This window comes from Mizuhopecten yessoensis, unplaced genomic scaffold (genome assembly GCF_002113885.1).
Source record: "Mizuhopecten yessoensis strain PY_sf001 unplaced genomic scaffold, ASM211388v2 scaffold10991, whole genome shotgun sequence".
Taxonomy (NCBI): domain Eukaryota; kingdom Metazoa; phylum Mollusca; class Bivalvia; order Pectinida; family Pectinidae; genus Mizuhopecten; species Mizuhopecten yessoensis.
Genome location: NW_018408824.1, coordinates 490,641 through 634,819, shown reverse-complemented (window position 1 = coordinate 634,819; position 144,179 = coordinate 490,641). Strand labels below are relative to the sequence as shown.

The 144,179-nt window shown below is 36.3% G+C and overlaps 1 protein-coding gene across 1 annotated transcript; it reads left to right on the top strand.

Moving 5' to 3' along the window:
- The first annotated feature begins 27,027 nt into the window (after positions 1-27,027).
- LOC110464473 (neuronal acetylcholine receptor subunit alpha-10-like) lies at positions 27,028-117,172 on the top strand. Its single transcript, XM_021519710.1, has 6 exons — positions 27,028-27,230; positions 67,886-68,037; positions 90,701-90,745; positions 92,950-93,059; positions 99,883-100,418; positions 116,204-117,172. The coding sequence occupies exons 1-6, from the start codon at positions 27,161-27,163 to the stop codon at positions 116,878-116,880; spliced, it is 1,590 nt and encodes a 529-aa protein (XP_021375385.1). The 5' UTR covers positions 27,028-27,160; the 3' UTR covers positions 116,881-117,172.
- The last annotated feature ends 27,007 nt before the right edge of the window (positions 117,173-144,179 follow it).

Here is a 144,179-nt window from a genome sequence, read left to right as displayed (position 1 = left end):
TGGTCACCTCAATTTCGCCAGCCGTGTCGTAATACAAGGACGGTCATTTGTGTCTCATCTGATAACATTATCGACTACAGTTAAAGCACTGCACTAGCATGTAAAATAAACAACTATTGCAGAGAAGACATCAAAATGTGGATATATTTCCTGTCTAACTGGAATGGAGTGTCTGTTTTCTACAACAACAAAGTGATTACATCAGATGAACTGCGTCTGTACACTGATGCATCAGATACTCTCGGGTACGGGGGGTACTTCAAAAGCCTCTGGTTCGCGGAGGAGTGGCCCATAAATTTGCACAATCCGTACGCAGTTAGCTCTGAATTGTCGATAGCATTCAAAGAACTGTACCCTATCGTCGTAGCAGCCATGATTTGGGGTCACCTGTGGGTAGGACAACGTATCGTCTTCATGTGCGACAATTCAGCAACAGTAGCGATATTACATAAAGGCAGATCGAAATCTCCCCACATCATGCCATTAGTTCGTAGCCTCACCTTGTGTGTTCTATGAAGACATTTACTGTTTTATCTCAGCACGTTCCCGGTCGTATCAATAACATTGCAGACGCTTTATCTCAGTCACAGATGACCAGGTGCAGTCAGCTGGCACCGGAAGCAGCCCCATTTCCATGCAACGTACCTCCACCAACACAAATCCTGTGGGATTCGACCCGGTTATTCAAGAGCTGTGGACAGCATCTATAGCTCCTAGTACCAGGCGGTCATATGCCAGGATTCGATAAGTATCTTCAGTTCTTATTAGTTACGGGACTTATCGCGAGTGTACACTTATCTAGCCTACCGGTGTCTTAAAACTATCTTATACAGTTTGTCGCATACTGTTTTGGTAGTAACATTTCATATGCTACCATTAAACACTACATTTGTGGTATTCGATTCATGTACCTACAGAACAACATAGTATATCCACATGCACAGGAGATGCCTCGACTTTACACTATTCTTAACGGGGTTATACGATTACAAGTGCGAAAAGCTAGCCCGAGACATCCAATAACCTTTCGCGTACTAGAGAGAATCTGCTCCTACCTCAACAAACATGAAAGGGACCTTACGATGGAAACTGTGTGTGTAGCGGCCTTTACGATGTGGTGAGTTCACAGTGTCGAACAGATTTGATCCTTCCATACACCTATGTATCAAAGACTTAACGTTGGCTAAAGACAGCATATTACTCACTTTGAAAAGATCAAAAACAGCTCCATTTAAGGAAGGTGTCATCATAAGGTTATTCCGAACCAACCACCATATTTGCCCCTACACCATATGACAGAGATATATGGCACAGAGAATGCGCAAAAGGCCAGAACCAACAGACCCACTCTTCGTGAACAATATTGGACAAGCATTGTCTAGGTCCACTTTTATAGCTATGTTAAAACATACTCTCGAATGTGTCGGAGTTTATTCTAGTGCTTACAATGGACATTCTTTCCGCATCAGGGCGGCTACTTCAGCCGCCAAAGTTCATATGGAGGATCACTGAATAAAAACACTTGGTCGATGGTCTGTAGATACATAAGGACACCAATAGACACTATTAGAGACGCTCAAAGATCACTTGTATCAGGTTAGACATAACGACGGACAGTAGCTGAGCAGGCCGTTTATAGATGATCATGCGCGTACGCTAGCTACATAAACCATATATGGCTAGTCTGTCAATATCCCTACAGCAGTGTTACTTAATTGGACAGTCACCGTATGATATCATCCAAATTTATCTTCATATGACCTATATGCATGGTACAGTATATGATGGCAATATTAATGTTGGAAGTGATTGTGGTGTACAGCTATAAGTATAGACTTTGTAGTTATACACGTAACACCTGTATATATAGGTGTCATTCATATATACATGATAACAGATGGATTGAACTATCTATTCCATAAACGACATCAGATATGTTATGTAATGTATAAGAATTTATCATGCAACTTGTTCGTAATACTACCGTATATACATGTTTTATATTTTTGTGGCAACTCAGACTTACTCCTTTCAGTCGTGAACTTGAGTTTTGGGCATATTTTAAGTATTCATACATATCTTAATACTTAAACTCCCCAAAATTTTAATACTCAATAATTTCTTCATAGGGTTATTTAGACCCAACTTCATTTTCAACTTATCGATTCAGTTTATATCCTCTTCCGGATCTTGTGGCAAGCACGTGCACCGCTACACCGAGTTGAGGATATGGCTCATCAATTCTTCTCCTCTTCCGGGTCTCGATAGCTTATCGGCTACACCGAGTTGAGGATGTTGATTCTACTCACAATCTGATATCAGGAATTCTCCTCCCGCTCTTGTAGTTATGCCTAGCACTATATATTCGAAGTAGCCAGGCTACCCGTATATAGTCTAGATCACAGAGTTGAGAAGGATTGATAATCAGTCAAGGGCATACCCCTTTTTCGGCTCTTGTAGCATCCTTACACCGAGTTGAGGGGTATCGATTCAACCAGTCTCTTCCGGCTCTTGTAGTTATGCCTAGCACTATATACACGTGAAGCCAGACTACCCATATATAGTCTATATCCACATGCCTACACCGAGTTGAGATGGTTGAATGTACCCAACACATTACATGCTATATGCGGCCTTTGTTCCTCCTAATCCTACATATCATGTTATGAAACAACTTTGTGTTATCAACTAGATCTATATAAGCATTTCCTGTTAGGAGGAACAAAGGTCAGCAAATAGTATAACTTATAGCTGTGTTTGACCCTATCGCCAAATGTGTTTTTGTGTAACTTGTGTGATGATATATTTATGCCTTGATTATGTGACATTAATAAACATGTTGTATATATGTATTTCACTCTTCTCGTGATTTGTCAGACATAAACTAGTATATGTAGGTCTGTTTTGGCACTGCGAACATAACTGCAGGGGTTTGGGGGACTTGTGTAATGGTCCACCATTGCAATTAGTTCTTGTTAAGTCCCCCAAACGAAGTGGGGGACTTATTGGTTTTACTCCGTTTCGTATTTAGTCCCCCAAACAAAGTGGGGGACTTATTGGTTTTACTCCGTTTCTTATTTAGTCCCCCAAACGAAGTTGGGGACTTATTTCTTTTACTTCGTTTCTTATTAAGTCCCTCAAACGAAGTGGGGGACTTATTGGTTTAACTCCGTTTCTTATTTAGTCCCTCAAAGGAAGTGGGGACTTATTGGTTTTACTCCATTTCTTATTAGGTCCCTCAAACGAAGTGGGGGACTTATTGGTTTAACTCTGTTTCCTCTTCTTATTATTATTTGATGTGCAAGACAGCTTTTATTTTCGCATCCAAGATGGCCACCAAAGCCTCTGATTGGTCGAAATTTAATCATGTTGGTTGATTTTGCTCAAATTTGGTATGTAGGTGTATTTTGGCATCTTTGCGACTATGGGAGCAGTTTTGGGCACTTTTGAAATGATCCCCCATTACATTTAGTACTTGTTAATTTTTCTTCTTTTTTTTTTCTTCGATCATCTTCGATCATCGCTGCGGGGGTTTGGGGGACTTCTGTAATGGTTTCCCATTACAATTAGTACTTGTTCTATTGTATAATTGTGTGAGTCGAAAATTTTCTTCCAAGCCCTCTGAATAGGGGAAATGTATTTGCTGCACCATTGCTTGGGCTCTATTCTTTGTCTTTTAATATGAAAAGGCAACGCCATAAAAGAGCGAAGCTTTTGTTGATCTCTGATATCTACTGATTCAGAATGAGAGAATGAGGCAAGATAAAATTTATCTAAAGTCGGCTAGTCGAGGAATAACAATAAAACAAACACTTTTTCTTGTGCGTAACGTATATGATGGGTCGGGTGGCGCAGTGGATAGCACGCCCGACCACATGGGTTTTCTCCGGATGTTAAATCCTCTGCTTGCATCCGTCAGGTCCCAAAAAGAATGATTGAAACAAGGTTGGAAAAACTGTTTTGACTTTGATGTAACCGAGATTGTCGTTATATCGATATTTAGAATTCCTGTTCCATCCTGAAACACCGGATTGAATTTCAAATTCTGTAACTGTCACTGATGTTCGACAGGTAATGATGCCAAATAAATTTAAACAGTTTCTGTCTGTAACTAGTTATAAATCGGCATGCGTTGTAAAAAGTAATAAGTCGCTGAAAAAGGGCGTTGAAATCGAGTTCGTTGTCTGGACAATTATTGTTGATTTCGAGATAAATGAAATATCCATTGTTTCTTTTTCTGAGTAGTGATGCATACATAAATTATGTAAAGACTATAACTATAAAGAATTAGGACTTCTGCCTTTGCATATCATCAGGAAGTGTCGAATAATCAAATATTGGTTGAAACTAACTAAATGTGACAATTGTGTTCTTAAGACAGTTTATGAAGATATGGATGAATGTAATCACATAAACTGTAATTGGCGTTGTCAAGTTAAACAAATATTATTGTCTTCTGGTTTTGGTAATGTCTAGTTAACTCATTATGTTGACAATGAAAGGGTATTTTACATTGTTTCAAGCAGCGTTTGACAGATGTTTTTATTCAAACAAGGAATGAATTTGTTGAAAGATCATCCAAATGTTATTGGTATAAATTCCTGATAGATAGCTTTACGTTACAATTTTATCTAACAAAGTCAATTCCAGATGCGTATCTTAAACTTATTTCGAAATTACGACTTTCATCGCATCAGTTATATGTAGAAGAAGGTCGGTATCGTAATATTCCAAGGGCAAGGGCGAATAGGTTATGTCGTTATTGTAATCAAAACCAGGTAGAGGATGAGTTCCATTTTGTTCTGATCTGTCCACTACATGTCGATATTCGTAAAAAGTTCATTAAAAAGTATTACTGGAGCCGCCCATCTTCATATAAACTTATCCAGCTGCTATCTGTACGTAACAGAAAAGAGCTGTGTAATCTAGGAAAGTATCTGCAATCAAGTTGGTTAGAACGGTCTAGATTCCAACCTTAGGTTGTTGTGTTTTTTCTCACCCTGACTGATAACATTTGAGTACTTGTTTATTTCCAGGTTTACACATATTGTTTTGTCCACCCTCTGATCACTACACCACTGTATACAAATTATATGCCTGTTTTTTGTTTTTGTAATTAACATATTCTTTATTGAGCCCCGGTTGTTATTATGCTAAGAAAATGTTATCACCTCATCTGTTTTCCGATAGCCACGGTACACTTAGGTGAGGTAATTTTACAAGAGCTGTCCATCTTCCGATAACTTATTTATCTTGTACTTTATAATAATTTAAAGATTTATACTGTCCATTTATAGGTACTATATACATTTCTGTATATACGATGTACAAGATTATGCTTCATTCATGATGTTATAATTATTTGGTATTTCATATCACTAATGTATCAATTATACGTTGCTGTGTATGCTTATGAGTCGTAAGGCTTCAAGTTGAATAAACAATACAATACAATAACCAGACTTTCATTTTTTTTTAATTATTTCGTTCATATTCTCAACAAATAGAAATGAAAAGCTGATGAAATTTTAGACGATGAAAAATAAATGTGCACGTTGACCTATTGGTTTAATGCGGCTCTTTTTGAAAATATCTCCCGGTAGAAATATTAACAGAACCTGGTTGATGACAAAAAGGATGTTCAGAAAACATCCGCGTTTTTCCTTTTTGTGCCTTTGGCAAAAAATGAAATTAAAAGTCATGAAGCACAGACACAGAGATAAATGCACGGCCATCATTTCCAAGATTTTCCGGTTATTTTTGATCCTGCCGGAAATAACCGATGAAGGCCGATGGAGTGTGACGTGCTTGTGACTTCATAGTATGATAATCTCTGAACGACGTTTCATGCCCGCTAATATCAAAATGTATGATTGTATATCAGTTTTTATCTAAATAAACAAGTAATAAAACATGGGTATTGTTTTTACTTGATGAAGATGTTCATTTATGGGTTGAAACACAATTGTCTTTGCTTCAAGGATTCACTTCCGGTTTCCCCAATGGAGGGCTCCATCCGGACGAAAAAACATCAAGGGCAATGTGTGGAAAGGGAAAGGAACTCTGCTTACGCACGCATGTGTTACCATTAAAGAGCTTCGCTCGGGCGCCGAAGGTGAACTAACTTGTTTTCTGAGCTAAATCTAGTGTATCAGTTGTTGTCTCCTAATACGACTATATATTTAATATGACTCAGGCATGCCCTGGAGAGAGCGAAGCTCGTACATTTGTTTCAATAGTATAGTATAATTTTTGAATCATGACATTACCCATTTTAATACATACAAAATGTACCTTTAATTGATTTTTTTTATTATAAACTTTAATCTGTTGCTGGGCAAAATCATTCATCCTTGAACGTATGTGTGCTCTCTTTTAGAATGATCCACATTCACACTACACCAATATGACGCATCACATGTTAGTTTGAAGTTGACTGACTACTAGACCACATTGATAGTAATAGAATCATCATTTGGTTCTTGTTTTGTCCAAGAACACCAGTTTATACCCCCTCCCTCTACTCATGTATGTTCATGATAATATGTATTATTATTTTTATCCAAAAGAAACAAATGCCATTTGAAAAAAACATAGAATAAAATGATAATGTGAGTTGTAGGCAGAATGTTTAAACAAATGGTTTGAGCTGATATGCCAATCCATGAAGGGTGTATGTTTTAAATTTAAATACATATAGCATGTTAGACACAGCAGGTTAGAGCCTGTCACGTCTCCCACCACTATAAGTATAAAATGAAGATTTTAGATATTTTTTATAATAATTCAGATAATCCATGTGAAATGATGAAATTTAATGTTTGTACTGATTATATACGTTAACAAATCCAGGTATCTACAGCAGTAGATTCCTCCTCTTCATCGTCGCTGTTGTCATAAAGTTTTTGTAGATACCTACTGTAGAGATAGATTGGCATATCAGCTAAAACCATTTCTTTGCAAGTGAAATTTCAGTGGTGATTGTGTTGATGGCATTGCTGTCAGTTTCATGATGGACTTGTTATTCTTGAGTCAATATTGGTGTTAAATGCGGTTGAATAAAAATAATTGCCATCACCAGGTACATCATATGCAGAATAGTTTTTATTTTGATTAGAAGTGGTTGCTGACAGTCGCATATTATGCAATCTGTTAACAAAAATAAAAGTGGTGAAAATATAATGTCTTTAATTCTCTTCTTTATTGATATTCATAAAGCAGAGCAAACTAATGTGTTCACTTCAATGTATAATGAAAATGCTGTACTGATGATTTACACAGTTCAACGCAAGTACAAGTTGTCAAGCGTTTAAAGTTATATCTATCTAAGTATCAATACAGATATTTTACTGTACAAAACTGTACAGATAGGTTTTGTATTTTTAAGTGATTGTTAATATGGTTGCATTAGATGAAACTAGATTCAAGATATTGTACAAGCAGATCTAGCATTGAAATTCCACAGTTTTAGTTGTAAAATCTACTGTATAAAGGTCATATCATAAATTTGGATCAAATAAAATATCAACCGAACCGATCCCCAAATGGAAGAATTGATAAGAACTGAATATACAGTTGACGTTCTACAATAAATGTAGAAAAAACAAGAGTAGTAATACTGAAAAATCCGCAATTTGACCCTTTGAGTTTGAAACACCGTACGTTTTCCCTTCGAAAGCTGTCGGTGACAATTCTGTTTCACTGGAGCAGACGACCCGTGAAGTTTGACCTCGTCAATGAACCAAGCGACCTCGTCATTGACCCTGCTTCGTACATACTCGGGTATTTCCGTCCTAGTGGGAATGACCCTCGTGTGTTACGATCGATTATCAATATTTAGATGGAAAATGTGTATGTTTAGAAAGTTGTCATTATCAAATTATGTAATTCTTTCCAAAATTTTATCGACGGTAATGCAGTTTGTCATCTAATCACATTCTTACGCACTCTTCGACGCCATTAGCTTGTGACATTCATGTTGGTGTTTTAATGACCATGCCGATGATCTATCTTTTCGTTGGAAAAGGAAAGAAATCGTGGAAATAAACACGCCAAGTGTATTGAATATGGTCAATACTTTTTTAAAAATTCGTTGGTTCGAATACCTTATTTTCCTGCTACGTTACATGTCGCTTTATTATTCGATTAGGCATACCTACGGGCTCCATGAACCGGAACAGTTCACCGGAAGTACGAAAAGTTTCTAGGCTGTAGCTGTACGATTTAGTGATGGAAGTTTGAATCAGATCTATTTACACGCACATGTTACCGGTAAAGTGCTCTGCAGGCACCCCAGAGCTTCGCTCCAACTGATTTTTCAGGGTTTGTTGCGACAATATTGTTCTCATTGCAAACACGTAGATGAAATCGAGAAGCCACCTCGGCCGGGTGGACTCGAGGTTGTATCCACGTGCGAGCGATGATAAAATTGTTCGAACGACAAACCCTGAAAACGGTGTGCTAAACGTTTATCGTCTATATACATATAATAACATTTGCATGGCATTTTCACTATATAGCCTCTTTGAAAGCTGTGTCGTTGATGGGACTTTAATTACCATGCATCACGAGACACATTCTTAGCGTATTAATACAACACTGACCGGAACTACAATATCCAATATAAATAAACATGACGGCTGATGAAATATCGCTGGGCATTGTGAGATTTGACAATGTCATTGTAAATTTATGTGCAAAATAGAAATAAAATAAAAAACACTTTTATTACAACGAAAACAAGACCAAGGTCTGCAATATCGTACAAAATGCACATCGGTTAAAAACACCAATGCCGGCAAAGGAAACAATTTTAACGCTCATGCAATTTATCAGAAATATCGTCTGTTACACAGCACTGATCAACAGGAGTTTGTTACAAATGTCTGAAATACACATATTCTATAGACCTACTGACACATATGTTACAGACCTACTGATATGAGTCACAGCACACATAAACATTTCAGACATTTGTAACGAACCTGTGCTCCGTCGCAAGATCACTCACTTCAAANTAAATTCACGCCTGGATTCTTCACAAAATGAGCAAAGAGAAAAGTTCGAATAAACTTCCAAAAATAACTCCCTCGCGGAGGGCAAGGTCGGATTTACGGTGTTCACTGTATTTGTCCATGCGCGAAATTTGTTCAGGGGAAAAGTCGAAACAATTTCAAATCCAACTTTCAGCTGAGAGTTCTATTGATAAACTTAAATCACTCTATAGACATATCATACGCAATTGTATTGATACTGAATTGTGGATAAAATTGAAGTGTTTGTTAAAATTATAAAGTACTACTTTGTTTGCCAATCAGCACGCGACAATACGCTGTTCAAACTATTGAACGAAATTGTGTGGACTGTCGATAAGGCGGGCATTTTTAATTTTAAATATAAATTATAATTTAAAAAAGAACATAAGAGGCAGAGAAAACGTAAATATAAGTATTAAACTGTTTTTGTATGGTATTTATGATCTATTTGGATGACACAGCTTTGCAAGCAAACAATTCATAATGCGGGCTAAATCATAAATACCATACAAAAACAGTTCAATGCTTAAGTAATTCCCACTTATACATTTCTCAATTTATATAATAGTGTGCTAAATGCCATATCTTTCTACGGACTTCTAAGCTTAACGATCATCGAGATACTTTGTCTGTGACAAAAAGAAGGGTTGCGCAAAGAAATACAATGAATATTTAAACTCCATGTACATGTATGAAGAAAGATATTTTTTTAAAACAATGCTATCGTCATATGTGTCTTGCATATATTTTTTCATAATTATATAATGATTTGTTTATGACGGACTATTTTCTAACGCGGATCACCATTATGTGGATACTATTTTCTGTTCAGGACGTCACATGGCGCAAGCGGAAGTTCTTTTTTTGCAGAAAAGAAATTCCCAATTGCAATATCTATTCTCAAGTTGTTCTGAAGTCTGTTAAATTCTTTTAGAGTATTCTCCTTCTGCCAACCCATGACAATAAGTTATCATATTATCTGTAGGTACAGTATAATAAAGCTGTATAAGATAATAAAACTCGTTCTTGTCTCCAGAGATAATTCATCCCCCACCACTTTCCCCGGAATTCAAAATCAACACAGACATTACTAATGCAACAGTAACAATAATAACATTTTGAATATAGCGTTTGGTGACAGCAGAAAAATTGGCTGAAAGACACGTTTTTTTTTCAATAAGCCAATGCCAGTTGCCAAATCAGTTCTGACAGTACATATTTTTCTGCTGATCAAAAGGACAATTTAATGACGTCACTCAGATCTACCATAAGGAGATGGCGTCACGTTTCAGAAAGTCAGTCCAAAAGGTACGTAATCGATTGTGTCTGCACTTAAAAGAGGGATGTAAAAAAACGAAGGTCCAAAACGTGATTGTAGTCATGCAAGATCTACGTATTAAACAGGGTTGTTTTAGGTAATGGGATATGAGTGGAGTTGATGTGAGAAAACCAGTATCTCATTGGTTAAGGCGTGTGACGAGTTAATGTAATAAATCCCGTAAGAGTTGTTTCCCTTCAACTAACTGTTCAAAGTATCGTCTGTAATGTATTCACCGAGAACAGGTAACACATAATTATGTCAACCACAAAGGAAGTCAATAATAGTATGATATCAACCTTTGCTAGGACGTGTCCCTATTTGTCTCCAGACCTGTGTATGAACTACCCGTCTACAGTTTGGTCAAGCCTACTTTGTTCACTTTAGCTTCGTTTCAGTATTTTACGGACATCAATAAAGAAAAATAGAAAAGACAGCCAATTTTAGGTAGGTTTACGTTAAACTTTAGTTCTTTTTAAATTAACATGTATCATTGACTTTAAGAAAGTTAGTAAGTTCTACAGTGAAAAAAACCCCAATGAAATATCTTGCAGATAATATACAGTAAACATTAAGCAACAGAAATATTTCAGTTACAGATTGACGGAGACCTAAGTGTATGGAAGTACCGAAATCAAAATCTAAACTTTGAAACAAATTGTTAATTTAATTATCTGATAAACAAGAATATTAGCGGACAAAGTAATAATCATTATTCCATGACAATGTTTGCTGTCTTGACGAGCTACGTTACACAATACTGATATGGAAAGTATTGTTGGTGAACACTTTGTGAATGAGCCGCGCTAACAAAATCTCTATTTTGTGATAATGGACTATATTTTTGAAACATTATCTTTATTAGTTTTGGAAGAAAATCAATAAAATTTTGACAAGGTTATTAGATAATTAACTCCTAAAAGATATAAATCGTAGGACAAATAACCATTACAGCCTGTTGCATACGTCAACTTAGATGGGTGTAACATGTAGAACTTCGGTATCTTGTGTGAAGCAATCTCCAGCACTAATCACATCACAGCGGAAACAGCAAACTTTAGCTGAACAAAACATCAACACGTGTTTTAGCTGTCATTTTTTCTCACTTTACTAACAATGTTATCTGTGTTTGAGTTGCTTGCCGAGTTTGGATAATTAAAACAAACGTCCCAAGTTCAAACGTGGTCGATATATTCCAGGTTATTATGTAAACCCCTTTTGCAACATCAACGTTTTTGTCTATCTCCGCTTGTCTGGCTGATGTATTTAATACTGTTTAATAACTGCCTCGGACAACATGCTGCCGTTTGATGAACCAGCATATTTTGACCTTTTGACCTTTTGACGTTTTGTATATAACTTTTATGTCAAAGATCTGATCTGTACAAGGACGGGTTTCCCAGGAGGCAACATTACAGATGGCGGTACAAAGTTGTACTTTGAAGTACGTCATCAACCTTACAGTTTATTTTAACGACGTCATAGACTTTCAGACTGAAATTGAAAAGTATTACACCAGGTGGCGTGTTTTAACAGAAGTGAATGTTATGTCAGGTTACGTTAGAGTATATACATTTACCCAAAGACGTAATATATTAAAGATAGAGAATGTTCTTGGTGTTTTGACGAATGCATTTGTAAAACGAGTGGAAAATATGAAAATTATTCCACCAGCCAGTAAAATATTACAGTTATTCATCAAAAGCCCAGAGATTATACAGTTTTTCGTAACACGGGTTTCCTTAAACAGATGCTCCATCTTCTGCCAAATATAGTTCTGAAAAGGAGTGCAGCACTACGACATTACGTATTTTTCACACTAAATCATGCTCTCTGATTGGTAGATTTAGTGTGGTAATAACAAAAAGAGTTACAAGTTTAGCATATTTAATCGTTTCCCGTTAAATATCATATACATATTTAACATGTACGACAGAATACTTTGAGCGCAGTGAATAGAAAGTGTTGTTCTGATCTGACTGGTCAATGTCGAAAGGGATTCGGTATTAAAGAGCTTGGTCTGCGTTATATGTGGACTGCTAGCGGACAAACTTTTACCAGACGGGGAATGCAGACTGATGAAGACTCCAGACAATGAGTGATCGCCATCCTGATCTAATAGAGAAGTTTGCTATATATTTGTGTGATATGAAGGTCGATGTTTTTATCATGTTTCTGTGTGTGCCTTGTGTGTTTGTTGTCAGTGTCCCGGCTCTCGCTATGAGGACGTGCCATCTCTTGGATTTGACTTAGATTTACATGGCGGATGTCGTCGAAGAGGCAGAAGACGTTTGCTCTTCCGAATCACCTAATCTTATTATATGCGTACTTTTTCAAATGTTTGCATGTACAGTTTTTATAAATGATATTTGTCCGATGTTCGAGATACGGTTTTGCTGACCATTTGGTTTTCTGTCGCTTTTTATTTATGTTCGCACAGTTATCAATATCACTTTTGATATCTGTCATTGTATGACAGTTTCATGTTTTATCTAGCAAGTTGACAGAATCCAATATGGTGCTAGAAAAAAATGTCATAAATAGAGGATACTTTATTAATAACAGTTATATTCCACAAGTGTGGTGGATTTTCGATAATATGTAAATTTCTACTGATCTTGGACTCAATGTACCTACCAAAGAATATACAAGTTGTTACAATTTTCCCCCACATGGCGTATGAATAAGTCAGTAAAGTAGTGCCGGAGTTTGTTTCCAATTCCATTTTTTAGGTATTTCAGTTTGATTGAAAATGTATCGATAATTTTGTCGTTTTAATGTTTTAATCAATGCAAAACAACTATTTCCCTTACCAGGATGACATCATACAGTGAGTGAAGACGTCACAAGCAAGCATCTTCCATGGCATAGACTTGTACAAGTGCAATATTTTTGAAATTGTAAAATGTATCAAAATCGAGCTTAATGTAAATATTAAGATTGGATCCTGTTGTGTTGAGAATATTTAGGAATAAACTTCGATGAGTTCCGTGACAAATCTGATATGGAAGCAGTTCAATCTTAATTGTATAAAGAACATACATATTTATAAAGACACGAAGAATATTCCGTTCAGTATTTTTTTTTTTCATAATCTTTTTAAGGGATACATTTCCGTGAACTGATAGTATATTTTTCGCCAAAACCTATCAAGGCAAGGAATGGTGTATTGCGACATCACAAAAATAAAACGTCAGGGAGAATATTTAATTGTTTCCAGCTTACACAATTTCATGTATTTCCAATCCTGGCAGAACACTGATAATTTCACGAGTTCGAATTACAAAGCATAGTTGGACCCCTTCAAAAAAGGCAGGTGTCCCGCACCAAAAGTAAAATTAATATTACGTCCACTGCCCATTTACGCAGTTTTTCTTCTGATTACTCCGGTTTCAATCCGGGTCGACAAAAGAAATTGATTGATAAGTCGTTATATTGTCGGATGGCGCCGTGTTTCACCGATACTGTCACTGTTTTCCCGGTCGTCGTTTTAAGATAGTGGTTCACCTTCACGGTCACGCTCCATCCTATCTTTTCAATTCTTCCCGTCGGCTTAGAAGATTGATTTAATTAAATAAAGTTTTAAAATATATTTAGAATGAATAATGTCCACTAAATCATTACAGAAATCAGGTTCTTAATTCCGATCGTATTTTTTTTTAAAGACATTTAAACCCTTTCAATATCCTGCGTAAGCAATTTACTGGTCAACGAGCACATCATGATTTAGTTGTATTTTGCCGAAATGCTTTTCTAAAAAGGATGCCCCAACACAATTCTGTAACTGTGAAGACTGGTGTATTTATTCGATTCATTTTATTTTTTATTTTCTTTTGAATTGTCGCTGTATGTAGACTTAATGGTCCGATATGTCGAGATACTGTAGATCGTAAGTTGACATAAGCGTCTAAATGTTGTAGTTCTCTATTTGTTTTTAAAGCTTAAAGTCTTATTCATGGTGTTAGAAACATTACTGGTTCAACTTCACAGGAATGTGGAGCACAATTTATTCGTGTCCGATCGACAACCCGACCATATCAGCTGATGTGACTGCAAAGTGCATACAAAGATAGGAAAGATCAGAGAAATATTGACATTTCTCATCGTCTCTCTATTTGTCAGCTAAACCCCGAAAGCCTGATAACGAATTCCACTTTGAAATCGGTTGTTTAGGATTCATTAGTTGTACTCTGATATGGCAAAACAACACCATATTTCTAAACAGGTGTTCTGTGGTCGTCATCATAACCCGCTTCTCAACCTTTGTTGTATTGAAGACGATACGGCGAGAGACGTCATAACGACAAGGCGGCGTGATTTAAAACTCGCTCATTATTCCGGAACACATGATGCCGCTTGCCGTTTGTAGTATTGTCCTTAGTTTTTACGTCACTTAAGTGACTTTTGTATTTGTTTTTATTATGAAACGCAATGAAAGTTCTACCTTCATAAATAACAGTTATTCAATTTGATTTGAAAACCACCTAATAAACAGGACGAGAACAAATGTTGCTCGTCAGTCTTATTGATAAATACTTTTTGATGAATATATGGTTTAATATCTCCATTTAATGTCCATTAGCTCTTACTAAATGGCCGGTCTGCTCACAAGTAGGTTCGACTGCACACTGACTGGATCGTTAACTCAATGGTTGATACGACACCACACGTAATGCATCATGTTGGTACTATTTAAAAGAAAGGTACCTTTTTGTGCTGTTAAATTTTAATCTCTTTGGCTTTTTGAATGAAAAAATTTAGTCTTTTAATCGGTTCTCCATTTTTCGTAATTCTGGTGTTTATAATGTAATAATGGTGTGACAGTTTTTGTGTAAATTATGAAAAAAGACACGGTCTGGAAGGTCTTAAAGTAGCAGAATGAAAACCTTTCCTCTAACATCTAAAATCATCGCTCTACGTTGATATGGGAAATAAATATACATCACAGCTGTCTCACTTTGTCATTCTATCATATCTTATTGACAAGAAACATATCTATTATATCAGTAGCAAACCGATTTATACAGCGAAGAAATAATGAAAATGCATAGATTATCGACAGCTCGTCTTTAGTACTTTGTCTGTTTTAGAGGATTCTTCAGACTTAAGATCTATATATATATATATACATATATCAAAGGTATTGTAAATCAAGCTAGACCTATTCAAGCTCTCAATGTCTTACAAACACAATACCGAAAATACAAACAAAGAATAACGGTCTTGTTTATATCGTGATAAAATTCATTTCCTTAAATAAATGATTGCTGCATTCAGATAGCTTCTCGGTCTCAATATGTTAGAAATAATAGGAGTACAAACAGTCATGCGTGTTCACAATATTTTGTATCTTTTAACGCTAGAGTCCAAACTCTAGGAGAACATGTAATTTTAACTATCTGTTGCATGCGTAACCATGGAAATGCTTATTAGCGTTGTTTCTAAATTTGAAACAATGTTTCAATTAAGCTAACTGAATAACCAAGATCATTATACCGAAAATCTCAATAGATCAAGGAATCTGTCAAGCACAATATGGGGATGCACGGATTCTTCTGGTTATTGATCAGCTGGCGATACCATTGTAATGCGTGCTTCAGTAACCTATATATAAATGTAGCATTGTTCCAGGGATATTCTCTCCCAGTGTGATTGACGGGTCTATATATGTACATTTCAAACGTTTATGTGGAACTGAAGCCTGTAGCCTGAACCAAATACAGATAGGCAGTGTTTCTACATCTACTGTGCCCCTTGGGAGTGTATTTCAGACTTGAAACCATTTCCATGTATTGACGGATTTTCACATTTCGACACTCCTACGTAAAGAAATGAACAATGAAAACACTTTTTCAATTCTGGAAATGTAGCCGGAGTCTTATTAAATTGATTTGATGGCGGCAAGCCTACACCATTTTCTGAAGAATATAGGAGAATATAGAATACGTTTGATAAAGTAAGAAACCCAATTTCATCTTTCAATTTCGTGTCATTACACAAAGAGAGTAAATTTCATATTAAAATATGTCGCAAAACAGAAAAGAAAATCAAACATTTTAATTCGGGTTATTATCATTTGGAGTCACGGTAGTCTAGTGGTAGGACGCCGGGCTCGTGACAGAAGGGTTGCGGGTTTGAGTCACGGCACGGCTCTGTGTTGTATCCTTGAGCAAGATACTTTACCCCGCTTGTTTCAGTCTACTCAGCTGTAAATGAGTACGTGGTTGGGCAGTGCTAGAACTGTTGAATTCAAGCTGTGAGCGCCGAAATGGCAGCACTGGCTGTATGCTCACCAGGGAGTCAAGAAAGATATTGGCTGGTTGCAAAGGCCATTTAACCACGGATAATAATTTGTGAACCGCTATGAGACGACCTACGAACTAGATTGTGATAAAGCGGTATATAAGAACCTCGAATTATTATTATCATAATTATTATAAACTTTCTGGGTTATTAAGCGGACTATCCGGGTTACTAAGATAATGTTAAACGGACTATCCGGGTTACTAAGATAATGTTAAACGGACTATCCGGGTTACTAAGATAATGTTAAACGGTCTATCCGGGTTACTAAGATAATGTTAAACGGACTATCCGGGTTACTAAGATAATGTTAAACGGACTATCCGGGTTACTAAGATGATGTTAAGCGGACTATCCGGGTTACTAATATGATGTTAGGCGGACTATCCGGGTTACTAAGATTATGTTAACTAGACTAGTGGAAATGACTAATGGCAAAACGTTTAATGATTTACAGCTGATCGTCACGGTACAGTGACTAATGTCATGTCGGTACAATCATTTACGATACAGTCAAACAGTACAATCATTTACGATATAGTCAAACAGTACAATCATTTACGATACAATAAACAGTACAATCATTTACGATAGAGTCAAACAGGACACACATTTACGATACAGTCAAACAGTAAAATCATTTACGATACAGTCAACCAGTACACTAAATTACGATACAGTCAAACAGTACACTCATTTACGATACAGTCAAACAGCACACTCAATTACGATACAGTCAAACAGTACACTCATTTACGATACAGTCAAACAATTCAATCATTTACGATACAGTCAAAGAGTACAATCATTTACGATACAGTCAACCAGTACACTAAATTACGATACAGTCAAACAGTACAATCATTTACGATAGAGTCAAACAGGACACACATTTACGATACAGTCAAACAGTAAAATCATTTACGAGACAGTCAAACAGTACACACATTTACGATGCAGTCAAACAGGACAATCATTTACGATACATTCAAACAGTACACACATTTACGATGCAGTCAAACAGGACAATCATTTACGATACATTCAAACAGTACACACATTTACGATGCAGTCAAACAGGACAATCATTTACGATACATTCAAACAGTACACTCATTTACGATACAGTCAAACAATTCAATCATTTACGATACAGTCAAACAGTACAATCATTTACGATACATTCAAACAGTACACACATTTACGATGCAGTCAAACAGTACAATCATTTACGATACATTCAAACAGTACAATCATTTACGATACAGTCAAACAGTACAATCATTTACGATACAGTCAAACAGTACAATCATTTACGATACAGTCAAACAGTACAATCATTTACGATACAGTCAAACAGTACAATCATTTACGATACAGTCAAACAGTACAATCATTTACGATACAGTCAAACAGTACAATCATTTACGATACAGTCAAACAGTACAATCATTTACGATACAGTCAAACAGTACAATCATTTACGATACAGTCAAACAGTACAATCATTTACGATACAGTCAAACAGTACAATCATTTACGATACAGTCAAACAGTACAATCATTTACGATACAGTCAAACAGTACAATCATTTACGATACAGTCAAACAGTACAATCATTTACGATACAGTCAAACAGTACAATCATTTACGATACAGTCAAACAGTACAATCATTTACGATACATTCAAACAGTACAATCATTTACGATACAGTCAAACAGTACAATCATTTACGATACAGTCAAACAGTACAATCATTTACGATACATTCAAACAGTACAATCATTTACGATACAATAAACAGTACAATCATTTACGATATATTCAAACAGTACAATCATTTACGATACAGTCAAACAGTACAATCATTTACGATGCATTTTTTTGGGCAATAATTAACAATTTCCACACGTGTCGTCTCATGTGAAGTGAAGTGAGTCGTTTGAATTATAGTATGACTTGCATTGTAAATCAATTCCAGTGTCAATTGGTAAGTGATAACAAATAGTAGTTGTGGTTAAGGTACGTTGTCTTAGTTTAAACTGTATTTATTTCTGGAAATATACAATACATTATATTTTCAATATATAATCAACAACGATTCGGAAACAAGTACTAAGTACTTATTCAATGTCCGTTTCGTTAGGTTAGATATACGATACTGACAGCAGATATAGTAATCATTTAATCATATTGAAATAATTAAGTTCTAATGCATATACATAAAATAATTTCGTTGAAAAAAATTGCAGAAATATAAAGGGGATATGTACACAATGTAACAATTTTCGATGAATGTGAATAGCAGTGATACTCAAGTAGGAAATGACGCCTCGGAGTGATGTACGCCTAAACACAAACACAATGTGAATAGCAGTGATACTCAAGTAGGAAATGACGCCTCGGAGTGATGTACGCCTTAACACAAAAACAATGTGAATAGCAGTGATACTCAAGTAGGAAATGACGCCTCGGAGTGATGTACGCCTAAACAAAAACAGAATGAGATTTTTTTTTCATAATATGGGTTTCATGCCCATTGCGCTCACTCACACTGTTAACACATCTGTTACATAGAAAATAAATTAAGATAATTACATAAACGTTGATTATCATATATTTTCAGTCAAAACGCTTGCTTTGCATGATATAATTCTGTACATATGTAAAACTAATAAGATTAACTGCTTCCGGTAAATTTATATTTAAAATAACAAATTAGTTGTGGTGTTGTGGGGTAGTGATAATAAGTAAGTTTGCCGTATAAATTATAGTTCAGGCATACTAGTAAGTAATGGGTATTATCCTCTATTTCCCCGCATGTACATAGTGGACTTTCTACAAGTTGTCTTTTAAATAAGAGGTCATTTAGAGTGCTGCATGATAGTCTTGGTCTGGTTTGGTATATTTGAGCAATTCCTTTTCCAGAATAGTAGTAAGAAGGAGGGGACGGTCGTGCATCTTTTTCGAGGTATTTCTTGAAGTGTGATAAAGAGGGATTTGTTCTAATTTCACCTGGCATATTATTCCAAGATGATATAGTGGAGGGTAAAAAGGATGAAATATAGTAACTAGTTTTGCAACGGAGAGATGAAAGATTATTTGATTGTCGAGTGCTATGCCTATGGGTATCTGCTATTTGCGGTGGGATAAGGATGGATAGATATTCAGGAGTTACATTGTGTACCATTTTATAAACTTGCATAAGTTTATGCTTTTGGCGTCTTTCAGTTAGTGTACTCCATCTACTTCAATTAAGAGTTTATTTATACTGGTCAATTCAGTAGCCCCAGATACAATTCTGGCTGCTTTTTTATTAATTTGATCTAGTTGTTTCTTAAAATCAACTGAAGTATTATCCCATATAAGGTCTCCATATTCTAAGACTGGTCGCACAAAGGCGATATACATAGTTTGTAGCGAGAGTCGATCAACAGTAAATTTCAATTTTCGTATCATGTTTAGTTTAGCTGAAGCTTTATTTAATGTATAGAAAATCTGTTCGGTCCAACTTCCATCCGCTGCGAAATGAACACCCATGTGTTTATGCAAAGAAATAGATTATATTTGAACATTATTCATATAAAGGGAGGGTTGATCAGGGATATTACTTTTTCTGCTTATAGTTATGCATTCATTGTTTTGGGGATTAAAGTTTACAAGCCATTGTTTGGACCATATATTGATTTTTTCAAGATCATTGTTTAAGAGTATTGCACATGTAAGACGATTTTTAACAGTTAAGTTAAGGGTAGTATCGTCAGCAAATATTTTTATTATTGATTGAATATCGTTTACAACATTGTTAATATATATATGAAACAGCAATTTCGGTGTCGAGTGTGTAAGTGATAACACATAGTAGTAGTGGTTAAGGAACGTTGTATTGGTCAAATGCCTATAACTTTTGAGACTGAACTGATAAGATGTAAATGTGAGACCTTACTCCGGGAAATTGTTGAGCAAGTCGAGTATTTTTGCACAATCTGATAGAGGCCTACAAATCGTAGATGTTATATTAATGAGATTGTTAATTTATAAATCGAAAGTAACAGTATTTACACCAATCAAATACGGTAACTGATACGATTGCAAAAAAGCACTCTTGCGTTAAGTTTTTGTTTTTAAACCATTATCGCCATTATTATGTGATGTTTAATACTTAGGAATGATTGGGCTTCTGTGATCAAGCATTGTCCCTGGTATTAAAACAATGGTTTTGTTTTTGGTGACACATTACAATGGAATAGTGTCACCGAGTGTTCTAGTCGATTTAATAAGATCGTTTCGAGGACTAACACAGTACCGATTGCCTTGTTATCATTTTTTATTTTGTACCATCAATTAAAAATTAAATGAACTCATTGCTTCAATAACTCATTGCTTCAAGGTTATGAAAGGGAACCTCAGGGTTTGAATTATTTTATTTCATTCTTGTGAAACGGATTCACCTTCAATAAGCCCTCTTGATTCAGCTCTCGGTTGCTTCTTTTTTTATCTCCGTATTGGAATGTCACATTAGGTTTGGTATAATTCTTAACATCACGAATACCAGAATTCACGATACGCTGCCCGTTACAGACCAATTTACATCACAATATGTAATACATGTGTGTCCGACAGATCCAATATGAACCTGAGATGTAGGTTGATGATAGAAGCAATTCCAAGGAAATTTAAATGTCTAAAGTAAAGCTGTTGAAGACCATAAACCTATCATCTCTACACAAGTGGTGTAATAGAAATGTTATTCTTGTTTGCTTACTCAGAATATCTAAATCTTCATCTTCATTATTTCATTCCACTTGAGGTCCCATATTTCTGGACCTGGTGCAGCGCCTTTTGTAGCTCCCTTGGCTCCCAGAACTGATTTGCATGCCTATTTTGAGGGCAGACAGTGTGTAAAGAGTGAAAGGTCGAAATTGTGTGACTATAGGTTATTCTGCCCCAGGAATAACTGTAATGGAATTTACGACCCGACTTCACATATTTGCCTCTTATGATGATCTCGCTTTAAGCAAAGCGTCAAATTGACACTGATCTCCACCACCACAACCTGCCATGTCCTTAATTGACCAGAGCTGTTAAAAAGACGTAAAACACAATTGAACCAAACAAACCAAGACACTGATCTTATTGTGTTGACATACAGTATATATTACCAAATTCTACAGATGCGTCACGTGTGTGTGGTATGTGTAAATGGCGGAATTAAAAACGAAGCCTTGCTTTGGATCTTATTTTACAGTTTAGAACATTTAAAAGAACTAGAACTAAGTTTCATACTACGAGCCTACCTATTGTCTGAAAGGCTTGACTGGCAATTATTAATTATAAGCACGTACTATGTTTGTTTTCTTACAAAACACTGCACGTCGAGACTATCTATTCTATGTAAATACGGTATCTGTTATCAAGGAAGTGCCTGTGGAGTTTCAGCTAACCAATCCCTAGTTAAATTCTGTCCGCTGACCACATCGGAATCGGGACAGTTACGGATACTAACATAAACCATACAAAGCATAGACATCGTGGCCATCTGTATGCAATGTAGCTTTTGTACGATCTACGAACCCTCCAGAAAGCTACTGGCGCGTAAAGGCTCTATACATATTCAACAGATTCCCTGCTTTAAAGGACGTGCGGTATTATGTCTTTACGTATTATTGAAATGTGATCCGATGACCACAATATGGCTTACAATTAACCTACTGACCACGGCTAGTCGCCAGAAAAACCTCAACCCATACCTGATTCCTGGAGACTATTCTGATCAGTCTTCTATCAATCGTTATGTCCTATTTACTATAACAGTAAATTGATCAGATCGTCCCTCCTGGTGATGTCTTTTGCTAATTCACGCATAGCTAAATAAAGATTTATCTACATTTTCTCTTTATGTTTTCACATATCTATCCACCAATTTATGAGATTTACAGGTCGGACTTATTTTCTGATCCAGAACCTATTTTAAGCTTCGGACTATTTTGGTTATTCGTCATATCGGCGGAGAACTGGGGCAGCCAAGGTTTTCTACCGAAGAAGATTCAGTATGCGATGATGAACTTTAAGTTAACGGTCGTCATTTCAAAAAATCGCACACTGTAACTAAAACCCTATACACTGAGTTTTAGATCGTTGGTTTGTAGATAGTACGGGACATAACTTACCGGTACCACTTGTATACACTGAGGTTTAGATCGTTGGTTTGTAGATAGGACGGGACATAACTTACCGGTACCACTTGTGACGGCGGATACGCTGACTGTGTTATGTAACTGATTTCGTCCTTGTTTTAGTTTCGTGACGTCATTGTTTTATTTTGATGTATCCGCGGTTGTTCTACTTTCTCATCGACCTGTTTGTCGGGTTTTAAGAGCTAGTATTTCTGGTAATCAAATCTGTGGATCAGGTTGTCCTTGTGTATTATTAATGTTAAATATAGGATATAGTTTGGTCCTTTGTGTTAATGCTATGACAAATATTGTCCTATAGTATGGACGCCGTGGTACATTTTGACATTGAGTGTTGACACTGTGGTATATTTGACCCTTGCGTGGACGCCGTGGTACATTTTGTCATTGAGTGCTGACGCTGTGGTATATTTTGCTCTTGCGTTGACGCCGTGGTACATTTTGTCATTGAGTGCTGACGCTGTGGTATATTTGGCCCTTGCGTTGACGCCGCGGTACATTTTGTCATTGAGTGCTGACGTTGTAGTATATTTGACCCTTGCGTGGACGTCGTGGTACATTTTGTCATTGAGTGCTGACGCTGTGGTATATTTGGCTCTTGCGTTGACGCCGTGGTACATTTTGTCATTGAGTGTTGAGACTGTGGTTTATTTGACCCTTGCGTGGACATCGTGGTCCATTTTGTCATTGAGTGTTGACGCTGTGGAATATTTGACCCTTGCGTGGACATCGTGGTCCATTTTGTCATTGAATGTTGACACTGTGGTATATTTGGCCCTTGCGTGGACGTCGTGGTACATTTTGTCATTGAGTGTTGACACTGTGGAATATTTGACCCTTGCTTGGACGTCGTGGTCCATTTTGTCATTGAGTGTTGACACTGTGGTATATTTGGCCCTTGCGTGGACGTCGTGGTCCATTTTGTCATTGAGTGTTGACGCTGTGGTATATTTGGCCATTGCGTTGACGTCGTGGTACATTTTGTCATTGAGTGTTGACGCTTGGGTATAGTTGGCCCTTGCGTTGACGCCGTGGTACATTTTGTCATTGAGTGTTGAGGCTTTGGTTTATTTGACCCTTGCGTGGACGTCGTGGTACATTTTGTCATTGAGTGTTGACGCTGTGGTATATTTGGCCCTTGCGTTGACGCCGTGGTCCATTTTGTCATTGAGTGTTGACGCTGTGGTATATTTGGCCCTTGCGTTGACCCTGTGGTCCGTTTTTTCATTGAGTGTTGACGCTGTGGTATATTTGACCCTTGCGTTGACGTCGTGGTATATTTTGTCATTGAGTGTTGACGCTGTGGTATATTTTGTCCTTTGACTGAAATACCTAACTACACTTGTATGCCTACTTATTTATAATTTAACCACATCAAGTCATCAGATTGCAAAACAGGCAAGGCTGTTAACCCGTTATAACAACTGTCCTTAACATAAACATGGACAAAAACATTTTTTTTTGGAGAAACATGTATGGTGCATTTTAAAATACCAAATTGAGTTCTGTTAAATGTATTACATATTGTGTATCACGTATTTTAGAAAATATAAATATCCATGATAATAAAATCGATTTTCTACTCTGAAAGGCTATACAAAAACAAAGTGGAATCAATCCAAATCAAACTTCACAGGCACACTCCCTTTGTTCTGATAGGAAAGCTATCTGGTAACCTAATTTCTATTTTCATTGAATATTAACGTAAGTTTCAAGGATTTTTCAGGACTGGGTCCAGAGAGGTGCCATTCCACGTACATGTTTATATCAAAGCTTATTTAAGACCCCTTTAAAGAATAATTTAATAAAGAATAGAAACCATCCTCATGGATGTGCCAAAATGTTATATGTGAACCAGTGTAAATATAAAACTAGGTATAGACGTGTCAGCTTTATTATAAATACGATAGGTCGACGTGTGTCACAATTTTAGTCGAATATGTCCTGGTCCATTAATCAGGAAGCACGTTAAACATAACTTATTAAAATGTTTATGCAATACGTTTCTTAAATTTACATATCAATCAAAGTATAACAAAATATTCGAATTTAAATGCACACGTGTTCATATGTACTCACATGTTAAATACAATTTTAATATGAATCCTAAAGAGCCCCAACATATTGTACTCATATTTTGACAAATTTCTTTGTATAATATCTCAACTAAGTTGAGACGTGTGCTTACATGTGTATGCTTCATGTACTTATAACTGGTTTATCACAAGCATATTGAACCAGATTGATGGCACTTTAAATCCTGAGAAAGAGTGCATGCTCTGGGCTTTAATAAAAACGATTTATTTCCGTCTGCTTTCAACTGTTAATGGCTTACACAGATGTGGGTGTTTGATGTGTTCCTTGTGCCAAACTTCTGTTAGCACCTGATCACCTGTTATTATCATATTTCCCACTTGTCGACGAGACCAGCATGTCTGTGATCAATCTGGGACACCTGCTCACTTACGCCTATGCCCTTTCTTTCTTGAAAAAAACCCCATGATATTTCTTTGGTCGTCAGATTAAACAGCGGGGTTCAGTTTTAGTCCTTTTCTTATTACAGATATTGGAGGGTGGCCGAACTATTGTTTTATAATTTTATTTATTATGTTCTATTTTACATGTATTTTGTGATTTTACACCCTATTCTTTTTATACATATTCGTCCTGTTAAAATGTAACAGTAGACTTAGTTTTCACTTCGTGTTTGAAAGCACGATATCATCGTGGGGGATTACGTACAGTCCACGTGGTTAATATAATGTGTATTCCTTTCGAAACACGAAATATTCGCTATTGAATTGCTTTTGTTAGGAAGTAGGTTAGGGTTTGGTCTCTGACTGAAGCGAAATTATGGCTGCTTCGTTTATGACGAAATAGTGTTAACATTGTGAAGGTGTTAAATATAAAACCGTCAACCAAATTAAAAAAAAAATGTCATGCGAACAAAAAATACATATCGAAATAAGTTTATACCCCAGTTATCTCCATAAAGATATGAATAAATTTAAAAACAAAAGAGAAAAAGGTCTGAGAACACCAGATACTGTATTGACCATAGGAAAGCTACATCAGAACGCCCAAATTTCGATTAAATTTACATTAAACCCTAACAAAACAGAAATGGTTATTTAGATGTAGAATAGTGGCAAGTAATAAATAAAATATAGTATTACTTGTTACATATGTGAATAGGAAATATTGTTATATAATATGTGAGAATAGTTGATTTCGTTAAAGAGTTTCTCATCTTCTCAATATTACCGCACATTTCAGGCTTTAAAGCTTTATTTCGATGTGGGGTAAAGAGGTTCCAGCAAAGGGCCATTAAGTTTCAGTTCAACTTTATAATCATTCTGAGAAAACTATCCTGCCTTTATTAAGTAACAAGACTAAGACACAGTGACACTTATCTGAAGTGCCAGTAAGGACAGTTACATACTCTCTGAAGGGAACTCTCTCCAGCTCCCAATTGTAACGATAAAATCTTTTTCACGAAACAGAGTTTCAATTTATCTTTGACAAATTTTATGCATTTACAGCAACCAATTTTCCAAAAATCGCTTTTCCTCACTTATAAGGAATTTTTAAATTCACCCTGGAAGAAAACACAATAAGAACGACACACGATGGTCCCAGCGGGGACTTGGAATTGCATGGCGTCGCCTTTCGTACAAAATTCGTTAGTCAGTATTGGTTTGCTCCCTCTGGCACACCACGGAGTGATCAATAGCGACACGTATTGTAAGCGTGGGAAGGCGCTGACTAGTCGTACAGTTCGCTATATTTCTATTCTGTTTCATTAGTAAACGCAATCCTGTTTCGTTAGGTGAAAAACTAATTTTCAATTCACCAGACTGAAAAAACGAATGAAGCTATTGCTGCAGAACAATCTGTTTTAATCTGGAACATATTTTTCATATGAACGATTTTCTGTAAACGTATATATATGATTAGGTGTGAGACGATATATTATCTACGTTCTATTAAATTGATGAAATAAATCCTATATATTAAACACTAAATGTCAGCGTGTATTTGTCCAATTTCACCGCTTCAGAATAAATCCCATCTACACAACTACCGATAAATAATTGCACAAGCAGACCTATTCATAAATAACGTGCACAATATATATTTTCACAGATAACTATCTGCTGTGAAAGGAGGGGCTGGTTGTGTTTGTACAGTGAGGAAATCCAATTACGACTGGGTCATGTTTCTAGTCCGAGCAGTCCGCCATTGTTTGTCGGGGTGAGGAGGCCTAATGACGCGCCTCACTGGTCTTGTCGCTTGGACACCAGGTCATGGATCATCGGAGCCGGCCAGCGTTACTGAAAAGTGTTGCTTACGTGTGGGTCATCCTCAGATCCATAGGTAAGTACTGTCATTACCTACCTCACACAGGTTCATGTTATTCGGGTATACATTATTTATTTCAGTTATTTTATATGTTTGGTATGGTTGTATTTGTATTATAAATGTAATTCAGACGAAAATGACACAGGCAAGTCATTGAAACACAAGCACACGTGGAGTTTCATGTTGTTCCCGTTCGTTTGTAAATATTCACTTGCAGAAATAAACTAGTTCTGTCATATTTATGATTTAAAGTTTAAAATTACGTCTACTTCAATATGACACGAGAGCCCAACGTTTAGTTACGTGAATAATAATACGTAGCTTACACGAATTATTATACATAATCAACTACATGTTATCAGTTTACACCTACTTTATTTTAACTTAAAGTATCTCGGAGATTTAGTTCACACGTACAGTATTATAACTTAAAGTATCTCGGAGATTTAGTTCACACGTACAGTATTATAACATAAAGTCTCTCGGAGATTAAGTTTTCACGTAGTATAAAATAAGTGTATCGGAGATTATAAGAAATCGTCAAGAGAATAGATATTTAACATGTATTAACATATGTAGTCACGTGACTAGTTATTTCAGTCATTTTTACACATTGTCACGAGACTAGTAACTTGCCGCGTATTTTTAAATATTGTTACATGACTAGTTAGTTTATATATATAATTATCACTAGAGTCACTTGAAAAGTAGCTATTTACTTACGGTTACAAATAGTCACGTGACCTTTAGGCATATCATGACACACAGGTATGTGGCAAATTATTTTTTCTCTGAAAATTACATATAGCCACGTGACGTGTTCGCTTTCACGTATTGTATCTCATTGGCACGTGACTTATTATTTTTCTTTTAATTTTACAGATAATCGTGTGTTTTGGTATATTACACTTATAAAATGTATTTACATATAGTCACGTGAGTAGTTATTTTCATGTGTTCCAACATACTTTGTTGAATTATACAGGTATCACCATACAGATATGTCAGTATCTTTGTTTTTAACCCACACGTACTCGGCGAAGCAGCGTTAGGTTATGGTAAAGTCTACGTTAAACTTACCCGTACACAATTTTATATAAGCGTGTTTTTGTAAAATTTCGAAACGGCCAGAACACCGATGATCTGGAAAATTCGTATATTCACTAAAAAACTCGAATAAGTAAGGTTTGACTTTGCGAAAGATGAGAGAGGGTGCTCATCAGTCTGCAAGCTTTTATTATTTTTCTTTTAGTGAACTGTTGGACTCTATCATTTGGTTGATAAAAACGATATTTTAACAAGTATTATCAAATAATAGCAGCTGTGTTGCTAAGCGTGACGGCATTTAAATTTGGCATCGAAGCAATTCTTCTAATTCCTATGTAGTTTTTGACACCGTTACATTTCCGTCGTTGTAGGCACACAATGTATTTTATAAAACGTGACAAAATTATATCTGCTATCTTTCATTCCTATTGCCGATCATGTAATTGAAAACAATATGTTAATTATGAAAACATAGTAATGCAATTGAAATGTACTTAAGATGATTGAATATTGTATATACAAATGATTAAAAGAAAAAACACATGCACAAACAAACAAACAGTTATGCTGTTTGTAACTTTGACGTCTATAGTATACAATGTTATAGTTATGCTGTGGGTAACTTTGACGTCTATAGTATACACTGTAATAGTTATTCTGTGTGTAACTTTGACCTCTATAGTATACACTGTAATAGTTATGCTGTGTGTAACTTTGATGTCTATAGTATACACTGTAATAGTTATGATGTGTGTAACTTTGACGTCTATAGTATACACTGTAATAGTTATGATGTGTAACTTTGACGTCTATAGTATACACTGTAATAGTTATTCTGTGTGTAACTTTGACCTCTATAGTATACACTGTAATAGTTATGCTGTTTGTAACTTTGACGGCTATAGTATACACTGTAATAGTTATGCTGTGTGTACCTTTGACGTCTATAGTATACACTGTAATAGTTATTCTGTGTGTAACTTTGACCTCTATAGTATACACTGTAATAGTTATGCTGTTTGTAACTTTGACGTCTATAGTATTCAATGTTATAGTTATGCTGTGTGTAACTTTGACGTCTATAGGATACACTGTAATAGTTATGCTGTGTGTAACTTTGCCCTCTATAGTATACACTGTAATAGTTATGCTGTGTGTACCTTTGACGTCTATAGTATACACTGTAATAGTTATGATGTGTGTAACTTTGACGTCTATAGTATACACTGTACTACTTATGATGTGTAACGTTGACGTCTATAGTATACACTGTAATAGTTATGCTGTTTGTAACTTTGACGTCTATAGTATACAATGTTATAGTTATGCTGTGTGTAACTTTGACGTCTATAGGATACACTGTAATAGTTATGCTGTGTGTAACTTTGCCCTCTATAGTATACACTGTAATAGTTATGCTGTTTGTAACTTTGACGGCTATAGTATACACTGTAATAGTTATGCTGTGTGTAGCTTTGACGTCTATAGTATACACTGTAATAGTTATGCTTTGTGTAACTTTGAGGTCTATAGTATACACTGTAATAGTTATGCTGTGTGTAGCTTTGACGTCTATAGTATACACTGTAATAGTTATGATGTGTAACTTTGACGTCTATAGTATACACTGTAATAGTTATGCTTTGTGTAACTTTGACGTCTATAGTATACACTGTAATAGTTATGCTGTGTGTAACTTTGACCTCTATAGTATACACTGTAATAGTTATGCTGTGTGTAACTTTGCACGTCTATAGTATACAATGTAATAGTTATGATAGGATGATTGTTACCTCTGTAGTAAAGTGTTATAATTAACACACACTGGTTTTCACAGTGATATCTACGGTATACAGGGATTCATCTGACGTTGTTATTACGATGGATGTTATTCTCAGAACTTTTATCAGCTTTCTAGCTCACCATGCGTAAGGGGATTGATTATAGACAAAATAGCGCACGGCTCGTGAACAGGCCGCATGGCTTTATAACGGAGTTCAATATCATGTACGCCTCTAAGGATAGCAAACGAGACTCACTTGATGGTTGTGGCATAGTTTTGATTAGGATTGCTTATTGTAAATTTTATAGGAAGATAGAAGTTGCTACGTTTTATACTTTGTTGGCATTCTGTATTTTACCTCCGAATTAATGACCATATACCGTTTATGTTTTAAATAGGTGCTATTTCGTAAATTGACTGTTTAATGTCACAATGTGTTGTCATTTGCTGGAGGACTATCGATCCCCTAAGTAGGCGGAACCTTGGAGCTGTAATTTATCCAGGCATGGTTTAGATTGAAAACGATTTAAATTGAAATGTTTTAATGTGTTTTATAGACATTTCTCAGCTTTTTCTATTTTCTACATATATGTTGGAACTTTAGATACGGATTTCCTGTCGTTTCAACCTTGAGTACCACTGCCTTGTCCTAAATGGACGTAATGGTTACATGCTGCAGTACAAATGTTAACTTTATTTTTACAGTAATATACTGCAGTACAAGTGTTAACTTTATTTTTACAGCAATCTACTGCAGTACAAATGTTAACTTTATTTTTACAGTAATATACTGCGGTACAAATGTTAACTTTATTTTTACAGCAATATACTACAGTACATATGTTAACTTTATTTTTACAGCAATATACTGTATTACAAATGTAAACATTATTTTTACAGTAATATACTGCAGTACAAATGTTAACTTTATTTTTACAGCAATATACTGTAGTACAAATGTAAACTTTATTTTTACAGTAATATACTGCAGTATAAATGTTTACTTTATTTTTACAGTAATATACTACAGTACATATGTTAACTTTATTTTTACAGCAATATACTGTAGTACAAATGTAAACATTATTTTTACAGTAATATACTGCAGTATAAATGTTAACTATATTTTTACAGTAATATACTACAGTACATATGTTAACTTTATTTTTACAGTAATATACTGCAGTACAAATGTAAACTTTATTTTTACAGCAATATACTGCAGTACATATGTTAACTTTATTTTTACAGCAATATACTGTAGTACATATGTTAACTTTATTTTTACAGCAATATACTGCAGTACAAATGTTAACTTTGATTGTATTCTGTATACTAGGTTTTTGTTTTTGTTTTTTAAAGTGTTGCCTTACTTACCAATCGATTGGTAGACAACGGTAAACAATAAATACTCCTTACTGATGTTTTATTTACTATGAGTTAGATGAGATTCACAGTGTTGTTACACAACTGTATAAACTGATGCTGTTATTGGTATTATTAGAAAAAATATATTACTTAATGTCATCTAAAACACGAATAGTGTTGCAATCACGTGACGAGCCATGCTAAATGGTGTCTTTTCGAGAATAAAAGAAATACACATCAGTTAATTCCACGATTGCCTTTTATAAGTATAATAAAAAGAGTTTAATCAATGTCCTTACTGATTAAAAGGTCAAATATTTGTTACATGTGTCATACCTATTAACGCTCGATTCATATCACTAAAAAAAATTCCATCTCTTTGTTCTGTTTTATGACTCACCTTGTTGTTTAAGAATGCTCTGGAATACGTTCTTTCTAGTTCACGGAGAGTTATCATTGTCCTCATATCTCCTGCTCCGTCTTAGGATAAGATGTAATTTTGTATTATCGTGAAAAAGAAATACAAATCGTTGTTTTAATTTCCCTTGGCATTTTCTCCCAATCTGTACATAATTCAAAAAGACAGAACTCACTTTGTCGCTGAGAGTACGTCTAGACGACCCATATCACACAGGTAATGCCTCAAAGGTTTTGTTCTATCTTCTCGAGTGATTGGAAGGTTTATCATATTCATGATCTAACATGAAATACACTCTATTTTCTCACATGTCATGGTTGTAAACAATCACGCTGAAACAAGAAGGTCGGCATAAGTTTTGTCTATTAGGGATTGTCTGAATATATTTCATTTCACACGAACTGCTGAAAAATAGACGTAAAACCATAAAAACATTTTCACACATAAATAAACTATATATGGCTTCGTAGATCACCATTTTTTACGTAAGATAGGATTTCTTACGAAATGCTTCCTAGTGACAATTCATTTCGTCTAGGAAAGTAATAAAAGCTTAAAATTCTAAAACCTGGTATGTGAATTGAATGAAGAATAGAAATATTATGTAAACTGTTAAATCTTGAATGTAAAGGTTAACAATATATTGATTTCGATTTATATTTCTTATTCGTAATTTACAAAACAAACTAATTATTCATGGATTAAATTTTAGATTGATTTGCTCACAAGGCTTACATATCTGCAAGCAATTTTCAAAACACGTTCAATCTTGAAATTTAATATAAATGATGTTTTGTTAGGGCTCAACGTTCTCACAACGGCAAAGGTCATATACAGACAGTGCATGTCACGAACATCTACTCACATGGAGATTGACACCATTTGACATTGTTTTTGTTTGTCCTGAACGTAAAAATGAGAATTAAACGTATTTCATTACTGTGACGTGATTTGCATATGATATGGAGCATAATATGTCATTAAAGTTGCACGAGGTTAACGTGTAATACGATACAAACCACTATGTCATTAAGATTTTCATTTTCATTCATAGTAACGAAAATTTCTATAAACCACATTGATTTCAATCTTGCAAATTGCTATGTGGCATTAGTCTGGAAATCCCATCACTTTGAACGTTTCATAAATTGTAATTCCAATCGGTTTAAAAAATATCTGCTACATGTATATGCCAAAACAATATTGATATACATCATTGACCTACATATTGTACATATCCCATATTAACAAATACTGCTTTCTCTCTCATATCAAATAAAACAATGACATGCATTTTTATTGTTATTGATGTAACGTTATTTACAAACTTATCGTTAGTAATAGCCTTAGGTATGGTATGTAGATATGTAAATATATACATTACATGTAAACCCCGCTATTACTCCAATTAGCCAATTACTAACGATCACATGCATCAATCATTTGATATGCGACGTCCTACGTACCTTATCTGTCTACTTTATCCAATGTAGAAACTGCGGGAACGGAAATGATGAGAAATCAATCAAACGAAACCAAAGTAATTGGCCATGTGGTTTTGATCCTTTCATCACGATAAATCATTTATATAATCCGGAACACCAGCGTCACGGTCCATTGAGCTGAATAAACGGGTAGTGACCAATAAATGGAGGCGATTAAATGGCTAGTCACCCTTCCGAATCGGGAACTATTACACAATTCATGGTCAGCCATATACAAAGATTAATAAAAGTCCCAATACGTAGATGTTATGCCGGTTCTTTGTACCATTGACAGTGGTATGATCCAATAAATATTGATCAATTAAATACCAGTTAACGTATGTTCCAGCACTGTGCCTGGCTGTAATAAGAATAGGAAACAAACAACCCAACGAGTACTGTTACAATACGATTGAAATAACTAGATGTCCGTTGTTCTTGATAACAAAATGAAAATTACCCAGAAAAAATTATGCAGATCGTGAAATACTTGTACATGTAATATCAATACGAGTTTTAAGCGATACATGTTGAGTAATATAATTACACTTTATCTAAGTCAAGGTTCCTTTAACATCTCGTGATTACAAGTTTTTATGTAATACTACTGTTGTATAGGTCCGAGGCGAAGGTTTTAGAACCAGTACGGAATTTGCACCGTCTATCTTAAACGCATCCCTCCTTTGCGGTACGTACCATCGTCTGCAGTTAATGAAATCACTTTAAATAGCAGACTTGTTTGTTGTATTATATATAATAAATCCGTCTACGGCAATATGTATGTGGCAGTAACAAAGAAAATTTGAGGATGATTAACGATAAAAAACCCGATGTCGTCAATATGGTAGACGGTCATGTGTGTCGCTAGACCAATCTAAGTCTATAGGTGGATAAAGAGTTTGAAAAATGATAAACTTGTTTTTGAAGTTCACATTTTCTTATGTATGATTGGTTATCAAAATAGCTTTGATTTCATTTATTGACATTCATAAATCAGAAATCTTTAGTATGGGTTTTTAAAATCCTTAATTTAATACCCGTTCTATAAATTGATTCATGCTTTGACACATAGTAAAAAGCGTCACTACGAGTCCGGTACATTTTTCTAATGCTTTCCTTTGGAAATTTCAGTGAAATTGTTCTATAGGGAGTACTGACATGCGCAGCATGCTAAATGTCCTTTAGCATTCATTATCTTGTTTAATATAAAAACCACGTCGCCCGAAGTTTTAACAAATTACTCCAGTGGAATTGGTTCCATAAAATGTGTGCGTTTGTAGATGTACGCTCCAGTTTATGTTAAGGAAATTGATCACTGTGGTATTAAATTGAAAAAGAGCCTAATTTTGCAAAATAGAATGGGTACACCATCTCCGTGTCTCTGTGCCAGAGTATTACATCGCAGAAAACCGGACATCTAATATACAAATGCTTGTAAGGATAATCAATATTCTTTGTCCTTTCCCCCAAATTTACTTTATTTTATTTATTTATATCTTTCTCTTGTTCTCATTTATATATTTTTTCGCAATTCGATGTTTTCCTCACAATACATGTATTTGTACCTGTTTTGTCTGGTTAATTAATGTTCAATTAGAAATATATCATGTAAAACGATTTTAACCAATCAGAGTTGCCGAACTAAAATAACAGTGCAACACAAAGTTTTGCCCAAGTAAGAAAATATGTGTAGTGTATATTGCATTAAGCATACTCAGTTGAATAGCAGACTGAATGATAACAGCATTATGCCGGATTATCTCTCTCGGAGCAATCACGTTTCTAAGGTTTCTGAAGTATTATATTGATAGGACAAATCATAACGTGATTGCAATTTAAGAAAGCAATTAAAATGATACGTATTTGCATTGAGATTTCATAAAGATGAACACATTCATTTTCTTAAATTTAAATAATGGCATTCGTAAAAGATAGGTTATGGAAACTGTTAGACAATCTATCTAAACGATTCTCGAATCCTTTGTAGAGCACGATGCCTTCCGTCAATTCCAGGACAGGATGTAGGTCAACAACAATCAAAGACACGTATCCTTAAATTAGCGAAAGACCTATCATAACATATCTAGCTACGAAGTATATTCTTACACAGTGTTTCTAGTAAGTATTGCTCCATACTTCGTAATACTTGTTTAAAAGGACAAATCTGTCCAGAAAATCGAGATTTTAAGATTAGGCCGAATCTACAAAATATCAAAGTAATGTCCAGTGCTCATAGTTAGACACGGTTGAGTTACAAAACAAGGATTAGGCGCACTAACGTGGATAATAAGATCATTGTGGCAAACAAAACACATGTCCATAGTCCATCAACTTATATGTTTGGAAACCTTGTATTATATTTGTTTCGACATCTATCACGGAAAGCCGTCCCTTCGTTCCTGCTGTAAGTGGTTTTCGGGGGGAGCGGCTGGAGTGAGGAGAGCCGGTAGCCTCCATTAATTTTAAAGTCTGGAGGGTTTATAAAATCGATCTAATTAATAAATTACTTATTATTTAGAGTCAGGACATCGTTGATAGTATCTCAATGTAAAATTAAATAAGTTGGGTAGGTTTGTGTTATCAGTCCTGATAATTTTAGACAGCCTGCCTACCTTGCAGTATAAAAATGCAGCGCTGTGACCATTGTTCCAATAATATAGATACATATTTTAAATAAAAAGAAATTTAAGCACCATTTTATCCTTTAGGAAAAATACAAAAAAACACCAAAATATTGAAATGCTAACAAAGTCATAATTTGAAATCAAACTTGTTAAAACTAGGGGAAAAAGTGAACGTTTTATATCGTTAAAGGTACAAAAAACAGATATTTAGGAAGAGTTCATCGACGACACCCACCATGCAAATTTAGAAAAAAATCCAAGTGATGTCGCGTCCTCACACCGACAACTCTTCAATGAGCATAATAAAAAACATCGACCTTCGTACCACAGTAAAGAAATAGCATATTTCTCTATGTGATCACGATGGCGACCACACAACGTGTCCGTCCTCCTTATCAACCTTCATCGTGTAAACTTTGTGTTTTAGGTGTGTCTGTTACATGTAGCAGTCGACATCTCCCACGTAAGTCATGATATTCGATACCGGATCAACTATGACATGTAAACACCGTAGGAAGGGGAAGCAGGGGTTTTACTATCAAGAAAGGGAAAATTCACGACAGGAAAGCCATAATCGTCCGTTCTATCGTAAAATTTAGTTGTAAGCCGTCTCAGTTAGTCATGTTGTAAGTAAAGATAGAGAAAAGCAGCTGCAAAAGAGGAGTCTGTTTTGTCCTTAATATAAACCGCAGGTGGTTTGAATATAAAATTAAAGGACCTGGGAAGGTTTTTGTTACCAGTCCTGATAAATGCATCACTAAATTCAGGCTCATATGAGATCAAAATAAATCGACCGGAAGAGGGCTACATATTGTTCCCAAGGGAATGCCTACAGTCTGCTGGGAAATCTTGCCACTGAATTCAACAAAGATATTGTGGAAACACTAAAATATTTCATTTTCACCTTTAATTTGCTTATATTTGATATTTTACAACCACATCTTTATATCGTCGTTCGCATTTCTGGGAAAGGAAAGCTCTCATAATTACAGACATAAATACTTTATTTGGTGTTGACATTCGGGTCAAGAAATAAACTTGTGCTTTGTTTTTAATGAAGATTTAAAATGAGCTTAAACATGAATTTAAATGTTGCACAATAAGATGGCATATCAAACATAGATACTCTACAGTATTGAGAATCTCCTACATGCAGTCAGAGATATTTTAGCAAGTTCAGTTGTTCTGCGTTATGCTCATCCAAGGCATAAGACGCTTTTTGTGAAGAAATAAGCTTTCTAAAAAACCGGAAAGCATCCCGAATGTTTCTTTGCCATAACATTGCGACGACATTGTTTCCGTAAAAGTTTGTGTTCGAGCCTTTGGCTAAACATATTGTGAAAAATGTCGTGACCCGACATTAACACTTCAGAATTATGACACACCATTTAATTTGATGTTTTAAGGATAAAATACGGACCGACATGCATTTATTTATCATATATGATGGCGTGTGACACAGTACCGTTGAAACAATATTCCAAAATGCGCAACTGTGTCTATGTGAATATGTTTAAGCATGCGCGCCTGAGCATGCAACATTAAAACAATGTATATCGATGTTTTTATGTCATCTCTTATGTCATGTTAAAACAATAGATGTTTTTGCATTCCGACATTTCATTTGATCCGAGCTCCACAGAATATTCTGTTCAATGTTGTACAGGCATAAGAAAATGCATCTTTACCAAGACTACCAGAACCAATTTATAACTGTCTCTGATCCTGTTTTTCATCTAAATACAATAGATCAAGTTGTATAAAAATACATTCCTCTAATGTTATCGACGGTGTGTACATTTTTGTTTAAGTTCACCTTCGATATTTTTTTTTTAAAGAACTACCCGTGCTACGCCAATAAAGCAAACATAACTAATTAGTGAATAACAGACATATTTCGTTTGCAGTTCAATTTACTTTACTGTACTTAAAACGACGAAGTCAGTTTTATAGTCTCGGTGATACTTCAACATTTCTGCTGAGGAGTTTATGATCCGGTGAGCTTCCGAATGACCTCTGTGATACTTTCCTCTGTTGAATTATTCTTTCATCAGCATATAATTTAGTCGTCGAAATGTCTTCTGTACTGTTCCGATGCAGACGATTACTGGCCGTTGTGTTTCTCCAATACCTTAGGTTTGGCTAGTGCCCACACACCAATCATTTAGTGCTTGGTCACCTTATGAACTGTGCACTGTGCCTCTCGACTGCATCACCTACATCAATGACAAACGCCGTGGTTCGCCCTGTAAAGCGGGAACAGTCATTGATGTGAATACAATTTACACAGTTACCTAAATGGATTGAAAAAGACCAAGAGTACATGATCCCCGTCTAAGACGTTTAACATAGTAATTTGGGCTAAAATCTTCGGCTACACCACCTAATGAAAACTAATTATAAACCTGATCTACTGATCTATTAACGTTTGGATAAACATTATAATACTATAAAGATAAATGCTTCATTTATATTATACCTGCAAATCGCAGATTGCGTTAACAATAAGGCAGCGTTATCTAATTATCTTTCTTTAACGCTATCAATGCATTTTTATGCATCTGTATGATGAAATATTTATCAGAGGCAAGATTACTGTTTCCCAAACAGTATGAAAGTTTTTCGTGTTGCAATGTTTTTTGCGAAGGATGTGATTTTCGCTGTATAATATCATAAAAAGTTAAGAAGATAAATAAATCGTCAGTCGCGATATTCACGGCTTGCGCAAAACATAATTTCTCTTCTATATATATGCATATGTGTCGAATGTAACGGGCTGATTTACAGCAATGGGTTTCTAGAGATACATGCTCAAAAATATAGGCAAGTTTTATGTTCGCCATCATGATCCTATCTATATATGATATTGATATTTTTCCTTATCAGCGACCCTTCACATTTCGTCGTCACCTTCCCGGTGCTCTCTTTGAAACCGTGACATTACTTAGAATTTACCTTGATTGACACACGTGTCGTCGATGAAGCAGGACACACCTATCGGAACTCCTGGTCTTATTCCTTTGTTACTCGTCTTATGTTTTCGGTGTTGTCCCCAGGTGAACTTAGTTAACGCGATGTTATTTCTTGTTAGAAATTATGCGGAATTGTCTCGATGTTGCCTTGTTCATATCATGCATAACCATTTTCATTGATTCTATGAAATGTCAACTCACATTTAGTCAATAAGTACATCTATGTAATATATTTATCTAGATTATAGAAAATTGTTTGTGCTGATTTTATGAAGGTTGAGTAAAATCGACATTGGGCCAGTTTTAGTAAATAATAGTCGTTCTTTTTATTTCACAATGAATACCTGATCGTCTTTTTATTGTAACTAAAGATTTCTTTTTAGTGTATTTATTAAGAAAACCTAAGGATTTGTTTTGAAAACCCTCCTCATCAGATTTGTGTATCTGTGTATCTGAATTGTGATACCACTACGTTACTCACGCCGAAATACGATTGTATACATGACAATACTAAAGGACTAAATTATATGCCTATATTTATAAAACTACCATGTTTACCATTCTCTGCAAAATAATCACATGTGGCTATACTTTGAAGAGGACCTAGATATAATTTCGAAATTTGAAAAAGAAATACATGTACAATAAGATATTTATTTATTGTGCCCCAGCCGCGGAAATAGTTAAGAACAGATAGACGACAGGTGCATCAACTACCTGCCATGAACATTATCAAAATTGTAATTCGTGATGCGCTTCAAGAAATCCAAAGAAAGCACAATTTTTTGTTTAAAAAGAAAGTGTGAAAGTTCAACGATAGACTCATTGAATCGGCGTCTTCAGAAAAAACCATGATTGACATGAAAAAGACAACGCATGCCCCTTAAACTGTCTACATTTAATGGAGACGGATCTATAATTTACAAGCGGAAATCATCACATATATACTTCTAAATTGGCAGAGTTATAGACCTGCTGCTTACTACAAAACGCCACAGATTTCCACTGTCTTTGCGATGTCAAGTGCACGTTAAGTGATATCAATTTATCAATTACGCCTGATCCTGGGAGTCGTGCTTGCACAACAGTGTTAGGAATATAGAGCGACAGTAGGTGAGATCCGTCGCCTCGTGCGTTTTGCGTGTAGTACGTCAAGGGTTCTCTCCCTGGCTGGCAGGTCGGTCAATGATGTTTCTTCATCCAAATTCAGTTACAATACGCATGATCATCCATCACACACTATTTTACCTGTAAATATGTATACCCTTTTCTTGTTTATCAATATTCGTGGTTTTTGTTTTTGTTTTTTGTTTTGGCTTTTCAATTTTCTTTTATATAAGGAATATTGTAGATGATTAATACTTAATATTGAAATACCGTAATCAATGAGCATATAGTTGAAATGAATGACCTTTTTTGACCAAATATTAAATACTATTTAAAAAAGGTGTCATATAACGAAAGAAAAAATAAATAACCACGAATCATTACTACACATATCTATTTAGCTATGTTAGTATAATCTTAAACAAGAATATATCAATCTCTTGTGAGGGATCTATATATTATCTCACACGAACAGTACGTATTTCACTGTTCTAAATCTAACACAATTGACAAACCTTTATTATTAACTTTTTTTAGCGTAGACCAAAGCTATGTAACAATAAGTTCCACAGGTGTTAGTTTTGTTGAAATGAAATTCTGTATTACATTCGTTGCAATTTTAGATGAACGTTTGTATCACATGTTAAGTAGTGGTGAACAGCATTAACTTGGCTTTCTGAAGTATATCACAAAAAGAAACAAGGAAACGTGCTTAGTTTAAACTGTATTTAATTCTGGTAATATATAATACATTTTATGTTCAATACATAATCAACAACGATTCGGAAACAAGTACTAAGTACGTATACAATGTCCGTTTCGTTAGGTTAGATATCCGATACTGACAGCAGATACATTAATCATTAAATCATATTGAAAGTAAGTTCTAATATTCATAAATCAATCCTTCGAATGACAGAAATATGAAGGGGACATGTAAACAATGTAACAATTATCGATCCCTCGGGTTGAAAATTTCAGGGTAGGGGAAACTTTCATTAGTTTCACCCTAGGGTTGAGACGGGGGATTCCCCTTTTCATAACAATTGTATAACATCACGATACAATGACGTCACGTCTTCAATGCATTAACGTCATGTCAACCCTGGATTTAGCATGTAACGTTAACATTAAATTTTGTATACGATACACAATGACGGCACCGGGTAAGCGAAAACAAATAATTCAGTCCCTTGTGGTGCGATTGGGAATCTTAACGCTCGGGGAAATAGTCTTAATCTGCCAAACACGAGGCTTTGAAGAATCTTACCCTCGGGTTCAGATTCCCCCACCCCTAAGACGGTGTGAGATTGTATTAATCTCAGTCTCGGGCTAAGATTGTGTAACACACCCACCTAGGCTTACTCCTCGGTTAGGATACTGCTACAGAAGTATAACCCTTGACTGATTTATCCCGACCTCGCTCAGTTACAGGTATTGGGTATTATTAGTCCATAGTCCCATGCTCCGTATACTATATGATACATTTTACATGGAAAAGAAATGTAATATACATTTTAATGCAAAACCTTGTCGTTCAATAAGAACATATCTCCTTGAATTGACATACATACACGAAATTCTCAAGGTTTCATCATCGTTTTGGTATTTTAACTTTAGTTTCGGTTCTTTGATCAAATAAAATCGTAAATGAACAGGAATCAAACTAAATCTTATAGATCACGTTTTTACTAACTTTGCTTGCGATCTTTAATGGTTTCCTTACTACTTTCGGTATTAGCAGCAAACACGTAATCCGTCTGGATTTGTAAAGCGGCAATTAGCGTGATGTCTAGGCATTGGCTGCTAAATGTGTGTTTTACTCCTAATCGACGGAGAGCAGTCGGAGGATAAGTTATCGCTGTGGTTTACTGAACACTAACGAACATGTCAACACAGTGTAAAAAGTACATCAGGGATATCCTGTGTCTCGGACAGCCACATTTCATTGACGTTGTAACAACATTTCTAGCAACTAAGGGCTTGGGCAGGAAACAATCATCTGATTGTAGGCGTTTATTGGGAAGGTTTCTTTGATGTACGTTTGGATATTTTTCTACAAAGATGTATGATTAGGTCTCTCTAGTTTGATTAGGATCTCTGTGCCGGAAACATTGCGTTTATTACGAGTTGTATATAGCAATAAAACTTATATGCATTGAATTGAAAACGGAATGGCCGTTAAAAGCATCTTCATCAAGCTAAGAATGTTGTCGTTTGATTACATCATGGGAATGTAAAGATTTATATATAATATAAATATACATATATAAACTCGTATCATCCAATCACAGTCGAAAGTCATCAAGTACGTGGTAACAAGTTTGCGTGAACTGTTTATGTGTCCTATACTTGCTACAGCAGTTGATACTGTACAGACTCTAATATTAGTGTATTCTTATTTCCTCTATGCGGGGACAATGTTGTTATACGGTTATATTGAATATGAAGTAGAAGACGCTTAACTCTCAAGAGCACATGACCTTATTCAACATGACCTTTTCGAGAGGTTGCTGTTATTGTCTTTTTATACGCCCGTCAAATTTGACGGAAGTATTATGGTATGGGTTTGTCCGTCCGTCTGTCCGTCCGTTCGTCCGGCGTAAACTTTTGTTTGTCCGGCAATCTCCTCCTCCATTTTTCGACCGATCCCTTTGAAACCTAGGAGGCTAAATAATCATGATATGGTGTTGTGTTTCCCTTAAAAGAATTTTGATTCGACATTTTTTGCAAAAGTTATTGCCCATTGTTTATTTCAGTATTTGAATTTTTGTCCGGAGATCTCCTCCTACATTTTTTGACGGGATTTCTTTGAAACTTAGGAGGCTACATAATCATAATATGTTGTTGTGTTTCCTTGAAAAGAATGTTGTTTCAACGATTCTTGCAATAGTCCGGCAATCTCCTTCTACATTTTTCAACGGATCTCTTTGAAACTTGGTATACATCATAATCATGCTATGAAGTTGTGTCTCCCTAAACAGAATTTTGATTCAATGAATTTAACAAAAGTTATTGCCCTTTGTTAATTTCAGTATTTGATTTTTTGTCAGGAGATTTTTTATAGCATGTCAGCTAACTACTCTTAGAATGATGCAGCTCTAATTTAATGTAAGAGAGTATATAACACTATATGGCATTCGACGGGCGTATATTGTTCCGCCCCGCGGTACTTTTGTTCATTTTATATTCTTGCCTAGTTTCATTGATTTTGAATTGAATTCTAATTACGCTTTGGTGAATGCAAATCGACTTCCTTCTACAATAATAAACAATATAAGACTGTCAGCGTTTACCTTACCTCTGGATATAATGTTTTACCAATGCCTGACGTGTTGATCAAATGCGTCAGGTATGATGTCTTTAATTTTCGAGATTTAATTTAACAGGAGTTCAGTAAGCAAACATGGTTTTGTTTATTCTTTTATGAGCGTTGTCGTATACAAGATAACGTCATCCGGTATAGTTGATTTCCGCAAGACAAAGTCACCCGGTATCATAGATGTCTTCAAGACAAAGTCAACCGGTATCATAGATGTCTTCAAGACAAAGTCAACCGGTATCATAGATGTCTTCAAGACAAAGTCCCCCGGTATCATAGATGTCTTCAAGACAAAGTCCCCCGGTATCATAGATGTCTTCAAGACAAAATCACCCGGTATCATAGATGTCTTCAAGACAAAGTCCCCCGGTATCATAGATGTCTTCAAGACAAAGTCAACCGGTATCATAGATGTCTTCAAGACAAAGTCAACCGGTATCATAGATGTCTTCAAGACAAAGTCACCCGGTATCATAGATGTCTTCAAGACAAAGTCACCCCGTATCATATTTGTCAGCAGGACAAAGTCACCTGGTACTCCAGACGCCTACAAGATAAGTTCACATGTCGTCAAAATTGTCTGCAAAACAATGTCATTCAGCAGATCAGTGTTCCGTTGACATTATTATTTACCATATTCACAAACTACCAAACATAAATATATATATGAAAAGCACGTTTCTCGTTTATACCTATTTTATTTACTTATATTTGTGACTAACCTCGAGTCGCCTTCCTCATAAATATGTAATAGTCTATTGTGTAAACTGACCTATTGTGCCATTGTTTAATTATAAACTTTTCATATCTTGTGAATTTTATATTTGAAGCTATTCATGTATTGTAAAAAATGATACTGTAAAGCGTTGAAAACTATAATGTAAACCGGCAATATTGTGTCATTGTTTATGCTTTGAATCGTCCTTATTTGTACTGAAATGCCTTCATGTCTATAATATAAAGTGTTGATATTAATACTGCAAACTTTTGATATTGATACTGTGAAATACCGGTATAGATAATATTGTAAAACTTTCATATTTTGTTTAGTTCAATGACAAGATTTTTAAGCAGACATGACGCTATCGTGTAGTTGCCCTCTTCTGGCCAACGTTATCTGAAGAAGCTGAATTTATTGAAGAGCTTACCCTTTCGGAACACCTGGTCTAATTATGAAGGAATATCCTAAACATATTTCTGTTTTTAATATTAGCCTTTGTTTTATCGATTTAGAGTTAGAATTACTTGTTTGTTGACACTTAAGTATTTAAGAATTCTCTTGTTGCTGTTTTTGTTAATGAAATACACTTTTGATATTAGTCATTAATCTCCATTAAACCGTTCATATGATGTCAATATCTATCCTTGAATCTGCTCATATCTTGTCAATATTTATACACTTAATTCATTTTATTATTTATCAGGTTAGCCAAGCCGTCTGACAGATTTCCATAAAATCATGTTATGTTTTCGGTAGGGTTGTATTTCGGTAATATATCTGGTCATCACGAGAGTTGGTGATAAACGACCTAGAAGCTAACGTAATGCTATACGTAGATATGATGGTACTTGTCAATTCTACTTTGTCATAATACCAACTGAGCGCGTTTACGATAGAAGAGGCCCTATTCAAGGGATTCGATTTGGTTTTTGGCCTGCCTGCCGGCCATCGGTAGGTCAGTGTAACCGTTTTATATTTCTGACACCATCATCTCTCATATCAACTCTTTAAGAATGCTACATGTTTCGCCGGTGTATACAGGCGGTGTGTTGTCGAGTATGCCTAAATCAGTGTCCTTTACGTAAATACAGATTAATAGCGTAAATTAATCAAAATTCACACAAAATTGTAGGCGTTTTATGCTTAACCATGACAATAAGGTTAAAAGGTCAACTGATTCCAACACTATCATTGCAATTTAAAGACTAAATGTACAACTATGTTACGGTCCAATATATAATACAAGTATGATCCAGAAGCAATACTTATAGATACAAGGATACAGTGCACATCTCCGTCGTTTCTTTTCAATAAAAAATGTTGTTAAAAGTAAACTGAAATATCTGGCATTATTATTGTCTATCTAAATTGATATTCTGCGTCAATTTAGCTATAACTTTCCCCGTTTGTATAGACTACATGTTTAATTCAGAAAACATTGTTCTCTCGTTCATTTGATGACAGGTATGGTTATTATCATTTACTGAACCTCGACAACGACGCTAGGGTAGACCAGATTGTAGAAGTAACTTACATAACACGGCACTATTAAAACAATTCCCCCAAAGAGAGAGAGAATCAACGACCAATTGCACATTTCGAGTGCCTTTAAATATCGACTGTACCTGTACGGAATAGCTAGAGGTACCACAGATTAGAGTGAGGTGTGGTAAATTATCGTGGCGAATGGTTGAAAATCAAGTTGGGAATCGTGAAGTAGACAACAGCTTGCAGACCCTGCAGTATTTCTGGCCGTAAACTACCATTATACAGCACAGACAAAACATTATATGATTGTAACACTATGTCGTTTTCAGATTAATTGCATGTTAGCTACTTTGGCCTTTAAAGGGTTTTCGATCAATTACAATCAACACCACAACAGCCTGGATAAGACATTGTCTATATCAGTAATAATATACAGATAAGAGAAAATGCTATACAAATTTGTTTATAATAGTCTTCACGAGTACCTAAGTATATCGTTAGAATTAATGAGAATTATCCGATACGACAGCTGCTATATGCTATATGCTATACGCTATATGCTATATGCTATATGGAACTGCAAACATTGCACCTGGGTTTGTTTGACCACAACCAGTCAGTGGAACTCCATTTATAACTAGAAATTGTGTCAAAGCAGTATAACGTTTGCCTGCTTATACATTATTCCTTTAGAACCAATATATCAATACCAGATCATGAGCATTTATCAGTATCGCTATACATATTGATATCATCACAAAACTAAAAACCTCGACAACTTCCTTAGAAGCGATATCTTTGGCTAGTATCTTACTTTGTATTGTCGGTTTCCTGTTGTAATGAGTATAAGAATGACTGTGATGTAGTTATTACCACAGTAGTTGCGCTCTGAGGGCACAGAAGATGTTCATGTCACATATGATGAACGCCATTAGTATTAACATATATATGATATGTTCATGCATTTGAAGTGTTTAAGTCGGTAGGTAATGATAATATGTATCACATAGTTCTGTCAATTATTCGTTATTCATCAGATAAAAAACGTTCATTGATTTAAAACACTCCTCTAAACGGACGGTTTTACGTTACGCTTCTCACAAGGCTTGCTTCGTATAAATCCATGCTTGTTTGTGTTTGGTGAAAAAGAATTCAAACACCTCGTATTCACGGTCGCTTTAAACCAATTTCAATTTGTTTTTCGATTTTATTTTCTTCTTCAGTTGTTTGCTTCACGCCATCAATGCTCGTCTCCAGTTGAATTTGTGTAAAATATCAGCAGGCTAGCACATATATTGAATCGATAGCAGGCTTTCACATAACTAACCAAAACATAATTTACCGTTCCCAAGCTCACGCCGGGGTATTATATAGCCTCTCTCTGTTTCTTTTAACAGGTGAGCTTAAAAAGAAATAAATATGCTATTAAATATAACTGCCTATGTATAAAACATAATGGAAGATTTGTATACAATATGAAGCATACATAATTTAAAGTTAAAGAATCAGCAGTCTAGTTACATTTCTTCAATAGGTCTATAAAATAGGTCTATACAATAGGTCTATGGTCTATACAATAGGTCTATACAATAGGTATATACAATAGCCAATATATTTGCTTCAAACCCTTTCAGACTTTAAAAACTGGTGACTTAACTTGCAGTTTCTGGAGCAATGAATGCAAATATACCATTCTAGTTGTTGCGTTCATACTTATGATCGGTATCGATATCAGTGTGTGTGTGTGTGTGTGTGTGTGTGTGTGCGTGTGTGTGTGTGTGTGTGTGTGTCTGTGTGTGTTAGTGTGTGTGTTACTGTTTATGAGAATAATCATAGTGCAGCGGGACAGGGATCCTTAAATACTTGAATAATATAACCTTGCTTCATATACAAAATGAATACAATGGCTTAGATTGGGACCTATATCAGTATGAACTTTTCCATTACCTTCTTGAAGAATTAATCAATCTAGCCGAGAAAAGTTGTAATGAAATCAGTAGATCAATAAGGAAACCTGATACCAATGATGCAGTGATAGTAAAATGGATATCGTTATCTGCATTTGTCCTTGCGCTATTTCAGTTTTTGAAATTTATGAAAATTTTATCAAACAGCTGGCTCTGATTTAATTCATATCCTAACATAAGGCTTCAAATAATTATCACAACAACGAATTGTAACAGATGTTATAATAAGGATCAATACTAGGCGAGATCAAATTTGCTTAATTTTGCGTATCCATAACCTTCTGGAATATACAGAATGGCTCTCATTTAGAGGTATGTAGATTTACACCGCAGGTGTTGTCGATGAAGTAAAAGACGCTTGCTCTTCCGGAGCACCTGGTCTTACTATTTGTTTTTTGTATTTTAATCACATCGATTTTGAGTAAGAATTATGTTTTTTGTTGATTATGACACTTCGGTATTCTCTTGTTGCTGCTTGTTAGGTTTGTTTCACTAACTGCAGGCTAAGGTACCAGGATATGTAATATGAATGACTGAATAAAGTGAAGCTATCCGTACGAATAGGTTTTTAATCGACGACAATTCAATATGGTCAACATATCATGACTGAATGAGTGGCTGTTATCAAAATATAATTCAAGTTGATGCATGTTTGTAGTGCGCTGACCAAAGTTTTTGTCCAGAATATCAACAACTGCTTTTAAGACACCTAGCTATTATAGGTTAGTGTGGAATCTACTAATGCAGATTTATATAGTTCGTGTATGATCGACTTATGGAACGTTATACAGCTATTGTGTAAGAAGCTAGTGGATCTTACATTGCTAGTAACGAAACAACTAGCAGAGGGTTTTATAGCTAAGAGTTTTGTCCGGTAGTGACACGTTTTCTAGTGCAGACGTAAGTGTGTGGAAGCTACTAATGGAGAGATCCATAGTTTGTGAGGAACATAGCAGTGAACTGTTATATAACTTGTGTGAAATTGACCAGTGAAGATATATTTATAAATGATGAGGATTCTAATATTGAAATGTTAGAAAAACTTATTTTGACTTTAACAAAGATGTGTTATATGGTTGGTGTGGATTCTAATAGTATGTCGTTTTAGTGAGTATAAAAGCAACGAGTGGAACGTTATAAAATCAACAATAGGAGTGTTTTATAGAACGTGTGAAATCTACTATAGGAGTGTTTTATAGAACGTGTGAAATCTACTATAGGAGTGTTTTATAGAACGTGTGAAATCTACTATAGGAGTGTTTTATAGAACGTGTGAAATCTACTATAGGAGTGTTTTATAGAACGTGTGAAATCTACTATAGGAGTGTTTTATAGAACGTGTGAAATCTACTATAGGAGTGTTTTATAGAACGTGTGAAATCTACTATAGGAGTGTTTTATAGAACGTGTGAAATCTACTATAGGAGTGTTTTATAGAACGTGTGAAATCTACTATAGGAGTGTTTTATAGAACGTGTGAAATCTACTATAGGAGTGTTTTATAGAACGTGTGAAATCTACTATAGGAGTGTTTTATAGAACGTGTGAAATCTACTATAGGAGTGTTTTATAGAACGTGTGAAATCTACTATAGGAGTGTTTTATAGAACGTGTGAAATCTACTATAGGAGTGTTTTATAGAACGTGTGAAATCTACTATAGGAGTGTTTTATAGAACGTGTGAAATCTACTATAGGAGTGTTTTATAGAACGTGTGAAATCTACTATAGGAGTGTTTTATAGAACGTGTGAAATCTACTATAGGAGTGTTTTATAGAACGTGTGAAATCTACTATAGGAGTGTTTTATAGAACGTGTGAAATCTACTATAGGAGTGTTTTATAGAACGTGTGAAATCTACTATAGGAGTGTTTTATAGAACGTGTGAAATCTACTATAGGAGTGTTTTATAGAACGTGTGAAATCTACTATAGGAGTGTTTTATAGAACGTGTGAAATCTACTATAGGAGTGTTTTATAGAACGTGTGAAATCTACTATAGGAGTGTTTTATAGAACGTGTGAAATCTACTATAGGAGTGTTTTATAGAACGTGTGAAATCTACTATAGGAGTGTTTTATAGAACGTGTGAAATCTACTATAGGAGTGTTTTATAGAACGTGTGAAATCTACTATAGGAGTGTTTTATAGAACGTGTGAAATCTACTATAGGAGTGTTTTATAGAACGTGTGAAATCTACTATAGGAGTGTTTTATAGAACGTGTGAAATCTACTATAGGAGTGTTTTATAGAACGTGTGAAATCTACTATAGGAGTGTTTTATAGAACGTGTGAAATCTACTATAGGAGTGTTTTATAGAACGTGTGAAATCTACTATAGGAGTGTTTTATAGAACGTGTGAAATCTACTATAGGAGTGTTTTATAGAACGTGTGAAATCTACTATAGGAGTGTTTTATAGAACGTGTGAAATCTACTATAGGAGTGTTTTATAGAACGTGTGAAATCTACTATAGGAGTGTTTTATAGAACGTGTGAAATCTACTATAGGAGTGTTTTATAGAACGTGTGAAATCTACTATAGGAGTGTTTTATAGAACGTGTGAAATCTACTATAGGAGTGTTTTATAGAACGTGTGAAATCTACTATAGGAGTGTTTTATAGAACGTGTGAAATCTACTATAGGAGTGTTTTATAGAACGTGTGAAATCTACTATAGGAGTGTTTTATAGAACGTGTGAAATCTACTATAGGAGTGTTTTATAGAACGTGTGAAATCTACTATAGGAGTGTTTTATAGAACGTGTGAAATCTACTATAGGAGTGTTTTATAGAACGTGTGAAATCTACTATAGGAGTGTTTTATAGAACGTGTGAAATCTACTATAGGAGTGTTTTATAGAACGTGTGAAATCTACTATAGGAGTGTTTTATAGAACGTGTGAAATCTACTATAGGAGTGTTTTATAGAACGTGTGAAATCTACTATAGGAGTGTTTTATAGAACGTGTGAAATCTACTATAGGAGTGTTTTATAGAACGTGTGAAATCTACTATAGGAGTGTTTTATAGAACGTGTGAAATCTACTATAGGAGTGTTTTATAGAACGTGTGAAATCTACTATAGGAGTGTTTTATAGAACGTGTGAAATCTACTATAGGAGTGTTTTATAGAACGTGTGAAATCTACTATAGGAGTGTTTTATAGAACGTGTGAAATCTACTATAGGAGTGTTTTATAGAACGTGTGAAATCTACTATAGGAGTGTTTTATAGAACGTGTGAAATCTACTATAGGAGTGTTTTATAGAACGTGTGAAATCTACTATAGGAGTGTTTTATAGAACGTGTGAAATCTACTATAGGAGTGTTTTATAGAACGTGTGAAATCTACTATAGGAGTGTTTTATAGAACGTGTGAAATCTACTATAGGAGTGTTTTATAGAACGTGTGAAATCTACTATAGGAGTGTTTTATAGAACGTGTGAAATCTACTATAGGAGTGTTTTATAGAACGTGTGAAATCTACTATAGGAGTGTTTTATAGAACGTGTGAAATCTACTATAGGAGTGTTTTATAGAACGTGTGAAATCTACTATAGGAGTGTTTTATAGAACGTGTGAAATCTACTATAGGAGTGTTTTATAGAACGTGTGAAATCTACTATAGGAGTGTTTTATAGAACGTGTGAAATCTACTATAGGAGTGTTTTATAGAACGTGTGAAATCTACTATAGGAGTGTTTTATAGAACGTGTGAAATCTACTATAGGAGTGTTTTATAGAACGTGTGAAATCTACTATAGGAGTGTTTTATAGAACGTGTGAAATCTACTATAGGAGTGTTTTATAGAACGTGTGAAATCTACTATAGGAGTGTTTTATAGAACGTGTGAAATCTACTATAGGAGTGTTTTATAGAACGTGTGAAATCTACTATAGGAGTGTTTTATAGAACGTGTGAAATCTACTATAGGAGTGTTTTATAGAACGTGTGAAATCTACTATAGGAGTGTTTTATAGAACGTGTGAAATCTACTATAGGAGTGTTTTATAGAACGTGTGAAATCTACTATAGGAGTGTTTTATAGAACGTGTGAAATCTACTATAGGAGTGTTTTATAGAACGTGTGAAATCTACTATAGGAGTGTTTTATAGAACGTGTGAAATCTACTATAGGAGTGTTTTATAGAACGTGTGAAATCTACTATAGGAGTGTTTTATAGAACGTGTGAAATCTACTATAGGAGTGTTTTATAGAACGTGTGAAATCTACTATAGGAGTGTTTTATAGAACGTGTGAAATCTACTATAGGAGTGTTTTATAGAACGTGTGAAATCTACTATAGGAGTGTTTTATAGAACGTGTGAAATCTACTATAGGAGTGTTTTATAGAACGTGTGAAATCTACTATAGGAGTGTTTTATAGAACGTGTGAAATCTACTATAGGAGTGTTTTATAGAACGTGTGAAATCTACTATAGGAGTGTTTTATAGAACGTGTGAAATCTACTATAGGAGTGTTTTATAGAACGTGTGAAATCTACTATAGGAGTGTTTTATAGAACGTGTGAAATCTACTATAGGAGTGTTTTATAGAACGTGTGAAATCTACTATAGGAGTGTTTTATAGAACGTGTGAAATCTACTATAGGAGTGTTTTATAGAACGTGTGAAATCTACTATAGGAGTGTTTTATAGAACGTGTGAAATCTACTATAGGAGTGTTTTATAGAACGTGTGAAATCTACTATAGGAGTGTTTTATAGAACGTGTGAAATCTACTATAGGAGTGTTTTATAGAACGTGTGAAATCTACTATAGGAGTGTTTTATAGAACGTGTGAAATCTACTATAGGAGTGTTTTATAGAACGTGTGAAATCTACTATAGGAGTGTTTTATAGAACGTGTGAAATCTACTATAGGAGTGTTTTATAGAACGTGTGAAATCTACTATAGGAGTGTTTTATAGAACGTGTGAAATCTACTATAGGAGTGTTTTATAGAACGTGTGAAATCTACTATAGGAGTGTTTTATAGAACGTGTGAAATCTACTATAGGAGTGTTTTATAGAACGTGTGAAATCTACTATAGGAGTGTTTTATAGAACGTGTGAAATCTACTATAGGAGTGTTTTATAGAACGTGTGAAATCTACTATAGGAGTGTTTTATAGAACGTGTGAAATCTACTATAGGAGTGTTTTATAGAACGTGTGAAATCTACTATAGGAGTGTTTTATAGAACGTGTGAAATCTACTATAGGAGTGTTTTATAGAACGTGTGAAATCTACTATAGGAGTGTTTTATAGAACGTGTGAAATCTACTATAGGAGTGTTTTATAGAACGTGTGAAATCTACTATAGGAGTGTTTTATAGAACGTGTGAAATCTACTATAGGAGTGTTTTATAGAACGTGTGAAATCTACTATAGGAGTGTTTTATAGAACGTGTGAAATCTACTATAGGAGTGTTTTATAGAACGTGTGAAATCTACTATAGGAGTGTTTTATAGAACGTGTGAAATCTACTATAGGAGTGTTTTATAGAACGTGTGAAATCTACTATAGGAGTGTTTTATAGAACGTGTGAAATCTACTATAGGAGTGTTTTATAGAACGTGTGAAATCTACTATAGGAGTGTTTTATAGAACGTGTGAAATCTACTATAGGAGTGTTTTATAGAACGTGTGAAATCTACTATAGGAGAGTTTTATAGAACGTGTGAAATCTACTATAGGAGTGTTTTATAGAACGTGTGAAATCTACTTTAGTAGAGTAATTCAGTTAGTTTGGAGTCAACTTGTTGCGTGCTTTATGGTTAGTGACGAGTTTACTAATATAGTGTTATATATTTGGTGGTGAATCTTTTAGAGGTACAGTGAAAACAGTACAATTTTTTCCAAGAGACTGTTGACATTTCTATGGGGACTCAATCGTGCCCCTTTTCTGTTCGTTCTTTTTCTAGAGCTAATGGGGACTGATATCATAAACATAACCAAGCCTTTCATTTACAATTTCAGATATACAGAAGATCTGGTATCTTTAAATAACAAGAAATTTATTGAAAACATCGATCATATAAACCTACCTGACTTGAAACCGGGGACATTACAGACTTCAGCCGCGTTCATCGATTTTAACTTCCAACATGCCCAGCAAGAAAAAACTGTAGAAAAAAACCGGGGAAGATTACGATTTTCCTATCTTTCCCTTTCTTGATAGTAACATCCCTGCATCCCTAAGCAATAGTGTTTGCATGTCGCTTGTTGATGTAGTATTCAGGAGCATACACTGAATATCATAATTGCCGTGATATATGTAAATTGTTGCTGGTTTGTGAAGACTATGGGTACGTTTTTTGGTCGCCTTCATAATTGAATTTGCACCAGACGTACATGCACATGGTGATTTTCTTCTTTGACGGTGCATATGATAACCTATTCGGAACGACTTTTCTTATCCTCCTTATTCCTTTGTCAAAGATCTCCATCATGTATATTTTTCCTTTGTTCATATTTAGCCCTAGTTTATCGATCTTGAGTTGGAGATGCGTTTTTGTTGTCACTTATTTTTAATGTTTGTCATTACTTACAATATTATTTGATAAGGTACAAACTCAGAAACTAAAGAAAACAAGGGTATAAGGCAAACATATTTTTACAGCCTGTAAACGAATTAAATAAACATAACTGAATTAAAACTAGATTGTTCATTTTATATTCTAACAGCAAACGGGTGTTTTATTGGTTTTCCTTCTAGAAATTGAAATAGACAATGCTACTTATATATACATTTGTATTTTGTTTTAGTGGCATTATTTTAGTGGCATTGTAGCTGTTAAATTATACTGAATATGCGCAGTTTAAACGAAAGTTTAAGGTAAGTTATAAAAAGTGACCTTCATTTGCGAATTGAAGGACGCTGCGTGAAGGTAAATACTAGCATATGTTTGCTTCCTGTACAAAGCACTGTTTGCCGCGGTACCAGATAGTTGTCGCACAACATGGCATGACCGTTAAATGTTCATAGTCAACACTTTACCCTTCTTACCATGGAATAACTCCCTCTAGACAGACTGATTTATCTGAATACATGATAAAGATATATACTTAGAGCAGCGGAAAATTAATGTTTGAACAACATATCACAATTCACAAAATGTCTCCTTTGAAAACCAAATCTGTATGACACTATATTTTATGATGGTATAACTCCAAGGCATATAATACAAAAAAATATTTTCGGTGATGGCTATTTGAGGACCTATATTGGCCAACTCATCCGTTGTAATGACACGTTAAAAGGAAGCATTTGTTTTATGTAAGATAACATTTCTATTGGTAGCTACTACTAGTGTTTCCATATAACAACACAAAGATCACCGAGACCATCATAAGTAATGTTTTTTGTGAAATTACTTCATAAAAGCTAGAAATGTATGTTTGAGTTACAATGAACCGTTTGTGGTACGAGACAGTGAAACAATAACCGAATATGTAAGGGGGCTTACTGTAGTACTTTCTAGACATTCCCCGGGTTGTGCCTGAGAGATCCATTGATTTATCTGTGAAGTTTAGCATTTTTACATTGTGTATAGCCGTGTTGCGAAATGGGTATGAATAAATCAAAGAAAAACGAAAACAAAAAGTGCGAAAACACACGAATATCTGTAACGTTGACAGAAGGAGCCGGTGTGTGTGTGTCTAGAGGAAGAGAACTCCCTGCTAGGCATCTGTCGCTGAGTTGAACAACCCGAAAATCTTATGTCAATTCCACTGTGTTTCAGAAGACGCCTGTAATTTGACGGTTGACATGTTCTGTGTTTATCAACAGATCAAGGTCATATTTAAATGCTTCAGCAGTTTTTCATCCATTTGTGTTGGATCAATCGAAAAATCACGTCTTCCTTTATAGGATGTTTATGGAAATTTTATCTCAAAATAAAATATTTATTCGTTATTTAATTTAAACTCGTATTGGGTAACCACAGTCGACCGTACATCTTGTTTCCGTCCTTAACTCTATCGACCTGCCTGAACGAACACGTTATACATCAATTAGATCGGGTTTGAAAATACTAGTACTCACATTTAACAAATATAAACAATGTTTATTGACTATCATCTCAGCGAACCGCCTTTACGTAAGACATCAGGAAACAATATTATAGTACTCAGACTATCTTGTGATAAATCGTGTAATTCAGCTCACTACGTCTGACTAGTTTTTATTATCCTTATGAGAGAGGAGTGCCTGTGTGCCTGCGTTAGTTTGAAATGAGAAATCAGCGATGTAACATACCAAGTATGGTTGTTATGAGATCATCTAATTTCTACTTCATTATTTCCTGTACTTTTCGGATCATTGTAGAGTGTGGAACAGCCTCACACGCTGCGACGCCACAATGTCTCTATTTTCTTTCCTGTTACGGGAGAAAGAAAAAAAATGAGTTCGTAATAATTAATATCCGCACTTAGTGGAAGCAAGTACATGTATTAATATATCTCCACTGGTTGAATACCATTATACATGTATGTATTTAAAGTATATAATAAAATCATACTGTTGTAACTGGCAAATAATGACGAAATTACTCTAAAATGACGCAATTAGTTTAAACTCTATGAAAGAAATAATTAGCTCAGGTGTGTGTATTTTCAGAGAGACATGCATTGTACATACGGCGGCAGGATTTTCGCCTTCAATATTAACACATCTTTCTTATTATAACAATCCATCATACAAGCAAATATTTTGATTATATCTATTCTACCAAATCACATAAAGAATCCTGGTTTTTTGTTTAAATAGAAATATTTAGATTTGCTCTGCATTCTCACAATATAAACATACAAAAAAATGTACCAAGTAAAGCTGAGTTAGGATGATACAGATGATACTCTGGAGTTCTGATCGAGATGCCATTACAATTTTGACGTTTTATTTGCCTAATACTGTTTCTTACATTCATTAAAAAGTGATATAATTCGAATACAAAAAAATGCCCAATTATTCTGATCACGATTATAGGACTATCATTCAGCATATTTGAAATATGTCTGCGGGTGCAAACGTGTCTCAAGTGATCAGAAGTTTGCCTAGTTATGCATTTTTTTCTTCTTTGCCTGGTCAGGCCGACACTACGTCACCATGCAACCTGCAGGCTGTGTACATACTGTTTAAAAAAACTACATAGCACATCTATGCATTTTTGAAGCACATGAGTGTTCTGCTGTCCGATATAAAACTGTGATGCCGAAAGGTTTAAACGAGACTGTCTTTGACATTTTTCGCAGCCGACGGTGAATGTGAGAGTGGAATGAAGCTTCAAAGTAAAGGCTAGCTATTTTGTATAGACGCCTTACCACGACCTCGCCATTGTTACTAATGTTATGCCTTTGAATTTATCTTTATTACTCACTAAAATCCATCACACTGTCCTTTTACCAACCGACATCACACTGTCTTTATTACTTATATAGATCAGATTATCTTTGTACATACAACATTATCACTGTACGACACATCAAACAAGTCATATTATACGTGTAGTTCATGTGAACAATGTGAACTCGGATGCACTAATGCATTAAGTGCCCTATTACATCAGATGCAGCTTCCGTCTGTACAAGGATGTTGGGACGTGACTGGCGTGATTTCCAGACGCTACACCATATACGAGTGAATTGCCGTCGTCCATTTCCTCCGAGATCACAGAGCACAATTACCCAAATGACTGATGGCTTCAGTTCCTTATTGTTTTAAAAGAACGTTTATTTGATTACATGCAGAAAGGTGTGATACAGAAGAAAATATACTGGTATGAATGATACGTTATAAAGTAATGTAATCTATAAAAGTATATACATTGTAAATTATTGTTGCTCACATCTGGAAGTGATGCCGTTGACCAAAGCATGCTAATGTTGAATACAAAAAACCGAAGGTGAATTCAAATGTATAAAAGGTCCATTGTCAAGGTCATTAATCTTGCTTCTAGTTGCAAAATGACTGTCATTCTCATTTTTATCCAATCGCCGAGCAGGAGTATTTTAGGTACATGTAGTAAGATCTGAAAATATTCCACTCAAAATATTTTTTCTTGTAAACTATTTAACTTGTTGTAGATTTCTTTTTTCAAACGCAGTCATTTGTTTATGTTTTCCTGAAATGGCTCCGCGAGTTGAGTATTTTTATCAAAATAAATTGTTCAGTGTGGTGCCCCTGTAACTTCCTGCTGTATCTACCGTCTGTTATCGGTGATGTTTGCGCCTACTTGGTCAGTGTGGAGCTCAGTAAGTTCTGCCATATCTACATTGTAAATATCCGTATCAGGATTGTTCAGAGACGGTATAAGGACACACTGAGTAGCTTAAGTGACCACATTATACATATTCATATGTAATAAAACACGATTATTGTGATAAGGACGTAAATACGTCTATAAATGTGTCGCCATTGGGACTGCGTCAGTACATCCGGGTCACTGAGGCGAAATAAATCCCATGGTTCCTGCGTATCTTATATACTCAGCGACAGCAGACGTTGTGGCGAATGCCTGTAGATATGTAAGACGTAAACGACAATTTCTGTGACCTCCAATGACTGCAAGCACTGCCATTGATAAGTATAAGAATATTCTCTGGTGAAACGCTAATATAATAGCTAGGAAGGTCCGTATTAGGCTTTTTGTATGTTGACCTTCATATCAATATTGACCTCCTCTGCAAGGCAATAGTTAGGGGGTCGGGCGACTGGACATACACTGAGGTTGTTTGGTTATTAGAGATCTTTAGGTCGTTGGCAATAAAAACATGTAATTTCTTAGATATGACGTACTTTCCAAAGCGGAATAGAAAAAAAATTGTTCGAACATGAAAACTTAAACATTGGAAAAGTGGGGGATACTTCAATTGGGCGGGGGTGTAGAAGAGTGACGTGGAGGTCGGCGAGAGTAGTATCGTAGAGGGAATGGGATGAGGGTGTAGAGGAGTGACGTGGAGGTCGGGGAGAGTAGTATCGTAGAGGGAATGGGGCGGGGGTGTAGAGGAGTGACGGAAGGAATGGGGCGGGGGGGTAGAGGAGTGACGTGGAGGGCGGTGAGAGTAGTATGACGTGGAGGTCTGCGAGAGTAGTATCGTAGAGGGAATGGGATAAGGGTGTAGAGGAGTGACGTGGAGGTCGGTGAGAGTAGTATCGTAGAAGGAATGGGGCGGGGGGGTAGAGGAGTGACGTGGAGGGCGGTGAGAGTAGTATCGTAGAGGGAATTGGGCGGGGGTGTAGAGGAGTGACGTGGAGGTGGGGAATAGAGTAGTATCGTAGAGGGAATTGGGCGGGGGTGTAGAGAAGTGACATGGAGGTCGGTGAGAGAAGTATCGTAGAGGGAATGGGATGAGGGTGTAGAGGAGTGACGTGGGGGTCGGTGAGAGTAGTATCGTAAAGGGAATTGGGCGGGGTGTAGAGGAGTGACGTGGAGGTGGGGAATAGAGTAGTATCGTAGAGGGAATTGGGCGGGGGTGTAGAGGAGTGACGTGGAGGTCGGTGAGAGAAGTATCGTAGAGGGAATAGGATGAGGGTGTAGAGGAGTGACAAGGAGGTCGGTGAGAGTAGTATCGTAGAGGGAATGGGGCGGGGGTGTAGAGGAGGGACGTGGAGGTCGGGGAGAGGAGTATCGTAAAGGGAATTGGGCGGGATGTAGAGGAGTGACGTGGAGGGGGGGAATAGAGTAGTAGCGTAAAGGGAATGGGGCGGGGGTGTAGAGGAGTGACGTGGAGGTCGGTGAGAGTAGTATCGTAAAGGGAATTGGGCGGGATGTAGAGGAGTGACGTGGAGGTGGGGAATAGAGTAGTATCGTAAAGGAAATGGGGCGGGGGTGTAGAGGAGTGACGTGAAGGTCGATGAGAGTAGTATCGTAAAGGGAATTGGGCGGGGGTGTAGAGGAGTGACGTGGAGGTTGGGATTAGAGTAGTATCGAAAAGGGAATGGGGCGGGGGTGTAGAGGAGTGACGTGGGGGTGGGGAATAGAGTAGTATCGTAAAGGGAATGGGACGGGGGTGTAGAGGAGTGACGTGGAGGTGGGGGATAGAGTAGTACCGTAGAGGGAATTGGGCGGGGGTGTAGAGGAGTGACGTGGAGGTCGGTGAGAGTAGTATCGTAGAGGGAATGGGGCGGGGGTGTAGAGGAGTGACGTGGAGGTGGGGAATAGAGTAGTATCGTAGAGGGAATGGGGCGGGAGTGTCGAGAAGTGACCTGGAGATCGGTGAGAGTAGTATCGTAGTTGGAATGGGACGGGGGTGTAGAGGAGTGACGTGGAGGTGGGGGATAGAGTAGTATCGTAGAGGGAATGGGGCGGGGGTGTAGAGGAGTGACGTGGGGGAGAGTAATAACATGCTAGTGGAGAGAGGAACAGAGTAGCGTCATGGGGAGGAGGACAAAGGATAATGATGGGAGCAGGGGTTAAGTTTAACGGCGTGGGACAAGGGACAGAGTACATCATGGAGGGGGAGCGGGGAACATACCAATGGTGTGCGGCAGAGACCAATATAGTGGCGTCGGGCAGTGGGACGTTCAGTGGTATGGGAACCGGGGCAGAGGAGCGTTTTATTGCGATTTTGTTTTGTATGTCTCTATAGTACATGTAAGTTATGCTTTAGGTGTTTAATTCTTAAACCAATATAGTTAAAACCCAGGGTAATCCTTGTGGGAATGACGACGGTTCATCTGGGATATTTATAACAACAGTGAGCATGACTTTAATCGTCTGTTACGGCACGATTTCTCACCCAGACAAAATTGCTGCTTTCCCGACACGATATCTCACCCCCGCCGAATTTCTCACCCGGGTGAGAAATTGTGCAATCTTTATGGGCATAGGCGAAACGATTTCTCACCCGACACGATTTCTCACCCGACACGATTTCTCACCCAACACGATTTCTCACCCGACACGATTTCTCACCCGACACCTCACCCGACACGATTTCTCACCCGACACGATTTCTCACTCGACACGATTTCTCACTCCTGCTCTATATCTAAATCGGGGTAGTGTCTGATGTTTTTCAACAATAACGAAACTGTTTCTTTACATTTTAAAATCCCCTTTTCTCTGCTAAAAAACTGCATTCCATACATCCGTTAGTTAGGAAAAAACGTTTGCTATAGGAATTACTATAGCATCAATAGTGAAGCGATAACTCCTTACTGATTACACACGCATTCGGTGAGGAACAAAAAAGCGCGATGAATTTCCACTTTGCCTCGGATAAACAACGGATAAACGCTTAGGTCTGAGAATGTCCTGCAGGTACATATGTATTATGTATATGACTACGAATCTGAAATAAGCCTGGACAATCTACTTATCAGCGTGAAATGAGGAGTATAAGCTATTGATTAGATGGGAATACCGAATTGATAACAACACGAAGTAAAATTTTATTTAAAGTGTTTTGTAAATAAAGGTTCCGCTAGAAAACAAAACGTATCCCCAAAATAAAGACGTTCTTTCTTTCATTCGACAGCTTACATATGCTGCTTGTTTCAATCCCTTGTTTTTTCTAACGTCATCTCTCATTTTTAGAATAGAGCGAGCTTCTTTAAACTTACCTAAGTGTACATGTAATAGATGAGCTTACATGATACATGTATCAAATGACGAGATGTTCGTTGTACAGCATACCTAATATAGATTGATTGATTGATTGATTTATCTATCAATTTTTTCTTTCATTCCCTTTTGAAATACGCAGCAGAAGTCTTCACATATCTTCACATATTCAATTAGACTATGAAAAAAAATATTGTTGCTCGATTAGGTGGTATGTAAGAATCAATATTACGTCCGTCTAACTTGTTCATACACACCTGGAACGCATACGCGTACAGCATACAGGCACAAACTCACGCGCGCAAATACAATGCAGGCACCTTCTTAAACATATTAAAACGCAATATAGTTCACCTATTCTGTGAGAGAATTAACACTTCTTAAATAACAATACCTGTTATTTATTTATTATTTATTTATTTTCGAATCAGCAGAACTGACTTTGTTTGAATTCCAATGGAGATATTCGAAACATAGAAAAAAAACCGTATATATAAATAATATGTAGGTCATATCTAACACAAGACATAGTCAACAATAATGGCAAGATTCCAATGACAAAGGTAACTTAAGTAACAAAGAACACGAACCTTTTACACAACATGAGCTTACTAAAGCAGAAGTGAAATCAGTTGCTCTGGAAGGGTACATACATTTCATTTTTATCATAAATTATAACAATATCTAGTTGTAACAGGGACCGTTACTTAAGGCGCCCAAACTAAACCTGAAGTCGCAAATGATGCTGCACAAATTATCATAATGCCATAACGCATATGCCTACCGAATCTGAACAAAATCAGTCAATATCTAAATGTCAACCAAACAGGACCCGACCTTACACGGACACATTATAAAATGAAAAAAAAAAAAAAAATCAACGAAAGCCACTGAAGTGTTTTTAGTGTCATAGCTAATTTTGATACAGAATTTAAGTGATATAGGACACTGCATAATTGATACTTTTCCAAAGCTGGTCTGCAACAGCCATTTTGCGGTAGATGTTGACTTTGTTTTCGCCATCACCAAGAACACAATCAAAATATTAATTTTACCAACCTATATTTCAGTTTCAATTGTCTTTTGGTGAGTTGTAGATCTTACAGTGTAACCTTATCACAACAAAAACACCCATTAAAATTTAAATGAGTATTTTGTTTCTTTTTTCGTAGGAGCATACAACTGAAATTCTCCCCAAAGAATGATGTCCAACTAATAACGCATTGAAGGATCATTTTTGATACAACCAAAACTAAGGATCATATACTACAGTATACATGTAAAAATGTCTTGCTATGGTCAGTTATCAGATATTTACAGACAAATCAACAGCCGGAAGCCATCTCAAGTAATGATATTTTTCTGACAAAAATGTGTTCATCTTAGAATAAAAGTAATCTTTCAAAATTATTTTGAATATAGATTTACTAGGCCATGAACTACCAGTGACACAAATCTCAATCCAAAATATGTGGTGGAACATATTCAAAGAAGGGATCAAATGACCATATGGTCTATACATCAGAATTACTGGCTATGGGTATAGTCTAATCATTATGACTGAAAACTGACAGAAAAGAAGAAAATATTTGTTCCAGTTTATTTAATCAACAAAGAACATGTTCCGAAAAGATTTGTTGGTTTATTTCTTTTCAAGATGGCCACCAAAACATTCATTCTACTGCCTAATCAGTTGTCAGATTCCCAGACAATTTTCTTGCAATATAAATGGAATTCATAGATTTTGTGTTTGTTCGATACTTTGTTTTCATATATTTATTCAAGTTTTATGCCGTATTAACAGCTGATGACATTTACAGATAATGTTTTGCAAGATGCAAGAGTATGATATGTGTTCGATGGCAGACTTGGAAAAGGAAGGAAGAAAAAACAAAGATGCGAGGTTTTGAGTTTGTTTTCAAACTGTTGATTCTCGATTCACAAGAAAACAACTTATTTCAAGATTTGTCGGAACATCTTAGCCTTTGGTGAAACTGTTTTGTATTTTAAAGAATTCTAATATGGCCAAGATAATAATGTATACTTGATGTATGGGCACACATTCCCATAGTTCTTTGACCAACTGAGAAATCGTGTTGCGAACGTAGCAAGTTTATCACGATTTCTCACCCGGGTGAGAAATCGTGTCGTGGTGAGAAATCGTCTAATCAGGATCGTGTTGGTGTGTTTGAGATATCTACATGTATATGTAAATCAGGATAATTTAAATGACATCCTCTTTTTCTCTTTAAGCGGGACCGTTTACATGCTGTTTGTAATGTCAGTTTTATTGTCCTTTTGCCGAAATTTGTACATACTGTTTATGAAATCAGGTTTTTGTCCTCATTCAAGATCGTCACATGATGTTTATAATATCATTTGTATTATTCTGTAATTAGGATATCTAATGTCAATGTAGTCAGGTGCGGGAATGCTGACCAGAGCGTTAAACTGTACCTGTCTCTGGCATATATAGATGGGTCGTCTAACGTAGTCCGAACTGATCATAAGCACTCAAATAGTTTAATTGAACAAATTATTTTCAGCCAATAAACAGCTGATAAAGGCAACATCCTAATTGATATGGGAGATAACTCTATCTTTTGGGGAACACCACTCTGTGATATGGGAGATAACTCTATCTTTTGGGGAACACCGCTCTGTGATATGGGAGATAACTCGATCTTTTGGGGAACACCACTCTGTGATATGGGAGATAACTCTATCTTTTGGGGAACACCACTCTGTGATATGGGAGATAACTCATTTTTTGGGGAACACAACTCTGTGATATGGGAGATAACTCTATCTTTTGGGGAACACCACTCTGTGATATGGGAGATAACTCTATCTTTTGGGGAACACCAATCTGTGATATGGGAGATATTTCATTTTTTGGGGAACACAACTCTGTGATATGGCGAGATAAACCTGGTGTTGATAATAGAAAAACAACACGATCTCAGACAAATTACTGGAGCCCCTTATCGCCGGTAAATCTGTCAGTTACCATATTTGGTGAAGCAGACGAGACATCTCGCAATGCTGTCGGGTATTAAGTTCAAGGTCGACTCCATACCGTCGGGAACCCGATCACAAACTTAACATGACGTACGTTACTGTATGTTTCGATTTATGGAAATGGGCGCCAGATGGTTCTGAAAACCATTATTTTCAGTAAATGACAAAGCTGTCATAACGATTGTACTCCCCGAATACGTTTCTAATGTCGTAATGGAATATATAGGTCACGAACGTGACACGCTTCTGATTCATATAGATGTAAATAAACTAGACCATTTATTCCTCAGCGTGTGAAGCTTCGCCGACACTATCTATTTTATAGTTCATATACATGTAGGAGAAATGAAAACTAAACAACGATGGAAGTCGGGATTAAAACAACCATGGTGGTGGGATATATATAAATGCTATTTTTATAGTTATTATCCAACTCGCGGAACAAGCCTTGTCACTACTGGGATTCCGTACCATTGACCTAACGAGGCACACATGCACGGATTGACTTACTTTAGTTTCGTGTTATCGTTAAATTTGGAAACTCTGTCCTGAACTATTTAGACCAGAGCCGAGTCGATTGTTTCAACAATTGCACTTTCTGTCTAAATAGCGTAAAATGATATAATATTATTCAGCTTTGTGATTTTCACTACCAAATTGGACAGTTATCTAGTTTTCCATCTATTCTGAACAGATCCCTCATCGTTTGTAGATTTGAGTCGGTGCTGATCGGTGAGTCGTTCTGGTAGATATGAATGTTAGGTAATTACCCGCGGTACTTTACCGTGACGAGAAGAGCGTATCGAAACACCAGTCGCGAGACTTAGGAACAGCCATCTAGCAGAATCAATGAATAATATCGGGTTGTCGTCAAATGGAGCAATTTTCTTGCATTAAAGGTAAAAAAAACATGTTTCACAAAAGGTGCCTGAACGTCGGTGCGTGAATTCTATGACGTAGATCTCAATGTCATGCGTGACGGATGCATTTTTTCAAACAATTGGAACAGTTACATGTACATGTACACAACAAACTATACTTTAGGATTTAACATAAAAATCAATCTTGTTAAAAACTTAACCAACAAAGTGCCAAGTTATGATTCTTCTTTTATATCAACCGTGTACGCTGAAGTCTCTTGTAAAACGTTCTTTATATAACCCTATACTGGCAATACACCCGCAAGGAAATTATTAGCTATTTGGTATGATTTTAATTACAGATTTGATATTTTTGCATTCGATTTAAACATAATATATAAAACACTTCAGTTTTATTGTTGAAATGGGGTAACTACGTTGTAGAACTGTGATGTTGAAGTATGTGTACAAATGACAATTTCTATAGCAAAATACACGTTGTCACGTGATAAGCTATACAGCTTAAGTTTGAAAAATACTTTACTATACTCAAACAACAAGAAAGAATTACTATCTGTGAGTTCAGAACCAGTAATATATCTCTGCCAATAGAGACTGGGCGATTGACTAGAACATCACGTGAAAACATAATCTGTCCGCTTTTTAAATTTGTTTTACTGGAGTTGGAAGCTAGTATCATTATTTGTTTATATTTTCAAATGCTTATTTAAGTCAAATCCGTAGAAAATATATACCTATTTATTATACCTCTAACCATTTGTTCATAAAATGAAAGGATTAATATCAATATGCAATGTTAGAATATTATCAAATATATCGCCTTTCATACAATTAATAGATTTCACACATCAAACTGTAAACTTTTGTATACATATAGATATATTACTGATCATTTTGTTAAACCTAACATAATTGTATTGTATAATGAGTATGGTTGCAGCTTGTTTATCATGGTTTGTTTGTTATATCCCTGATTGAAGGTATTTGTATATTATTTGTATCTGTCTATTACAGTATTGTATGATGGGATTGTAACACTGTCTATTATACCTTTGTAATATTATATGGTATGATGAGTATGATAGTCACTATTATGCCATGGTATGATTGCACTCTATGGTGTGGTATACTATCTATAATACATATATCATGTAGTGCGAGTAATATATGTGTAATACTGTAATAATATTAATGTAGGATTGTACTGTAAGATGGATGCAGCAGTGCCTGTTACATGTATACCACTGTGTGAACGCATGGTATGGGTGAATGTAATGCTTTGTATTATACCATCGTAATAGTATTGTGAAGTGAGTGTAATAATGTATATCACAGTGTATGATGAGTGTCATTGTATGAGCAGTGCGTTATATTGTCTATTATAATAAGGTATGATAGTACGTATGAACAGTGTAATATTGTGTTTATCATTGTATAAGGAGTGTAATAGTTTCCACTATATTATTGTACTCTATCATAGTAAGATGAGTGCTTTAAGGTCAACTATATCATTGTTATATTGTACTTTATGATGACCACTTGTTGCGCACAATAGTGTGCCTGAGTGATAATAAACATCTCTGAAATATTATATTATTATATCACTGTTTGAATTATGGATGAATATTTCCCACATAATAGCATGGACATTCCATTTGACGGACATGTCGATCAAACTTACACTGAACTTGTCATAATTCGGCGATTACGAGTGTTTCACAAGCGTCCCCCTGTCACCCAATTTAAGACCTGATTCCCCGCCTTCTGTGGGGTTCGGTTCGATCATCGTAGATTACATCTGACCACAAGACAGAGATGTGGCACTTAACGTGACATATCAATATACAAAACAGCTAGGCAATGGCAGCATGTATTGCAGCTATTTCGATTAGTGTTTTTATGACTAGTGGGACCGGAAAATTCAAAAGAAGATGTCGTAGTTTTAATACCGCGTGTTTAAAGGAACACGTCGAATAATTCATTCTTTATGTCTGTATTTACGTATTCAAGGACTTCATACAACGAAACACGTCCTAAATGAAATCATAACTTTCTTATCCTTGCAACAATCTGCTTTGACATCGGTTTCGCCAGGGTTTAAAGTAGAAACACTCGATATTTGTGGCGTGCTTGGGCAGTCTGCGGAAGGTTTGCTTACGGTGGGGAGTATTAATGTTGCCGAGCGTATAAGGGAATGACGATCAGCAAGCTCGGACCCGCCGGGCACACATCGTTATAACTACTTCGGACCCTGTGCATTCCGTATAACTGTTAGATCGGAAGTTTTGTAGGCAGGACAGAAGCTAAGCAAAGCCCTTTGTAAACCGGAACTGACATTGTTTCTGCGCTGTGTGACACTGGTGTATTAATTAATTGACATATTAAGTTAAATTTATCGTATCGTTTCATCACCTCGTTTGGAACCTCTGTACATCGGACAAAAATGATCGTGTAGATAATGATTTTGTCATTTTATCTTATCCTTATATGGTGAACTGTACAGAACACTCAACACATCGGCAATTATTCCGTTTTAACCGTACTTTTAATTTCCCATGTGAACAATCTTTATACTGTCACGTTTAAGTTGCACCCTCTATACATGGGAACCTGTTTACACGATTTGTTGGAGAACTTGAAGCTTGAAACCAGGACCTGAACGGGGACGCATGACCTTTACTACAAATTGATATGCATTGGACTGTTATTCCCGTATATGGTCATATTTACATCACGCGTACATCTCTACGTAGCTAGGAACCCCTGTAATCGGACTGTTCCACCGATCGACTATTTCCTGTTACGTCAGAACCGGATGTGAATATGTTTCCATGCCATTTTCCTGGTGTCTTCAGTAAGTTACCAGTTCTGTTCTTCATTTGTTTAGCCCTGTGTACGGAGTGTCTACCGGACGAGCAGAGACTGGTGGGCAAGCTCTTTGACAAGCTTACATACGACAACAGCGTCCGTCCGGTGTTCAACTCGTCCGAGAATGTTGTGGTCGGTTTCGGCTTCAGCCTCATTCAGATTATGGACATGGTGAGTAGTTTTGTTGTATTTGTTTGTATATCAGTCAGAGGGTATCGTTTTGTTTTTATGTAATTGAGGAGTAAGTGTGTCTGTGTGTAGTTCATGAGTAAGTTTACCCTGGTGTTGTTCAGAAAGTATTTTTCTTATGTTTATTTCAGAAATTAGTGTATTTATGGGTAGTTCAGAAGTTAGCGTATTTATGGGTAGTTCAGAAGTTAGTGTAGTGATGGGTAGCTCAGAAGTTAGTGTATTTATGGGTAGTTCAGAAGTTAGTGTATTTAACGGTAGTTCAGAAGTTAGTGTATTTATGGGTAGTTCAGAAGTTAGGGTATTTATGGGTAGTTCAGAAGTTAGTGTATCTATGGGTAGTTCAGAAGTTAATGTATTTATGGGTAGTTCAGAAGTTAGTGTAGTGATGGGTAGCTCAGAAGTTAGTGTATTGATGGGTAGTTCAGAAGTTAGTGTATTTTCGTGTTGTTCAGAAGTTGTTGTATTTATGAGTAGTTCAGAAGTTAGTGTATCTATGGGTAGTTCAGAAGTTAATGTATTTATGGGTAGTTCAGAAGTTAGTGTAGTGATGGGTAGCTCGGAAGTTAGTGTATTGATGGGTAGTTCAGAAGTTTGTGTATCTATGGGTAGTTCAGAAGTTAGTGTATCTATGGGTAGCTCAGAAGTTAATGTATTTATGGGTAGTTCAGAAGTTAGTGTATTTATGGGGAGTTCAGAAGTTAGTGTAGTGATGGGTAGCTCAGAAGTTAGTGTGTTTTCGTGTTGTATTTATGAGTAGTTCAGAAGTTAGTGTATCTATGGGTAGTTCAGACGTTAGTGTATTGATGGGTAGTTCAGAAGTTAGTGTATCTACGTGTTGTTCAGAAGTTGTTGTATTTATGGGCAGTTCAGAAGTTAGTGGATCTATGGGTAGTTCAGAAGTTAGTGTATTGATGCGTAGCTCAGAAGTTAGTGTATTTACGTGTTGTTCAGAAGTTGGTGTATTTATGGGTAGTTCAGAAGTTAGTGTAGTGATGGGTAGCTCAGAAGTTAGTGTATTTATGGGTAGTTCAGAAGTTAGTGTATTGATGGGTAGCTCAGAAGTTAGTGTATTTACGTGTTGTTCAGAAGTTGCTGTATGTATGTGTTGGTTAAGAAGTTATTGCATAAGTGTGTATTTTAGAAAGAAGTATATCTGTGTATATTTTAGAAGTTAGTATATTGGTGTAAAGTTACAAAGTTATGTTCGTCTGAAGAAGTCGACTGTGCATTGATAAATATAAACTTTATTTATTTTACAACAATTATGTAACAAGTTATATCAACTTATGTTATTCACCTTTGATGGCCCGGATGTTAGCGCGCGGGGGGTCTTAGTGTGGGAGGAAACCGGATATCGGAGACAATCCACGTGGTCGGGCAGGTGACCGCGTATATTTTCACGCCCGATCGGGGAATCGAACCCCGGTCGCCTTGGTGAAAGGCAAGTGCGCTTTCCACTGCGCCACCCAACCACCCGACTGTACATTTGACAGTATATTTATAATTTGTTTGTGATAGTAATCATCTGTTCATGTACATGTACATAAAGTAGGAAAGTGTTTTTTTATCCCCTTTTAAATAAATTCTGAGCCTGGAAATTAAAGCTATACGTGTTTCCCGATTATAAGCTATACCAATACTTAGTTTAGTTATCTATAACCTTAATCGTCTGTTTGTATCTATTTTGAGTGTAAGACAGTGCTGCAAATGTGCAGCTTCAGGCTGAATTAAGAAAGCGCTATGTGCTGGCAATTTAAATTGGTTTAAATTACATACCAAGCAAAATGGATTACAATGAAAAGTTAACCTGTCAAAATTAAGATGTTATAGTGTGGTTTGTCGTCAGAGTTTACGTACGAATTCTCGATAGGATAGGGAATCATCATACTCAAAACGTCTATAGTAACGTGTAACATCTGGAATTCATATTTGAAATTTTGAGAGCTTTGTCTGCGAACAAATCACGTAAGACTATATATGTCAACCTCCATACACAGAAGGCCTTCTATAGATTGAAAAATATCGTTCCCTTGATTAATTAAAATATGTGTTGCGCTAATATTGATTTGTATCTTTGAGATGAAAATGAAAAAAAAAAGTTGTCAAGCTAAAAGAGGTAGGATCATTGCATGAGGCAAATGTGATAAATATTTTTAACTATATTAAAAATGACTATTCAAAAAGATTCAAACCCACATTAGAATGAAGTGAACAAATTGTATATATACAGTGCTTGTTTAACAGTTCAAATATTTTAAAAAAGAAGATAAAATTCATTTAAAAATAAAAGAAAGATGATTGGATGCAATAAGAAGAAACTTAAAACAAATATCGATCGTTTTACATTCCCCGTAGTTGGATTTCATTCACATAATTCCCCAGAATAAAACAAATTTTAAAGGCTCATGTGAGGGACAAGTTACAAAGATCGTTAAACAGCATCACTAGTGTACCGTTTTAATGTTCAAGTACACTTAACATTTTAATCACATCTCGTAGGTAGATTTATCGAGTTCTACCATATGACGAAACCATAAAAAACAATTAAACAGCCATGTATGCACCTTAACGTTTATGTAAACTGTTTTTTTGCGTGATTGAAAAGCACATCCAAGTTTGTTTTCCATAGATATATACATTTAACTCATCGAACGTACACTTTTAACTCGATCTCCTGGTAGTAAAACCAATTACATGGAAATAGATAGTTAATATAACCGTAGGATCAAACTTGGTATAACTTTGTATCCAGTATAACATAACACACACCGGAGTAATCTTAGAAACGGAATAAGTCCTTGGGAGCAATCGTCACACGAGATTCATAATCCAAGCATACGTCATCACCAGCTCCGCACGCTACACCGGATTTAATCTGTTCTGGGCCTCACAAATATCTGTATAGTTCGAAGTCACGAATCTTTGTACATGTATCTATAATGTTCACGAATTCACCTTTTTTTATCTTTGTTTAAGACAGATGGCATCATTTGATAAAAAATACTATCAAATATATACATTTCTTAATATTAGGACATGAACATTCTGACAGAATATGAAATTTATATTGACACTGCCTTTTCTGTGTTTTTTTTCCATTTTTGTTTTTTGTTTTCATCATTTGTTGGCTGTCTGTACGCTCTCTGTGAGGATGTTACATGCTACTTACTGTGTATGTATGTAAAGCCCATGGGCCATGAGCGTAAGTTCCGATCAAAACCAGACCATAGTTCTGCTGCAAGTACAAACACAGCTAAAAATAAAAAATAAATAATCTAAAAATCAATTCAAAATCTGTCACTTACATTCATACAAGAAAATCAAGGAACGTGTAAATCAAATGTAGTTGGCTGAGTACTAGCGTAACTCTATCACTGAAGTAAGAGGAAGGTTCCTAACCCTAACCCAACAATGTCAGTACTACTGCCAGATCAAGACCCAGAAACGTTCTCAATATTATAATTGAGATAAGTGCATCAAAAATTTCTAAACACTTAAAATTCTGCACAAGCAAAAAAATAGTAGGAACCTTCACAAGAATTTGTCAACATTCGGTAGTGACTTGATAGTCTGTCTCTATCTCTACATTCGGTAGTGTCTAAATAGTTTTTCTCTATCTCTACATGCGGTAGTGACTTGATAGTTTGTCTATATATCTACATTCGGGGGTGAGTTGATAGTCTGTCTATAGTTTGTCTCTATCTCTACATTCGGTAGTGACTAAATAGTTTTTCTCTATCTCTACATTCGGTAGTGACTAAATAGGTTTTCTCTATCTCTACATTCGGTAGTGACTAAATAGTCTTTCTCTATCTCTACATTCGGGAGTGACTTGATAGTCTGTCTCTATCTCTACATTCGGAAGTGACTTGATAGTTTGTCTATATCTCTTCATTCGGTAGTGACTTGATAGTTTGTCTCTATCTCTACATTCGGTAGTGACTTGATAGTCTGTCTATATATCTACATTCGGGTGTGAGTTGATAGTCTGTCTATAGTTTGTCTCTATCTCTACATTCGGTAGTGACTTGATAGTTTGTCTATATCTCTACATTCGGCAGTGACTTGATAGTTTATCTATATCTCTACATTCGGTAGTGACTTCATAGTTTTTCTCTATCTCTACATGACGGTGGTGACTTGATAGTTTGTCTCTATCTCTACATTCGGTAGTGACTTGATAGTTAGTCTATATCTCTACATTCGGTAGTGACTTGACAGATTGTCTCTATCTCTACATTCGGTAGTGACTTGATAGTTTGTCTATATCTCTACATGACGGTGTGATCAACTTATTCAGATAGCACTTATAAAACGAAAACTGTTATTCTGCAACTATTTGCTAGCCTATGCATTAAACGTTTTCAATTGATTAAACTTTATTCTGAAAACACAGAACCATTTACATTGTATGTATCTAGCAGCATTTTGTTGCGTGCTGTCTCAAGCTGTCACGTGTCAACCTCAGAAATGGGATCACAGTATCCACTAATACATTTTGTCTTGGTGTTCCATGCTCTCGTGTCAACCTAAGGGATGACATCACAGTATCCACTAATACATATGTCTTGGTGTTCCATGCTTTCGTGTCAACCTCAGGAATGACGTCACAGTATCCACTAATACATGTGACTTGGTGTTCCATGCTCTCGTGTCAACAACAGGAATGACGTCACAGTATCAACTTTTACACGTGTCTTGGTGTTCCATGCTCTCGTGTCAACCTCAGGGATTACGTCACAGTATCCACTAATACATGTGTCTTGGTGTTCCATGCTCTCATGTCAACCTCAGGGATGACGTCACAGTATCCACTAATATATGTGTCTTGGTGTTCCATGCTTTCATGTCAACCTTAGGGATGACGTCACAGTATCGACTAATATATGTGTCTTGGTGTTCCATGCTCTCATGTCAAACTCAGGGATAACGTCACAGTATCCCCTAATATTGGTCTTGGTGTTCCATGCTCTCATGTCAACCTCAGGGATGACGTCACAGTATCCACTAATATATGTGTCTTGGTGTTCCATGTTCTCATGTCAACCACAGGGATGACGTCACATTATCCACTAATATATGTGTTTTGGTGTTCCATGCTCTCGTGTCAACAACAGGACTGCTCTTATTAACGAAAATAAACAAAGTGCAGTGTTCCTTATCTATTTATTGTAGTCAAATTAAAAGAATATTACAGAAAATAATAGTAATGAATGAATTTAAGAAAATAGAAAAATAAAAATCAACTACATGTCAATAAAACTTAAACACTGTTCGTTCTTAGACGCCTGTGAGGTGGAGACAGCGAAGTCCTAACCCCCAGGAAAACCTTGTTGATATTCAGAATTTGGCAAAACTTCAGTGAAACACATCTGTTTACTCCTTAGGTTGATATTTCTCTGTCTCCAGTACATAGTGATGGTGTAGTTTAATAGTCTCATAAGCCGCATATTTCCAAAGGCTGATCACAACTCCGCTTCTATGTGTTGTGTGTGCGGCTAGAATTCAGTTGTATCACTGACGACGTATCCAGTGATAGATTGTTACAGAAACTGTTATCAGTACAAAGTTGATAAGATCAAACGTATCTGAAGGCAGTGCAAATAGTTAAAGCATTGTATAAGAACATTCCTGGAAGAGAATGACAACCACCCACGTGTCACGTCCGTTTAATAGAACAGCATATATATTTATAAATATGTACACACACATACATATATAAATTAAAATCAGATATCAATCATCACATATTTTCTAAAATTATTAAAATGTTTTGTGTTTGTAAGTTCTATCAACATATATTTATAGGTCATACTGGGTCAAGCAATATACCTTTAGCAAACAGATTGGTATTACTATGCGTATTGTGGTTTGTTTTTGCTTTCTGCATCGACAAACTGATTTTTAATAGTCGCTTCCTTACTTTGTCATAATAGTAATTGTAGTACCTCACAAAGTGGTGGACTATGTAGTTGGATTTTCAGCCCCCGAGGTTGGTCGCTACCTTGTCCTGTAGCTGGACTACCAGGCCCCGAGGTTGGTCGCTACCTTGTCCTGTAGCGGGACTACCAGCCCCAGAGGTTGGTCGCTACCTTGTCCTGTAGCCGGACTACCAGTCCCCGATGTTGGTCTCTACCTTGTCCTGTAGCTGGACTACCAGCCCCAGAGGTTGGTCGCTACCTTGTCCTGTAGCGGGACTACCAGCCCCAGAGGTTGGTCGCTACCTTGTCCTGTAGCTGGACTACCAGTCCCCGAGGTTGGTCGCTACCTTGTCCTGTAGCTGGACTACCAGCCCCAGAGGTTGGTCGCTACCTTGTCCTGTAGCTGGACTACCAGTCCCCGATGTTGGTCTCTACCTTGTCCTGTAGCTGGACTACCAGCCCCCGATGTTGGTCTCTACCTTGTCCTGTAGCTGGACTACCAGCCCCGATGTTGGTCTCTACCTTGTCCTGTAGCTGGACTACCAGCCCCGATGTTGGTCTCTACCTTGTCCTGTAGCTGGACTACCAGTCCCCGGGGTTGGTCTCTACCTTGTCCTGTAGCTGGACTACCAGTCCCGAGGTTGGTCGTTACCTTGTCTTGTAGCTGGATTACCAGTCCCCGATGATGACCGTCACCTTGTCGACTTCATCCATGAATATACATTATATTGATATTGGTACATTGTAATGAACGTTAGTCGATAAGTTTATTTCCATTGTATCCAAATATTAAATTAAGAATGTTTATATATGGATGAAATTTTCCAAAACAGTATTTATTTAACGTCATACAGAGAAACCTGCAATAATATTCATTTGTACTTATTGAGTTATCTGAGGCTAGAAATACAAACTGTTGAATTTGCTAAATTTATTCTATTTCATTTTTGACATGATTTATTCGATATATAGAATGAAGATATTTATTATAATAATAAGGAATTCGAAGTAAGGACAAACCTCTTTATTACTTAAGTAAGTTGATGTAGAAGGCTAAAGAAAGTAGAAAACTACTGAACTATATAACTTTGTCGTTCACTTAGGAGGTATGAGAAGTAATAAAACTTAAAAAGAAATTAAAATGCATGTCTTATGTGTTCTTAAACATATGAAATAGTAGGAAACGGGGAGCCATGTCTGAAAAATCATTAACGTCACAAATACAACTTTAGGCTACAGAATATGATTTATTCTAAATTTGTTTTTCATGATAACTATGACAGCATGGTGACGGCTTACAAGTTTACATATCAAAACATTTGTGTCCAATCCAGTATATTGTGATTGCAAACGATCACACAAAATGTATGGAGTTTATGGTTTGAGATATCAAAGTGTTTGTGCCAAGAGTGTCCAAGACTCTGTGTGGTATTGTTTTAAAGTCGAGTGGGGGTTTAGTGCATTGGCTATCTTTCAGGATAAGCTTGAAACCTCAACTAAACGATGTTCTTCGCCGCTTTAGGACATTATACATGTAATTCCACTCCGTTAAATTACATGAGTTTGTTACATACAAACTCATGTAATTTAACGGAGTAATGGCCCTTTGTTGAAAAATACTTGTCCATACAACTCCTCCAAAACTATGCAGCCAATTTCAACGAAAGTTTACAGATATGGTAACTGCCCCCCGACATAGTGCATCCAAATAGTATGTTTTCATTCCGGACCTTTAAAAAGGAATTATGGCCCTATGTAGAAAAATAACCTTTGTCTGCCTCATAAACTACTGGGCCGATTTCAATGAATGTTTACAGATGTAATAATTACCCCCTGATGTCATGCATCAGGGTACGTGCATCAGGGTAGTACTTTTTTCATTTCGACCCTTTTTAAGGAGTTATGGCCTTTTGTTAAAAATCTTTGTCTTGACAACTCTTCCTTTACTACTAGGACGACTTAAGCAAAACTGGTTCATCGGGGCTAACAACATTTGGTATGGAAGTATGTTTTGGCATAGGGAGGGAGTACAGGAAGTATGGTTGTGACATATATTCTTAAATATTTGGTGGGGGGAGGGGGTGAACTATGTATTGCTTTGCAATGCTTTGCCTTAGATAGCCTTTAGCTTACATTCTGGGTTATATAGGAGTGGGAGTATTAGTTAGTCTTTGGTTTACAGCTCTAGTTATTATTTTATTTGGCCTATTTCCCATTCATTAAACAAAATATGGAGGAATTTTGCATTATTTAATATCGTTAACTCTAAACAAATAAAGCAAGGAAAGGTATCCTTGTCTGACTTCCCATACAAAAAAATTATTTCAGCACATTTGATTTGTGTGACCTTGAGCGAAGATCAAGGTCATCAACTTTTACAAAATTTTAATCAATTCACATGAACAACCTACTTGCCAAATATCAAGACCAAGGGACTTTTGGTTATGAAGAAAAACAAGATAAAGGAAAAATAGAAAGACGGCTAGTTGTGGGTTTTTTTTAATCAAAAGTGTTATATGACAAATTTACCGGTTTTCAATTTTCTTGAAATTCCTGATGTTGAAAGATATTATTGGTAGCCAAATGTTAAGTAAGTATGAAATATAGTTTGATTTTAGAACTATGTAAATTAACGTGTCGAAAATGGAAATGTTCTCATTAGTAATGAAATTTCATATACTTTTCTGCTTAAATCTTTAATAAAAAGAACAATTCTTTCTTGAAATAGTGTAATATTGGGTATCAAAATGAAAGTTGGAATATGTTGAACACGATGATGATATAATTGTATAGTAATTATTTCATTTAAATGCTCTAGGAGGAATTGTATTACCACACCTTTAACACCCACACAGGTGTAAGTCAATGAGGTCCCATTTATCCTAAAATGAATTCTGAAACTAACGGTACCTTTTTTAAGCTTCCTATACCCACACCTTTTTGAAGTTATCTTGTTTTGAAATTCCAAGCGGGGCCCGACGCTACTATTAAATCTCCATAGGCGTTGACCCTACCGTTGACCCTACCGTTGACCCTACCGTTGCATACCTCATTTAATGCATCAATCAGTGGAGTATTAATTTTGTTTGTGTATCTAGATTGTCAGATACAGATTGTACTTGGTACCTCAAATCAAGGCTAGGCAACATTATATTGTTTAAGAAAGATGCTGTCTTTCTACGCATTTCCGGTGTTTATCTAATGCCACAAGGAGATTGACTCTGCTGACCGGTCATCAGTCCCGGAGGATGGGCTATCTAATGACACAAGGAGGTTGTCTCTGCTGGCAGGCCATCGGTCCCCGAGGATGTGCTATCTAATGCCACATGGAGGATCCCCCCGAATGACTCTGCTGGCCGGCCATCAGACCCCGAGGATGGACTATCTAATGCCACAAGGAGGATGACTCTGCTGGCCAGTCATCAGTCCCGGAGGATGGACTATCTAATGCCACCAGGAGGTTGACTCTGCTGGCCAGTCATCAGTCCCCGAGGATGGGCTATCTAATGCCACAAGGAGGATGACTCTGCTGGCCGGCCATCAGACCCCGAGGATGGACTATCTAATGCCACAAGGAGGTTGACTCTGCTGGCCAGTCATCAGTCCCGGAGGATGGACTATCTAATGCCACAAGGAGGTTGACTCTGCTGGCCGGCCATCAGTCCCCGATGATGGACTATCTAATGCCACAAGGAGGTTGACTCTGCTGGCCGGCCATCAGTCTCCGAGGATGGGCTATCTAATGCCACATAGAGGATGACTCTGCTGGCCGGCCATCAGTCCAGGAGGATGGGCTATCTAATGCCACAAGGAGGTTGACTCTGCTGGCCGGCCATCAGTCCCCAATGATAGACTATCTAATGCCACATGGAGGATGACTCTGCTGGCCGGCCATTAGTCCCCGAGGATGGGCTATCTAATTTTATCTTACATAAACATGTGTTTTGCAGCCTTCGACTTGGATTTTCATTCTGTTGACCTAACCTGCAACTGATGAGTCTAGAATGGCCGAAATGTTGATATGATTTAGTGTTTACTTTGATTGGCGTTCAACATCGACTTACTATTTTGTTTTTGAATATACACGTCCTTACTTTAGATTTCTAGTATGTAAATAATGTATATTTTCTACGTGTATCCAAAGTTAAGGTAAAGTCTCTATTCGTATCTACGTGTGTCTTAAGTTGTTTCATGTTACTTACATTATAGTTAAGTTTCTACACTTTTGTAGGTTGAAACACAAGTTAAATTTGCGCGCAGTATCTAAATTAAACCATGACATTTTACGTGTATAGATATATATAATGTAACTGACAAAACTTGGTCATCGTTCTTTATTTTTCTTTCTATTATAAACTTCCTCCATAGTAACGCAGTAAAGGTAAAGTTTAAAGTATATTAAGGTTGGTAGGGTTGTGTATTTAATGCTAAGGTATCGTTTCCCTGTGTAGGTGAAGTTTATGTAGATGTGTACTTATCGTTAACGTTCCATGTGTATCTTCGGTTAAGGTAGGGTTTCAGCTTCTTCTGGAGATGGGGGCTAAAGTGTCTGTCTGTTTCTTGCATTACGTAGGGTTCTACCTGTATCTGATGTTAAGGTAACGTTGTTGTCTGTATGTTATAATAAGGTAGAGCTGTCATTGTATCTGAAGTTAAGCTTCGGACGGGACTGGATTCTGCAAATAAGTTGGTCGTCAAATTTCGATCAAGGACACGCATAATTAAAGGTCCTAATTAAAACGGTCAGTGCTATATTTTACCATAAAACACAAGTTTGGAAGGAAATCCTTGTTTTTACTTTAATCTTTTAATGTGTCCCAATTATGTTGACGTAATACAAGCAAAATCACATCAGTATCCGTCAATGAGGCAGGAAAAGCTATTATTACGGCACGTCAAAATGTGATAACACTCTCGCGTAGACAGGTATGATTAATGACGAAGCTGTAGCCCTTGTCTTTGAAAACGTTAACAGGTAACGCCTGTTTGAAGGTGATAAAGACACGTATTGTCAACAGACCGCGTGCAGTTATGTTAGAGTTTCAGAAGTGCGACGCTTTGTTCTAACTGTTCTTATATAACGTGGATGATTGTACAGGTATCGACAATGCAGCATTAATCTGTAATGATTATAAATTGAAATGTTTGATGAAGAATTGTCAGTGATTGACCATTTGGTTTAGTTTTTATTAGCAATTTGTAATAATACCTGACATGTTTGATTTGTCAGTTAGTGTTGGTAAATGATATAACATATCATCAACACTCAAAAACACAAAAGAAAATATTTCATTGACGAAGGAGGAACAATAAGACACCCCCCCCCCCCCCCCCCCCNATACACAACCAGATGTACCAAAAGTGGTCAAATTACAATGCAGACAAGAACACGTAGTTCTAGAGTTCAGAAATAATCACAGGATATCTTTAAGCTGTCTAGGAAACGGTCGAGGAGAAATTTGAACACTAGTAGTGACGAAACCAGGAACGTTCGCCCAGACAAGAGCAGGACGGTACAAGCATTACTGTATCATGTGATAGAGCTGTTATCGACGACAGGGTACAACCTGCTACACGAAACCAACATTAGAGGGAAACAGATAGTTACCGGAACACATTAAAGCAACACCAGAATTCAGTAATTGTCAGCATTACGTAATACCTCATTGTTTGTTTTCGCACTGATTTGATGAATAGTGATCGCTTGTTGATTAATGGGAGACTCAGGTTGTTATTTACGTAGTCTAAACATAACGTGTTCTAAAACAAGGAATAAATAACATTTCATTCTGGAAGTATGATTTCATTTTATAATTCAGATCAAAAACCGAAAAGTGATGTTTATAATTTAAATTTAAAATGTTATCATTAAATGAAGAATTTTGTGATTGCATACATGGTGAAGCCTATCATTTGGACGTATGGCATCTCTTCAAACGTTAGTTCTCGTGGTACTGGATCTAATAGCCTAAATTAACATGTGTTTTCAGATCCATGTCTTCATGCGTTTGATGGCCTGATCGAAATCTCTGTGCTGGCTACATGTAATAAGGCACAATCGAAAACCTTACATAATTGTTCCCAGTTTTGTATGACATAAAATCCTCATATAATTAGGATATTAGGAAAAAATGCATGATACGAGCTAATATTCTAAAAGTGCAAATATCTGCAATAACACACACTGATTAGTTACATCAAGACGAGGAGTTTAATTAGTTAAGAAGTTAATAAGCTACACGCTGAATATGATGAAGAGATATTGTCTTTTATCAGAGTTATTAAATCATTTTTTTCATTTGATATAAATCCTCATTTACAAACAAAAAGGGGAAATGCTTAAGTATATAGCACTGTTACAGGGATGCTGACACCTAGATTCTTTATTCTTCCATTTATTTTTCTGCGTCTAAATTATGATAAATCAGTGTTGGTGTATCCCGGTTTGTTTTACGTGTGTACGTGATTATACGAAGATACATGCATTAGTCATTCTTTGGAATTAGGTCTTGGTACGTATGTATGTCTACAAATCGAGAGGTTCAAGTCGTATAAAACTCGAAGGGAGTTCGTGTATACAGTGTTTGTGTTGGGGGTTGTTTGATACCATTAAACAATGTCCATTAATTCTATATATATCAGTAACATTTGCAAATTGAAACTTTCCTCCGCATAACGTTAAGCAATCCTAAATGGTGAATTACTAGATACATTTACAGACTCAAGACTAGGTCGTGCGTCTAAGATAATAATACGTGTATGGATCTATACTGAAATCTGTCTAAGGTCCAATCCACAGCTATGTACCTTGTTACTAAGTATCTTCCACTACTTTATATTGTGAACTGTATCAGTTTGTCTACAACACGCGTTTGTGATGACCTTGCTATTCCATCAATCTCCTTTTTCTCACCCTGCTTCCGTTATACAGGTTTCCCCCCCATTAGTACTGATCGGTGAATATGGCTTTAATACCTTATAACCTTACTTGTCATATGATATATTTAATTGAAGTAATGTATTCACCAACAATTTTAGATTGTAATAGAATGATTCTATTTTTACCTAAACAGACAAGCGTTCCCTCTGTTAAATAGTTCCAGCAGTCTTATTGGCATTTAAGACTGAATTAGATACACTTAATTATTCAGGTTGGAGATCGGAAGTTCAATGAAAGGTATCAAGAGAATTTTAAGCACATTAAAGTACATGAACCAAGGCTCCAACATTAACGTTTTTGTGGTTCTCCTTCTTAATCGCCGTGCAAAATTTAGCATTGCATTCAAATGTTGTAGGAAATCGAGTTTTGGAAAAGTTGTGACACTCCTGAAGTACTCTTCATGTCGTCGTTAGGAGTTAGTGAAACAGGTATAGAAGGCAGATCCCACGGTTAACATTGTCTGAACGTAACCCTCTGTCGCATGTGTAAGAAATATTGAAACGATGGAAATGGGTCTATTTTGTACATCACAGAAAATATTTACTCTAAATCTGTTATAATGTTCTCAATAACCTTGGACGCTCGTTATCACACATAGCTTAAACCTATTTGCGTTTGAAATGGCATTACAGAAGCCTCGTAATAACATAGCTAACTCCCATTATACATAATTAACATTTATCACAGACGTATTTATTGAGATACAGAATCACCACGACCTTCACTGGGATAAATAAATAATAGTATCTCAAACTGAAGTATATTACCCCCTTCCTGTTTGATCTGCCTGGGTGATTAATGTATTTCGAATGTAATGCCATACAATTCCTTTTAATTCGTCAAATGTCTTGTCTATGATGGTTATAATCGATGCTAGTAAAATATGATACGGATTTGCTAATAAGGAGGGTCTGTTATGCCGGAGCGATGTTAATATTCAAAATGGTTAACATTGTATTTGCTTTCATCAGAAAAGAGAAGAAAACAACATAGCATCAACACAAAAACTCGAAGTTAGATCTTAAAACAAACAAAAGCATCACGGGGCACGCAGGTAAACGACCCATTAATTAAACCAATTAGAACAGATGTCCAGCAGTGTTTCCTGTCCAGCAACAGACAGACTTCTTACTTCCGTCTACCTCAGAATCTAATTCCGTCACCTGCCATGTAAGAGTCAGTGAGCACATATACCACTTTCTTTGTGAGCAGATTCTTTTGTCGTTACTTCTATACTTTTCTGTCGAGGCCAGCGACGTATACTAAGAATTACTACAATAACGTCCTATGCATATTATAACAGATAAATGATAGAGTTGATTAGACAAAGTGGTTCTATCGTAAATTTTGATTACAATAATTTCACCGGAAAGATGCTTTATAGACTCATATACATGAATCATATTTTTAAAAAATCCTATTCTTCTCATCTCGGCACCAAAAACAGAAAATAAAAAAAATAGATTACATGTGTTTTATGAAAAGTTCCTAAAAGCTGTTGGTAATTTTAAGGCAACATCAAACAGATATCAAAGGGTTTTCTATGCTAGACTTGTACAACATCGAGCAGATAGTGTGTTCTAATTATTCAGTTATGTTGTTTTAAAATTGACAGAGACATTCTCAAAAACATTCCACTTTCCATTTAATGGTGCGAGCAATTTACTTCCGCTTTCCAGCAACATTAACATTGCCGATCGTCTGAAAATTACGTCTGTAATGTCCACGGTAGAATTAACGCTAAATAGTAACGCGAATGAAGGACAAAACATCCAGTTTGAATCACCGCATTAATGCTGTAATGAGTGTTTGTAATTTTCTACAAGTTATTTATGGTATTCAGTGAAACATTAAAAAGGTTTTCATCACTTCACCTCGAACAAACGACAAAATAAAAAAGCAGAGCAAAAATGTCAAATTTTCCCTCGCAATGAGCCGGAACACCATTTATTAAATTTTAAAAGTCTCTCGTTTTTACAACCCGTGACAATGACATTAAGTTTCGTACATGAATGTTCGCGGTTTTGTTTTTTTATGGGAAAATAATTCTTAAATGTGACTTTATCACCTCAGCTCCTTAACTTATTAAATGTCGTTCTTGCGCGTACCTAAAACAGTTAGCCGAAATAAAATTCGCTATCTCATAACGAAATAGGGAAACAACGATATTTTATGATGTAACTATGGTTTGTTTGGAATCACACAAATACGCCACTAAAGATAGATTTTGGGAGAATCCTCTATTTCCTATGATCTCTGTGACGTGGTCGTTTTTGTGACGTCACAATAAAAACCTATAAAATGATGTCACATATTTAATCGAAGAAACGACTGATCAGACCAGTGTAGCAATGCACGATAATTGATTAGACTCGGACTGAGACGTTAGGACATACTGATAGCGTTACTATGGAGGAAGTTTATAATAGAAAGAAAAATAAAGAGTGATGACCAAGTTTTGTCAGTTACATTATATATATCTATACACGTAAAATGTCATGGTTTTACACAACCCTCTGGCTCATGATAAAGCTGATGGTTTGTGTCGAGAAGCTTCAAAAACTTGATCGATAATTTTCTATTTCAGATGGGGTACTTTTGTAAGTTTGATTTTGAGCAGAGCAATAACGCCAATAAAAGTTAAACAGGTCCAATATGTAATGGATTGCATGGAGACAAAGTCAAACGGTTAATACTCAGGAAAAAGGAAACACTGGCAAAACATATTGGTGATGACGTATAATTTTATATTTCTTGTCAGTTCCTGCTATATGTTTTTTTTTTTAGTTTAAACATATTTTATTGTACAAATATACAAATGGATTGGACAAGTTATTTCAACTTAATATAGTCCTTTCCTCAATACATATGATAAAAATGATGTATATGTTCTTAACTGAAAAATATAATTCACTGTTTAAAACTGAATTATTTGTTTTATGTTATGGATATAATTATTCTAACAGACTTTTCTGGATAATTTAAATACTAGCCTATAATTTGTTTCCGTGTAATACCGCAATGTCGATGGACGTTCATTTTCTCTTATTCCGCCATGCAGGAAAAAGGCGTGAGATTGCATTGTACAGCACATTCAACTGTCACACAAGCATAAGGTATAATATTAAAAAAATGAAAAATATTCATACTAAAAAGGATGAACTAATGTTAGTTATGTATGTGTCGCCGCTGGTCGTCTTTTTGAATATCTATCGGAGTCAAACTATAACAAATAAAGTGCTTGATGAAAATAAATGAGCCTTAGACAACTGTTAGTGTGATTTAGTAGACAGCTGTTCCATTGTGATACGTTGTCTGGGTCTATAACGGTATACAAGGGTACACGTATAAGGTACTGGGCCCGCCAAACAATCTTCAGGTCTGTACACGGTATACAAGGGTACACGTATAAGGTACTGGGCCCGCCAAACAATCTTCAGGTCTATAACGGTATACAAGGGTACACGTATAAGGTACGGGGCCCGCCAAACAATCTTCAGGTCTATACACGGTATACAAGGGTACACGTATAAGGTACTGGGCCCGCCAAACAATCTTCAGGTCTATACACGGTATACAAGGGTACACGTATAAGGTACTGGGCCCGCCAAACAATCTTCAGGTCTATACACGGTATACAAGGGTACACGTATAAGGTACTGGGCCCGCCAAACAATCTTCAGGTCTATACACGGTATACAAGGGTACACGTATAAGGTACTGGGCCCGCCAAACAATCTTCAGGTCTATACACGGTATACAAGGGTACACGTATAAGGTACTGGGCCCGCCAAACAATCTTCAGGTCTATACACGGTATACAAGGGTACACGTATAAGGTACTGGGCCCGCCAAACAATCTTCAGGTCTATACACGGTATACAAGGGTACACGTATAAGGTACTGGGCCCGCCAAACAATCTTCAGGTCTATACACGGTATACAAGGGTACACGTATAAGGTACTGGGCCCGCCAAACAATCTTCAGGTCTATACACGGTATACAAGGGTACACGTATAAGGTACTGGGCCCGCCAAACAATCTTCAGGTCTATACACGGTATACAAGGGTACACGTATAAGGTACTGGGCCCGCCAAACAATCTTCAGGTCTATACACGGTATACAAGGGTACACGTATAAGGTACTGGGCCCGCCAAACAATCTTCAGGTCTATACACGGTATACAAGGGTACACGTATAAGGTACTGGGCCCGCCAAACAATCTTCAGGTCTATACACGGTATACAAGGGTACACGTATAAGGTACTGGGCCCGCCAAACAATCTTCAGGTCTATACACGGTATACAAGGGTACACGTATAAGGTACTGGGCCCGCCAAACAATCTTCAGGTCTATACACGGTATACAAGGGTACACGTATAAGGTACTGGGCCCGCCAAACAATCTTCAGGTCTATACACGGTATACAAGGGTACACGTATAAGGTACTGGGCCCGCCAAACAATCTTCAGGTCTATACACGGTATACAAGGGTACACGTATAAGGTACTGGGCCCGCCAAACAATCTTCAGGTCTATACACGGTATACAAGGGTACACGTATAAGGTACTGGGCCCGCCAAACAATCTTCAGGTCTATACACGGTATACAAGGGTACACGTATAAGGTACTGGGCCCGCCAAACAATCTTCAGGTCTATACACGGTATACAAGGGTACACGTATAAGGTACTGGGCCCGCCAAACAATCTTCAGGTCTATACACGGTATACAAGGGTACACGTATAAGGTACTGGGCCCGCCAAACAATCTTCAGGTCTATACACGGTATACAAGGGTACACGTATAAGGTACTGGGCCCGCCAAACAATCTTCAGGTCTATACACGGTATACAAGGGTACACGTATAAGGTACTGGGCCCGCCAAACAATCTTCAGGTCTATACACGGTATACAAGGGTACACGTATAAGGTACTGGGCCCGCCAAACAATCTTCAGGTCTATACACGGTATACAAGGGTACACGTATAAGGTACTGGGCCCGCCAAACAATCTTCAGGTCTATACACGGTATACAAGGGTACACGTATAAGGTACTGGGCCCGCCAAACAATCTTCAGGTCTATACACGGTATACAAGGGTACACGTATAAGGTACTGGGCCCGCCAAACAATCTTCAGGTCTATACACGGTATACAAGGGTACACGTATAAGGTACTGGGCCCGCCAAACAATCTTCAGGTCTATACACGGTATACAAGGGTACACGTATAAGGTACTGGGCCCGCCAAACAATCTTCAGGTCTATACACGGTATACAAGGGTACACGTATAAGGTACTGGGCCCGCCAAACAATCTTCAGGTCTATACACGGTATACAAGGGTACACGTATAAGGTACTGGGCCCGCCAAACAATCTTCAGGTCTATACACGGTATACAAGGGTACACGTATAAGGTACTGGGCCCGCCAAACAATCTTCAGGTCTATACACGGTATACAAGGGTACACGTATAAGGTACTGGGCCCGCCAAACAATCTTCAGGTCTATACACGGTATACAAGGGTACACGTATAAGGTACTGGGCCCGCCAAACAATCTTCAGGTCTATACACGGTATACAAGGGTACACGTATAAGGTACTGGGCCCGCCAAACAATCTTCAGGTCTATACACGGTATACAAGGGTACACGTATAAGGTACTGGGCCCGCCAAACAATCTTCAGGTCTATACACGGTATACAAGGGTACACGTATAAGGTACTGGGCCCGCCAAACAATCTTCAGGTCTATACACGGTATACAAGGGTACACGTATAAGGTACTGGGCCCGCCAAACAATCTTCAGGTCTATACACGGTATACAAGGGTACACGTATAAGGTACTGGGCCCGCCAAACAATCTTCAGGTCTATACACGGTATACAAGGGTACACGTATAAGGTACTGGGCCCGCCAAACAATCTTCAGGTCTATACACGGTATACAAGGGTACACGTATAAGGTACTGGGCCCGCCAAACAATCTTCAGGTCTATACACGGTATACAAGGGTACACGTATAAGGTACTGGGCCCGCCAAACAATCTTCAGGTCTATACACGGTATACAAGGGTACACGTATAAGGTACTGGGCCCGCCAAACAATCTTCAGGTCTATACACGGTATACAAGGGTACACGTATAAGGTACTGGGCCCGCCAAACAATCTTCAGGTCTATACACGGTATACAAGGGTACACGTATAAGGTACTGGGCCCGCCAAACAATCTTCAGGTCTATACACGGTATACAAGGGTACACGTATAAGGTACTGGGCCCGCCAAACAATCTTCAGGTCTATACACGGTATACAAGGGTACACGTATAAGGTACTGGGCCCGCCAAACAATCTTCAGGTCTATACACGGTATACAAGGGTACACGTATAAGGTACTGGGCCCGCCAAACAATCTTCAGGTCTATACACGGTATACAAGGGTACACGTATAAGGTACTGGGCCCGCCAAACAATCTTCAGGTCTATACACGGTATACAAGGGTACACGTATAAGGTACTGGGCCCGCCAAACAATCTTCAGGTCTATACACGGTATACAAGGGTACACGTATAAGGTACTGGGCCCGCCAAACAATCTTCAGGTCTATACACGGTATACAAGGGTACACGTATAAGGTACTGGGCCCGCCAAACAATCTTCAGGTCTATACACGGTATACAAGGGTACACGTATAAGGTACTGGGCCCGCCAAACAATCTTCAGGTCTATACACGGTATACAAGGGTACACGTATAAGGTACTGGGCCCGCCAAACAATCTTCAGGTCTATACACGGTATACAAGGGTACACGTATAAGGTACTGGGCCCGCCAAACAATCTTCAGGTCTATACACGGTATACAAGGGTACACGTATAAGGTACTGGGCCCGCCAAACAATCTTCAGGTCTATACACGGTATACAAGGGTACACGTATAAGGTACTGGGCCCGCCAAACAATCTTCAGGTCTATACACGGTATACAAGGGTACACGTATAAGGTACTGGGCCCGCCAAACAATATCCAGGTCTATACACGGTATACAAGGGTACACGTGTAAGGTACGGGGCCCGCCAAACAATATCCAGGTCTATACACGGTATACAAGGGTACACGTGTAAGGTACTGGCCCCGTCAAACAATCTTCAGGTCTATAACGTTAACAGTATACAAGGGTAAAGTACGTATAAGGTACTGGGCCCTCCAAACAATCTTCAGGTCTGTACACGGTATACAAGGGTACACGTATAAGGTACAGGGCCCGCCAAACAATCTTCAGAGAGATAATAGAAGAGTCTTACTATTGTAGCGATACACATACAAGTAAATGTTTGTCCAGAAAACTTCCAACCATACGTTTTGAACAGGTTCCAATTTGATTTTGTGTTCGATTGATAAACATTTCTCAGGAATCAAATGTTACTTGGGAATGTAGACCTTACAGACATATTGGTCTGTACAGAAACCTATCTCGTCATTCCCTCTCGGCTCTATAGATCTGTTCTCCATGATAAAACTAACGTTTTAGGGAGGAAGACTTTGATTGTATGTATCCGTCGACGTATACGTCTTGCCTTTTAATACAACAACGACGGGCACCGATGTATTCCGGGCTAATAATACTTTACCGTAAATTATTCATGTGACTGTGGAATTGCTGTTCTCGTCACTGTCAGAGTTGATGAGTAAAATGTGCGCTTCGTCTCCGGTAATGGCCGTCGGCCGAAAAACCCTCCCGTTCAATTACTACGGTTTAAGCGGTCATTAAACCAGCAGTCGTATTTATATTCCACCAAATCGCACGTGCCTGTGCCCCGCACAACCGAATTACGTCATATATATATACCTTGTGCTGGCTCGTCTAGTGTAGTCAAATTGACGTTTGGTTTTCTTCGCAGACACTAGAACCAATTACTCTGTACTAACTTTTCTCAAATTCCTCATGACAAAGTGTCTGATGTAATTGTAGGCGTATTTCACAACCGTTCCGACATAGGTCACAAGGGATGTGCTCAAAAGCTTTATAATGTGACAAAACTTGTAGAAATGAACAGTGGCCATATATTGATCTGTCTGAGTGAAATTAAGTGTTTCATATTTACTTACATCTAGCATTTGTAATTTGATTAGGTATAATGACGTTTCCAGTGATTGAGATGTTAGAATAAATGCATGTCAGTTGCTTGGAAACAAATTTATCACGTGATGATTACACTCTAAACGTGAGAGATGTTCTACTTTCATATTTTCGCGTACTTGTGATTCCATTGAGACTTTTTGTTTATTGTTTTATAACAGTGATGTGCTAAGGATTGTTATGTTACACTCGCCAATATCTTCAAATAAGTTTTCTTATTCATGATGGTGTCTTAGAAAGTTTTGATAATATGTTCATGCGGTTGTGTGTGTTTTAATATAATGTAAAACACACTAATAAAATTCGTTCTTTTACAATCAAAGTAAAATTGAACTCTCTATCAGGAATACACTACATAGAGATGCTGAGAATATACATGTGTGTTTTAAATCATTCGTCATCGTTCTAATATTCCCATTGGTACATACTAGTGCTGACACTTCATTATTGCTTATTCAATTTACTGTTTATTATTTAAGGCTCGCGTGCTTTTTAGATAGAGTATATAGACACTATCACACTTACGTTTGTATCTGATGTCACGGATTGCACGGGTCAATTGTACGTGTGAATAAAGTTGCCACACGAGTGAAATTAACATTCATACATCATGAAATCAAGACAAGTACTGCTCTGTATGTTACGTTGCTCTTTAGAGAGATATTACTTCAGTGTACAGGGGATACAACGTCCACCAATAGTGTGGCGGCAAGGAATGCTGTGTCGCTAACAAGTCAGGCATCCGTGACGTCACAATTAACACTGCCCATTTGCTGTTATTTCACAATATTTACATTCTGTATGCTTAGACCCATTGACAAAAATTACATTCATAAATGCATAACACAGGTGTTCATAGAATCTCAGCACGTGGGAACTGATAGTAACCTGATCACACTGCGTAGTAATACACTACAAAAACTACTCACTCGGAACGACCGACCTAGATGCTTAATTCTTACATCTTAAAATATTATTGAACTGTGCTTTGTGAAATATCCACGTATTCACGTGTCCTGTGCTACAAATAAACATTGAATATGGAACTACATTTTGTTGTGTTATTGTTGTTGACGGTTGCTAAGATCTCTCACGATAGTGTCACATTTCCCCGCGAAAAAACACTGTTCTCGCCACTGCGTTGCACCCGTGTATAAGCAGGAACAAACCCTGTTTATTTGTTTTATTCGTTGTTATATCGATCCACTGAAAGGATTCGTCAATGTAAATATAAGGAATGATATTTATTTTTTCAACATTTATGAGGTCATAACAACAATGGGTTTTTGGACATATTTTACATGAATCGCTAACGCGATTCATTCAATATGTCCATAAACTCAGTGTTGTTATGACCTCATAAATGTTGAAAAAATAAAAATCATTCCTTAAATAAAAAACGCTCTCTTACTGGTCAGCTAGATGTGAAAATATCTAAAAAAAGTGATTTTTTTTGTTGTTTTTCGAATAGCTATATGTTTGCAGTAAAACCTTAGATTTCACCGGGGGAAATATGATAACATATGTTGTATTCTTTAGTACGTAGTACATATGTAACACCTCGAGGCAGTGTTGTTGTGTTAAATGTGTAACTTGAAGTTCTATAAACAAGCCTGTCTCTGATATGTTTCAGGATGAGAAGAACCAACTATTGATCACAAACGCCTGGCTACAACATGTAAGTAAATCTATCTATACATAAATTGAACTATACACCAAATCAATCAATAAACCTGTTCAATCCAACACGACTACGCAGTGTAAAACGATACATATTGATAAAGCATACTTTGGAAGTAAGTTGGGGCAGAACAATTCCAGACAGTACGTATATTGCTTTATCAGTATTAATAACCAAAAAACGTATTAACATTCGCTCCCATCCTTCTCTGTAATACTTTTTCGCAATTCAATTACATGGGAAATTGCTCCATTGAAAAATGGTTTGTCAGAACCGTTATATGTAAAGCATCTGGCCTTGTCCAGACAAAAGAGAAAACCACAAATTAGAAGATGCTAGCTTACATACAAGCCTCACTTATTAGTATCATTGCCGGAACCTAATGGATATTCGTTCCTAATGGACACTTTTGACGTATTAATTACCCTATGATCCAGTTAGCAATGTACAGTAACGGGCCTCAAACTTATAGGCATACCTATCATTGAACAAACAATAAAAGGAATTCAATTTTCAAACTATTGTGTCACGAATTTCAGAAGTCAGTTTTTTTTAAATACTCTAAGGTTACTGAACGTGTTTAGGGTAGCATTGTCTATATCCTCAAGCAAAGCTATGGGAACAATTTCATAAGGAATCCCGCTTCTTCCTTCATTAGATTGCTTTACAAAGTTGTAGATATTTTTGTGAAGGTTCCCAGAGTTATACATGAAGCATAGTTAGAGATGGGTTCAGGAGTAATGGTGATTTATTTGAGTCTAAGAGTACAAATGTGTGTCTATTCCTTACTCCTATTTGGGACACTCCTCATGGGAAAACGCCCTCTAGTTCAACCTTTGTGGTCAGTACATGAATGTAATCAATCAGCTGTCCTACACAGAACGTACGCGCACAGATTGTTGGAACGAGGTTGGGGACATGAAAGTTTTGATGTAACGGATATACACACCATCTTGATCTAAAGGGAAACGTTTCATTCATTACAGTATAATGTGACAGACATCAGCACATCTGAAAATGTGCAATTATTAAAAAGTAAATGTATGAAATCGGGAATGTTTATATCAATGATCTGTTACCGTAACGGTATCACATAGAGGTTTCTTCTTCAAAAGATATAGGGTATGCTACAAATGTAATATTATTAAGTTACGTGCCTTTCTGGACAGTTCATTTAGATTCATCAAAGGGAATGTAACATCTTTCTAAACACGTTGCAGAACAATAATTAATGGCAAATGTTTTTCTTCAGTTGAGGTTTATCAGTATATTTTCTGTACGTCGTAAGGAAAATGTGAATTGCTTCCCTGTTTATGTAAGATTTGTCTCCAGACCCATACCACGATATACCTCAGCAGAACAAAATTTAAACCTGGTATGTAAATGTGCCCTAACCCCTCCTGCTGGGTAACATTCTTGATCCATCTAATGATTTAGAACTGGATTCGATATGGGTATATAATAGCCGTCTCTGACAGTTCATCAAGAAACAGTGTAAATAGCAAAACAAAGAAATTTGATATTAACATTATTTATTTTATATTATTATTTTAATTGATTTTGAGCTAACTCTGATTGGCTTAAACATCATGTGACCACCTGTATAAACCTGAGTGGTTTGCAGGTGTTCAAAAAAATTGGCAGAACAAGTATTATTAACCTGCTATAAATAGATTCTGTAACAGGTGTTCAAAAAAGTTGGTAGAAAAAGTGTTATTAACCGGCTATAAATAGATTCTGGAACAGGTGTTCAAAAAAGTTGATAGAAAAAGTGTTATTAACCTGCTATAATTAGATTCTGGAAAAAAATGGAAAAAAATGTAAAACTATATTTTTTCACATTTTTTTCTTCAATTTTGAAAAAGATCAATTAAAATAATAAAATTATTGTATCATGGTGATTTCGGTTAATACATGGTTTTATCGACCTAGGTTAGCAATATTGACCTCGGATTACGTCCTCGGTTAATATTACTAACCTAGCTGGTTGATAAAACCATGTATTGACCTCATCACCATGCTATAATTGTATATTAAAAAATAATACGAACAAAGCTAAATATTTATAAGTAGTTTCGGCAATTTAGCTGAAATGTATAATACATTCATTGGGTGGTTTACTAGAAGCGTACCTTAGGTAGTTTAACACGATTGTAAGTCAAATATATATATATATATATATATATATTTTTAACACACAGACATGGATCGATGAACGCATCAGCTGGGACGCTAAGGATTACAATGGACTCGAGGTTATACGCCTTCCCGCCAAAAAGTTATGGTTACCTGATGTTGTTTTGTATAATAAGTAAGTTCCTTCCTTGGTACCCATTACGTTACCTGTGTGAGTGTTTGTATAATTAGTAAGTTCCTTCCTTTACCTGTATGGCTGTATCCTTGGTATCCATTCCTTTACCTGTGTGACTGTATCCTTGGTACCAATTCCTTTACCTATGTGACTGTATCCTTGGTATCCCTTTCTTTACCTGTGTGACTGTATCCTTGATATCCCTTCCTTTACCTGTGTGACTGTATCTTTGGAACCCATTCCTTTACCTGTGTGACTGTATCCTTGGTATCCCTTCCTTTACCTGTGTGACTGTATCATTGGTATCCATTCCTTTACATGTGTGACTGTATCCTTGGTACCCATTCCTTTACGTGTGTGACTGTATCCTTAGTATCCCTGCCTTTACCTGTGTGACTGTATCCTTGGTACTCATTCCTTTACCTGTGTGACTGTATCCTTGATATCCCTTCCTTTACCTGTGTGACTGTATCATTGGTACCCATTCCTTTACCTGTGTGACTGTATCTTTGGAACCCATTCCTTTACCTGTGTGACTGTATCCTTGGTATCCATTCCTTTACCTGTATGACTGTATCCTTGGTATCCCTTTATTTACCTGTGTGACTGTTTCCTTGGTATCCCTTTCTTTACCTGTGTGACTGTATCCTTGATTCCTTTACCTGTATGACTGTATCCTTGGTATCCCTTTCTTTACCTGTGTGACTGTATCCTTGGTACCAATTCCTTTACCTATGTGACTGTATCCTTGGTATCCCTTTCTTTACCTGTGTGCCTGTATCCTTGGTATTCCTTCCTTTACCTGTGTGACTGTATCATTGGTATCCATTCCTTTACCTGTATGACTGTATCCTTGGTTCCCATTCCTGTACCTGTGTGACTGTATCCTTGGTACCCTTTCCTTTACCTGTGTGACTGTTTCCTTGGTATCTCTTTCTTAACCTGTGTGACTGTATCCTTGGTATCACTGCCTTAAACTTTGTGACTGTATCCTTGGTACCCATTCCTTTACCTGTGTGACTGTATCCTTGGTACCCATTCCTTTACCTGTGTGACTGTATCCTTGGTATCCCTTCCTTTACCTGTGTGACTGTATCCTTGGTACCCCTTCCTTTACCTGTATGACTGTATCCTTGGTTCTCATTCCTTTACCTGTATGACTGTATCCTTGGTACCCATTCCTTTTCCTGTGTGACTGTATCCTTGATATCCCTTTCTTTACCTGTGTGACTGTATCCTTGGTGCCCCTTCCTTTACCTGTATGACTGTATCCTTGGTCCCCATTCCTTTTCCTGTGTGACTGTATCCTTGGTACCCATTCCGTTACCTGTGTGACTGTATCCTTGGTACCAATTCCTTTACCTATGTGACTGTATCCTTGGTACCCATTCCTCTACCTGTGTGACTGTATGCTTGGTATCCCTTCCTTTACCTGTGTGGTGATTGTATCCTTGGTATCCATTCCTTTACCTGTGTGACTGTATACTTGGTACCCATTCCTTTACCTGTGTGACTGTGTGACTGTATCCTTGGTTCCCATTCCTCTACCTGTGTGACTGTATGCTTGGTATCCCTTCCTTTGCCTGTGTGACTGTATCCTTGGTACCCATTCCTTTTCCTGTGTGACTGTATCCTTGGTACCCATTCCCTTTACCTGTGTGACTGTATCCTTGGTACCAATTCCTTTACCTGTGTGACTGTATCCTTCGTACCAATTCCTTTACCTGTGTGACTGTATCCTATCCTTGGTATCCCTTTCTTTACCTGTGTGACTGTTTCTTTACCTGTGTGACTGTATCCTTGGTATTTTTTCCTTTACCTGTGTGACTGTATCCTTCGTACCAATTCCTTTACCTGTGTGACTGTATCCTGGGTATCCCTTCCTTTACCTGTGTGACAGTATCCTTGCTAGCCTTTCCTTTACCTGTGTGACTGTATCCTTAGTACCCATTCCTTTACCTGTGTGACTGTGTGACTGTATCCTTGGTTCCCATTCCTCTACCTGTGTGACTGTATCCTTGCTCCCCATTCCTTTACCTGTGTGACTGTATCTTTGGTATCCCTTCCTTTACATGTGTGACTGTATCCTTGGTATCTCTTCCTTTCCCTGTGTGATAGTATCTTTGGTATCCCTTCCTTTATCTGTGTGACTGTATCCTTGGTACCCATTCCGTTACCTGTGTGACTGTATCCTTGGTACCCATTCCCTTTACCTGTGTGACTGTATCCTTGGTAACCATTCCTTTACCTGTGTGACTGTATCATTGTTATCCATTCCTTTACCTGTGTGACTGTATACTTGGTACCCATTCCTTTACCTGTGTGACTGTATTCTTGGTACCCATTCCTTTACCTGTATGACTTTATCCTTGGTTCCCATTCCTTTACCTGTGTGACTGTATTCTTGGTACCCCTCCTTTACCTGTGTGACTGTATCCTTGTATCCTTGGTACCAATTCCTTTACCTGTGTGACTGTATCCTTGGGATCCCTTCCTTTACCTGTGTGACTGTATTTCCTTTACCTGTGTGACTGTATCCTTGTGGTATCCCTTCCTTTACCTGTGTGACAGTATCCTTGCTAGCCTTTCCTTTACCTGTGTGACTGTATCCTTGTATCCTTGGTACCAATTCCTTTACCTATGTGACTGTATCCTTGGTACCCATTCCCTTTACCTGTGTGACTGTATCCTTGGGACCACCAATTCCTTTCTCGTGTGATTATATCCTTGGTATCCATTCCTTTACCTGTGTGACTGTATCATTGTTATCCATTCCTTTACCTGTGTGACTGTATACTTGGTACCCATTCCTTTACCTGTGTGACTGTGTGACTGTATCCTTGGTTCCCATTCCTCTACCTGTGTGACTGTATCCTTGGTAACCATTCCTTTACCTGTGTGACTGTATCCTATCCTTGGTATCCCTTTCTTTACCTGTGTGACTGTTTCCTTGGTATCCCTTTCTTTACCTGTGTGACTGTATCCTTGGTGCCCATTCCTCTACCTGTGTGACTGTATCCTTGGTATCTTGGTACCCATTCCTTTACCTGTGTGACTTTATTCTTGGTACCCATTCCTTTACCTGTATGACTGAATCCTTGGTACCCATTCCTTTACCTGTGTGACTGTGTGACTGTATCCTTGGTTCCCATTCCTTTACCTGTGTGACTGTATATTCCTTTACCTGTGTGATTGTATCCTTGGTACCCTTCCTTTTCCTGTGTGACTGTATCCTTGATATCCCTTCCTTTACCTGTGTGACTGTATTTCCTTTACCTGTGTGACTGTATCCTTAGTACCCATTCCTTTACCTGTGTGACTGTATTCTTGGTACCCCTCCTTTACCTGTGTGACTGTATCCTTGTATCCTTGGTACCAATTCCTTTACCTGTGTGACTGTATCCTTGGTATCTCTTCCTTTACCTGTGTGACAGTATCCTTGGTATCCCTTCCTTTACCTGTGTGACTGTATCCTTGGTACCCATTCCTTTACCTGTGTGACTGTATCCTTGGTATCCCTTCCTTTACCTGTATGACTGTATCATTGGTATCCCTTCCTTTACCTGTGTGACTGTATCCTTGGTACCCATTCCTTTACCAGTGTGACTGTATCCTTGGTACCCATTCCTTTACCTGTGTGACTGTATTCTTGGTACCCATTCCTTTACCTGTATGACTGTATCCTTGGTACCCGTTCCTTTACCTGTGTGACTGTATCCTTGGTATCCCTTCCTTTACCTGTGTAACTGTATCCTTGGTATCCCTTCCTCTACCTGTGTGACTGTATCCTTGGTATCCTTTCCTTTACCTGTGTGACTGTATCATTGGTACCCATTCCTTTACCTGTGTGACTGTATCATTGGTATCCATTCCTTTACCTGTGTGACTGTATCCTTGGTATCCTTTCCTTTACCTGTATGACTGTATCCTTGGTTCCCATTCCTCTACCTGTGTGACTGTAACCTTGGTATCCATTCCTTTACCTGTGTGACTGTATCCTTGGTACCCATTCCTTTACCTGTGTGACTGTATCCTTGGTACCCTTCCTTTACCTGTGTGACTGTATCCTTGGTATCCCTTCCTTTACCTGTGTGACTGTATCCTTGATATCCCTTTCTTTACCTGTGTGACTGTATCCTTGGTATCCCTTCCTTTACCTGTGTGACTGTTTCCTTGGTATCCCTTCCTTTACCAGTGTGACTGTATCCTTGATATCCCTTTCTTTACCTGTGTGACTGTGACTGTATCCTTGGTATTTTTTCCTTTACCTGTGTGACTGTTTCCTTGGTATCCCTTCCTTTACCTGTGTGACTGTAGCCTTGGTACCCTTCCTTTACCTGTGTGACTGTATCCTTGGTACCCATTCCTTTACCTGTGTGACTGTATCCTTGGTACCCATTCCTTTACCTGTGTGACTGTATCCTTGGTACCCATTCCTTTACCTGTGTGACTTTATCCTTGGTTCCCATTTCTTTACCTGTGTGACTGTATCCTTGGTACCCATTCCTTTACCTGTGTGACCGTTTCCTTGGTACCCATTCCTTTACCTATGTGACTGTATCCTTGGTACCCATTCCTTTACCTGTATGACTTTATCCTTGGTTCCCATTCCTTTACCTGTGTGACTGTATCCTTGGTACCAATTCCTTTACCTGTGTGACTGTATCTTTGGTTTCCCTTCCTTAATCTGTGTGACTGTATCCTTGGTATCCATTCCTTTACCTGTGTGACTGAATCCTTGGTACCAATTCCTTTACCTGTGCGACTGTATCTTTGGTTTCCCTTCCTTAATCTGTGTGACTGTATCCTTGTGATCCATTCCTTTACCTGTGTGACTGTATCCTTGGTTGCCTTCCTTTACCTGTGTGAATGTATCCTTGGTATCCCTTCCTTTTCCTGTGTGACTGTATCCTTTGTATCCATTCCTTTACCTGCATGACTGTATCCTTGGTTCCCATTCCTTTACCTGTATGACTGTATCCTTGGTTCCCATTCCTCTACCTGTGTGACTGTTTTCTTGGTATCCTTTCCTTTACTTGTATGACTGTATCCTTGGTACCCATTCCTCTACCTGTGTGACTGTATCCTTGGTATCCATTCCTTTACCTGTGTGACTGTATCCTTGGTACCCTTCCTTTACCTGTGTGACTGTATCCTTGGTATCCCTTCCTTTACCTGTGTGACTGTATCCTTGATATCCCTTTCTTTACCTGTGTGACTGTATCCTTGGTATCCTTTCCTTTACCTGTGTAACTGTAGTTGTTACACGATACACACACACACACACACACACACTAGCCATAGCATGACAGTGGATTAATTAAATTTCCCTCACACTTAATTTTGTTACAAAGCATTTCTACCAAATTTGCGAATTCAATTCGATTTTCATGCAAATTTACGAAATCAGATAGCAGAAAAACAATTATTACTCGATGCAGTAAAACACTTTATTACTTGATACATGTATGACCGTTTTGTCCATCTGTCACTTCCGGTGGTGCACCACTGGTACTGACACTTTTGTGGTATTTCTAGAAAGTGTGATGCCGAACAATCCTACCGTACAACACGTGTTTGATTTATTATTCTCAACGTTAAATCGCCTCGTTCTTGACAATGTACTATAAGTGCCACGATGTATGTAGTACCGGAAACACGTGACATCAAGGTCACTGTCCTGATTACGTTTGTTTCTGTCGGGAATAACTGACGACGTAGGCACAATTCTGTGAACAGATTTCCAAATGATGTAAAAATGCAAATCAAATTTGATTTTTTAATTTCTTTTTAAGACCAATTTGACATTGTTATCATGACCGAGGTCACACCTGTCATAAACAGATGTTAAACACAAAACAGCAGCTATTTGTTATTCCACAAGGCATGTAGTCGCACGTGCTGTTATGTAAGGCATGCAAATGACATTTCAGAAATGAAACAAATGCGAACTACCAATGACAAAAACTTAACAATTAATTGGAAATGAGTGACAAGTAACAAGTGTATTATACTTACGATTAGGTCGGTCCAGATTATATCGGAGTTAAAATGATGTGTATTTTATGTGAACCAAATATCATGTCATATACAGATATAAATTAGATTGTATCCTGTAGAATAAAATATGATACCGCTGACAACTATAAAATAACGAATATACCAAATACTCTTTTCCCATGGAATTGAGATGTAAACGATGGAAATAGTTCAGTTAAAACACTACCTAAAACATTAAAACATGAATCCCAATTTAAATACTTTTATCTCTTAAACCGCGCCCGAAATGTGATTAACCCGAACATATACGATTGACAAGCTATTTTAGCATGTGTAAGTTTGAAAATAAATGTCAACATTCCATATCAGCCATTTATCACACGACAAACGATAGGATTATTCATCCCTTGTTATATCAAAATTCAATCTAGGGACAGTTTTTATATCCCAATTCAAATGCTATATTTAGACACCAGATTCCAATGATTGGTGCCCAGACAACTGTTTGAAGGACTTGTTTCAAAGACTACTATGAATTCTTGAAATCAGCAATGACTTTCTGTTATTCAAAAAGAATATCTACTCATAAAACATCTTTGAAAGTTGACAAAGATTTACAGATTTTTTTTCATCGCTGTTAATTTCTATACACTGTACACTTGGATGTAACTTGTAACGAGCTTTTACGGTTTCGTTTCTGTATTTACTGATGATTTACAACTAAATATCTGTGTGTGTCTTGCGTACATAACTCTACCTCGCGTTTTGTACTCAAATGGGTGTAACTAGATATACTACGATTTCTCGTTTCATTGTGTTTCAGTGCAGACGACTATACCTCCGGATTTATGCCTATAAATGCTATGGTGAAATATAATGGAGAAATATTTTGGTCGCCGCCAACACGCCTTAGGAGCTCCTGTAAAGTAGACATAACGTACTTCCCATTCGACAGTCAGATATGCAAACTAAAATTCGGGTCATGGACTTACCCAAAGGCTCAGGTAGACCTCGTCAACATGAGTGGATTGGTCGATCTGACCACGTACACAACGAATGGGGAATGGATGCTTAAAGAATACTACATCACACGTAACGAGATTGTGTACCCTATCGGCAATGATAAATACCCGGATGTGACAGTCATCATCGTCATACAGAGAAGAATCCTGTATTATATCCTCAATATCATCTTCCCGTGTTTCTGGCTCAATGTCCTCAGCGTGTTGACGTTTTGTCTTCCGCCAGATGCCGGAGAGAAGATCAGCCTTAGCATCACCGTTCTTCTCTCCTACTCTGTGTTCATGTTACTGGTGGCGGAGAGCATGCCGCCAACATCAGAGTTTGTGCCACTAATAGGTGGGTATTGTTTAAGTGTCACATGCCACTAATAGGTGAGTATTGTTTAAATGTCTCATGCCACTAATAGGTGTGTATTGTTTTAGTGACTTATGCCACTAATAGGTGTGTATTGTTTTAGTGACTCATGCCACTAATAGGGGTGGATTGTTTAAGGGACTCATGCCACTACTAGTTGTATATTGTTTAAGTGACTCATGACACTAATAGGTGTGTATTGATTTAGTGACTCATGCCACTAATAGGAGTGTATTGTTTTAGTATCTCATGAGACTAATAGGTGTTTATTGTTTCAGTGACTCATGTCACTAATCGGTGGGTATTGTTTTAGTGACTCATGCCACTAATAGGTGGGTATTGTTTTAGTGACTCATGCCAATAATAGGTGTGTATTGTTTTAGTGACTCATGTCACTAATAGGTTTGTATTGTTTTAGTGACTCATACCACTGATAGGTGTGTGTTGTTTAAGTGACTCATGCCACTACTAGTTGTGTATTGTTTAAGGGACTCATGCCGCTACTAGTTGTATATTGTTTAAGTGACTCATGCGACTAATAGGTGTGTATTGTTTTAGCGACTCATGCCACTAATAGGTGTGTATTATTTAAGTGACTCATGCCACTACTAGTTGTGTATTGTTTAAGTGACTGATGCCACTACTAGTTGTGTATTGTTTAAGGGACTCATGCCGCTACTAGTTGTATATTGTTTAAGTGACTCATGCGACTAATAGGTGTCCACTAATAGGTGTGTATTGTTTTAGCGACTCATGCCACTAATAGGTGTGTATTATTTAAGTGACTCATGCCACTAATAGGTTGGTATTGTTTTAGTGACTCATGCCGCTAATAGGTGTGTATTGTTTAAGTGACTCATGCCACTACTAGTTGTATATTGTTTAAGTGACTGCTGCCACTAATAGGTGTGTATTGTTTTAGTGACTCATGCCAATAATAGGTGGGTATTGTTTTAGTGACTCATGCCACTAATAGGTGGGTATTGTTTTAGTGACTCATGCCACTTATAGGTGTGTATTGTTTGTGACTCATGCCAATAATAGGTGTGTATTGTTTTAGTGACTCATGTCACTAATAGGTTTGTATTGTTTTAGTGACTCATGCCACTAATAGGTGTGTATTGTTTAAGTGACTCATGCCACTACTAGTTGTGTATTGTTTAAGTGACTCATGCCACTACTAGTTGTATATTGTTTAAGTGACTCATGCCACTAATAGGTGTGTATTGTTTTAGTGACTCATGCCACTAATAGGTGGGTATTGTTTTAGTGACTCATGTCACTAATAGGTGGGTATTGTTATAATGACTCATGCCACTAATACTTTGGTTTTATCTTTTTGTCACATGCCACTAATAGGTGGGTATTGTTTTAATGACTCATGCGACTAATAGGTGTGTATTGTTGAAGTGACTCATGCCACTAATAGGTGGGGATTGTTTTAGTGACTCATGCCACTAATAGGTGTGTATTGTTTAAGTGACTCATGCCACTAATAGGTGGGTATTGTTTTAATGACTCATGCCACTAATAGGTGGGCATTGTTTTAGTGACTCATGCCACTAATAGGTGTGTATTGTTGAAGTGACTCATGCCACTAATAGGTGGGTATTGTTTTAGTGACTCATGCCACTAATAGGTGTGTATTGTTTTAGTGACCCATGCCACTATTAGGTGGGTATTGTTTTAATAACTCATGCCACTAATAGGTGGGCATTGTTTTAGTGACTCATGCGACTAATAGGTGTGTATTGTTGAAGTGACTCATGCCACTAATAGGTGGGTATTGTTTTAATGACTCATGCCACTAATAGGTGGGCATTGTTTTAATGACTCATGCGACTAATAGGTGTGTATTGTTTAAGTGACTCATGCCACTAATAGGTGGGTATTGTTTTAATGACTCATGCCACTAATAGGTGGGCATTGTTTTAATGACTCATGCCACTAATTTGTGGGCATTGTTTTAATGACTCATGCCACTAATAGGTGGGCATTGTTTTAATGACTCATGCCACTAATATGTGGGCATTGCTTTAGTGACTTATGCGACTAATAGGTGTGTATTGTTTTAGTGACTCATGCCACTAATAGGTGTGTATTGTTTTAGTGACTCATGCCACTAATATGTGTGTATTGTTTTAATGACTCATGCCACTAATAGGTGGGCATTGTTTTACTGACTCATCCCACTAATAGATGTGTATTGTTTTAGTAACTCATACCACTAATATGTGTGTATTGTTTTAATGACTCATGCCACTAATAGGTCTGTATTGTTTTAGTGACTCATGCCACTAATAGGTGGGTATTGTTTTAGTGTCTCATGCCACCAATGGATGGATATACTTATCCCTATAGAGTGGTGAGTGTTGTATTGTTACATGCTACCGACTGGTAGGTCTAGGGTTACAGTGTACGTATCGAATGCAACTACTGGGTAATAGGTGAGTATAGTGTTGCATTTAATTGGAGGGTATTTATTTATTATCTCGGAGTCTGACAAGCGAGGATTAGGCTTTATATGTCGGGATGTTGGTTAACAACATTAGATTTGTGTGTGCAAAGAAATAAAACTATGTGAGAAAAGGAAAATAAAACTAAGACAAATTTCAACAGAGAAAATATATTTTCGGAGACTTTTGAAAAGGGAAACGAGAAAAAGGTCATGTGACCGTTGGGCATCGCCAAAGAAGCAGTTATTTAACTATATCCAGTTGTAAGTAAGAGTTTCATAGGGAAGTATTAACAATGACGTCCTCTGATCTTTTTGAGTATGAAGGACACCATTATAACACTATGGATATTTGAGTTAAGGGTCAGGATATCCCCCGTCTAGGCTTCTGGTAATATAGTGGCAACACCGCTGAAATTACCTCATGTGTGATAGGGTGAACGGCCAGCACCTTTGAAGCCTGGAACATTTTTGAATTTCGAGCACTTAAAAACGGGGTGTCGACCACCGCTGAAACTCTCTAAATCCGAATGAGTTACAACTTCCACTGCCAACCTTTTGAAAAGAGTATTTGTGAAGTCACCTCTATTTCCATCTGGATCAATGAGAGTTTAGATTCGCGAGAGTATGAAAGAAAAAGTTCTTAAACCCTAGAATTCTAGGTCTGTAAGAGAATGAGCAGGACTTACACAATCAAATGATTTACTACGTTATAACTTACGTTTTGTGATAATAACTTAATTTTTTGAAATTCCACACAAAGCCTAACAGATGGAGTGGAACAGGAACACTTAAATCTGCGATCGCATCTTAAAAACTAACTAAAACTATCCTTTTCCAAAGTTAAATTCCTGCAGTTTCATTAAATCAAACATTGGTCAACAATTACACATTTAAGTTACTCAGATGACCTTTATTTTACCCAAACTAAGTTTAAGGAAGGGATTGTAATCGTAAGAAACCATTGCGGATTGGCTGATAGACTTTCGTGAGTCCTAAATGAATGAAAAGCAGCATTAAAACATTCCTGTCGTTAGGGTCCAAATGCCAGTGCATATACATTCTAGTTTACTTAAGGAACTAAAATAAATGGGAGGAACTAAAATAATTGTAATATTTGTGACATTGATTTGTTTACTACCATAACTACAAGTACTACTGCATATTGTTTAAAAAGATGAAGCAGCCGATTTGTTAGTAGTTTAATAAAACACTTTCCTCAGCTTTAGAGCAACACTTTTGATATGATAACCCACTCATCTCAAAGCTAGTTAAAAACGGATATTTATATACAAATATGTGCATCAGGGGACAGTAATTATAGAGTCAACTTTAGGACACACACATTATTTATAGGTACTGTATATGTCCAGTACATGGCTGCCTATATCTGGACATAAACAACCACAACTATCAGAATATTAACGCGTGGGAAACGTTGCATCAAACAAGATAAAATCCATAGTTTTTACAAGTACTCTTCAATTAAGTGTTGGTCAAATTGTCACTTGGAAAGGAAAAACGGTGTAACAAAAATCAGTGTCTCCAGTGAGCGTAAATAAGTTCGACAACGAAAGCTGTATAAGATTGGAAGGCGATCGGTGGTCGGGGTATTGAACAGCTGTCTTAGAGACACGTCATCGATTGAAGTGCCCTCTGAGATCCTGAAGAGATGTTATTGAGAATCCCCGAACGTTAACCTGGCCTTATAGATATAATGGCGACCTGTACTCGTTCATTTGCAGAAGTCTGCAGCCGGAGTACAGTTAAAGGGACATTTAGTGCGGCGGGGTTAGGTATATCTGTATGATAAATGTAGATACAGTTTTGTCTAGACCACCACTGCAGCTAATGCTATTTAATTGCTCGTCTCAGTTATGTGCAGTGTATCCCACATATATACTGTGTAACTTTATTACACCTTACAATATCGTCGCTTCTTATAATGAAATATTTGTGATATTTTGATAAAGCTAGGAAGCGTTGACTTTACCGTTATGTCATGGTGTTTTTAAGTACTTACAAATTATTTTGTGGGTTTCATATTGTTCCAGAAATATAAGTGTCTTCTTAAAGATTCGTCTTGTCATGTGATGACGTTGTCTGAAAAAAATGTCATGCAATATAGCCTATAAAGAGTGTCATGTTATAGTGACTATTAGAGTGACATGTTACGGTGCTTTAGTGGAGTGCCATGAAATGGTATCTGAATAGAGCGTCATGTAATAGTGCCTGAATAGACTGTCATGTCATATTATCGTGTCTGAATAGAGTGTCATGTTACATGTATAGTGACTATTAGAGTGACATGTTACGGTGCTTTAGTAGAGTGCCATGAAATGGTATCTGAATAGAGTGTCATGTCATAGTATCGTGTCTGAAAAGAGTGTCATGCTATTGTGCCTTTATAGAATCTCAGAATCATTTAGTTTAAAATATTGTCATTAAATATTTGCGGCTAATATTATTTCTTACAATAGGAATTAAACATTAAACATCAACAGCATTGTATCACAGTCCTAAAGTACGATTTTTGGTGGCTATCTTGTAACATAATGTTTATTTTCTGAGAGTTTTGATTATGTTACTTACATTGTCTACAATATCTGAAACACTGTATGTTTCCTCAGAATTCTAAAATTGGGAAAATGAAACCCGCTTTTGTGAATATTTAATACTTTTAACCAAATTACGTTTATCTCATGACTTTTTTACCTATTCAAAATGACATCTGTATCCCATGAGCTTATAACTTATAACTGTTTATACTGGTATCAGTGATAACCTTTATTTAATTAAGCTACTCAGTTTCCTAGCTTTTCGATTATAAACTCTGTATGATGTCATTATCCAGTATTCCCACTAATTGGTTTAGGTATTAGATAGGGGCACTTACTTCCTGTCTGATATACTACGATTAAGTACACAAATATCAGAGTAGCTTTGCTGTTAAATTGTTTTGTATTTTCTTTTAATCTGATCACTTTGTCGGATTTGTCGACAGATATGTTAGAATATTAAATATCTTAGTTAATATTCAAAACGGGAAAACTATGTTGTGGACGTCTCTTTCCTGCAGTTATGATACGTGACTCGGGGAAACCGTTGAGATTGATATACGTACATAAATGCTCATTTGTCTTACTTTCTAACATTTTAAATATAGGTCTCTAGAAATATGAAAAAGAGTTAAAGTTTATTGTCAAAGAAAGTGTAAAAAGTAGGACATCACGGTTGGTCTATTTAATCTCCTCTAAGATTTCATAATATCCGATGACAATTATGTACATCACATACTTACACAAACGCAGACGTTAAATGTCCTGGCACTATTCTTTGTTTGTCAGACCTCAGACAATATCAAAAGTGTATATATCAGACAATATAAAACAATATATAATGGTGACTTTCAATATAAAATACAGTTTATAAATATTGACTCACAACAGCTGATACACAGTGACTTTCAGTATATTACAAAGTGTTGATTTAGGAAGACAATGGCAAACCAATTATAGTCCGTTTCATACTTACCACACAGGTAACTTACCCGTGTGAAGGTTACCTGTGTGACATATAGCTTTGTTGTATATGTTGGGTATAAATATGGTTTTAATCGATATATTTTTATACTTACACTTATATAGAGTTTACATTCGAATATTTACATAACATTTTTCAACAGATGATATAGAATATAACAGCACTACATAAGAGTTCACAATCGAGTATTTCACTACTTATACATAATGATTACATTTCAATTATATTACAATTTTTAAACATACAACCGTCAATGCATATTAATTATATTAATTTATATTCACTGTTTAGGCCACCAAATACAAGACAAGTTAACTTTAACATTGCATTTCGAAACATGTAAAGATGTTAAATCCATCAATTTAAACTGTACATTACATTTACTAATCACACAATACATATACATTAACAATATTCACATATTAAGAATAGTAAAGGTTAGTAATAGCAATCTCACATTGGCCCCCCTCAAATTTATATCATATCTCCAATTTAAATTCAAGTCCAACAGCCAAGAGGCACACATTTTTGTTGTTATCTATCCCACATGTAAGAGATGTGATGCTGCATTGGCGTACTCCATAAGATCCATCGTCTGGTTCTCAAGGCGCTCCTTCAGTTGGGTCAGTCGGCTGCTGATGTTTCGGTATCGTTTCTCGCGTGTTCTGTTGACTCCTCCTGCATCTCGTTGTATCTTGTTGATCTCGTTGGCTGCCTTAATCTCCTGGAACACTCTGATGATGGCGAAGATGTTTGGGTGTACATGGTGAACCTTAGTCCGAATTATTCTGACGTTTTTTCAACTTTTTTCAAATCGGTCTGTCGTCGATTAACGTCAGAAATCTGGCCCTCTATAATATGCGGGAAATATGCGACCCGCACCCGGAGCGCACTTCAAACTGATATTTTAGAAACAAATCGTCACTGTCACACACATGTCGCACATGGATCGAAAGATATTATCGTTATGCACTAGGTGGTATCAATAACATGTTTCAAAGATCATTACGGAAAGTATTTTCCAACGTTTTCTATACCACCCCATGTTTTTAATGGAAATTAGGCCACGAGCAATGCCACATGACTTGACGAGATCTCGCGTTACCGAAGGTATTTCCCAACGTTATGACGTAGAGATTTTAGTCATGTGGCGTTAGAAGGCGGGGCTATCAAAAAAATAGAGTAAAACAGAGTAAGTTTGAAAAAATATGTTTTTAGTGATTGTATTGGTTGTTTGAGGCATGTTATGTATGTTAATCTTGTGCATAAAGAATAGATCTTTCGATCCTTCTACTTCAACTACCCGTGCCAGGCCTCTAGGTGATTGGTGGTGCAGGGTCCTTCAATGGTTCCAGATATGACCATCTCCCTCGATCCTACCGGTTACGACGTAATCTGTGAAAGGTGTTGTGTTCACGGGTAGGTCAGCATCCTCAAGTTCACCTACAGCGTTGAACCACACATCGTCCACACTATCAAGGGGCACCAGGGGTAACACTGCAGCCAAGCGCACAAGTCGATCGATGCTGTCGTTCTCTCTGTAAAGTTGTTGGAAGTCAGGTCTACTGGGCCTTCCTCCATATGCATTGCGTGAAGTGGAAAAAAACAGCCCTCGATGGTCACTCCGGGGGACACTTGTCGTAGAGCGTTGTGTGCTGCTGTCTCGAAGTCAACGAACACTGTTGTTGGGTTGAGAGGTAGACTGAGGTCGGTCATGATTGTTTTCAGGAGTGTCAGGAAACGGGTGTACAACTGCTGGGTCTTGCCTGGTAGTAGTGAGTAGATGAGTGGGTACATCTTTCCGTCAATCAGTCCGTGGATGGTGTATATCTGATAGAAGAGCTAAGGGCATGCGAAGAAAGTTCAATCACAGTAGAGGTTGTCAGCATTGGCAAGGTCGAAGAGGTTGTCCGTAGTAGCGAAGCTGATGATGCGCAAGTCATTTCCATCATCGAGAGCAGGAACTGTTCACCGTCATGGACCAGAATCTGTCCAGGTCAATGTCTCGGGTGGTCATTGGTAACTTTGGTGTCGGCATCCATCTGGCTCAGTAAAGACTAGCGTGCATTGAGTAGAAGGTCGATAGACGCTTGACAATCCTCTCGCTGGCATAATTCCATTCGTCGGTCCGGAGTTTGGCCACTTTCTCGTTGTAGATACTCGGTATTGGCGTAATCTCTGATTTGGATCTGTTGTGGATGCTGTCCATAATCTGGCGATGACGTTGGCATGGTCTAAAGGATGGGTGTGCTGGCGTTGTCCAAACCGTACTGGAATATCATTGAGTGTAGTCAGTGTGGCAGGGCAGGTGGCATCGACACAGGTCCAGTAGGTCCTCTCACCTCTGTTGTTCTGAACACTGCATTACTGCTTGAGCTGTACAGTTGGATATGACTGCCCCAGAATGATTGTTTGCTATATATAACCAATTTGTCTTGGATATTCATCATCAGCTTGGATACAAATTAAGGAGTGCTTAAATAATGGTAACAAGAATCATCTTCTGAGTAATTAGCATAGGCCGTGATCACTTTAAGCTCACCTGGATGGAAATGATAGCTTGGATAATTATAGATGTTCAATGATTTTTATGAAAGTTAGAAGATATTAATAACATCTAAGAATTTTGATAAATTAACTGATAAATTAACTGTTAAACACCACACTCTTAGTCACACATTACATTCTTACATTTTGTTCAAGGTAATGTAGGCATCTTATTAAATGTTACAATAATAAAGATTATTTAAAGTACATGTACTAGAAAATGAAATAACACATTTCATCTTATCATATCAGCAGCATAAGGACTACAAAATGAATATATTTAATACTAAATATATATACATTGTATTTATATATCTGATAAATATTTAAATAATTTTAATTTTAATATTTGTCATTACCAATCTGAAAAAACTTATGTAATGTATTATTAAATTAAATATGATAAAACACCACCTAAAATAGAAGGGTTAACCACAGGTAAACACACAGGTAAACACAGGTTTAAACACAGGTAAATACTGCCCATACTACTTAGAAACAGACTATAATCCTTCTTACAACATTCCCCCGCCCCCCCCCCCCCCCCCCCNCCCCCCCCACCATGTTATTTTAAAAAGTTGGGGAAAGGAGAACAACCCCTTTCAGTATATTACAATTTATACACAGTGACTTACAGTATATTGCAATTTATAAACACTGACTTTCAGTAGATTACAATTTATACACAGTGACTTTCAGTATATCACAATTTATACACAGTGACTTTCAGTATATTACAATTGATACACAGTGACTTTCAGTATATTACAATTTATACACACTGACTTTCAGTATATTACAATTGATACACATTGACTTTCAGTATATTACAATTGATACACAGTGACTTACAGTATATTACAATTTATACACAGTGACTTTCGGTATATTACAATTTATACATATTGACTTTCAGTATATAACAATTTATACACACTGACTTTCAGTATATTACAATCAATACACAGTGACTTTCAGTATATTACAATTTATACACAGGGACATTCAGTATATTACAATTTATACGCAGTGACTTTCAGTATATTACAATTTATACACAGTGACTTTCAGTATATTACAATTTATACACACTGACTTTCAGTATATTACAATTGATACACATTGACTTTCAGTATATTACAATTGATACACAGTGACTTACAGTATATTACAATTTATACACAGTGACTTTCGGTATATTACAATTTATACATATTGACTTTCAGTATATAACAATTTATACACACTGACTTTCAGTATATTACAATCAATACACAGTGACTTTCAGTATATTACAATTTATACACAGGGACATTCAGTATATTACAATTTATACGCAGTGACTTTCAGTATATTACAATTTATACACAGTGACTTTCAGTATATTACAATTTATACACACTGACTTTCAGTATATTACAATTGATACACATTGACTTTCAGTATATTACAATTGATACACAGTGACTTACAGTATATTACAATTTATACACAGTGACTTTCGGTATATTACAATTTATACATATTGACTTTCAGTATATAACAATTTATACACACTGACTTTCAGTATATTACAATCAATACACAGTGACTTTCAGTATATTACAATTTATACACAGGGACATTCAGTATATTACAATTTATACGCAGTGACTTTCAGTATATTACAATTTATACACATTGACTGATAATATAATTCCTATCTGATCCAAAAACTAAGAAATTCTTAATAGTGTAATATAATACGCATTCGAATTGAGGATAGTCTATTGACACTGTTATTGTACCTTTCCTACGAAACACAATTGTATTAAAATACCCCATTGAAATTCAAATATATGTAGATTGAGACATATAACGAAGTTAATAATATATCCGTAACGTCTTTGGCACGCTTTATTGTCCCAGACCAATCAAGCATTCTTTCAAAGAGCAATATCGTAAACTTAGTAACAGAATCAAGTACACCCACTTATCTCCACTAAGTTGGAGTTATGATAGCAGACGAATGAGTTTACGAGTTGGTAGCAATATCGACACAACAGTTAAACTATTAAACATTTCAAATTTGGCACAGTTGATATTCTACCATGACAATGGTGTAGCTTGTCTCTGACAGCCGCGGACACAGTCGGTCGTAACTTAGCCGTAAACATGCTGATATGTACGTCAATAAAATGAGCATCAACGAGATACGATACTTCGAAATGTTAACGGCTGCTGTTAAGACCTCAGAATCCGATAGTTGTATTTAAACGTTGAGAAAATCTATAGAAGCAAGGAGATGTCTATTGTCTGGGGAATACGTGCAGAGTAACGTTTTCATGGTGTAGGTCTCCTCCGTACTCCCATACTGTAATAAAAGTGGATGTTCATACCGACGTTCTCTTTCACTTATAACGTTTAAAGTCTCTAGCAGTGGCTAGTTACGACTCTCAATGGCGTCGAAACTACTTTAACATAAGACATTTTACCCTTCAATGTAGTTTCCTAAAAACTTCTAGTCAAAGTAGAGCATTTGGTAGGGAATGCATGCTGTACTTCTCTTATCGAACAATGATGCCTTCGATTTCAGTATTCAGTAATATCAGGTCGGCTATGCGCTATTGAACTTGTTTGGCGTTAAATAATCAACAAGTTTTATTTGCGAATTCAATTTTCTATACCATATGAACTATAAAGTGATTCTGTTTCTATCTTATCGTAGTATTGTGGTGTTTTAGTTATTGGTTAGTTTGCTATAGTTGTTGATATTGTGTTTTTGTAGTTATCGGTTAGTTTGCTATAGTTGTAGGTATTGTGTTTTTGTAGTTATCGGTTAGTTTGCTATAGTTGTTGGTATTGTGTTTTTGTAGTTATCGGTTAGTTTGCTATAGTTGTAGGTATTGTGTTTTTGTAGTTATCGGTTAGTGTGCGATAGTTGTAGGTATTATAATGATGTCGGAGTTATTGTGACTACATGTAACATACAGCTGATAGTGGATTAACTTCCTAGACAGCACAGCCAGGGAAAACGCGAGAAAACAATTTTCTCTAACAAGTTTCTTTAATATAGAGTAAATACAACAGAGGCAAATTATTATACAATTTTGTTTAAATTGATAATATGTGCAAGAATAGGTATACATGTTTTGTTGGTTTTTCATATAAGTATATAGCTCTTCACCAAAGTGTAATGTATATAAAGTCAATTTTAAATTTGTACTTCTGGTTTAAAGTTGTACTTAGCTTATACTCCACAGGTAAAGTATATGTTTATTCTAAATTAATATAATGATTATTCTACTTTTATACCGAACATTAGATCCCAATAACTTCAATGAAAACCTTATACCAACCAAACTACTATATGCATACATAAATCTTTGTTAAAAAGCATGCATTTATGTTTATACATGTATGTTTTTTTGTTCAAAATATATCTCTATCACATATTGTCTTTAAATTGTATTACATATATATACATACATACATAGGATTTTCTTAAATGTCTGTACGTATGTATATAATGAACATAGGATGTTATATAATGTCTGTACTTTACAGAACGTACCCAGGATTTTATGTAATGTACGTACGTACGTATGTTTATAACATACAAATGGTATCATATTATGTCTTTACATATTTATATAACGTACATAGGACTTTATATGATGTCTGTTTGAAGTCAGAAACAGACCACAGCACACGACGTCAGAACAAATCGCATTGCTTGTCTGTCTTGGTTAAACTGTGGACTGGCACATTCTTCTTTTGCAAGGACCTACAAATGTCGCGTGTACACATTTTCATGTATGGAGAATTTTAATTCACCTGACACCTTCCGTAGAGACTTATACTGTCATGTCTTCATATTTGACGTCTGTGCAGTCCAGGGTTTTTACTCTCTGTCGCCTGTCACCTTCCGTAGAGACTTATAATGTCATGTCTTCATATTTGGCGTCTGTGCAGTCTAGGGATTTTACTGTCTGTCGACATTGAAGTCCACTTTTATCCATGAGATTTTCCTTTTACCCACTGAAATATTTTGATTTTTAAACAGAATTCCGGAATGTGAAAAGAATATTCAACCGGATTTTATGACCGCAGGCTAAATTTATTCAGCTCGTCGAAAAAGCATTAAATGCAAACATATCATTACGTTTACAATCTATACCTCCACATTTAATTGATAGGTTTAAGGTTAAAATCTTCCTCACCCATTATACCTGTGAATTGTGTTAGAAATAATTTGACTTAATGCTGTGAAATGCCTTACAAATTATGCTCCTGGTTTGTTTTAGAGTTAAAGTGCACACTACCTCATACAATAAACCTTTGTTTTGTGTTCGAGTTAAAATATAACTACCTTACACATTATAATTATTGTTCGTGCTGAGGTAATGGTTTTATAACACAGTGCACATTATATTTGTAATTTATATTATAATTGAGGTTATTTTCTACCTTCAACTTAATATACATGTGCACTAGACCTATCTCCCTATGAACAGCTTAATTACAACTATCTGAAATTGATTGCCATCTTATTGTAACCAGACATCCATGTTTGTGAGACATTCAAATGTATCTGGTATGATCATCGCTGATAAATGAAACACAACAAGATTAAGAAACATGAGCTTTCTTTTAAAGGAAACGTGTCTCACAACAGGGTAGTATAAATAATAGGTTTTGCTTTCGTGCCACGATGCAGCCAATGATATAGAATGGAGCAGAAAATGTGAAAACTGCTTAGATGTTACACCTTAGCTCACATCAAATAATAAAAAATGTAATGAACTTGAAAGGTTTGACCGGTAATATACTGACCATGTCATAATCATTGTCCTGTCAAACTGTAAGTCCATCCGGTTTAAATATCAAATTCTTTCAAATTGAAGCAATGTATGTACGAACTTTCATAGTAATGCCGACTTGGTGATATATTCAGACGCGTTCTAAAATCCAGTTCCTACTTGATAACATTTACCGTGTAGATCGAATGGTCACTGGAGGATTCGTTATCGCCTTTTAATACAATTTAACATATAAAGAGCCAACTAACCAGATGAATGCCATGCCTGTCAGGCATTTAGTTATTACGATAGTGCTGAATCAGCATTATTATATTAGGGACATATCAGATTACTACTAACGAAACGAACATGGAAACATCTCGTGTGATGACGCGATGATAGTATTAAAGTACAGAGTCGAGCGAAAGCAAAGCGACTCGCTCTAACCGATCAATGAGGTTTAGAATTGCAATGTGCTAATAAAACTATGCAACAAGATAAACAGTATTTTGGTTGATTTGTTTAGGAAACCAATCCAGTTAATAAGCACTTCATTACGTGAGGGAAAGCTGAGACTGTTATTGTGTATCCCACTCGGGTATCGTAACAATCCATCTATTATGTAATTATAATCTTCATCCACATAACTCATGGGTCTGAACTAGGCATTGCCGTAAACACAGAAAGATCCTCGACGCCTAAGGTTTTCGGCGAGGCCACTACATTATGAGATAAGGCTTGAAAACAGCATCACAATTCTCCTCACAAAGCGGGCTACAAAATGCTTAAGCTAACCTTTGCATTCATCAAAGTTTTTATTCCGTATTGGCCGAAAGAAAATTGGTTACCCCTCTACCATCAGACGATCTTTAAAAACACCAATTAACTTAGGAATAACATTTCCCCGTTCACATCGCCAAAGAAATGCGTCCACGCGAACTAGAGTTTACGTCATTTTATGTCATAGTGGTTAGTGAAAATTATATAATTGAACCTAATATGCAAAAAAATCGACGCCACGCTGCAACACTGTAGTGTTTTGCTTGCTGGTGATGGAGACGTGTTGGTGATGAGCGTTTTAGGGAGTTAGACGAATAGACGAGTGCTGATGGACGGGGAAAATATGTTGAAAGCCACATCTTTTTATTGATGCTGCATGCAAGGTGTTGTGTTTCGTTGTTATTTAACGATTAAATTGTCTTCGCGATTAGGCATTTATTTCTTGAGATAAATCTTTAAGGTCATGTTGCTATATTTATAGTGACTTTAACAGTCTCTTAGCTTTAATATCTGTTTGACGAAATTAAAATGTTTCTCGTCGTTATTTGATATTTTGATTGCAATAAATTATTTTAATCCTTTCGATATGACAAGAAACGTGCTTTTGTTTTGAAATTTAATGATGATTACCATGAAATCGACTTAAATGTTAACGACTTGTAATAAGAAAGAAGCTAACAGGGTAGCATTATCAATCTTCATTTGTAATCTAATTGACTGTTTATGTCGGCGTAGCAAGAACTAATGGCTAAATATACAATATCCTTGTATGGTATTACACCATGTATATACTATTCATGTCAGTTGAATTGTTGTGTAAAATATAAGTGTGGTCTGACAATACACACTGGTTTTATTATCGTTCGATTTATAATAACATTTTATGATTGGCTGATGGGTAAACATGTCTATCAAATTGTCTGGGATACCCATTATACACACACATTTTTGTATTTGATCAATTATTGCTTTCCTCGTATATTCGAGCAGACCAATCTTGTCATCTGCCTTATTATATCAGTACCATATTACTTTTGTCGTATGGTCTAGTAAGATAGAGAGTATAGATGTTCTCCTGTTATAAAATCCAATAAAATCAAATTATACATTTTTCTTTTGTCGTATGGTAAAATCCGATTGACCAATCTGGATCCCCACCTGTTAGCCCCTAGCATCACCGAGGAGTCCTAGAAGGACTGAGATACAGTGTTGTGCTGAGTTATTTCCTTTGGCATGTTACATTTGTATATCTATTACTAGACTTAAAGAGTGCAACATGTGTGTGTGTATGTGTGTGTGTCTCTGATATTTATCACTGAATTCGTCTTCATGTAAGTAGAAACTACAGTGACTTGACATGTTCCTGTTTTTGGTAGGTGTATTGAACAGGTTTATATAACAACTGTTTCCATGTACTGGCCATATAACGTTTCGTTATGAAATAACAAATGTACATCACACTTCTATAATCATACAATAATACACAATGACAATACACCTTACACTTACACCTTGTTTTCATTATTGGCAAAGACCCGGATAACACGTTACGGCAAATAGTGATGCAAACACTGGAATTGTTTAAAGTTACTATAAAGAATATACACATATAGTAAATATGTATTGACTAATTTATTAATGTTTCTTAATTTCTCATTCAGGTATTTATCTGACTGTGTCGATGGCGCTAGCCTCAATCTCGGTTATCCTCACTGTGTTTGTGCTGAAGATCCATCATTGCGCTCCCCATCAGCCTCGAGTACCCAAATGGGTCCGGAAGGTGGTTCTTGGCTACCTTGGAGGTCTTCTGCAGTGCAAGTGCCTTAAAACTCAGAACAATCTCGGCAAGAGAAGTAGGGGAGGGGATATTCATGGACCGGAAGAATCGGAAATACTTTCCAAACTCATGAATGATATTGCAGCAACGAAAGATAATAACAGACGGCGCTGTCAACCTAACGATTCATACGGGTCGTCTCAAAGCGAGGCTGGTAGCGTCATAGCCGATCTAAGGGGAAGCAGCTTCCTTGCCGATCTACGAGGAAGTCTGAACATGTCTAATCGAAATTCTTACGTAGACGACCATAACGGAAATACCGATGGAGTGACGGACGGAAAGAAAGGAATCATGGAGGATGTTCTGAAATATCTTCAGTGTATGCTGGCCAAAAATGACCAGCAAGATCTGGAGGCCGAAGTGTTGGACGAATGGAAACAAGTGGCCACTGTTGTTGACAAAGCCTTGCTCTGGACTTTTCTGGGGATCACGCTCATTTCAACCCTCATCATATTGATCATCATTCCCCTCACCACATATTCGATGACAGGTGGCCTGTAACACACTGCCTCATTCCACTTTCATTCTACTTTTGTTGTTTTCATTTAGTGGTAATTGAAATGATTTCATTTGTTGTCTATCTTTTTACCTGATAACACTTGAACATTCAGTGATTGTTTTATCATGAAACTCAAACAGTTTTCTCTATGGTGTCACTACGAATCATATATATCTTTATAATAAGTTAGTTAAAACCGACAAGACAACGTTAATCTTAACAGATGACAAAATCATGCAGGCTTTTATATTTATTTATATGGAAAGTTTACTTGTATTATATTTTGTGGTTACGATGAGCCTCATAGGAAAATATTAATTAAAAAATACATGGAGACATAGCTCTAAAGGCTAAATTAGTAGATGTCCAAGAAAACAAACTTCGATCTTTCTACGGAACACTATTTAGTTTTATCCCAGAGACTAATGGTTTTACGATATAACACATTTACTATTCAAGTAGATGACAAAAATTCAACATGGTCAGTGTTTTAACTAACCAAGGAAAAAATCCATTCTGGCAAAAGTGGAACCTGCTCGCACCCGGCAGTGAAACCTGCTCGCACACGGCAGTGGAACCCTGCTCGCACCCGGCAGTGGAACCCTGCTCGCACCCGGCAGTGGAACCCTGTTCGCACCCGGCAGTGGAACCCTGCTCGCTCCCGGCAGTGGAACCCTGCTCGCACCCGGCAGTGGAACCCTGCTCGCACCCGGCAGTGGAACCTGCTCGCACTCGGCTGTGGCAAAAGGGTCTTATGTGACAATACCCGGGTCAGAAAAAGCTAACAAATAGTTAGTCAGATTGCTTAACACGAACATCCTATCTGAAGTGTTATGTAAACTAAATGACTCTTAAATGTTTCCTTTATTTTATATCAGTGATGATCCCAATAATGTGATGCAAGCGCAGAAGCGCCCATGGAGTGATGCAATCTGTGATATTTCCTATGTATCCAAGCTACATGTATACAGACTCTGTTAATTATTACTTATATGACATATACTAGAAAGACTAATGTTCGAGTAAGTTTCTAACGGATGGACATATATGTCAACAACTGTTGATAGCAGATCTGTGTTAATTCCCTCGGTATTTGACCATGAAAATCAAACTAGTGCATACGGTTCTGAATATTTGTATTTGTTAAAATTTTATAATGTAAAAATTCTAATGCATTCACATTCCAGAAGTGCCATAACGGTAAACACTTCAATACACCCTCAACGTATACTGATATACCCAAGGCCATGGCTAATTCGCTATTACTTTTCAAACAGTTATGTTGTGGTTGTATTTTTGGTTTTAATATTATTTAAATGAAAACCCCATTTTTGCAATACTCATATTAAACATATAATATCACTAATTCAAGAATTCTTAGCAATATAATCAACATTTATATTATACTGTTTACAAAGCTATGTCAACTTTATGCAGTTTGTCGAAAAGCTATCATATTACATTGTACCATTCAAAATCTCCAAAAGAATCAATGGAGAATGGCACTTCAGAACGAGATTCAGCGTGATCTTGGTAGGTTTCGTAATTACTGTTGTTAAAAAAAGTGAAATAAAACTTTAATACAGATTTTCAGCTCACAAGACGTCCCATACCTGTGTGGTAGAACCTTTCGTTAATCGTTATGTCAGCCCTTATATCGACGCTATCAAATGGTAACAATTGTGAACGTCAAAGTGTATATTAATATAAGTTATATATTCATATGACGAAGATGTAAACGTTACCGAACAGGAACAGACAGTTGCTGGTCTAGATGGCGCACGACATGATATTACTCAGAAAAGGATGAATACATTTACGGGACCCCACACTTAAAGTACAAACGTTGTTAGATAGCACATCTGTCCTCCGGACGTCAATCTGGTCACGGAAAAACCTGATCAATTTTACTAAAATTGATCTTGATTGCTGCAATCTTATCCGAGTTTCGTAATGAATTTCCGGTTGCTTACTGAATGAATTACTGCATTAATGAAAAAAAAAGGTTGTTTCAATGAATACGATATTCCTCTTACTGATATTTGAATATATTTAAGACTATAACTATAAGTATAAGACTAGAACCACGTTACTTTAAAGGTTAGGATGGATGAACTCTTACGACATTATATTAATGGACGTGATTACTACCGTTTGAGGGACATTGCTATCATAATAAATTGTAACTTTATAAACACCTTCATGGACAAATGAAGAATGTTAATGAACGAATTTCAATATTAATAATTTGTCATTAACATCTACATGATATTTTATTTTGTTTTTCTTTACTCTTGTATCCTCGATGTACTTAATCATTTATAGTTAATTTTCGTTTAAATTGTTTTCGTGTTTGGCACTGATGGTAGTTCAATCAATATGGAATGAAAGTAAACAATTATGCATGTCACCCTTTGGAATATTGATGTGATTGGATGCCAAATACAGTATTGTTTCAATAATAATATGCATTAGTTACTATTTTTGCTTAAACGGATGATATACGTTTCTTCGATGTAGAACAAGTTATATTTAATGTATATAGTTTGGTAACGAATAGAGATGAAGTTTTTGAGTTAAGATATTATGTACACACATTATTAAGTATAGATGTAGTTATGAAGTCTTGACCCAATGTACATGTATACACAGTGGCATCTTGTTAACCTCAATACAACGGTTACCGCCTAACTTCGGTATGTATATCTTGTTAACCTCAATACATCGGTTACCGCCTAACTTCGGTTTGTATATCTTGTTAACATCAATACATCGGTTACCGCCTAATTTCGGTATGCATATCTTGCTAACCTCAATACATCGGTTTCCGCCTTACTTCGGTATGTATATCTTGTTAACCTCAATATATCGGTTACCGCCTAACTTCGGTATGCATATCTTGTTAACCTCAATACATCGGTTACCGCCTAATTTCGGTATGTATATCTTAATAACCTCAATACATCGGGTACTGCCTAACTTCGGTATGTATATCTTGTTAACCTCAATATATCGGTTACCGCCTAACTTCGGTATGCATATCTTGTTAGCCGCAATACATCGGTTACCGCCTAACTTCGGTATGCATATCTTGCTAACCTCAATACATCGGTTACCGCCTAACTTCGGTATGTATATCTTGTTTACGGATTAACTTAACATGGTAATCATTATTTTGTAAGAATATGTGTTCATTCCCTATTTTATTAGAATTTCGTTCATCCAAATACGTTGATTCCCAAAAACATACGGAATACTATATTTTCTGGACAAAGAAAGTTCATTTATATTTAACTAGGTCACTGATATTACGTATCTCGAAAGGTCTATCGAGGTTTTATTGTAATTTTCTACATAAAATGTATGATTTTATTACATTATTCCTACTGTACTACATACCAATGTATAACTTATAACTTACTCAAAAACTGCATTTTGTTGTTTACATTTACAGACAGGACAGACAATAAAAAGGTATGAAACAAGTGTCCTTGGCTTCCTTTTAACCATATGATAAACTTTCTTTTTGTAATGAATAATATACGGTCACGGAAAATGAACATCCATTTCCCGAAACGTTGAATGATTCCGATGTAAAGTGTGTCATAGATTTGATCCTACACACACAGCACGTTGCTACATGTATATATACTTTGGGCAATATAAAATGTTTTGATAGCGCAACTTCTTGACAATGGATGGAAATATCGTTCGGTAAAATTTTGAGTCAATGGAATTAATGTTCTCCCAAAACTGTGAAGGTCTTCGTAATGTCATCATGTCAATGTGGATGTTTTCTACGCTACCCCATATACCAACACAAAAGTAGTATACAGAAAGAGGATCCCGCAGAGTGTAGTATAAAGAAAGGCTTAAAACATTCAAAGGTAAATACATGTCTTCACTAATAAGTTATCCTGATATTGGTTTGTTAACAGTTTTAACTTATATGAGGAAATTAAACGCGTGGATATAAGGCTTTAGGTAACATCTTTGTTCTCTAATAGGAACACAACACACTTAGCTCGGCGACTGTTCACGCTTCATATTGTCCCATCGACATTGTTTTTAATACATGTGCATTCAATTTGCAAGCTTAGATTGTAAAAAGAAAACAAAAATGCTAAAACGAAAAAAAGTAAGACGACACGATCGTCACGCCCCCCGAATAGGTGTTTCGGTGTTGGACCAATGAATCTCGGAGTGGTGCACATAGTTCGTTAACGTGGCTAACACCGACAATTAAAACATTTCGATGTAAGTGGCTAACACCGAAAATTAAAACATTTCGATGTAAGTGGCTAACATCGAAAATTAAAACATTTCGATGTAAGTGGCTAACACTGAACATTAAAACATTGCTTTGTACATGTACGTGGCTAACACCGAATATTAAAACATTTCGTTGTACGTGGCTAACACCGAATATTAAAACATTTCGTTGTACGTGGCTAACACCGAACATTAAAACAATTCGTTGTACGTGGCTAACATCGAACATTAAATCATTTCGTTGAACGTGGCTAACACCGAACATTAAAACATTTGGTTGCACGTGGCTAACACTGAACATTAAAACATTGCTGTGTACGTGGTTAACACCGAAAATTAAAACATTTCTTTGTACGTGCTAACACCGAAAATTGAAACATTTCTTTGTACGGGCTAACCACGGAATTTTGTACCGATGACATTATTTGAAAACTCCAAACATCGAAAGAAAGTACAAACGAACTGTTCGTGTTTTACAGTAAAATAATCTCTATAAATACGAAGTAAATAAGCTTTTATTTAGTAAGTCAATACAAAACGCCAAAAAAAGGAAATATTTTTCTACATCATATTTCCTTTTCATTACTTTGAGACTCGTCCCTTTTAGCAAGGTTAAAATATCAAATGCGTTTCGAAACATATGTTCATGCAGAGAACTACAGAGAAAGGGCAAAGTGTCTACAGAACCCTTTATTACGCCACATACTTACAGGGTTTTATTACAGCAAATATGTGAGTATATACATATGATAACCTTAGCACACACATAGATAATCTTATATGAAATAGGAACACATTTTATAGATAAGGCTTATTGACGAACGTAACAACAAAAACAGACTAATTTCCCATGCTCAAAGGAATCATTAGGGTTTCGCTCCAACACATAATGTGATATTCGAAATAACTTAAATGCAAAAATCTTAACTTACGTAATAGCGGAAAGAAATGGAATCACTTTGTAGTGCATACACATTTTTGGTATTTATTTATAATGAACATGTTTAGGCTTTGGAGCTGGATATACATATATAACACTGTATGATGTGATAACCTAAAAATCCGATAAATACACACGTCAAACGCAATGGAGGAAGTTATCGGCGAAAATCGTGACTACATAGAAGCACAGACATCGGTGCACCAACCACACGTTGCAGAACCAAAAAGCATTGTAAACTATAACGCAATATAATACATTACGTACTGTACTTTGTTGACAATTAAGTAGGTCATAACGAAGGGGAACAACTTTTTGTTTGTATATATTTCCAAACAACGAGATGAAGTTATCTCTCTTCTAACGTGTTAGCATGTATCCGTAATTAGCAATCCGTGTCTTGTGAAACGTAATCATAAAAAATCATGAAGAGCGATACATCTTTAAATGTCTCTGTATGTATATCAAAACTACAAAAATGCTGACAAACATTTTTTAACTTGGAGCAATTTCTGGAGATTTAACGAGGTGTTAGTCTGAATTAATTTATCCCGGAGACAAGAATGTATTCCTTTCGTAAACATTCATGTATGTTAGTGAATTGCTCGAAGCCTTAATAAATATACAATATAACACTGGTTCGATTAAAAAACACTATTGTATAATTACAATAAAATTTCATTCCATTCATCAAAGCTTCTTTGTTTGCACTTGATTATATGTGTTGCAGAATTATACGGTCAGTAAACTACATGTACAATACATTTGTAGCTGTCGGCAGTGTAGTGCTACTTACCGTCACAGCACACAATAATATATGTCATAGACCAACAACAAAATTACAATTTATTGTCATTTCTTCATTTCAATATCAGGGGAAATAAGTACCAAACGGGGTTATTTGGACACTAAGTACCTCACACACACGTCTGTCACTCACATGTTGTGTATCCACAAAGCAGAATTATTTCGGTCATTTTCGTTTTTGTTTTAAAGAAAAAATCAAGAATGTCCAAATCATTACAGTCCACTTACTAGATAGAAAGTCCCAAAGTGTCTGTTGTCTGGAGTATCTATGTTCCGTCGTTATAACGTATTATTTTCGCTCTCGTAGTCGTTAATCCAAAAATGTCGACAAATCCCAATTCGATAAGACAGCATGTCTCAACACACTGATATCACATCACTAAAAAAAATCGTTGGCATGGTTTGAAATCCGGCAAATGCGATATCAAGTATTTAGTTAAAAGCTTTGAAATCCGGCAAAAGTGATATCCAGTATTTAATTAAAAGCTAAATACAGAAACACGGTTATACTACAAGAATAATAGGATATATAACTCCTCACTGGGATCAATTGAAATGTAGCTTCTCTAGAATAGCTTACTTCCTCAAGTTTGTTGGGTAAGAAAAGTTGACAAATTGTAGACTGATAGTCAGCCATTAAAAAGATAGTATACAGAAGTATGAAAAACGTAATTAGAGCTCAAACTCGATGAAAGTCGGAATAGGCCCGCTTATCGTCCAGCTTAGTAGCAAGCCTTCCCTGTTGCGAAAAGCGGCTGAAGTAAAAGAGTCTATGTTGTCCTTGATTTCAAAATCTGGAGGGAACATATGATCGATGTGGTCAACGAATTTTTTATATTTTTTATATCTAACACTAGCTTTATCGATTATGAGTTCGAGTTATGATTTGGGGACAATTTCGCATTCTATTTTTTTTAAATTTTCAATATGAACGTAAAGCACTCAAATGTGATTCCGTCTACAAGAACTGATAATAAATACTGTACAATATGCCAAAATTAAATTTAACTGCATTATACAGCAGCTTTGTGCTTTTAAGACTCATCGGAGATGCCAGGGGCCTAAAAGTTAAAAAAATCTATAAATTGGTATAATCTACTATTTGAAAAGAAGAAGAAGTGCGTAAAACCCATTAGCTATATTGATTTAACAAAACTTAGGGGGAGTTGCTTAAGTTATAATTCATAATGAAATGTGAATATTATGCATTAAAATCAATTCTTTTTAATTTCTCACATAATTTTACCGTATGTATGATTAATATCTTTAGCCAAAATTAGATCTGTATTTATATTTGTTCCGAAATTCACACATAGAACATGAATGATAATGAGAGTAAATTTTCAATAATGATATTAATGATGGACAAATGAAATAGTCATATACTAATTAGGAAATCGTCTACTCTCCAGTCCTACGCTATCGTTTGTACAACACGTTGTGAAATAATTACTCTATACAGTTAAATGGTCTTGGCTTTTATTAGACTTCCTGTCATTCTGGGATAGCCTCCGATGTTATAGAGCAATAGCGTGGCTCAACTCTATATCAATGTCGACAGGATACCACATTTTACATGCATCTTCGGTAATGCAATAAACGACGACGCAGCCTTTACGATTAATGCAAGGGGAGACAACTGGTCTCAGACTGGTACTTAATTTTTATTAGAGGTGGAGCGAGAACATCCAGATCAGACGCATTTTCTTTCGTGCTATGTTTGATGGCTATCAACAAGTGCAGTCTTGTTGCAATACAAACGACGTTTGGATATATATCTGCTTTGTTACCATTAACGTATGAAACGCCTCTATATTATTAGATCAATATTGCTAAGTGCAGTTGCTCTGTCTTTTGTTGGGTCAAGATAAAACGAACATGTAACATTAAACTAATGGTAAAGTACATATACACCGTGATTTATCTGTCAATTAAACACGTTAACATACAACGAATCTGTCTGGTTAGGGTGGAAATAATCAAATAATTAAGTAAATGTGCACCAATAATATTTCATAATAAGTGCAGTCTCCCACTAAAACTGATTCAGTGCGATTGCATCTAGTCGAATGGACGGAATTACATTGAGGGACCAAAAGCTGTAAGGAAACTTGGATATAGAATTTCAAACTGATTATAACTTTCTCATTTATTACGAACCGATGAAGGGAACAAGTAGCCCCTAGAGGTAAATCAATAGACTTAGTGATGACACTTATGTCTCTATAGTATCAAACACAAGTTCGTTAAATATACACATATACTCAAGGCTTTCCTATGGTATCAAATCAAATGAATACGGCTTTTATTGACAAAAAACGACCCCAAAACTTTAATTTAATGGCAACGTTGTAGCGCGATTGTTTCATCTAAAGTTTAAAAGTAATATTACCAAAATTAAATCAAATGTTGAATAAAGAAAATTGTGTTAGAAAAACTGGAAAAATCTAACCTCTGTATGGAAAATATTTGGAAAGCCATTTGGAATGTTCACGGAGGCATGCTTATTACCAAACATTTTCAAATTTGCAAACACTGAAAAATGCGTATACCTACGCCAATGTCTGTTATGTCTCTTTGTTCTAACACTTCTGCCAGGTGATAAAGTCTTAATCACTTATTACTCCACACGAACTTATTACTCATTCCTGTATAAGTGTGTAAGTAGATGAGACGTAAACAAACATCAATGAGGTAACATATAAATGATATCTTTGAATTGTCATTTAACAAACTGGAACAGAGAAACGTGATATCATACATTCAAACGCGCCATAAGAAGCTCACAGCTTTCAATCGGCGTCATCGCTATATGAACTATATGAAGAGCCTGGGGATACAAGTATAAGATCCGAACTCAGCAAGACAACAAGATCAGGGAAGACCCCCCAAACAGAAGGACAGTTACACGTATCTTGAAGCTCAGCCGAACCAGGATGCAGATTATCTGTAAGTTATACATTGCTTTAACAATCTTTACATGCCATTCACATGATAAATTAAGATCTAAATCGTCACCTGGAATGTCATTTTAAATATGGTACCCGCCATGTAAATTAATAGGTAAATTCCAAGTGATGGCACGTCGTCACAGCGAGAAATCAGGTAGGGACGACAAAACTACAAGGCACACTAATGACCAATATTAAAGGCAATAACTAGCATACCAGAGAATTTGCACATTTCCCTATGAGATCATGATTGCGAAGATACACTGAGAGCAATTTACCAAAAGTCGCTCTTTTCCCTTTTGACCATGTAAATTGTATTTCTTTGGTTCCAATTTATTAAAATCCATACAACTATCGAATAAATGCAAGTAGTTAAACCTCAGATATAATTCCTCTATCATAACTTTTGCAATTAAAACGTCATAATATATGGACAATATCAGTAAGTCGTATATTTACAATTTACATCTTAAGGGTTAACAAAAATCGCAATATCATTCCCCTGTGAGTAAGCACTTACTTTAAAAATATACGGCGTCATAATTGATCACCTTGGAGTATCCATACTTCAAAATGTAAATTGAGTTAAACGAAATGTATTACAGATTATCTACACATGTATTTACTGCTGTGTCTAATCAAACATTAACAATTACAACAACGAGACATATCTAGGTTTCTTCATTTCTTACTCAAGAATTAAGTCTCTACATTGTCAAAAACGTAGTTCGTTAAGTATATAAACTTTTACACAACGCTTCCCTATGGTATCAGATAAATTGAACACGGCATTGACAAAAGCTCTCCCAAAACTTTAATTAAATGGCAACGTTATAACGCGGCTGTTTCATCCTAAGTTTGACATTTATATTGCCAAAATTAAATCATATTTTGGACAAAGAAAATTTGGTAAAAAAAACTGAAATAATTTGACGTCTGGAAACGAAAATACTTGGATGGTGGGTGTGGAATGTTCCCGGAGGCATGCTTATTACCCAGTCTTTTCAAATTTGCAAACACTTTAAATGCGTATATCTACATCAATGTCTGTAATTGTCTCTATGTTCTAACACTTCTGCCAGGTGATACAATCTAAATCAATAATTACTTCAAACGAACTTATTACTCATTCCTGGATAATTACAAGTAGATGAGACGTAAACAAACATCAATGAGGTAACATATAAATGATATCTTTGAATTGTCATTAACACACTGGAACAGAGAAACTTGATATCACAGCCTGGACATGCAAGTACATGATCCGAACTCAACAAGACAACAAGATCAGGGAGGACCCCCTAAACACACAACAAGATCAGAGAAGACCCCCTGAACACACAACAAGATCAGAGAAGACCCCCGGAAACAGACAACAAGATCAGGGAGGACCCCCTTAACACACAACAATATCAGGGAAGACCCCCGGAAACAGACAACAAGATCAGGGAAGACCCCCGGAAACAGACAACAAGATCAGGGAGGACCCCATAAACACACAACAAGATCAAGGAATACCCCCGGAAACAGACAATAAGATCAGGGAAGACCCCCTGAAACAGACAATAAGATCAGGGAAGACCCCCGAAAACAGGCAACAAGATCAGTGAAGACCCCCGGAAACAGACAACAAGATCAGGGAAGACTCCTCAAACAGAAGGGAATAAACCTAGATATTTCTCGTTGTTGTAATTGTCTATGTTCATGTTTGTTTAGACACAGCAGTAAACACATTTGTAGATCTTCTGTAACACATTTCATTTAACTCAATTTACATTTTGAAGCATTTATATTTCCATAAATAAAGGGTTAATGGTGATTCAATTATGACGCCGTATATTTTTAGAAAAAGAGTTAATGTTAATAGAATAAAAGTAACTATTCGATAGTTGTATGGATTTTAATCAATTCGAACCAAAGGAATACATTTCACATGGTCAAAAGGGAAAAAAGGACTTTTGGTAAATTGCTCTCAGTTTATCTTCGCGACTATGATCTCATAGGATAATATGTAATTTCTCTGATATGATGGTTATTTTGAAATATTGGTCATTAGCGTGACTTGAGGTATTGTTATCTCTACCCGAGTTCTGGGTGCTACGACGTGACATTTCTTGGATTTGACCTATAAGTTTACATTGTGGGTGTGGTCGATGAAGCAATTAACGCTCACCCTTCCGGAACACCTGGTCTAATTATCCTTGTACTTTGTTTAAAGTTTCTTTTTACATATTGTGCCGTGGATTTATCGATTTTTAGTTTAAATGTTGTTTCTAGACACTTTGCTATTTCTTCTCTAGTTATTTGTTATTTAAATAGGTATATTCGTTATGCAATTGAAATATCTCCAGAGATGATATACTCAATCTAAATTCAATGTGTAATGTTTCCGCTTGTAATTTAGAAAGCTATAAGAAATTATCAAAAAAATTCATCTGACTTCTTCAAAAGAATACGAGTAAGTGTTTAAGCGAATGTATCTTGTTAAAGTGTTGTGTTATACAGTTATAAGGATAACTACAGCTGTGATCCGCACGATAAACTAACAGCGAGAGATGATATCTCATTTTCACTAACATTTTGTAAACACATAGCCTTTGAATTCATATTCCGGACATAGCTGTCCTTGAAACTAATCCATGTATACATCTCTGCTTCCTCAGCATCATCTTTATTAGATAACACTTTATAAACTGCCGAAAGCCATGGCATTGGTGATTACAAAAATGATCTGATGTAATTAACAAGAACAGATCGAAATTTCTAGTTCGTCTTCAGTTTTATACACGCGTCAAGACAACCTCCCAACTATAGTATTTCCTTGGTGTACGTGCATCATACATCTGTAATAAGTGATTAAGATGATGTTTTTATTGAATACCATTCCATGAAAATACTCATCTCTATTTACCATAAGAATTAGGTAATTGATGATGTTACCTTCATTTCCTTCTTTCATTTATGCATGCTGTTCATAAACACATATTTTGATTAACCTTTTCACTCTAAGAAAAAACGTGCCACTAAGGACTAAGTAGTACATGCTTGTATGTGCACGTTCGATAGTTTTTCAATTTAATTTCACATTGATAAAATAACAAAAACCGAAAGAAATACATTATAATGTTCCTGAAGACGTCACTTGATAATGTAAAAGATTAATGATTTACGTTAAAGTTTTATTACTTCTTAAATATTATAAGTACATACATGGGCCACCAGTATAGCCAATCCTTCGATCAAACTGCGAGTCTTCCATTTGCAGTTAACAACACGTTCAAAAAGATCACAAAAAAACACACAAAAACAATAATGAAATATTTCTTCTTTAAATTTGTTTTGGTTACAGCTTGTGTTAACCCTACAACAAAATGTTATGATCTTCAAACATACATTTAAATAACAATAATTTACCGTAAACAGATTGCTGTAATTATAGAGGTACAACATGTGAAGGACGCGGTAATGGACTTAATTAACACTATAACATACAAATTGTGAAGGACTTGGTAATGGACTTAATTAACACTATAACATACAAATTGCTAAGACAAGCATAAAACGTTGTTTGTTTACATACTTCTTAAAACCTTAATGAATCGTACAAGTATTAACGAATTCCTTTTCTGTAGCATTATGTAAGTGCATTGAACACTTAACATTGTGATATTAACTTTGAAGCCCCTTTTTGAACACCTAGGAGCAATGCTCTAATATCACTTACAAACCAATTTTGTGAGGCCCCCTGGATATTAACGATCTATGCGGTTGGTATTTCAGATAAATCACAAGCGGTTATGTTATGATGTTTGCAACTTCCCACAGTATACAAACAGATGATATCATTACTTTCGCAAAAAATCATAGTTTCGATCCTCTCTTGAAAAGAGTGTTTATGCCAACACTAATAATTGATACTTGTAGAAGAATGTGCATACTTTATTTCTCAATGGTGAACATGTGCATTCTAAAATATGCACATACAAATGCATTAATTATTGTGTATCTTTAAAAAAACGAAAAACAACACCTGACTTGATCAAGTACCCTATTTGGCAAAATTTAAAATTAAGCAATGATAAAATGGAAGAGACATCTTATAGTTATTTTTGCACACAAAGTAGTGTGGACATCTGTAAAATTTCTAGGTTACATTTACCCTCCAAAGGAAATACAGTCGAGCATTTAACCCCTCCTTTTTAAAGGAATGATATTTATGTAACAGCTAAGGTATATGAGGGGATAAAATTGCCTTACTGGCGAGCTAGCTTTTCCAGTGATGCGATATAACCCGGGAACCCGCTCACTAGTTCAGCAACATTGATCGTGGTCAGCAGTTGGATGGGTGACCGCCCGCACATAACATTTACATCGCCTTGCGAGAGAAGCACGCTGACAGTGTAACTAATGCTGAAATAAGGCGTTTGGGAACATGTGCTGATCAACATTTTCTACTCACGATGACTGACTACTTTGGTATCATTAATGTGCTGTGCGCAGTCAATATTTCCCGTGCAAAATAAAATATCAAGTAATTAGAAACGAATCTTATAACAACAACAAAAGAACAACTACACGCTTCAAGTTTTGTAACCAAAGCTCAGATGTGATTCTGTGGGACATATTTGGATTGAGATGGGTTTCTATGTTTTATTACGTACACATTACTAGGTGATTGTTTTCTCTCCTGTCAATGGTCTGTAATAACAGGATGTGGAACCGTTAAGGCAGTATGTTTGTCGCGGCTAAATTACCAGTTATTACATGTTACATGTTTCCATTTCGTTACTAATTATAACAGACAGCGATTAAAACAGTATGTAATAACCATACAATGTAATAACCATACAATGTAATAACCATACAATGTAATAACCATACCATGCTTCTGTGCATTGATCTTTTTTATGCTGTCAATAACTATATTTTGCGATATATATATATATATATATAAGTACGTTTGATTTTTTGATTTTTCGAAAAGTTGAACGACAAATTATACACCTCGCGAGTAAGTATTCCGAAAAATCACATCAAGTTATTTACTTAGTTATTATTCTTTTCACAAATCTGAACATTTGGAAACGCACTTCCAAAATGCATACACTGGAAAAGCGAGTTACGATATTTTTTCTTTTGGTTTATGTTTTATGAATGTTTTAAAATTCTCTTCTTCTGATATCAAAGGCACATAATCCTGATATATATAAAAACACAATGTAAATTTCATGACTAATCAGGACTTTGTCTCTTGATATCATAGGGATGTTTTATATAACGAGGCTGTAATGCTGAACAGGACTTCCTCTCTGAATGCCTTCAAAAGAGGACGTCATTTACTAAACAATTAGTACTCTCTACATCTCATAATCACGATCAGGATATTTTATATAACTAAGCTGTACTGACCTAACAATTAGTACTCTCTTAATCTCATTATCACGATCAGGATATTTTATATAACTAAGCTGTACTGACCTAACAATTAGTACTCTCTTAATCTCATTATCACGATCAGGATATTTTATATAACTAAGCTGTACTGACCTACCAATTAGTACTCTCTACATCTCATTATCACGATCAGGATATTTTATTTAACTAAGCTGCATGTACGGACCTACCAATAAGTACTCTCTAAATCTTATAATCACGATCAGGATATATCATATAACTAAGCTGTACTGACCTAACAATTAGTACTCTCTTAATCTCATTATCGCGATCAGGATATTTTATATAACTAAGCTGTACTGACCTTACAATTAGTACTCTCTTAATCTCATTATCACGATCAGGATATTTTATATATCTAAGCTGTACTGACCTAACAATTAGGATGATCTAAATTTCATTATCACGATCAGGATATTTTATGTAACTAAGCTGTACTGTCCTAACAATTAGTACTCTCTTAATCTCATTATCACGATCAGGATATTTTATATAACTAAGCTGTACTGACCAACCAATTAGTATTCTCTAAATCTTATAATCACGATCAGGATATTTTATATAACTAAGCTGTACTGACCTAACAATTAGTATGATCTAAATTTCATTATCACGATCAGGATATTTTATATAACTAAGCAGCACTGACCTAACAATTAGTATGATCTAAATTTCATTATCACGATCAGGATATTTTATATAACTAAGCTGTACTGTCCTAACAATTAGTACTCTCTTAATCTCATTATCACGATCAGGATATTTTATATAACTAAGCTGTACTGTCCTAACAATTAGTATACTCTAGATCTCTATCACGATCAGGATATTTTATATAACTAAGCTGTACTGACCTAACAATTAGTACTCTCTAAATATCATTATCACCAGCAGTATATTTTATATAACTATGCTGCATTGACGTAACAGTTCCTGTTCTATGAATATTTTAATCTCGATCAGGATATTGTTAATAACTTAGCTGCATTGACGTTACAAGAAGTGCTCTATAAATGTCAATAACATGACTCTGATATATTATATTACGAAACCGTGTAGGTTAAACAGGATTTGCTGTCCGAATGCTTTTCTAATATGGCTGTACTTACTATACAGGAGGTGCTCTATTAATGTCACAGTCGTGATCAGGGTGTCTATTTAACAACGGTTATTAACCTAACAAGACATGTACTCTGAGCGTCATTGACATATAACATGGTTTTTATAGTATATACGTCTCTCACGTTTATAGCACTGTTCAAATATGATTCATTCTTGATTACGGGTGCTAATATACACATTCCTGGTTATTATAAGATTATCAAAGTTCATTTATCTGCTCTCCAGTCTATCCCTCCCTGACCTTGAGTCGAAAGATATTTATTTTAGTTTGAAAGTTTATCAACGAGAACTCCTCGACTGATATAACTACGCACTGAGATTTGATGGAATGCACTCTTTTACATGGACTAGCCTGACAAAGCTAATTAACAACTGTTCGAGAGACGTTGCTATCACGACGGGGAAAAAGTCTATGTCGGCCATTATGGAAAATGTATAACAAACGTGCACGTTTTTCATTACTACATTATCTTTATAAAAGTGCATGCTATACCACTTAAATGGTTTACCAAGATGAAACAAAATGCAAAAACTCAACTAACAGCCTAATGTTTTTAAATAACGCATTCAAAAGTCAACAGTTATTGTCAACATAATTAAATGTTTTACGTTTGTTTCAATTAATCTATCATGTCGCAGCATCAACTCTTTAAACTGGTCCTCAGTCTCGTTTGAACTGAATGTTTACGGTCAGCTAATTAAACAATATTTGTGGAGCTTAAGGCACACTCGTACAGTTGATGATAGATGCAATATTAGCGTTAATTTACCTTTCGTCATTGAAACCCCTGACTGCAGTCGATGAACAGAGGCCGCTCATCATTCCGGAACACATGGTCTAGTTTTTCCCTTTTATATTTTCAACCAATATTTTGCATTTTTTCCTTTACAAATACAAATATATTTTTTTATTATTACTTTTATCTGAGTTTATCAAGTATGTGAAATTGCATTTTCATTAACATTTCTGCCTACTCTTTTTGTGCACGCACACCTATACATGTGCTAACCGTTCGAAACCAATGTATTAATAATATATATTACCTATGATTGACAAAAGAAAAGATAATAGTTTTACTCATAATGCATTCAACAAGCCAACATGCACGAACAAGCGGCTGTGACACTTCAGTTCAAACACACAGAACAAAATAGTACAAGTACTCGGGTCTGTTTGGGTATGAATATGTAAATTATGAAATGACATATTTCGAGAGTTTCACATCTGTACTCATGATTTAAAAGATGATGCAGACAACCTTCCACGTGTCCTGATCTCCTCTTACAGGGTCACATATCTTCCCAATAAACATGACGTTTCTCAGATGTTACATCGAAAGTTTAACTTATTTCCTCTTTACACGATGTACTTTAAATAGGAAAACCTACATTTTAAGTCGGAAGGCTTAGCGTGTCAAATATCTGAGGTACTCTGTGATATAACCAGCTTCCTGACAGTTCTAAACTTAAAGCAAATGTTCAGAGAAGTCATAACGGTGCACTTAAAGCTTTCACAACCAGCCAGACTTTTACATTCTTCAGATTGATGTGTTGAACATCTGAACTCATAATTATCGTTTTCTGTCCAACAAAGTAATCGGTGATATTTGCGCTATAGGTAATGGCTTTTCAGCATTAAGGTATGTGTATTCTTAGTCGAACGGGTGTGTAAATTAGCGTCAACAAGCCTATCGATTCTAATACAAATCCCCCAGTATCCTATCACATGATGTATTGGTACGATTTATCAATTACACCTGTGACTGAAGTCTACATAACCCCTATTTTGTCCCCGGTTAGATTTGTATTGAGTCTTTCATCATCCCCGTTACATCAAGATTAATTAGTCTACTCACCCCTTCACTGCTGCATTACAGCTTATCTACGTCTACAACCCGTTTAAAGACTACGAAGCAAAGCTATAGCACAGGTAACATACTCTCTGTATCGTAGACAGTTAGTCAAACATCTACAATACATAGGAATGAAAATAAAGTAAATAATTTTAAGTTGATGCATATGTACATGTATATATATTATATTGTTCTGTTCGCGAAGTCAAATTCAAACGCTGAAACATACACTTAACAAAAGCAACTTGCATATTCGGTAATACGTTTCTTGTTTAACACTGTATTTTCTCTAGATTTCGGAGAACTACGGTATGAACTGTTTGGACAATCTTCAAATCAGTCATTCATAGAACCATGGATTTTAATCTTTAAGTGATACCTGTTTCGTTTGAATTAAATAAATAATAATTAAAAAATTGAAAATATGTTAGTGATGTCAGCAGCAAGGTTTAATTTGATATGTTTCCAAGGTTAGAGAGTAAACCAATATATAGACCACGAAGTGTTTTATTATGGTTGTCACGAAGCATATTAGAATGGTAAGTGGGTATTTCTATATTTTATATTATCTTTATTTCGTTCCGCTATTCACGGGTAAGCTATAATAGAAAGTTGGACTGACCACTTAAGTAATGTTCACACACAGTCATTAGCCATTGTTGCGGTAAGACGTGTGTCAATTTGAGAAGGCCGAAAAACCAGACAGAGTCATCGTGACCACCTATGAAACAGGGTAAGTGTTAACTCTGATCATCCTACTATTCTATGTATACTTTTATATCTATACTTTCATATTTCGTCGGGTATTAGATCATTTAGAGTGTGCATGCATTGTATAGGTAGGCTTGGTACGGGTGCGCGTCACTCATGCGTATAATGTTTACGAGTATGTAGTTCACCGCTAAGGCGTGTGTACGTATGTTACAGAGTAAGATAACATAATAAGTAACTTGTATGTGTTAATTAAGTTGTATAAAGCTGATCGTTATGATATATCATGCTAGTACTACTGATAGTATTTCAAGTGATCATGTTTTGTAACATTAATCAGTCATTTTATACCTTGTCAGTGTTATTAAGGCATACATCGTGGTATTGTTCAATATGCATATGGAGACATAGATAATTTACAATATATGTATGTACATATGTTTTAGGCATGCACACATAGCCATCATTAATATATATATATAGTTTTATAGCATAATGGTTTATTTTCTATGTATAGTGTTATACCAGATATCATTATATAGTTTGAACATATTAGATAAAGTGTGCTAGTTTTGGAAGAGTGTGTGTACAAGTATGATTATTATTATTATTCGTGTACATCTGTACTTTACAGATGTCTGGTTCCAACTCGGAGATAAATGGCCTAAGGTGGATTGTGGATAAGACAACCAACTAAACATTGGTTCCACATTGTGAATTTACTCGCCAGACTGCCTACAACATTGGTGCGCCAGAAAGCACGTAGGGGTCGGAGTGACAACACTTATGGGACAGAAAGCTGGTATGATGCTGCGGCTACAGCTTATGTCATTCCTCGTCATCAGCAGATGATATCGGGTGGAATACGGGAAGTCCGGGAAGTTGAATGGTGCTGTCGTCATTTAGACAGATATTGTTTTCTACGGGGACCAGAATTGAACAGTAATTCAGTGAGACACCGGAAGGAGATACAGAACAGAGAAAGGCCATGAACTTTATATATATATATCTTATAGTTTCATTGTAGATATTCATCTGTATGAATGAGTGAATGAGGTGTATGTATAATCATATGTATGTGTATAGTGTATTACTTTGTAAATAAACTGTATATATGTATATTCCTTGTCTGTTGAGCTACACCACCGTTCTCCTACACTACAATGGTCATCACTTACTGGTGGTAGGACGTTTCGTAGTGTGTAGTCATTTTGCATGTTAGCCCCTTATTTATCATCTGAAACAGTTTCACTTTTATATGACCTCGTGAACTTATAAACAATTTATATACAAGCTCGTGTGTTTTATTCCGATATGTAAATATAACCGTATTTCTGTTAAAGTATGGTAGGTATTTATCATCACGACCGGTTATATTTACACTTAAATTAAACCATACAAATATATATTACTATCTACTGAGATTTACTTAACCTCTGCTTTAAGCAGAATAGTGAAACATGCAATAAATATCAATTTTGAAGAAAACCATACTATATGAGTTACAGTATGTGAAAATCCTGTATTAATCAAAATACATTTAATGCCTATTGGCAGATGGCAAATGACATTTACAAATAATTAAATCTGTTTTCCCTGTCGAAAGGCAGAACCGAAACCATCTCACCGAATGATGTTATATTTTTCTGCTTGTGATGCAATCATTTGAGAAACCATTTCCTGCCGGTAAATATCCTTCACATATATCAACAGATGTATACAGATATTTTCCTAACCAATTACATTTATTGTTTACAAAAGTGAGTGTAATTAATTGAACAGAACTGGTATTTACAGTTACAAAAATGCAAGGTATCGCGTGATTAGGCACAGACGATGGTAGGTAAACAATCTCTGTGCGTGTCAAATGAGTGTACTTTTCTTAATATATATGTCTACGGAGATATTTAAAGCAATCCATACTCTATACGTCTGTGAGAGTTTTATATCATTCAGTCTATTTTGCAGAACACTTTTGTTGAAAATGGGAATTCGGTTCTAAAAATCAATTGTTTTAATAAGAATTTGTTTTTGAGAAAAAATATGAAAATGATATGTCGATGTGTTTCAGCTATACTAGTGTCTAACAAAACCGAACAAAAAAGATGTATGATAGTAAAATTGGACCAAAATATATTATCAACATGTATATGTAATGGTTACATTTCATGTCTTCACAAACTAGTCTCGATACTACATCCACCCTCTCAGTCTGTTATACGGCATCTTCCAATGCTGTGTTATCTGCACATGTTGTAGTGCTGACAATGTCACATATATACCACACGCCATGCCGACAAATGTCCTTGGTCTGTGCTCTATCAACCACCAGGCGACAAATGTCCTCGGTCTGTGCTCTATCAACCATCAGACGACAAATGTTCTTGGTCTGTGCTCTATCAACCACCAGGCGACAAATGTCCTTGGTCTGTGCTCTATCAGCCACCAGGTGACAAATGTCCTTGGTCTGTGCTCTATCAACCACCAGGCGACAGGTGATGATCAGATGGCTATTTTTTGTCCACACACATCTCCTAATAACCGACTGAATAAAATGCTTACGTGTCTCTACAGCCTCACGTAGCGCATCTACCAGGATTCTGTACATAGATCATCCATCAATGATTTAATCGGGGAGTATAATGCGTATTAATCTTTTCAATGCTGTTCTGTTTACTTCGCAACATTTAATGCTTTAGTGCAAAAAGGCGCAATGAATGAACAATGGAGAGTATGGGTGGCTTGATCTAGTACAGTACTTGAACGATAGTGTTAATGACATTTTAACAGCTACATAAAATGCTGATTTAATACGATGTCATAGTGTATTGTTAATATGATGACGGGGCAGTTAAGCACTTGAATCCTTATATGTAGAAAGGATGCCAGTAATTTCCTTACACTTAAACTTACAAGTCATGCTAAATCACAAGATTCAATACAAGCAATGCTATAAAGATGGTAATATGTACATTTGTGTAAGCATTATCTTGAGAAAATGCCATGTTTATTATAGAGAATGCATCACATTCCACAAAAACTGTTATAAAACGGTGATAACAGATATTTATATATTAGTCTGGACTAATGAATTGTCATTAACTTTATAACTCTAAGATGTCACGCAAATACCAATTAACTTCAATAAGGAAAAAAAATCACGAATTTGATAGAATTTAAATATAATAAACACAACTACAATTTTTATAAGTTCGTAATAAACATCCGCTATGAATAATTGCGCATCACCAGCTATTTAATTGATGGATTCGGTAACATGTAATAAATTGAAAAATATTTAAATGAAATAATAAAATAAGAAAGAGAAGAAACATGAGAAGTCACACGTTAACAATAGGCTGCTATACATCCGTAGACAGAATCCTGTAGGATTTGGCGTGTTCGATATTTCTGTGACAGTTACCCCTCTTTTCTCTATATTGCCTTATATGTATGTCTAGGACTACGCTGCTGAATATCACATTTATTGTTAACATGTACGAGTCAATAGCTACACGTGTCACATTAGATGTATCCACGGCTACCACAGGTATTGTGATAGACAATATCAACACGTGGTGACGAATAGGATCTGACCTAATCAGGAAAACATGTATTTGATTACGTACATACTTACTTTTATTTCAGTGTCTGTCTGTGTTTATTCGTTGACTTTACATATCAATTTCGTCCTTGATTGTTTATGCTATGGATTGTTTTATAAATCTTTATTAACACATGTTACGTTGTAATATCTAATAAGCTACTAATTATGGAGTATGTATGATGCAAGGTGTATAATTTATATCATAAACAGTTACTAACTATCTATTATATAGGATCTAGGACCAAAATGTGTACACTGAATCATTGGTCAGAAGTTAATCAGAAGCTCTGTAGAGGTAACCAAGGCGTAGATTGGGCAATGACAGTACATTATCTAAGGGAATGAAGATCTCCAGACTACGATACATAAAAAGCTAGACTGACCAGTAGATTAGATGACACGTGTTTGTAAGTGAATGGTCAGCTACAGCATATTACGTCGTACATAGCAGTAAAGTACAGACTATGGTTACGGTGAGTGATTGGATGTGTTGGTCATTGTGTAACCTACTAGATTTTATACCCAGTTCACATCAAGGAACATCGTCTTTATACCTACAAAATGTAGATTTAATACCCAGTTCACATCAAGGAACATCGTCTTTATACCTACAAAATGTAGATACATATACAATTGCTGTGTGTTCCGAGACATCAATCTTAGCTCTACTATAGGGTGGTTTATAAACTATATCCAAACAAAGTGTTCATACGTTCATTTGATGGTAATCCATTTTCCTTGGCATTCATACCCCACAGCCTATCCTATATGGCTATATAGTGTAATATGTATATATGTCATTCATTGAACGTGGTCAGGAGGTACAACCTTTTTAGCAAGAAACCTTTTTAAACGGTCTGGTTGACCAATGAATGGAACTATTATCTTCAGTTTGTGCAGTGTACATGACATTCTTACAGAGCAGCTGATAATAAAGAAAACAGTACGAAATAATGACGATAGGGACAAAGAATACAATCCATACTTGAATGAGAATAAAAACATGGCCTGGAATGGATATGGCAATAAAATGTAAAATTATTTCATTTTGGATGCCAAACGATGAACATTTTTGTGTTTGCTGATGAAATTTTATGTATGCTTATTCGAAGATAACTACTTTGGAAACTGCTTGAATGCGTAATTGACGTATATTTCATATATGGATTTTTGCTCTAAGTTGACCATTATATGGTGTCATGTCATTGGCTATGAAACGGTTGACTTTCCAAACTACATGTATATAAATGCGTACCTCATGTATCTTCTACAAGTCTCCCAAACTACATGTATATAAATCCGTACCTCAAGTATCTTCTACAAGTCTCCCAAACTACATGTATATACATGCGTACCTCGTGTATCTTCTACAAGTCTCCCAAACGTTCGTGTATGACATTAGACACATTGAAGTTTTCCAATAAAAGGCTCACGTAACGATTAAATACATGTAGCAATGAAATCATGTAGGGACATTGTACGTACACTTACGTTTCTTTCGCTCACGGACATTCAAGTCATAGGGATAAGATGTACACATGTATGTATCTTGTATAAGAATAAATAGTCCGCGTGACAACGTAATCACGTGACAAATAATGGCGAGGACCTTATGATGTAATCACCACGACGACGCAATGACTAAAGGAATATAAGATGATACTCTTTCATATTGTATATCATAATAAGCCTTTACTTCGTATAAATTCTCAATTGAAATAACCAAAATCTAATAAACTCTTAAACAATACATGTGAAATTAAATCTTTCAACTATATATCTCATTTAGATATAAACAACTGTGTTGAATTGTTTTGTAAGTATTTCCATTGAAATTGTGCTGACGACAAGATGGCGGCGTTATAGATTTATGGACGTTTACATTGCTCGGTAAAGGCAATGTTTGGGCATCATAAACTACCCCAATCATGTTACTGTCCTGATAGGTTATACATCAACCATATCGCGGAGGATTTAAGCTTGATATCAATTATTGACGCCACATCCTCGTAAACGGACTAGGATCATTGCTAAAATCATAACCGCACGATTCGAACAGAAATTTACGTCGAAGTGCTCCATTTTGTATACTAACTACGTCATTTACTACGTATATTGTATTAAATGATCACAACCCCTTTCTGTAAACTATCGAATGACTTCTTAATACTTTTACTCTGTACAATGCCCTTACACTGATAAATGACTATACATGTTTCATCTCCATATTCATACATCTCATACATATCCATCATCATCCATTCCCAAGACAAAGGAGAAGGGTCACAGATCGGTCCCGGTTTGTATAAGGTATGTACTCTCATCGTCACATTGAACATTTGTACCATTTTAGCTACATTGTAATTTAGTAACATGTTCGCTGTTCCATCAAATCATTTTATGCTATTTTTAATTCCGGTCTCTATGTGATCATGCTATGCTTGATTCAATAACATGTCATTCGGAAATTATTTTAATACTTTCTATGCTTCATAGAGTTTAGTCAGGTAAAGCATCGTAAATACAAAACTTTATTAGCCTTATTAGAATACCTAAATGATTAGTTTTAATATATTTTCTATTTTATATAGCGACATTTTTTCAACGACTCATTTACTTGATTTTGAAAAGACCCTCGGTAAACTTTGTTTTATTTTGATTAAAACCCCAGGAAACATGAGTTAGCCAAATAGTCGGTAGGGAAACCTAAGTACCAATTGTTTGTGTATGTTGGGATCGGGTGGGGGCGTTGTTTCTAGCTATCATATCATAGTTCCTCCTGTTATACCAACACTGTATACGGGATATTACATACGCTTGTAGTACCAATTCAGGTTATTCTTTTGCAATTTAGAACGGTTATTAACCTATTTATAGTTACTTTTTCTGTCACCCTATTTGAATTATCACTTCAGACACTTGTAGTTAATTTCACCAGTCTTTTATGTGTCTCCAACTGGTAGGCCAGCGCGAGACTCAGAAGAACAATGCCCACAGATGAAATGATTCGGCGTTTGATGGCCCAATAAATATATCTATAAACCCCGACATTACTGAAAACCTCCAGACCAGGTATCCCTGTAGACACATTGTCTGGAAACAGTATTAACTAAAGGTAAAAGCATAATAGGGTCTTGGTAGGGAGAGGGTCTATGACAGTGTGTGATACCATGGTGAGATGTCCGCTACATATCATTTAACTACAACGGTTTGTCCTAAGGTTTTCTTCATTGGCATCATATCCAAATAATCATACATACAATAGATGATATGACAATTGAAACAACAATTCTCGATTAGTTCATTATTGCAAAGGTTTTCGGTAATGCCAAATAAAGTTAACAAATACACACTGACGTGAACTATGCTGCCTTGTCAACATAAACTGTTATGGGGTGATTTATATACTTCACCTATTTCACACAGTGTATATGGATTTAAACTGGTAGGATATGCTCTGATCTCACCAAAGTTTCCCACTCTTAATGGGAATGCATTTTGTTGTACCATGACAGCAGAAGATATTTTAAAATTAAAAAAATTCAATGCGCAGAATTGTGTGTTTTATTAAAAGTTTTGAGAAACGAAAACATCTATCAAATGAACATATGTGGCTTTCTGCGAGCACCAGAAGTTGGCCTTGTGGGATTCAGGGAATTTCGAAATCCTAGAAAACAACCGAGTTAACCAATCTTAATTCAGCATTGTATGACGGTCGTTACATTGCTGGTGATCTTAAGATAAGTGTTTTTAAAGTTTTCAATTGCATTTGCAAATTTATGTAAGAAAAAAAAAAGAAAAAAAGAATATCGAAAGGTTAACAAACAACTGTATAGAACGTAAAGTCAGTGCATATTGGAATCATATAAAAGAAAGAAACATTTACGTTGATATGCTTCAAAATTTTCAAGGAGAATAGGACCATGTGTTCCGGAGGTGTAAGCGTGCTTTTGTTTTAAAATATATTCAAACATATATAATGACTATGAGCATCAACATATCGATCAAGAAAATAGACTATTTGGCAACGCGATTATGCTAGCAACATAAAACCATTACCACCACACACCTGCTTCGATCGAAGCGAACCCTGGTCTTGCAAATTCATCCTTAAACATTGGAATGTTTCACGGAAGTATTGTATTATGATAAAACCCTTGAAAAGCGAATCAACTGCATCAAGTTTACGATTGCAAAAATATAAATTGTGACTTTCATCATTCAAGCTGGTAGTAAGCTGTTCATGTCATTAGTAAAGATCGAGATAGGCAGTTGATATGAAGAGTCAGCAGTGCCCTTGATTTAAAGTTTAAGAGGACATTTAAACGACCACCTTGGTCAAAGAAAGTTCGTGTTGCTTAAAGACAATTCATAATCGATATAACTGAAATACAAGTCCAGCAAGACATGTGCAACGATTGCACAGTTGGAATGTTTAAATGAAAATTAAACCAGGGATTACATCGTTCGCAAGATGTCATCCTCGGTATATTTATTTTGACATCTACTGTGATTTTTACACAATGTGCACAAGCGTAGTTTAGATCAATACACTTGTATCGGTCCTACTTAATGTACACATATGTTTAATATAAACTTTTTTTGTCATTTATATCCTTCTACGAGTAAATTTAAAAATAGGCAAATGTTTTCATTCTAGCGTCAGGGTTGAAATTGTATTTCTTAGAATGCTAAATGAATATAAACATGCAGTGCTAGCAAGGCTTTGCTAAGAGTGCAATAGGTGTATGAGCTAGAATAATAAAATAAGGTTTTGACTAGATTGTTACAATTCACATTTTATTGTAAAACTATTCCTATTTAAAACGTTTCTTTACTAAAACCCATATTATTATGTAGGATCTTTTATTATAACTACGTGTAACAACCTAAGCATACCAGCTGTGATGAAGCAGAGACATTATTACTGTAAAAATTTTATCGAAGGAAACCAATTAATGTGAACATTTACAAATCATGAACGACTAAGATAAGAGCAAACCATACATTTTTATATCTTAAAATGTGTCATTTAACCTATTTGGCAACGGCATTTTTTGAGGATGCTATTTATAAATAACTAATCTTTAAATAGTCGAATAAAGACAAAATTTAATTAATTGAAAACGATTGATGAGGAAATAAACCAAACAACTTTACAAGCTAAAACATGTTTAATAAAGCTTGCCATGCTTACAACTATTTGTATTCGAACTTAAACAACGGCTGGCGTTCTACCGCCTCGTTTACATTTTGTTGCAAGTATGGAGGAGAATAAAACCGCAATCTTGGCGGTTAATTCTTGTCATCAATCCTAGTTATCGCCGGATGAACGGTCAGTGTTTTCAGAAATGTCCGAACTATGTTCAGGACAATTCACGCATCAAATAACAACACTATGAGAAGAGGCCCCCTCACCAATCAGTGATTTAGTAACTCAAGCAAAAGTAAGCTTATACAGCAACTTTTGGTCAAACATTAATGTGTTCTATGGGTGTGTTATACCTAAACATCATTTGGGTCAACAACGTAACTCTATTTCTACAACGTTATTAAACAAATAGCATACACAGAGAAGACAGAG

Coding starts and splice junctions, on each gene's coding strand:
- LOC110464473 (XM_021519710.1), top strand. CDS start 27,161: ATGGATCATCGGAGCCGGCCAGCGTTACTGAAAAGTGTTGCTTACGTG. Junction 27,231..67,885: donor GGTCATCCTCAGATCCATAG/GTAAGTACTGTC, acceptor TCATTTGTTTAG/CCCTGTGTACGGAGTGTCTA. Junction 100,419..116,203: donor AGAGTTTGTGCCACTAATAG/GTGGGTATTGTT, acceptor TTTCTCATTCAG/GTATTTATCTGACTGTGTCG.